This window comes from Microcebus murinus, chromosome 1, assembly GCF_040939455.1.
Source record: "Microcebus murinus isolate Inina chromosome 1, M.murinus_Inina_mat1.0, whole genome shotgun sequence".
NCBI lineage: Eukaryota > Metazoa > Chordata > Mammalia > Primates > Cheirogaleidae > Microcebus > Microcebus murinus.
The window spans coordinates 111,268,698-111,412,876 of NC_134104.1; the positions used below are offsets into that span (position 1 = coordinate 111,268,698).

General features: G+C 36.0%; 2 protein-coding genes, 2 long non-coding RNA genes and 1 pseudogene across 10 annotated transcripts; 3 read left to right on the top strand and 2 right to left on the bottom strand.

Moving 5' to 3' along the window:
- Positions 1–24,331: 24,331 nt before the first annotated feature.
- Positions 24,332–35,646, bottom strand: LOC142871903 (uncharacterized). Its single transcript, XR_012920090.1, has 3 exons — positions 35,558–35,646; positions 32,657–32,809; positions 24,332–25,088 (listed from the first exon to the last, which is right to left on the bottom strand). It is a non-coding gene; the product is annotated as an uncharacterized LOC142871903 (long non-coding RNA).
- PLSCR1 (phospholipid scramblase 1) lies at positions 35,622–66,287 on the top strand. Of its 2 annotated transcripts, XM_012762409.3 has the most exons (9): positions 35,626–35,956; positions 44,740–44,765; positions 47,015–47,098; positions 51,685–51,950; positions 54,285–54,327; positions 56,966–57,186; positions 57,317–57,478; positions 62,900–63,061; positions 65,492–66,287. In XM_012762409.3, the coding sequence occupies exons 2-9, from the start codon at positions 44,753–44,755 to the stop codon at positions 65,549–65,551; spliced, it is 1,011 nt and encodes a 336-aa protein (XP_012617863.1). In that variant the 5' UTR covers positions 35,626–35,956; positions 44,740–44,752; the 3' UTR covers positions 65,552–66,287. The 2 variants fall into 2 exon arrangements, with proteins under 2 accessions (XP_075860884.1, XP_012617863.1); XM_076004769.1 differs by lacking the exon at positions 56,966–57,186 and having other exon boundaries at positions 35,622–35,956; positions 57,351–57,478.
- LOC105870083 (uncharacterized) lies at positions 57,533–93,238 on the bottom strand. Of its 3 annotated transcripts, none has more exons than XR_012920089.1 (3): positions 93,151–93,238; positions 58,368–58,472; positions 57,533–57,899 (listed from the first exon to the last, which is right to left on the bottom strand). It is a non-coding gene; the product is annotated as an uncharacterized LOC105870083 (long non-coding RNA). The 3 variants fall into 3 exon arrangements; XR_001153448.3 differs by lacking the exon at positions 93,151–93,238 and adding an exon at positions 77,796–79,236; XR_012920087.1 differs by lacking the exon at positions 93,151–93,238 and adding an exon at positions 67,718–72,834.
- LOC105870080 (phospholipid scramblase 2-like) lies at positions 79,989–108,189 on the top strand. 4 transcript variants are annotated; one of them, XR_012920083.1, is made up of 10 exons: positions 79,990–80,299; positions 85,358–85,383; positions 89,401–89,636; positions 90,922–90,964; positions 97,771–97,991; positions 99,307–99,468; positions 101,459–101,620; positions 106,360–106,425; positions 106,851–106,990; positions 107,384–108,189. XR_012920083.1 is itself a non-coding variant. In XM_076004795.1 (9 exons), the coding sequence occupies exons 2-8, from the start codon at positions 85,371–85,373 to the stop codon at positions 106,396–106,398; spliced, it is 876 nt and encodes a 291-aa protein (XP_075860910.1). In that variant the 5' UTR covers positions 79,990–80,299; positions 85,358–85,370; the 3' UTR covers positions 106,399–106,425; positions 106,851–107,361. The 4 variants fall into 4 exon arrangements, 3 of the variants coding, with proteins under 3 accessions (XP_075860900.1, XP_075860910.1, XP_075860898.1); XM_076004795.1 differs by lacking the exon at positions 107,384–108,189 and having other exon boundaries at positions 106,851–107,361; XM_076004785.1 differs by lacking the exons at positions 106,360–106,425; positions 106,851–106,990; positions 107,384–108,189 and having other exon boundaries at positions 79,989–80,299; positions 85,344–85,383; positions 101,459–104,387.
- Positions 85,519–87,469, top strand: LOC105870081 (suppressor of cytokine signaling 2-like; annotated as a pseudogene).
- Positions 108,190–144,179: the final 35,990 nt, after the last annotated feature.

Genomic DNA, 144,179 nt, shown 5'->3' on the forward strand with positions numbered 1-144,179 from the left:
TTAAGAAGAGGAAGAAAAACACAGAAAATGATGCTATTGAAATTAAGAAAGGAGAGATTTCTATAAGGTGAGTAGTAATTAATCATACTAAATGCTATGATGAGTTCACAAAAAGTTTTGATTTAATTAATAGTTATTGTTTGGGGAATGTAGGCCTTAGAATATTAATAGGCCTTGGAGAAGGCAGTCTAAATGGATTTTGTTGAGGGTCCTCATTTAATTCACTTGGGAAAAATGAAAGGAAAAAAAGAAGATAAAATGAGTGCAGATTTTATTTATACCTGTTATTATGATAAAAGTAGAGTAGCTCTTCCAGAGTCAAAAGCATAAACATTTGATTAATCCATGAGTTTAAAAGGTGAGTTTCAGACATTATTTTTCTATGGTTATAGAAAAAGACAAAGAAAAATAAAGAATTAGATATTGAATTAGAGATTTGAGCTTTTTATTGAATTCCTCCATACTGATTACATATAAATTCAGATATACTGGTTCCATATTAATTTTCAGTAAATATAATTTATCAATTAAAGTCAATAGATCAAATTTTAATTACTTAAAACCTAATTATAAAATTAGAAAATAATTCAGGAGAGAATGTAGACTAGAGTTTTACATGCTGTATTTAAATTAAAATTATATCTATTTATCATGCTAAGCAAAGAAAATATTTCTTCTTGTTTGCTCACAGCTGCACATATGAACTAATTAGTCAACAAATGTTATAAATTGTTTTTTCTTTTTACATCTTAATTCTCTCTCTTCATCTCCAGTTATACTTTCATTATCTTGTTTCTAAACCTGCATATTCTTCTCCCTGACACTAGCCTCTTCTTCCTACTATCCACTCTGCATATAATCACTAAATCAAAGTTTTTAATGTGTCTGAAAATGTCTTTTCCCATTCAAATAGCACACTGAGAATAAGAACTTGTCTCCACTGTCTTCTAAGTCCCCACAAAAGTATAGCAAATGAAGATGCTTTTGAATAAAATAGAGGCAGCCAAAAGTAGCCCAGTATATAGGTAAATAATCTACAATGGAGACAAACTCTTATTCCATGGAATTACCTGGCTCAGAGACAGCAGTGCTGTGCAAGGTGGGAGTAGGAAGAATGACTAAAATAAGAACTAATTGAAAGTCTGTCTAATGAAATATTATGCTACTCAGGTGACCCACACCCACCTCACTTCTAATCTCTTTTTATCCCAATGAAAACTGAGCATTATAATCCCAGGCATGCAAAAGAAGCACTTACTGTAACTAATTTCATGTGCAAAACTAAGGTTACTGAAGTTGCTGCAACTGCTTCCCATGCCACAGGATAAATCACTCCTCATTTTTTTTAATTTAATTTTTAAAATAATTTCATTATTTTATTTCAAAACATTACAGGGGTACAAATGTTTTTTGTTACATGTATCAATTTTGTTATGCTTGAGTCAAGGTTATATTGTGGCCATCACCTGAATAATGTTCTTTGTACCTGTTAGGTAGTTTTCTGCGCATCCCCTCCTCCCACCTGCACCCTGAATAATTTCCACTGAGTTTTACTTCCCTCTGTGCACACATGTGGTCATCAGTTACTTCCAATTTAATAGCCAGTAGATGTGGTGTTTCCCCCCCCCCCCTTCTTCAGATACTTCACTTAGGAGAATGGTATCCAGATCCATCCAAATTGTTGCAAAAGGTCTTAATTCATCCTTCTTTATTGTGGAGTAGTATTCCATATTATACATATACCACATGTTGTTAATCTACTCATGAATTGATGGGCATTTGTTTGATCCCACATCTTTGCAACTGTAGATTGTGCTACAATAAACATTCAAGTGCAGGTGTATTTTTGATAAAATGACTTATTTTTCTTTGGGTAGATACTCAGTAGTGGAATGGCTGGATCAAATGGTAGGTCTACTTTTATTTCTTTGAGGAATCTCCATACTGTTTTCCATTGAGGTTGTACTCATTTGCAGTCCCACCAACAGTGTATCAGCATATTCCTTTTTCTCCGCATACACGCTAGAATCTATTGTATTTGGACTTTTTAATAAAAGCCATTGTAACTTAGGTAGGGTAAAATCTCATTGTGGTTTTATTTGCATTTCAGTGATAGTTAGTAATGTTGAGCATTTTTTCATATCTTTTTAGCCATTTGTCTATCTTCTTATGAAAAGCTTCTGTTGAAATTTTTACCTACATTTTAATGGGATCGTTCATATTTTTTTCTCATTTGCTTGAGTTCTTTGTAGATTCTGCTTATTAGAATGGATGTATATGAATATTTTCTCCCATTCTGTAGCTCTGTTGATTATTTCCCTAGCTGTGCAGAAGCCTTTAAATTTAATCAAGTCCCATTTATTTATTTTCATTGTTGGTATAATTGCCACTGGGGTCGTCTTCATAGATTATTTCCTAGGCCAATATTTAGAAAAATTTTTCCAACATTTTCTTCTAGAATTCTTATAGTTTCATGCCTTAGGTTTAAGTTTGTTATCCATCATGAGTTGATTTTTGTGAGAGGTGAGGCTCCTGTTTCAGTCTTTGACATGTGGCTATCCAGTTTTCCCTGCACCATTTATTGAATGGGGCCTCTTTTCCCCAGTGTATATTGTTGTCTGCTTTGTCAAAGAACAGCTGGCTGTATGTGGATGGTTTTATATCTGGGTTCTCTGTTCTGTTCCATTGGTCTATGTCTCCATTTTTGTGCCAGTACCATGTTGTTTTGGGTACTATAGCCTTGTACTATAGTTTGAAGTATGGTAATGTAATGCCTCCAGATTTGTTCTTTTTGCTTAAGATTGCTTTGACTATTCAGGCTCCTTTCTAGTTCCAAACAAAATGTAGAATTGTTATTTTTCTAGATCTGTGAAATATGACATTGGTATTTTGATGGGGATTGCATGGAATTTCTAAATCACTTTGAGTAGTATGAACATTATAACAATGTTGATTCTACTGATCCATGAGCATGTTTTTCCATTTGTTTGTGTCATCTGCAAATTTCTTCCTCAGTGATTCATAGTTCTCTTTGTAAAGATCATTCACTGTTTTGGTTAAATATACTCCTAAAGTATTTTGTTTCTTTGTAGCTAGTGTGAATGGTATTGAGTCTTTGATTTGACTCTCAGCTTGACTGTTATTAGTGTATAGGAATACTACTGAATTGTGCACATTGATTTTGTAACCTGAGATTTTGCTGAGTTTATTTATCAATTCAAGCAGTCTCTTGATTTTTCTAGTCTTTGGGGTTTTCTAGATATAAGATCATATTCTCAGCAAAAACCAATAGTTTGACCTCCTCCTCCCTGCTTTGATTACTCTTTACTTCTTTCTCTTACCTGATTGCCTTAGCTACGACTTGTAGCACTATGTTAAGTAGAAGTAATAACCATGAGCACCCTTGTTTTATTCCTATTCTCAATGGGAATGCTTTCAACTTTTCCCCAAGTTTCTCACTTGAAAAACTGATATAATAATTATATATTTCCCATAGGGCTGTTGTGAGGATTAAGTAAGTCACCACCTCTTAAGCCCTTAGACTAGCTCCTAAAACATAGGAAACACTATAAAAATGTTGATACTAGTATTAATATCATTATTATTCCTCCAAAGTGGATAAACAACAATAATAAACAAAGAAAGGTTTTTCTATGTGTAAGAAAGAGCTTCATGGCCAGGTGCAGTGGCTCACGCCTGTAATCCTAGCATTCCAGTAGGCTGAGGCAGGAGGATTGCTTGAGGTCAGGAGCAAGACCCTCATTTCTATTAAAAATAGAAAATTTAGCCAGACATGGTGGCACACACCTGTAATCGCAGCTACTCAGGAGGCTGAGGCAAGAGAATCACTGGAGCCCAGGAGTTTGAAGTTGCAATGAACTAGGCTAATGAAACTTCACTCTAACTGAGTTGACAGGGCAAAACTCCATCTCAAAAAAAAAACAAACAAAAAAAAGCTTCATGATCATTAGAATTTTTTGAACTCTCCAGACAGTTAAATAGTTCAACTTAAACTTAGATGCCTTTCAGGGAAGAAGTTATAGAGAATATTTGAGACTTGAGAAGAAGTTAAACTATGTGACTTTCTAGACTCTAGGTAGAAATAGTGATGTGCTAAACGTGGCTGGAACCACAAATGACAAAGTGACTAGGACAGGCACCAGTGAGCACTCTGGACACATTTGTAGATAGTCAGGAGCATTCCTCATTGTCCTCCCAGAGGCGGGGCTGGAATTACACACACATTCACAGTCAGTAATCTCTTTATGTTGGTGAGGGTGTGCACATGGTGAGATTTATGATCATATGTACAGGACACTAAAATTATGATTCTTTATGAATAAGGAACAATGAAGGCACTGGTCTGGAAAGAGTCCACAGGAAGAAAGGTAGGCACTAAGTTCCATCTTCACGCCTTTGTCTAATATACACCTTATTTTTATGGGTTAAGCAAAGGCAGTGAATAGTTAGAAAATATGATATTGATGTACCTAATCTGTTTGGAGTGTTCTAATTATCCATAGGATAAATCCAGCCAGAGTAATCTAATGATGTTTTATTTCCACCTAGAAATCTTGAAAGGGATGTTGAGGACTGGCTGGCTATGTGCTGTTGTACTTCATTTTATGTGTATGTATATTAATATTTTGCTTAGTAAGAAGAACAATGCAGAAAATATGTTCATTTTCCATATTATAGTACTTACTCTATACTAAAAGCAATGACATGACACACTAGGATTCTACATAGCACTAAGAAAGTGAGCCCAAGCAATTCTTCATAATGGAAATTCTCCATGTCCATAGGCTTAGTAGTTTCACTTTAGTTTTAATTCTACTGAGATTACTCTAAAGTCTACTGTCTCAAATTAATCAGTTATTTGCACATGGAAAGATGTCAAATCAGTGTTTCCTATATTTGGTAAACATCAGAACTTTTTAAAAATTAATCAATTTATTTCAATAAATTAGGGGGTAAAACTCGTTTTTGTTTCATGAATGAATGGTATAAGTGGTAAAATCAGGGCATCACCAGAATTGTGTACATTGCACTAGATAGGTAATTTTTCATCCCCCCTCCTCTTCCCACACTTTCCCTTCTGAATCTCCAATGTTCATTATACCACTCTGTATAACCATGCATACCCATCATTTAACTCCCTAATTTTTTAAACCAAGTGTTAGTTTCTACATTATTATAATACCTGTAAACATTCACTGAATTAAACAATATCTTCTGTATATTAAATTATATAATAGAATTCTTGATTGCAAAAGACAAAATCCACCATGGAGTGTTTAAACATAAAATAAATGTATGAAAGGATATTAGGTAGTTTTCAGGGTTTAGGAAGAAGGCCAGAGGGTGTGGCTGGGGGATCAGGAATTCAGAAACAATGTCCAAACCCTTTGAGGACCTCTCCAGGTGCAGGATATGTGTGGAATGGTGGGATAAGGAGAAAGGTAGGAAGGAAGAAATTAAGAATTTAAAAAATGAATGAGAGGGTGTAGCAGATTTGTTAGAGAGAAAATTAAGGCATCAATGTTGAGAAAAATTCAAGATATTTCAATTTTTTCTCCTTCCATATTTTTCATTTATATACTGGTAGGTTTTATGCTTTGGAGAATAATTAAGTTTAAAGTAAGATATGAACATAAAAGAGTGGAATCAAGATACAACTAAGTTTTACAGAGTCTGAAGACTACAAGTTTCACTTCAATCGAGATATAATTAGAGATGGCTATGAACATGAGGCCCATTTGTTTGGGTTATAAATATGGTTTTTATTGGAGTTAAAATGATCTGTGCTACATAGTTACTGTAGAATTGTTGCTATCAGCAATTGTCAAGAACTGTTGTAACCTAGAGACAACATAAGCTAATGCAAACAAGCACAGGATATGGAGATTGAGGCCTTTAGGAGTAAAAGAGAAGACGCAGACCTATTTTTCATTCCCAAAGACACAGAACACATATCATTATTTCCCACCATTATCAGTTTCCAAATTTACTACAGAAGCTATTTCAAGCAAAACAGGGGGAAGGCAGAAGATGGCGGATGAGAAACACCGACAGAGTGTCTCCGCAGAAAAGACAGATTCTAGCAGAAATTAGAAGAAAGAAGCAAGAAGACGAGCCTACATCGGATGAGGGTCGGAAGGAGGAGTACCTGAGACCACGGGAGACTCCACAGGAGGAGGTCACAGAGGAGAACTGGAAACTGGGACCCCCAGAGCAGCCCGGAGACCAGCGGGAAGTGTAGGTGGATCGGCCGTTTCACCTCCCCTGCACCCTGGACTGCTGGTGGGCTCCCCAGCGAGTGGAGAGACCTGCAGACACCAGCCCAGCCACGGCCGCTGCCAGTGAGTGGTAAGCCAGTAGCGGACGCAGCACCAGGCTCCCAACTCCCTTGGGGCACCTCCATGTGCACAGACCCGAGCCGTGCAGCAGACGCCATATTGCCTCCTCCTCCCCTCCCCCTACCCTACCAGCGGCTTCCCAGAGAGACAGAGAGACAATATAGCCACCAGCCGGAGGCACCTACAGGGAATGGGACCTTCCCTTTTGGGGCCCTACAGCTGACTAAGGGAAACTCAGACTGTGAGCTACCTACCTGCCAATCCTCCCAAGTGCTTCTGGCACAGTGATCCCAGGAGAATGGGGCAGACCCTGGGGTTGAGAGACATAGACCCAGTGTGGGCTCCCTATGGGTGAATTGGGACTGGCACTGCTCTCCCTGGTGGGGATATGTTTGAACTCTGGGACCCAGAGGTCAGACCTGCAGACCACATTCCAGTGCACCGAGGCCTCGCATTGCCTAGGGCACAGAAGGGATATTTATGAATAGCCTACTGAGGTGTGTGCGCCTTCAGGGGCAGATCAGCATCCTAGAGGGCAACCCTCCCCCCAAAGAGAGGCCCTGCACCCAGCCCAGGTGGCATTCCTGTGCAGGGAACCTCCCCGAGGGCAGCACAGCAAGGGGAGGCCTGGTGGTGTGTGGCCTTGCCTCCTGGCAGAGGCCCAGGAGTAGCTGCGGAGTTGGGGACGGTGGAAAGAAGCCAGGCCCACTCCAGACTGCGAGTCTCAGACAGCCCCACCCCCACATGCAGACTTTCTGGCTGAGCAGGGCCATTCCAGCCCTTCCCTGTCAGCTTTGCCTGGAAGCAGAGAACAGAACTTTGACCCCTGCTAACAGCATTGGTGGTGCCTGAGGCAGGCTTACCCAACCCAGCTCTGCTCAGACTCTCTCCTAGACTAGCCCTCACTGAAGGGGAGAAAAGGACACACCTGGAAGTCCCAGGGCCCCACCCACCACCTGAGGCACTAGACTTCTCTCTACAGGAACAAGAGCTGATAACAGGACGTAAAAACAAGAGCATAGCCTGTCCCTCCAAGCAAGTGCCACCTACTGAGAAAGCATCCTGCACACCCTTTTCACCACACCTACTGACTCATTATACAGGGAGTGGTCGAATCTCACCCACAGACACCACTTACCGGCTCAGAAGCTAAACAAGGCATGTGAATACCCAAACGAAAACCTAAAGGAAAGAAACAACAACTTATCAACATGGGAAGAAATCAGTGAAGGAACTCAGGAAATATGAAGAACCAAACATAAAACACACCCCCAAAGAGGAGCCCCAGCCCCCGAGAAATGGACACCAATCCAAATCAGGCAACCAAAATGACAGAAGAGGAATTTCAAATGTGGATAATAAGAACACTCACCGACCTGCAACAACAACTCAATAACCAACACAAAGAAACCACAAAAAGCCTCCAGGACCTAGAACAAAAGTTCAATAAAGAAATAGACACAATGAAGAAAAGTTTAACCGAACTCCTGAAATTAAGAATCAATTTAGGGAACTACAAAATACAGTGGAAAGTCTCAAGAACAGGGTAGATCAAACAGAAGGAAGAATCTCAGAGCTTGAGGATAACACCCTCCTATTAAATAAATCAGTCAAAGAAATAGAGCAGAGAAACAAGAGAAAAGAGCAAAGCCTACAAGAGCTGTGGGATTATGTGAAGAAACCTAATGTGAGGGTCATAGGGTTGCCAGAAGGGGAAGAAGATAACACTCACACGTTGGACAAGCTATTTGAAGATATAATAGAGGAAAATTATCCAGGCCTTGGTCAAAATCTTGATATACAAGTTAAAGAAGCTCAGAGGACCCCTGGGAGATTCAATGCAAACAGGAAGATGTCACGACATGCAGTCATCAGACTGACCAAAGTATCAACTAAAGAGGCCCTTCTAAGAGCTTTAAGATGAAAGGAGCAAGTAACATACAAGGGAAAGCCAATTCAAATAACACCAGACTTCTCTAATGAGACTTTACAAGCAAGGAGAGACTGAGGCCCCATTCTCACTCTTTTGAAGCAAAACAATGCCCAGCCTAGAATCTTATTCCCTGCAAAACTAAGCTTCATATATGAAGGAGAAATAAAGACATTCTCAGACAAGCAAAGTCTCAGAGAATTCACCAAGACAAGACCAGCCCTACAAGAAGTACTAAAAACAGCGCTACACACGGAACATCATAATAATAACCCACGAATATAAAAACAACCAAAACCCAAAGATTAAAGGCCAGATATTACAATGGCTCAAGACAGAAATCATAGCAACAACATCCAACACAACAGAATGAACAGTAATCTACCTTACCTATCAGTTCTCTCAATAAATGTGAATGGCTTAAACTCTCCACTCAAAAGACATAGGCTGGCTGAATGGATAAGAAAATACAGGCCAAGTATATGCTGTCTTCAGGAAACACATCTAACCTGCAAGGATGCATATAGACTAAAAATAAAGGGATGGAGATCAGTATTCCAAACAAATGGAAGCCAAAAGAAGGCTGGCGTGTCAGTTCTAATTTCAGATGATTTAGTTTTTAAAGCAACAAAAGTAGTGAAAGACAAAGAGGGTCATTATATAATGGTGAAGAGCACACTTCAACAAGAAGAGATAACAATTTTAAATATATATGCACCCAATTTAGGTGCACTGAGATTCATAAAGCAAACCTTACTGGAGCTAAGCAAATGGATTAATAGCAACTCCATAATCACTGGAGATTTCAACACCCCACTGACAGCACAAGACAGATCCTCCAAACAGAAAATTAATAAAGAAATAATGGACTTAAACAAAACTCTAGAACAATGGGGTCTGACTGACATTTACAGAACATTCTACCCAAAATCCACTGAATATACGTTCTTCTCATCAGCATACGGGACATTCTATAAGATTGACCACATCCTAGGACACAAAGTAAACCTCAAGAAATTAAAAAAAAATAGAAATCATACCATGTATCTTCTCAGATCACAGTACAATAAAAGTAGAATTCAACCGTATCAGAAACTCACATTTCTACGCAAAAACATGGAAATTAAACAATCACCTACTAAATGATTACTTCATAAATGAAGAAACCAAGATGGAAATAAAAAAATTCTATGAAGAAAATGACAATGGAAAGACAAGTTATCAACTCCTCTGGGACACAGCTAAAGCAGTTCTGAGAGAAAAGTTTATCTCCATAAATGCCTATAACCAAAAGTCAAAAAGATCACAAATAGACAATCTAATGAAACGACTCAAAGAGCTGGAAAAAGAAGAACAGACCAACCCCAAACCCAGCAGAAGAAGTGAAATCAACAAGATCAAATCAGAACTAAACGAAATTGAAAACAGGGAAGGTATTCAGGACATTAACAAAACAAAAAGTTGGTTCTTTGAAAAAATAAACAAAATTGACACACCATTGGCTAAGCTAACAAAAAGCAGAAAAGAGAAATCTCTAATAAGCTCCATCAGGAACAAAAAAGGAGATATCACAACTGATCCCAAAGAGATACAAGATATAATGTATGAGTACTACAAAAATCTTTATTCACAGAAATTGGAAAATGTGGAGGAAATAGACAAATTTCTAGCAACACGCAGCCTCCCTACGATCAATCAGGAAGAAATAGATTCCCTAAACAGACCAATCTCAACAGCTGAAATAGAAACAGCAATTAAAAATCTCCCTAAAAAGAAAAGTTCCAGTCCAGATGGCTTCACACCCGAATTTTACCACACTTACAAAGAAGAACTAGTACCTATCTTGCAGAAACTATTCCACAACATCGAGAAGAACAGAAACCTCCCCGACACCTTTTATGAAGCGAATATTACTCTGATATGATACCAAAACCAGGAAAGGATGCAACAAAAAAAGAAAACTACAGACCAATATCCCTAATGAATATAGATGCAAAAATTTTCAACAAAATCTTAGCTAACCGAATCCAGACGCTTATCAAAAAAATAATCCACCATGACCAAGTGGGCTTCATCCCAGGGATGCAGGGATGGTTCAACATACGTAAGTCTATAAATGCAATTCACCACATAAACAGAAGCAAAAACAAAGACCACATGATTCTTTCAATAGATGCAGAAAAAGCTTTTGACAAAAGTCAACACCCTTTCATGATACGAACACTTAATAAAATAGGCATAGGCCGGGCGCGGTGGCTCACACCTGTAATCCTAGCTCTCTGGGAGGCCGAGGCGGGCGGATTGCTCGAGGTCAGGAGTTCGAAACCAGCCTGAGCAAGAGCGAGACCCCGTCTCTACTATAAAATAGAAAGAAATTAATTGGCCAACTAACATATATACAAAAAATTAGCCAGGCATGGTGGCGAATGCCTGTAGTCCCAGCTACTCGGGAGGCTGAGGCAGGAGGATTGCTTGAGCCAGGAGTTTGAGGTTGCCATGAGCTAGGCTGATGCCATGGCACTCACTCTAGCCTGGGCAACAAAGCGAGACTCTGTCTCAAAAAAAAAAAATCAAAAAAAAAAAAAAGAAAATAGGCATAGAAGGGACATACCTAAAAATGATACAAGCCATTTAAGACAGACCCATAGCCAACATCATACTGAATGGGGAAAAATTGAAATCACTCCTACTTAGAACTGGAACCAGACAAGGCTGCCCACTATCTCCACTTCTGTTCAACATAGTGCTGGAAGTCTTGGCTACAGCAATCAGACAGGAAAATGGAATTAAAGGTATCCAAATAGGGGCAGAAGAGATCAAACTTTCACTGTTTGCTGATGATATGATATTATATTTAGAAAACCCCAAAGATTCAACCAAGAAACTCCTGGAAATGATAAATGAATTTAGTAAAGTCTCAGGATACAAAATCAATACACAGAAATCAGAGGCATTTGTATACGCCAACAACAATCAAATTGAGAACCAAATTAAAGACTCAATACCCTTCACAATAGCAACAAATAAATTAAAGTACCTAGGAGTATACTTAACCAAGGAGGTAAACAACCTCTATAGGGAGAACTATGAAACACTGAGGAAGGAAATAGCAGAGGATGTAAACAGATGGAAATCCATTCCATGCTCATGGATTGGCAGACTCAACATCATCAAAATGTCTATACTACCCAAACTGATGTACAGATTCAATGGAATACCTATTAAAATCCCATCAGCATTCTTCACAGATATAGAAAAAATAATTTTACGCTTCGTATGGAATCAAAGAAGACCCTGAATATCAAGAGCAATTCTAGGTAACAAAAACAAAATGGGAGGTATTAATATGCCAGATATCAAACTATACTACAAAGCTGTAGTAATTAAAATAATCTGGTATTGGCACAAAAATGGGAATATTGACCAGTGGAACAGATCTGAGAATCCTGATATAAAACCATCCTCATTAGCCATCTAATCTTTGACAAAGCAAACAAAAACATTCGCTGGGGAAAAGAATCCCTTTTCAATAAATGGTGTTGGGAAAACTGGATAGCCACTTGTAGAAGGCTAAAGCAGGACCCACACCTTTCACCTCTCACAAAAATCAACTCATGCTGGGTAACAGACTTAAACCTAAGGTATGAAACTATTAGAATTCTAGAGGGAAATGTTAGAAACACTCTCCTAGACATCGGCCTAGGCAAAGATTTTATGAAGAAATCCCCAAAGGCAATCAAAGCAGCAACAAAAGTAAATAAATGGGACATGATGAAACTAAAAAGCTTCTGCACAGCCAAAGAAACAGTCATGAAAGTAAACAGACAGCCTACAGAATGGGAGAAAATTTTTGCATCCTACTTATCCGATAAAGGGCTGATAACTAGAATATACTTAGAACTCACGAAAATCAGCAAGAAAAAAATCAAATAACCCTATTAAATTGGGGGCAAAGGACTGGAACAGAAACTTTTCTAAAGAAGACAGAAGAATGGCCAACAAACATATGAAAAAATGCTCATCATCTCTAATCATCAGGGAAATACAAATCAAAAGTACAATGATATATCACTTAACTCCAGTGAGAATGGCCTTTATCAAAAAGTCTCCAAATAACAAATGCTGGTGTGGATGCAGAAAGAGAGGAACACTCCTACACTGCTGGTGGGACTGCAAAGTAGTTCAACCTCTGTGGAAAGCAATATGGAGATACCTTAAAGTGATACAAGTGAATCTACCATTTGATCCAGCAATCCCATTGCTGGGCATCTACCCAAAAGATCCAGTGACACTCTACAAAAAAGACACCTGCACTCGAATGTTTATAGCAGCACAATTCATAATTGCAAGGCTGTGGAAACAGCCCAAGTGCCCATCAATCCAAGAATGGATTAATAATATGTGGCATATGTATACCATGGAGTACTATTCAGCTCTAAGAAACAATGGTGACATAGCACATCTTATATTTTCTTGGTTAGAGTTGGAACCTATACTACTAAGTGAAGTACCCAAGAATGGAAAAACAAGCACCACATATATTCACCAGCAAATTGGTATTAACTGAGTAGCACCTAAGTGGACACATAGATACTACAGTAATAGGGTATTGGGCAAGAGGGAGGGGGGAGGGGGCGGGTATATACATACATAATGAGTGAGATGTGCACCATCTGGGGGATGGTCATGCTGGAAACTCAGACTTGTGGCGGGGAGGAGGGCATTTATTGAAACCTTAAAATCTGTACCCCCAAATATGCCAAAAGATAATAAATAAATAAAAGAGTAGGTGTAGGAATATGAGTAGTTAGGGGACAGACTATATTCATTTAAATTATAAAGTTATAGTCACTGATGATATTCAAATGTGATAACACAATCTAAATATGAAGCCAGACTGAAACAGCCTATATTAAAATAATGTAGAGCCATAGCGTATAAATAGTAATCAAAGTCTGATTTTTATAAAAGTCCAGATAAAGCCAGAAATTAACCAGCCGTTATTCCCTAACTTCCTTACTGCTGTAACTGCTTACTGCTTAATGGCACTATCCTCCCTGACAGGTGCAAAATTTGTGACTTCCCCAACTGCTTCTTTAGATAACTAAGGCCAGAGACTTGTGCTTATGAGGATAGCATTGCTGTTGTAAAGCCTAAGACTGGTCTTTGAGATGTTTTTCAGACTGCATTTCAGGGAGTCCGCTGACATCCATGACATTAACAGGATCCATGGATAGACATGGGAATTCAACAACCTTGAGACCCCCTACCCAAGAAATCTCCCACTGAGAAGATAATTTTTGCTTCCCAAACCTATGAGTTCATCCACAGCCAATTAGCAGACCCTGTTCCCTAGCACTTTGTTCCCCAACTGCCTTTACAATCTTAGCCCCAAAATTCTTGGGGAGATGAATTTGAGAAATTAGTCCCACCTTCTCACCTGTTGCCTTGAAAAATAAAACTTTTTCTCTGCTTTAACACCTGCTGTCTCAGTATATTGGCCTTCACTGGGTAGTGGACAAGGCACCTGGACTCAGATAAATGAGAGCTCTTACTCAGGTTCAAGCTTTACTAACAATTTCAAAATACAAGTAATCAAGTTTCAACATAGAGGCGACACAGGAAAATGTCCAGAAACATTTGACACAACTCCTCAGATCTTTTCGTGCCACTTTGGGACAAATTCTGGCTTGAACTAAAATCAGAAGTTGCTAAGTAATGCATGTGGCTACATTACTTAACAGGATGGATCTGTTGTGGCCATGAAACATGTCTATTTTATACTCAGGTAGTTGCACAATTTATTTGACATTTTCCAGGGAGCTGTGCTCCATAAATCCACACATTTTAGAGTTATTTACTCTATAAATCCTAGACAAGCCAGTTCCGTCTCCTTTGTAAGCATCCCATAAATAAGGCCTAGCTGGGCATGGTAGCACCACTTATAGTTTTAGATATTTAAGAGGCTGAGCCAGTCTGCTCTCTCTCTCATTGTGTTACCTGATCTCTTTGGTTTGGCGGTATAGCTGAGATTACTTTTTACTGTGGCACCTCACTTTTTACTGTGACACCTCACCATGGCTGGTGAGTCACTGGCAAGAGCTGCAGTTTTGGAGATGGCTGACAGCGGTTGTTCACAGTGAGTGGTTATTATCAATATTACTAACATTTTACTTTGATTCTTTTCCAAAAATGGTTTATAATCAGTTACAGCCCAAACTTTCCTTCTTCTTCAGTGAAATTCACAGAAAGGACACTGGCAACTACTCTTGAATACAGGTTTCTTATAACTTTGGAGATCATACCATTGGACTAGGTAGAAACTTCCAGGGCTCTAATTTAAAAAGTTGACACACTCATGAGGATCGTTAACCCAACATCAAGAGGCACAATAATCAATAATATGGGACTAAACTACTAGAGAACTGAAATGATTTTTTCTGATGTTTTTTGTTCAAAATATTACTGATTCCTTCTATGTTTTGTTTTCCAGAGTGAAAAATTATTATTTTTTCTTTTGCGCTATTTACAGCTTACTACAGTTTGGGTTAGGTATACTTTTGTGAGCAAAAGTAGAAGTGTTTACCTTTCTCTCTATCTGATTCTTCCGGTATTCAGAAAGTATATGTGAGTATTCTTAATTTATGGTGATATAGTTATTTGCATGTATAAATTCAGTGAGAATAGGTTTTCTTTTGTAACAGGACACAATTAGATAGAGTAGTTATTTTACCAAGGCTTTAATGGAATAGCATATTTTCAGATATGACCAAACTACTTTGAGGAATTGAGGTTAACTTTATGGAACCAGTAAATAGTCCCTTGGAAACACTGGCCTGGTACCTTGTCTACATGGTTTGCTTACGAGGTTTCTTTACTTCCAAGGTAAGTAAAGAATGTCACTTTTCTTGTAATCCCAGCACCATAAGAATATTTTGAGACCTCAAGAAGAGAGGAATTTCACCCAGTTCATATAGGTATTACAGGCACGGTTTGATGGCAAATCTTTGGCTGGGCTTCTAAGCCTCAAGGCTTTTAAAAGTCTAACCTGAAATTCCTTATAAAAAAGTTTCAATAAAGCAAACATAAAAGGGCCTATATGGCCATATGCTATTATTGTTGCACTTTATACAAATAATCCAGCCAAGTATAATAGTAAAGCTTATTTTGAAAATAAATTGGTCCTATTAAGAGTTATCTTTCAGGCTGGGCACGGTGGCTCACGCCTGCAATCCTATCACTCTGGGAGGCCAAGGCAGGCGGATTGCTCGAGTTCAGGAGTTAGAAACCAGCCTGAGCAAGAGCAAGACCCCTTCTCTACTATAAATAGAAAGAAATTAATTGGCCAACTAATATATATAGAAAAAATTAGCTGGGCATGGTGGCGCATGCCTGTCCCAGCTACTCGGAAGACTGAGGCAGGAGGATTGCTTGAGCCCAGCAGTTTGAGGTTGCTGTGAGCTAGGCTGACGCCACGGTACTCACTCTAGCCTGGGCAACAAAGCAAGACTCTGTCTCAAATAAAAAAAAAATAAAAATAAGAGTTATCTTTCATAGAAATGGAGAACCAGAGAGAGAAAAATTATGCTTCATGAGAAATCTATAGTGCACATTATTAGATTCTAGCCTTGTTAATTGTTTTTGAATGTGAATTATTTTGCTTCAATTTGGACTAAATCCTGAATTATTTCTTGGTTACAAGTCTCTAAAGAAAGACCAGTTTTAAATTTTTTTCATGATGCTCTTAGTTGACTTCCTAATGGAATACGTTCTTTTTTTCATTCTGGCATAAAAATTTCCTTTCTGATTATACTCATTCTGTAAGTTATATTTCTATCATGTATCTCTCATTTTACTTCTTCTGAGAAAACTAAATTCATGGTAGTCTGAAGACTACAGATGATTTAACAAGCAACAGAAGCTATAGATCAATGACTGACAGAACTATCTGGAAATGAGGTTTTCCAGTGATGAGGGACACCTTGACACTCAGATTTTGACCATCAGTGCTTTCAAAAAGAAAGATTTTTGAACAGATGGAGGAAATGAGAAGAATAAAAGAAATTTTATTTGAGGAATATGGGGTCTTCTAAATTATCAGGCTGGAAGAGACACTGGTACACATAATAAAACTGCTCCACTTTCAGGGTATGATCGGCAATATCTAGTCACACAAAGGTTATATAACTGGTGCTCCTCACCATCAATGCTGAATAGAGAATTAAGACGGACAAACAAGTTTCTGACACATTGTACTGCTGTTATTGACACTAGCTTATATTCCCGAATGATAATCAAAAATATTACTGGTCTGGCATGGAAGACAAGCAATCAGAATAGATGCCGTAGATAGAATTCTAAAGATTTCTCCCTTAGTCTTCCATCTCCTGGTTATTTGATCAAGCTACTACAGATGCAATTACAGTTACTAATCATCTGAAAGTAAGATCAGAATAGCATCCTGGATTATTCAGGTAGGACCAGTGTAATCACATGAGACCTAGAAAACAGACAAGACCATCAGAAAGATGCAGCAGAGACAGAGGTTAGATAGATTCCAAGTATGAGGAGTATTTGGCACACAATTGCTGGCTTTAAGATGCAGGAGCCCATGTGGAATTAAGGGCAGAGCCCAGCTGAAAGCCAGCAAGGAAATCAGGACCTAATTCTTAAAGACTCAAGGAAATGGATTCTGCCAACAACCTGAATGACTTTGGAGGTGGATTCTTTCTAGGGCTCCCCACTAAGAGGCCAATTGGCTAACACCTGATTTCAGCCTCATGCAACCCAAGTCAGAGAACCCACTCAAGCAAACCCAGACTTCTGACCTATAGAATTCTGAGATATCAAATTTATATTGTTTCTTGCTGCCAAATTTGTGGTATTTTTTTTATAGCAGCAATGGTAAACTTATATAAATCACTAACCAATTAGTACGACTTGCATGCAGGCACATAATCGCTAAATATCAGCCTAGGCTATCCCATGAAATGTTTTACCTCAAACTAGCGTCACTGCCAAACTGTCTGGGGAAATATAGGAAACATTTTTTTGCTGCATATTTCCTCATACATTCTATCTAAAATCAAATAATGAATAAGTCTAATGCCAGAATATGCATAGTCCATGCAGACCAGACACAGTTTTTACCAGTATTTGGTGGCAAAAACAAATAGCACTGATTGACCTAATAATTTCATATCTAGGACTCTCACCTGCCCGAGTAGTTCTATTTTCTTTTCTTTCTTTTTTAATTTTTTTTGAGAGAGAGTCTCACTCTGTTGCCCAGGCTGGAGTGCCAGCCATGACGTCAGCCTCGCTCACAGCAAGCTCCAACTCCTGGACTCAAGCTATCCTCCTGCCTCAGCCTCCTGGGTAGCTGGGACTACAGGCATGTGCCACCATGCCCAGCTAATTTTTTCTCTATATATTTTTAGTTGGCTGATTAATTTCTTTCTATTCTTAGTAGACACGGGGTCTTGCTCTTGCTCAGGCTGGTCTTGAACCCCTAACCTTGAGCGATCCGCCCGCCTCGGCCTCCCAGAGTGCTAGGATTATAGGCATGAGCCACCATGCTTGGCCTGCCCAAGTAGTTCTAGAGGCTCACACATTTGACATGTGAAGCTGTTCACCACATTATATATAATAATAATGTTTAAATATATTATGGTACAATTATTAGATGAATAAGCAAACCTGGAAACATATTTTTGAGAAAATAATTGTTACACATTAATGGAAAGCAGGAAAAGAAATTGTATTAACAATTTGAACCTAGTTTTATTAAAAGTACAAATATAAACACTTGTACACAGAGAAGACTAGAAAGAAATACATTATATTAGAGTGGTTATTAATATGTTTTAGGGTAATTAGTAATTTTTGTTATTTATGTATTTTATAAAAATTCTATATATTACTACCTTGCAATTAGACAACAGATAATTTTTTTAGAAAATTGAACTCTAATCTATAGAATTAATTTGCTATTTATACATATGCCACTAACTCTACATATTACCTTGACAAATTAACCATTTTGCACCTTTGAAATAAAATTGACCTAAAAGGCCTAATATATCCTTCAAAACAAACATTCTAGAAATACCCAAATACAGAAGTTTTGAGAAAATCTTAGGTCTATGATATATTGCCCTAGCATCATCACTTGAATTTGGCAGTTCACCATTTCTGTCCTTCACGTCATTATTACTGTGGTCTCTTGTGAGCATTAACATTAGTATTAACATTTAGTCTACTACTGAATCACAGTCAATAAACAATATTTTTATTTTACACCCTAATACTACATGATTTTTGAAGAACAAAACTTTCAAAAGAAGACAGACTAATGGCCAAAAAATATGAAAGAATACTAAACATCTCTAATCATCGGGGGAAATGCAAATCAAAACACAATGAGATATCACTTAACTCCAGTGAGAATGGCTTTCATCAAAAAGTCCTAAAACAACAAATGTTGGTATGAGTGCAGAGAGATAGGAACACTCATACGTTACTGGTGGGACTGCAAACTAGTACAACCTCTGTGGAAAGTAATATGGAGATACTTCAAAGAGCTACAAGTAGAACTATCATTTGATACAGCAATCCCCATTAGTGGGCATCTACCTGAAAGAACAAAAAACATTCTATAAAAAAGACATCTGCACTAGAATGTTCATAGCAGCACAATTCACAATTGCAAAGATGTGGCAACAACTCAAGTGCCCATCAATACATGAGTGGATTAATAAAATGTGGTATATGTATACCACGGAGTTCTACTCAGCCACAAAAAAAAATGATGGTGAACCAACACTTCTTGTATTATCCTGGATGGTACTGGAGCCCATCCTTCTAAGTGAAGTATCACAATAATGGAGAAACAAGCAGCACATGTACTCACCATCAGATAGGTACTAACTGATCAACACTTATGTACACATATGAAAGAAACATTCATGGGGGAATTAGGGGGCAGGTGGGAAGGAGGAAGGGGGAATAGGTAATTCACATGTAATGGGTGCAGTGACCCTTGTCAGATGATGTTAGAACTGAATTGAATTATACAACACTCAGTTGGGGTCCCAATGAAGAATTGCTTGGTGTGTGAGGGAAAACCCACACATATCTTGTGTCAGAAGTGTTGTGAGTTGAGTAATATGTGACAGTAGGAAAAACAGATTGCATTTCCTGATACAGACTGAGAATATTTCCAAAAGAGATAATCACTTGAATCAGTAGACTGAGTAAAGTTCTCTCTCACCAAAGCAGGTGAAATTACCCAATCCATTGAATGACTTAATAGGACAAAATGGCAGAAGAAAGGATGTATTTGTTCTCTTTTCTCGAGCTGGTGCATCCATCTTCCTTTGCTGACAGACATCAGCACTTGTGGCTCTCAGACCTTTAGACTCTAATTGGGACCCACACCATTGGCTTTCCTGAGTCTCAGACCTTGAGGCTTGGATTGGAAGTACACCCCTAGCTTTTTTGTGCCTCTGGCTCACAGACAGCAAATTATGGGCCTTCTCAGACTCCATAATTGCAGGAGCCATATCCTCATAACAAATCCTTTCTATAGATCCATATGTGTCCCCTTGGTCCTGATTATCTGAAGAACCCTGACAAATACACCTTATATTTTAATATCAGGATCTTCAGTTAATAGGGTTTCAAATGGGTCTCAGAACTGTATCAATGTGTTTTTTCTCTTGTTTTTATTTGTGATATCTCCAGGAAAGTTTATGTTTCCAATTAACAAATGTTTAGTACAATGGATTTGTGGGTAGTAAGGTGATCCCCTTTTGGGTATTCATTACATCCTCTTAGTTAGTGATCATGATATTTGCTTATAATTTTTTTTAAAGTAAGCTTGGTTAGCAGTAATTATAATTACCTTTTAAAAAATTCCAAACTCATTATTTATGATTCATATCCTTCCTTTTCATTCTACATAGCACTGAAATATAGTTTCCACTCCATCATTTCAGTGAAATTGACCTTTCTAAAATTGGTAATGGTTTTTTAATTCTTAGAGCCCAGGAAACTGTTACATATTGAACTGAAAGCCAGAAAAATATCTATAAAAAATATGTTTTTGTTTTTAGATGTTCTGGATTTTTTTTTTTTTTTTTTGAGACAGAGTCTCGCTTTGTTGCCCAGGCTAGAGTGAGTGCCATGGCGTCAGCCTAGCTCATAGCAACCTCAAACTCCTGGCTCAAGCAATCCTCCTGCCTCAGCCTCCCGAGTAGCTGGGACTACAGGCATTCGCCACCATGCCCAGCTAATTTTTTGTATATATATTAGTTGGCCAATTAATTTCTTTCTATATTATAGTAGAGACGGGGTCTCGCTCTTGCTCAGGCTGGTTTCGAACTCCTGACCTCGAGCAATCCGCCCGCCTCGGCCTCCCAGAGAGCTAGGATTACAGGCGTGAGCCACCGCGCCCGGCCTGGATTTTTCTTTTAAATTTAGTAATATTTGTCTCTTTAGATGGTCATTTGACAATTGGTTAAATTAGTAGAAAACGTTATTTCTTTTTATTTTTTTATTATCTCAAATTTTGTGGGTGCAAATATTGTTAGGGTTACATATCTTGCCTCTGCCCCCCCCTCCCCACCCCGCTCTGCCAGAGCTTCAAGCGTGTCCGGCCTCTAAGTGGTGCGCACCACACCTACCATGTAAGTGGGTACCCTTCCCCTTCTCCCCCCTTCCACCTGTTCACCTCCCAATAACAGATTTTTTTTTTTTAGACATTTTGGTTACAGTGTGTATCTTTGCCTCTCCCTAAAAAGGTATAGAGGTAATCCTATCCCCCCTACAATGCTCATCACATTCTTAAGATGTGGGTCTCCCCTCCCAAATCCCTGCTGGTGGGACTGCAAATTAGTGCAACCTTTGTGGAAAAGAATTTGTAGATACCTCAAACAACTAGAAATAGAAATATCATTTGATCCAGCAATAGCATTGTTGGGCATCTACCCAAAAGAACATAAGTCACTTTATTATAAAGACATCTGCACCCGAATGTTTATGGTAGCACAAATCACTATTGCACGGTCATGGAAACTACCCAAGTGCCGTCAATTCATGGGTGGATAAGAAAACTTTAAACCTTAAATGTAACCATTTTATTTTGCTTTGTTGGTTTAAGTTTCTTTGGGGAGTGGTTAAATTTTGAATAAGTGATCATTGTTTGCAAAGTAAACAACTGAAATAGCCAAGCTCATCGGGTGCCTGATAAAACCCTAGCTACGACTGGATGGCCTCATAGAAAGATTTAGCCCTGTGCCTCCTCCCAGAGCAGCCTGCCCACTCCCACCCTGCTGTCTGAAAAGAATGCTCTCTCTCTGTCTCCCTCCAGAAATAAAAATGAGAACTAGAACATTAGTGGGACTTGAAACTACACAGTGAGAACCTACTTTCTTTCCACTCTCATAACACCCACCCACTAGGCTTCAGATTGTGGCATGAGATTGTGGCAGATATCTTCTGACTAGTGACTTTCCTTCCTTCTGAAACTGGGGAGGTGGAGGACACAATACATTTGACATTGTATTTGACCAGAAGTTATGTGGCAACACTCTTTCCTTGACACTGAGTGCAAACATAAGGACGTGACACCGTGACCTCAGTAGCAGGACTTGGCCACAACAGCCTCAGCTGTTACTTCCTTGTAATGTGTGACACCGTTGACCACTTCCTCATACATAAGTGTCTCACACTATAATTTCAGAAAAACCACACTTCAGTTTTACACATTCTTCTTTGTCCTCCCTTTCAGTCTACTTTAGGCAAAAGATGAAGAATCTACACTCTTTACACATGGGTGTCCCAAGTTCCCATATTTGAACCTCTCCTCATGCTGTAACATTTCAACAGTGTAGGTCTGTTAACATGGGTTCGAATACTGTGCATATGGCTGTTTCACCTGTAAGAGGTAGACAAGAATATCTTAGCAATCTACCAGTCACTCCCACTTTGATGTCCCACAAGCAACTCAAACTTAATTAATGCAACTGGACTCTACCCCAAATTTCCTTCAGCAATCCCTATTTATGTTAATTGATGTTTGCACTATCAATTGCCAACGTTGTAAACATTCTTAAGATAATTCTCTTCTTCCTCTCTCCCAAATCTATTCAGTCACTAAGCACCACATTTTCTTTCTTTTCTTTTTTAAATCCCTGTAAGACCTCCCTTCTTTCTAATTGTACTAAGTACCATCTCAATATTTTAGTTCAATATTGCATTATTTTGATCTTGAATTGTAGCTAAAACCATCTCCTAACTGCTTGTTTCTTCTATCATACAAATAATTTTTCACAATGTCAATAATTTAGTCTTTCTAAAACTAGAGGCTAATAGTGTCTTTCTCGTACTTAAAATTGTATCATTCTTCAATCTATCCCCTGAAATAACATCCAATATCTTTTCAATAGTATTAATATATGACCTTATATCAATGGCTCCCTCCCAGGCTTTTGGGGTTGATTAGTTTGGATAATGCTAGTTGCTATAACAAATTTTCCAATAGAAGCTTATTTCTCCCTTAAGTGACTATCAAGGTGGGGGTTTCTGGTTTGTGGGCACTTTAGGGTCAGGTGGTAGTTCAGGGTGAAGGGATACTTCTCCCTTTTAGTTCTGCTATTCCTTAAGATCTCATCATCTTCTGCATCACGACAATGGAAGGGAAATAGCATGGCAAAGTCTCATCTACTTCTTAATAACCTTGGCATGGAGGTAACACATTTGCTTCTTCTTACATTCTATTGGCTGGAATTCAGTCACATGGGGAAACCTAGATGCAGGGTAATGTAGTCCTAACCTAGACAGCTACTTCTTAGCTACAATTCTATTCCATGAAAGAGGAAACACAAGTTTTGGTCAACAATTGTTTCACCTTCAAGATCAGGAGTCTCTGTCAATTCCATATTTTGCTACTAAATGCACTGCAGCCATACTTAATACTTGTATTCTCGAAATACACCATGGCCTTCTTTTGTTTATGTTGTTGCCTTTTGCTCATGGCTATCTTCTACTCTTCTTTCAAAACTTAGCTGAGAAATCTTTTCCTGCAGAAAGCCAGCACTGAATTGTTCTTTCTGGATTAATACACAGCCACCTCCAATGTGATCTATGTTTTTCTGTTGTAATAGGTGCTTGTTAAACCTTGCTAGGCTCAGTTCTATGCTATATTACTTAAAGATGTCCAGTTTTCTCTTTCTCAATGGGATCTGAAAAACATGGATATTGAAATTTTGGCTCATTTAAAATGATTTCTATTACAAACTTCTAGAAATATTTTTGTTACAGTAATAAGATTTAAGATTGTGTAAATAGTTGTGATCATTCATCTGGCTACTTATAGTTTGTTAAAGAGGGGCTATTTTGCCGGGCGCGGTGGCTCACGCCTGTAATCCTAGCTCTTGGGAGGCCGAGGCGGGCGGATTGCTCAAGGTCAGGAGTTCAAAACCAGCCTGAGCAAGAGCGAGACCCCGTCTCTACTATAAATAGAAAGAAATTAATTGGCCAACTGATATATATAAAAAAAATTAGCCGGGCATGGTGGCTCATGCCTGTAGTCCCAGCTACTCGGGAGGCTGAGGCAGAAGGATCGCTCGAGCCCAGGAGTTTGAGGTTGCTGTGAGCTAGGCTGACGCCATGGCACTCACTCTAGCCTGGGCAACAAAGTGAGACTCTGTCTCAAAAAAAAAAAAAAAAAAAAAAAAAGAGGGGCTATTTTATATTTGTTTTAATCTTTAGTGAAAATCTCCAGAAGAAATCATGAACACTTTTTGTTTAATTAATAATAAACTTCTTTCTTTTTATTTATCTATTTTTATATACCAGACAGCATTCCCAACCTTCCTTGCAGTTTAGTGTGGCTGTCCAATTGAGTTCAGAACAACAACGTAACCAGAAGTGATATGTGTCAATTTCACGTCTGGCCCATAAAAACCTCCTGTATGCAACCTTTGTCGACGGAAAAAAGCCAAACTCTGTAAAATAATTTTATAAGAGATTTATTCTGAGCCAAATTTGAGGACCATGACCCGGAGCCACTGCCAAGAGGCCTTGGGCAAGTGGACTCACTGTGGCTGGGTTACAGTTTAGTTTTATACATTTCAGAGAGACAGGGGTTACAGGCAAAGTCACAAATCAATACATGAGAGGCATACATTGGTTTGGCCCAAAAAGGTGGGACATCTCGAAGCGGGGGCTTACAGGTTATAGGTGGGTTTAAAGATTCTTTGGCTGGCAATTGGCTGAGAGAGTTAGACTTTATCTAGAAGACCAGAAAGGATATGCTTACTTTAAGATAAGGGTATGAGCACTCTGGGAGGTCCAGACAGGAGGACATTTTAAATTTACAATAGGCGCCTGCTAGGATACTTGAGTTAAGATATTTTAAATTTATGATAGGCATCTGCTAGGATGCTTGAGTTAAGACAGGGGCTTTCTATCTTTTAGGTGATGTTAATGCCATACCAGAATCAGGTTGGGAAGTAAACCACCGCTTTATTTGGTTAACAAAAGCCGCTTAGTAGGAATTTACCATTTGTCAGCCTGACCCAGCTGGCCTCCTTAGGAAAGAGTTTTTAGCAAAAGAAAAAGATCAGAGTTCAGTCCTCAGTTCCCCCTGTTGGCCAAAGATCATTCCATGGAATGCAGGTGTAGGCCAATAACCAGCATGAGGTCCCACGGTGCTAGGAAAGCTCATTCCTAGAGCTGTCTGGTCCCACGGTGCTAGGAAGGCTCATTCCTAGAGTTGTCTAGTTGGTCGCATGGTGCTGTGAAATAGGCTGTGTTATATCTTAGTAGAGGGACATGACTCCACTTGATTTAATAGCCAATTGTTAAAGGGGGCCAGACAGAGTCAGGCCTCGGGCCTACTTTGAAAAAACATCTTGAACCAGATTTGTTTTGCGAACTATCATGATCTGGGCCTTTGATTGATTTTTTCCTTTTCCTGTATCTGGTATAACATTTATAGGAAACATATAATAATAAGAGTCACAGGTAGAAATAAGAGTCATAGGTAGAATTAGAAGGTAGCAAGCAGCCTAACCAGCCAAAAAAATCCTTTGCATGCATCATTATATTTTTTAATCAGACTTACAATATGTTTACCCTCTTTATCAACAGTCAATTGAACTTTATGGTAAATTTTATTTGAGGATTACAAAACTGATACCAATTTAGAATCTAATAAATTTAATTTTTCCTCTGGACAATTAGTCTCCATAGGTATAACATCCTGAGGAGAGCATAAATTAAATTTGAGAAACATTTGATCTTTAATATTTTAAAGGCAAAGATATAAAACTAATTTACCCACAACTTGTAGCAAAATATAAGCATTATTAACATTTAAGCTAAGGAGGAAATTTAGTAATTTATAGTAAGGTGGCTGATAAATTACTCATTATATTTCCTTTTGGATAAATCTATAACTGATAAAAATTATACTTAGTAAGTTCTAAGTCTATAGGAAGCAGAAAAAAAACTTTTATGATTGGGATGGATATCTGCAGCATGTGGCCTGAAAAGATGAAGTATCTTATTTAGTATTCCTTTAGGCTTTTGTGTGTCCCTCCTTCATCTGGAGGGTCTAAACTAATTCCATCCCTCAGAATTGGCCCTTACAATCTGGCATGCCCCCTCTTCCACAATATTCCCTGGGCTTAGAAGGAGGACATTTGAACAGGGCTTTGGCAGATTTCATGGTTTTAAGGTCCCAGAGATCAGGTAAACTTTTTGCTAATTACTTAAAATTTGTCAGGACTCTGGAAAACAAAATAAAAGAATTAGTAATGTTTTAAATCATAAGGTTTGAGTTAGCTATACTCATGGTCATATCAGATTTTTAATTAAAGTCTTGAAACTTCGTTTTGTTTTAGTCCAGTGGTATACATAATCTCCAAAGTTATTAGAAACCAGTATTTAAGTGGCTTTGTCAGTCCTTTCCATGGCCTTTACTTTAAGAAGCCAATTTTAGACTTAGCCAGAAAGAACCACTTTCTGAGATGAATCAAAGTAAAATAATAACTTAAAAGATGATAAAACTTGACCAGCTATGGTTACAGACAGTTGACAAACCAAATTAGTTATTTTGTGACATATAGCAATTTACATAATAACCATAATTATTACTGATACATATACTAAGACATGCCAATATTTTACAAAACTAGTATATTAATAACATATTTATACAAGTACAGCCCAAAGAAAATTAAACACCATTTTATATTTGATAATGTTCTCTGGATGGTTTCGACACATTAAATAAGTCTAATGTCTTTCTTAGACTTTTAGTGATCCTAATGTATAAAAAGCTACTTTAAGGTCAAAAGGCTGGATTTAGAATTTAACTTTTGGAAAGGTCATCAAATATCAAAGGCTTAAAATATTTGTTTATATATAATCACAAACCACTATTAAAATAATTTAACAAAGAGAGAGAGACATTAAATAAATCTAAAGGTGATAAAGTTATATGGATATAAATCTTAACCCTTTTTTTTTAGTTTTTCTAGTTAGTCAGAACCTAATAAAGAGAGCACAGGGATTATCTGACAAAGCATAAAATGTTTTACCAAAGCATAAAATGCCAATTACCAAAATTAAACAAAAACCTTTCGTACTACACTACTTTTTATATTAAAAGGAAAAAAAAACATGTTATAAAATCAAAATGAGTACACATTATGTTATTTTATTAAGAGTAAATTAATATTGACAGAAATCTTTGTTTTAGCCAAAATTCTTTAATAAATTTTCTTTTATAAACTTTATCCTCACCTGTACGTACCATACACCATTTACAAAACATACCTTAAACTTTCGATTTTGTCCTAACATTCCCTTTTTTTAAATAACCATTCATTTTAGGACAAAAATTTTATGTGAGATCTTTTCTTTACATTATTTTTTTTGTTTAACCTTTTTTACCAAAAATATATTTCTATATTTATTGTCCCTTTATATCTTTTTCTTACACAAGTGGAATTTTGTTTTTATTTTTTTCTAAATTTATTTTCATTCAGCCCTTATTAGACAAAGTTATATATTTTAATAAGAACATTCTGTTTTATAATTTTTCTTATTAAAAAATCTTATTCTTTGGTACACCTTATATGTAGAATTACATACTCTGACTAGAATTCTTATTTTTAGTAACTTTAAATTTTAGTGAAAACTTTAAAAAGTAGGAAGTTATGAATTGTTTATCATAAGACACTTGTCATGAAACAAGATTGTAGGTTACTGTAAATATAGCCAAATTAATAATTTAAATATATATATATATTTTTTTAAATGCCAAAATCCTATTTTTTTTTTGAGAAAGGAGACTCAGTGTCTCAAACAAGTATAAGACCTAATAGACAGGCCGGGCGCTGTGGCTCACGCCTGTAATCCTAGCTCTTGAGAGGCCGAGGCGGGCGGATTGCTCGAGGTCAGGAGTTCAAAACCAGCCTGAGCAAGAGCGAGACCCCGTCTCTACTATAAATAGAAAGAAATTAATTGGCCAACTGATATATATATAAAAAATTAGCCGGGCATGGTGGCTCATGCCTGTAGTCCCAGCTACTTGGGAGGCTGAGGCAGAAGGATCACTCGAGCCCAGGAGTTTGAGGTTGCTGTGAGCTAGGCTGACGCCACGGCACTCACTCTAGCCTGGGCAACAAAGTGAGACTCTGTCTCAAAAAAAAAAAAAAAAAAAAAAAAAAAAGACCTAATAGACAGACTGCAGTACAAGTTAATAAGGAAGCTGAATCTGTGTCTTTTGTAGTTTTATGAATAAAAAATCTTTTGTTATTCCTATTAATATCATATGACAATCTAGTTTAAAAGAGAAAACCAAATTTCATTGTATTAGTGTACTAATGATCAAAGTTAATTTTAATAAAATCTTATAAACAAATCCATCTAACTTTCACCAATTTGACTATAAGTTAAGACATTTATAAACCTTTTATAACCTTTAACTTTTATATCTACTTAATTTTTAATGATCATTTACATATTGAATAAGTAGTTTCAAAAAATCAATAAATTAAACAAAATAATGGACTTAAACAGAACTCTAGAACAAATGGGCCTGACTGACATTTATAGGACATTTTACCTCAAAACCACTGAATACACATTCTTCTCATCAGCTCATGGGTCATTCTCTAAGATTGACCATATCCTAGGACACAAAGCATGTCTCAAACAATGTTTTTTTGTTTTTTTTTTGAGACAGAATCTCACTTTGTTGCCCAGACTAGAGTGAGTGCCATGGCGGTCAGCCTAGCTCACAGCAACCTCAAACTCCTGGGCTCAGGCAATCCTCCTGCTTCAGCCTCCCAAGTAGCTGGGACTACAGGCATGTGCCACCATGCCCGGCTAATTTTTTTTCTATATATGTATTAGTTGGCCAATTAATTTCTTTCTATTTATAGTAGAGATGAGGTCTCGCTCTTGCTCAGGCTGGTTTCGAACTCCTGACGTAGAGCAATCCGCCTGCCTCAGCCTCCCAGAGTGCTAGGATTATAGGCGAGAGCCACCGCGCCCGGCCAAACAATTTTATTTTTTTTAAAAATAGAAATTATACCATGTCTCTTTTTAGATCACAATGGAATAATTGTAGAAATCAACCCTAACAGGAACTCTCATTTTTACACAAAATCATGGAAACTAAACAACCTTCTACTAAATGATCACTTCATAAATGAGGAAATCAAGATGGAAATAAAATGATTTTTTTTTTAACTAAATGACAACACAAGTTAATCAAACACAAGTTATCAAAACTTGTGGGAGGAAAGTTTATTTCTATAAATGCCTATAAACAAAATTATCTTTTAACAAAACTAATACTTATGTTGTGTAACATTTTTATTAAAAGAATTTTTGTATAGAGTTGTTTTTCTTTTATTTAGAAGTTTTAATTACATGTGCTAATCATAATGTCAACTCTTAGAAAAATTTAGGAAGTTACAGTAACTTTGAACTGTTAGTCACTAATTTTATTAGTATTCCTAAATATAAAGCTATGAAGGTATAAACTTAAACTTATATTTAAGAACTGATGTTCTAGTATTTTACCTTATAAATGACCCATTTATAAGGGACATATAATGACATTTTAGGATCTTTTTTTTTAACTTAACATAATGACTTTAAGATTTTAAATTACATGAAAACTTTATTTGTATTTATTGCATTTGTATTTACCTAGTTTATCTATATTAGCAGCTTATTTAGATCTTCGCTATTAAAAGTTTAAGTTACTTTTTTTTTATTAACCATTTTTATACCCTGTAAATTAGATATATATAACAGAACATGGATCAAAATACAAACTCAAATCTTATCAAAAACAATAAGCATTTTAATAAGACTTGTTATTTTAAACAAATATAACATCACTTCTAAATTTTGTAAATATAGTAGTCATTTTAGAATATCTTGTTTAAAGGTATTAGCTAATTAGATCCTTCCAAAACATCACATCCCCAAACAAAATCTATTGGCATCATAGGGCTTAAAATGTCTCTGGCACCCAAAGTTTGGGAGCAAAAGCCACTGTTCTCCTAAAGGCTTGAAAATCTACTGATATTAAAATTAATAGGATTAATAAGAGAAAGACTTAAAACTTATACATGGACGCCGTTAGAATGAACACAAAGATGCAGGGGAAATTGTCCATTTTTTTATGCTTAAAGTATGGACAGCTGTATAGAAAGATGATTGGACAAAAAGGATATGAGCTAATTGTAACAGGCTTAGTGGCAGAACTAGCAAGGCATTTTATATTTAGATTTTGCTTGGCCTCTTGAGTGTGCATTTTTCCCTTCTGGGTGTAGGACAAAGCCCTTTCTGGCATGGGGCTTTATAGTAAAATGAAGTAAAAACAAAGTAGGTCAGATAATTGCTTTATGGCCATTTTACATAGAATGATTTTAGGTTTTATGGCTAGCTTCAGGGAAGAATTGGCACAAGAGGCAGGCAAGGTCAGAAAATTTTGCTTTTGAAGCCTTTATTTTAAGCTAGATTTTTTTTAATCCCATCAACATAAGATCTCCTGGCTGTAGACTGAGGAAAAAAACTTTCAGCACCAATTGTTAGCACCTCAAACAATGATACAAAGTGGTAACATGCTTTTTACATGAGGCTCAAGATTAAGCTGTTTAAAAAAAAACTATCTAAATGGTCTCAAAGCAATTTTTAGTGCATAAACTTGAGCACATTTATAGAGTAAGATTACGTTGAGATTCTCATGGATTTTAACCATCATTCACTTTTTATCTTAAAATAAATTGCTATATAAAAATTAATAATTTAGAAATTTTTTTTCTAGGCAAAAACTCTATTACAGTAACACAATGTAATCATAACCAGCTAGATTGTAAAGAGTAGAACAAAAATGGACAAGACCAAGGTAAAACTAAAGCTTTCAATTTAAGTTCTTTACAACTTTCAGGACAACTTTGAATCCCTAACAGTACTGTTAAATGAGTTGAACACACCTTGTGTATCTCTCTACAGGCATTGAATCAGTGGAAGTAAACTATATCTGCAGTAAGGATTAAAAGACCAAAACAAAAATGTTTTTTTTCTTTTACACCTTTGACGATTAAATTTTGGTTTTTTGCTCTACTTGGTGTTTTATTTATTCTAATTTGCTGACACTTAGGCACATTTGCATTTTTACCTTAAAGTTAAACACATAAGTATTTTTGTTGGTAACCCAGATTCAGTTATCATTTGACCAAATATTAAATTTACTTATCAAAAGTTACACATTCTTTGTCTTTGGCTGAATTTACATTTTTATCAAACCTTTACACCTTAAGAACTTAAAAATGTCCAGTAAAACCCAGGCAAAAACAAATGTATGCTGACAATTTGAAAGCATTTTTACTATTACTTTACTAATAACACCTATTTATTTATTTATTTAATAATAACACAGCTTATTTACCAAAGATTACTAAATTCACATGAAGCATTTGGGTTTAATTTATGAGCGCTCCCTTAATTTTTAAACCAGTCTGACACCATATAAGCACAAACACATAATACAGGGACATAAAACATACCCAAACATATACACTCTCTCACACACATACACACAAAGTTCTAATAAATTTTACCCTAGAACTTTAGCCATGACATGGTAACACAAACTCACCAGTCTGTAAAAGAAAGCTGGATCTAAATTTCTGATGAGACTGGAACTTGTTTACACGGCAAACTTTAGTTGACCTGATAGGTAACTTAATTAGGCCTGTGGATCAAAGTTTTGGGTAAAGTACTTTCCATGGCAGTTTGATTTTTTTTTTTTTTTTAGTTAAAAATGGGTTTTCTCTGTTAGCATTTTAGCTAGAACTGGCTGCAGGGTCTCCAGGTAGCCTTTTAATTGTAAATACCACAAACAATGAGTTATCTTAACATCAATAGAAAAAGTTAGCAGGTTTTAGAGTAGCCAGAAAGTAAGAGAGAGATAGCTTGAGACATTTTAATAGTGGGGGGGGGTCGACCATTTCAGCTCTTAATTTTTTTTGATATAATTTTGCCCTTTCTTAAACACTTGTGCATAATAATTAGCTATAACCAGCTGGAGCCCTAGAAAACCTGGCATGCCTTTGAATCTTTTCCTTTACAAAAACACTTGCAAGTAGAGGTACCACAAACCAACTGGGGTGCCCCCAAAGGAGTCATTTTCCTTGCCCTTCCTGGGTTTTTAAAGAGTTTGTTTCTCTCTCTCTCTCTTTTTTTTTTTTTTCAAGGAACCGAACTGTGGTCTAGGGTTTGGTGTCGTGGATCACAGTGTGCTGCTTGTGGGTGGGGCTCCTCAATGTTTCACCATTGAGTCAGTCCCACCCTCTTACTTGTCTCAGTTTCTCTCTTCGGGGGTCTAGTACCTCCGAGAGGGCTCAAAACGCTGAGTGATCAGCTCTTATGTGCGTTTCCTGAACTAGCCTTCTTTTAATTAATTTGTTGGGGGGTTCCCTGTGGGGCTACTCGTGCCTTGGGGAATCACCCCAGGCAACTCCCATTCAGGGCCCTGGTTACCTAGGGCTGCTTTAGGTCTGGGAGGAGTAAGCTGCCCCTTTTCTTCGGAGCTGAGAAACTCAGTCTCTCATCTATCCACAAATAGGACAGTTGGGTTCCTTGCCAAATGCGCAGACAAGCCAATTGAAATTAGTTTTGAGAGGAAAAAAGGCAACAGAGAAAGCTCTTTAGAGTGCACCTCCAAACCTAAATTAGGATCCCAAACAACAATTCCTAGGGAAAGAACCAGCTCAGAATAAACCAAGACCATCAACCAAAAGCGGGAGGTCCGGATCTCAGGAGGACTTACCAGTCCCGCTGAAGGAGAAGCTCGGAGTAGGAGGGCCTAAAAGGGCCATGCTGGTACCTGGCACCGAGTCCGTGCTGCTCCTTACGCGGTCCTGGAGTCTTCTCTGAGATCCTGCTGACTACGCCAAAATTGTCGACGGAAAAAAGCCAAACTCTGTAAAATAATTTTAAAGAGATTTATTCTGAGCCAAATTTGAGGACCATGACCCGGAGCCACTGCCAAGAGGCCTTGGGCAAGTGGACTCACTGTGGCTGGGTTACAGTTTAGTTTTATACATTTTCAGAGAGACAGGGGTTACAGGCAAAGTCACAAATCAATACATGAGAGGCATACATTGGTTTGGCCCAAAAAGGTGGGACATCTCGAAGCGGGGGGCTTACAGGTTATAGGTGGGTTTAAAGATTCTTTGGCTGGCAATTGGCTGAGAGAGTTAGACTTTACCTAGAAGACCAGAAAGGATATGCTTACTTTAAGATAAGGGTATGAGCACTCTGGGAGGTCCAGACAGGAGGACATTTTAAATTTACAATAGGCGCCTGCTAGGATACTTGAGTTAAGATATTTTAAATTTATGATAGGCATCTGCTAGGATGCTTGAGTTAAGACAGGGGCTTTCTATCTTTTAGGTGATGTTAATGCCATACCAGAATCAGGTTGGGAAGTAAACCACCACTTTATTTGGTTAACAAAAGCCGCTTAGTAGGAATTTACCATTTGTCAGCCTGACCCAGCTGGCCTCCTTAGGAAAGAGTTTTTAGCAAAAGAAAAAGATCAGAGTTCAGTCCTCACCCTGTTCTGCCTTACTCTGACTACAGACTCAATGTCAAAGCCCAGAATAACCCAGGAAGCCATATATTAAAGATTCCAGAGCTTCCATTAGTATGAGTTCCTTAATGATGCTGTGAGGCAGAGTCTCCCACCACCAAAGAGGAACACTTCCATTTAGTTGTTTCCATAGTTTAAATTATTTTTCATTTTGTTATGTTATTAAAGTCTTGAGGTTGTTTATGAACTCAGCAAAATAATATGGCCTGAAGTTGAATAATAAAGAATGTGTTAAAATTAAAATTCTTTGCTAAGGCTAGTTTCTCAAAATAGAAAACTTTGCCCTAATTTAGGTGACACTCAGGCACTGGTTGTCAGGACCAGTGATGCACAGTGAAATCATCCTTCTGCTGCTGTTTCCCATGAAGCCTTGTTATACCAACTCCCCATAGGATGTGAGAGTCTTGGAGCTATTGGTTATTGCAGTTAGCCTAAGCAAAACAAACAACAAACAAACAAAAAATGAGAAAAGAACAGTAAAGAGGACTTTAGGAGAAATATTCTTAATATCCTCAGTGGTACAATGCTTTTGATTGCAAATGAGCTTTAATAGCTTAAACAAAAAACCAGAATGACAAAGAACTATAACCATAGTATTAAATTTAAAAGAAATAAATCCTACCATGTAGAAAATGATAAACTTTTTTGCCTTGAGTATGAAATTAGGTGAAGAACAAAGATAAATATCATTAGATTTTACAACCACAAGCCAGCCTTCATGTCTCAAGCTATCTGGAGCTATTAATACAGAAATATAGGATCAATGTAGCAGGTCATCAATGCATCGTATTTTTGGGCTGTTTCCTCATTTCAGTTCCACCATCTTTAATACATATTCTCTCCTGGTCTGAATATGGCTGTTGCAATTCCACATATCACTGCCTCATGAAAGAGAGGAGCCATACCCAAGAAACCTTGAGCAAGTGGACTCGCTGTGGTTGGGTTGCAGTTTGGTTTTATACATTTCAGGGAGGCAGGGATTACAGGGAAAGCCATAAATCAACACATGGGAGGCATACATTGGTTTGGCCCAAAAAGGTGGGCCATCTGGAAGAGGGAGGGCTTATGGGTTATAGGTGGTTTAGGAGGATGGTCATGCTGGAAACTCAGACTTGTGGGGGGAGGGAGGGAAAGGGCATTTATTGAAACCTTAAAATTTGTACCCCCATAATATGCCAAAATTAAAAAAAAAACAGATTCTTTGGCTTGTAATTGGTTAAAGATATGAAGCTTTGTCTAAAGGCTTGGGATGTTTTAACATAGGAGCTCTTTGTCAGAGACAAGCCACCAGACATATATTTGTTGTGTAAATTGAGGACCTGTAGGTTTGTCTTGCACACCCTTATGGCCAGTTAATGGGTTACAAAGGATGTCCCCAAGAAGGGAGGGGGGCATGATAAGGCATGTCTGTCCTCCTTCTTCCTGGCAAGCAATTTAGTTTTGGGGTATTCCTTTGGCCAGAGGGGGTCCATTCAGTCAGCTGGTGGGGGCCAGGGGTGAGCCTTAAAATTTTATTTTAGTTCATAGGATACAAAGTAGCAAATGTGTAGGATGAACAAGTCAAAAGATCTAATTTACAACATAAGGGCTATAGTTAATGATAGTTCAGAATTTTTGTTAAATGAATAGATTATAGCTGGGGGGGGAATGGGCAACCACATGAGATGATGGATATACTAATTTGTTCCACAAGAGTAGCCATTTAACTGCATATGTGTATCTTATAAAATCGTGTGTATACCTTAAGTGTACACAGTAAAATTTATTTTTTAAAAAAGTATCTAGGCACAATATTTATAAAAATGAAGTGAGCTCTTAAAATATTAAGGTAGTGATTAAAATAAATTTAAAAAAAAACAGTAAAACATAAATTCTTTGGAAGGCAAGAATGAGCAAGACAGCAGGACAGGAAAAAAAAAAAAAAAAAGAAAAACAATCTTGACCCCTGCTCATTAGTACTCTAAGCAGCCCTCCTGCCCCCTGCTTTGAAAAGCCCCATGAGTCTGAACGATTCAGGTCAAGGTCAGAGTAATGGAAATTCCCTGGCGGAGGCCACTCCCCAGTTGTTGACTTTACAGTTCCAGCGGATGTAGCCACCTCAATCGTCTCTCTTCAAACACTTTGGGAATCTCTCCAAGGAGCGAGAAGGCCGGCGGTGGGGTGGATGGGGTGGGCAGGAGCAGCACCCATCCCTCCCTTCAGGGTGGCCGCCCTCAGGAGCGACGCAGACCTCCGGGACCAGCGTGGGGACCAGCATAGAGACCAGGGAAGCAAAACTGCGCTACACGTCAGATCCAGGAAACGAAACCCGAGCCGTGTCAGCATCAAGATTACTCCCAGGTTACTCCTTTCCCCCCGCTGACTGCAGAGGAGGTTGTGCGACATCTGTGCCGGGCGGTTAAAGGGCAAAGTGGAAAAAAGAGTCACTTGGACCTTGGCTGTCTCCGGGCTGCGCAGGAACAACTGCAGCCACAGGTAGGGGAGCAACTTTCTCTTTCCTCTCCCCGGGGCGAGGGTGCCTACGCGGAATCTGCGCAAGTCCCAGGGCCAGGCGCAGGTGGTGGGGGAGGTTTATGCGGAAGGAGCCCGCGGCTTTTGTGTTTGCTCTGTGAGAGGAGAATGGGGTGGGGGGAGTGAAAGTTGGGAGCAGGGCTCCCAGAGGCCCCGGAGAGGGACCCTGGAAATGGAGCGGGGAAGTGGAGCTCCAGCTGGCCCAGCGGTACCCGCAGTCTGCCCCAGACCATTCCCAAGACTTGTGCCCCGCCTGAAAACGCCCCGCAGGGCTCTGCTTCCCCTTAGCTGCGTGGCTGCACAGGCAGAGGCAGCCTGAATCAGGGTCAGAAGCTGAGCTCCAGAGTACCTGCCGGCATAGTGGGGGTATTAAAAGGAACGATTAACAGAGCCTGCTGTCATTTAACAATAAGTCTTAACTGGAAGTATGACTGGAGCCCCAAACTATGCTAGACTCTCTACAATAGGCGTCCTCAAACTACCACGGCGGGCCGTGGGTCAGGTGCAGGCTGCCTAGCATATTTATCTGGTCCTCCGGGTGTTTTTGCCACCCATGGATGCCTGTCCTGCTTAGCAGCGGACTGGTCCTGGGCCCACAGTGCACACTCTCCAAGGTCTGAGGGACAGTGAACTGGCCCCCTGTTTAAAAAGTTTGAGGACCCCTGCTCTACAGTATCAAATCAATCTGAAAGGTGGAGGCTAAACAAAGCATAATGGCTGAGACCAGTAGTTCCAAGAGCCAGGCTGCCTGAGTTTGAACCCTGCTTCTACTACATTTCACGTCTGTAGATTCCGAGCCAGTTTCTTCATATATGTTCCTTTCTTTGCCTCATCTCTGAAATTGGGTAACTATTAAGAGAATTACAGGCCGGGCGTGGTGGCTCACGCCTGTAATCCTAGCACTATGGGAGGCCCAGGCGGGCGGATTGCTCAAGGTCAGGAGTTCCAAACCACCCTGAGCAAGAGCGAGACCCGTCTCTACTATAAATAGAAACAAATTAATTGGCCAACTAATATATATAGAAAAAATTAGCCGGGCATGGTGGCGCATGCCTGTAGTCCCAGCTACTCGGGAGGCTGAGGCAGTAGGATTGCTTGAGCCCAGGAGTTTGAGGTTGCTGTGAGCTAGGCTGACGCCATGGCACTCACTCTAGCTGGGGCAACAAAGTGAGACTCTGTCTCAAAAAAAAAAAAAAGAGAATTACAAAAGTTACAGAGTACTACATGCATTGATGTAATGTTACTGGAGCGGTGCCTGGCACTGCAGGAAATACTCTGTGAAAGTTAGCTTTTAATATTTTAAATATTTGACAAAGTCCCTCCTTCTCCAAGCTCATTATCTGCCGCCCATTTGGTTTTATTCATGTATTGTTATTCCTGAAAGTCTTGGCACGGCTCCTTCTCAGTTCCAGCAAGAGGCCGGTCATTGCTTTTTCCGGTTTAGCAAGTTGAGATACATGGATAGCACAAGACACACTTGCTTAATGAAAATTGTCAGGAAGTTTGGGGTTCCTTTTTCTTTCTTAAACTTTCCTACAGTAGACACTTGTCTTAATAGAACAATAGAAGGGCTTTGAACGATGAGCAAATGCAAGGAAATGAAAAATAAAATGTGTGGATTTCTGCAGTTGGATAGAAAAGTGGCATTTAAAATAGCCGGGCTGCTATCCAATTTTCCCAGCACCATTTATTGAATAAGGATTCCTTGGAAACTCACGAGAGCAAACAGACAACCTAGAGAATGGGAGAAAATATTCACATGCTACACATCCTATAAAGGGCTGATAACTAGAATCTATCTATACAGAACTCAGGAGAATCAGCAAGAGAAAAATCAAACAACCCTATCAAAAAGTGGGCAAAGGACATGAACAGAAACTTTTCAAAAGAAGACAAGACTAATAGCTAACAAACATATAAAAAAATGCTCAACATCTCTAATTATTAGGGAAATGCAACTCAAAACAGCAATGACATGTCACTTAACTCCAGTGAGAATGACCTTTATCAAAAAGTACCAATAGACTACATATTGGCATGGATGTGGAGTAATAGGAACACTTACACACTGATGGTGGGACTACAAACTAGTACAACCTCTGTGGAAAGTAATATGGAGATACCTCAAAGAACTACAAGTAGAACTACTATTTGATCCAGCAATCCCGTTACTGGGCATCTACCCAAAGGAAAAAAAAAGACATTCTATGAAAAAGACACCTGCACTATAATGTTTATAGCAGGACAATTCACAATTGCAAAGATATGGCAACAACCCAAGTGCCCATCAATACATGAGTGGATTAATAAAGTGTGGTATATGTATACCATGGATTTCTACTTAGCCATAAAAAAACAATGCTGATCTAGCACCTCTTATATTATCCTAAATAGAGCTGGAGCCCATTCCAATAAGTGAAGTATCAACAAGAATGGATAAACAAGTACCACATGTACTCACCATCAAATTGGTATTAATTGATCAACACCACTTGTGTGCACATAGCAGTAACATTCAGCAGGTGTCAGGCAGATGGGAGGAAGGAGGAAGGGATGGGTATATTCACACCTAATGGGTGCAGTGCACACCGTCTGGGGATGGACACACTTGAAGCTCTGACTTGGGTGAGGCAAAGGCAATATATGTAACCTAAATATTTGTACCCCCATAGTATGCTGAAATAAAACATAAAATAAAATAAAATGGTAATAAAACTGAAAAAAATAAAAAAATAAAATAGCTGGGTTGCAGATCATACAGCATTCTGATCTGTAAAGGAGCTTAGAGTACAGGTAGAGAGAAACTAAATATGCGTGAACTGGCCTCTGAACACCTCTCCATCCTCATCTCTAAGGATCTCTCCCTGTTCTTTTCCGTACCCTCACAGATATCTCATTTCCTTGAATGAGCCAAGTTCCCTCCAGCTTCGGGACTTCTATCTGTGAAGTTCTCTCTGTCTGTTATACCCCACTTCACAGCACCCCCACTTAACCACACCTTCACAGATTAGTGAATTTTGATTTCCTTCACCTCTTAATCTGACTTTCCTGACAGGCCTCTGCCCAACCACCATCTAAGTTAGTGTCCACCCCATAACCCTCTCTTATACCATAATTATTTTTATGCATAGTGCCTAGAGCATTTTCAATAATATATTTAATTGTCTGTCTCCCCTAGCACCTAGGTATAGTGCTGTGGTGCCCGGTATAGAGCCTTGCATGCTCTACGCCTTCAATCAATGTTCCTTGAAAACCACACAAGCTTTAAACTAAATGAGTACTTACATAAGAAGTGTGTTTATATGTATACATATGTATGTGCATATATATATCTGCACACTTATGAGTGTTAAATTTAAAAGCCAAACACTTTACTTAATCAGTGCTAACAGTTGTTTTTCTGTCTCCAAATTTTGTTTTAATAAGTGCTTAGTAAAAACTTACCTGGTATCTTACCCTGTTGCATGCAGCTATAACAGAATACCTTAAAATGGGTAATATATAAGGAAGACATTTATTCCTTATAGTTCTGGAGGCAAGAAGTCCAACATAGTGATGTATCACTTAATGGCAGGGATACATTTCTGAGAAATGCATTATTAGGCAATTTCATCATTGTGTGAGCATCTTACAGTGTACTTACACAAAACTAGATGGTACAGCCTATTGCTCCTGGGCTACAAACCTGTACAACATGTTACTGTACTGAATACTGTAGTCAGTTACAACACAATGGTTAAATATTTGTACATCTAAATATATATAAACATAGAAAGGATACAGTAAAAATATGGTATTATAATCTTTGGGGACCACTGTCATATATGCAATCTTTTTTCCAATGAAACATCATTATGAGATACATGGCTGTCTCAAGGCGCTGGCATCTAGAGAGGACTTCCCTGCTTCCCCATCCATGTCAGAAAGCAGAAGGGCAAGAGAATGATAGGGGATAGAACTTGCTTTCCTCACCAAACCCACTCTGTATTCTGGTGCTAACTTACTTCCAAGATAAAGACATTATACTATTCATGAGGGCAGAGTTCTCATGATCTAATCGTCTCTTATTAGGCTCTGTCTCCCAACACATGAACTTTGGGGAACTCATTCAAACCATAGCACCTGATCTAATAAAAACTAAGGGGCCACAATAGTAAATTAAGATTCAAGACTTTTCTGTCTTACATAAGAAAGATACTTGATAGTCATTTAACAAATATCACTGAAAGTTAGCAGTCTTTATTTTTTTCAGTGAATGAGTGCGAAGAATATGAATCATCAGTTATCTCAGTTCAGCTAGTTAGTAAGCTGTGTGACACTAAATAACATTTTTATGAGTTCAGCTTCATTATATGTAAAGATGAAAAGAAACAACACAAATTTGTGAGGGAGCTCTGTGTTTTCAGGAAAGGATTTTAAGGAGAATAAAGCAATCAAATGAGAATAATAAAACATAAATATTGGTTTTTACTTCCTTTATCTCTTTGGTTTACTTATTAGTCTTATAGAACACTCAACCATTACCACCTCAGTTGGCTCCAGTTGATGTATTATCTGCATTTTTATTCAAGGTTTATTATAAAATACTATTAAATATAAAAGGTTATGCCAAATTGTGTCTTAAATATAAAATACAGAAGTGGACCTTTTTGCTAAAAAGTCCTTTGTATTTACAATCGGCCTCAGTTACCCCTTCCAAACTGTACCATCCTGTATGATGTGCTGGTGTACTCAAATGCTCACCAACTCCTCACTCCACTTATTGTTTAAATGCATCTTCTCTTGCTCTGCTTAACTTTTACCAAAACTGGAGTTCAACTGATGAGTTGTTTTCCTTCTTAGATGTTAACTAAACCTTTTTCAATGCACAAAATTTACTTACAAACATAACCTGAGCAATATGAAAATTATTTGACTTGTGACTTACCTCTGCAATGTTAAGTTCTGCTCCTGGACTACTACTCCCAATGCCTCCTTTCCCCCAAGCCTAGTATCCCATTATCACTTATTGGTAGGAAATTAGGGACCTAGAATTCTTGTGATTGATTTTAAAGAGGTAGAGTTTTGCTAAAATAATTCAGAATATGTATCTCATCTTGGGGCTTAAGAAGAATGTGAACTAGTTTATCATGTGTTTTGGGAGGAGATTTGTTCTTAGGCAATTAATAAGTAAATTCAGATAAATAACCCATATCTAGTTATGTCTAGTTTATAGGCACATTAGCTTCAGGATCTCCTAAAATTGAGGATGTTTCCCTTCGGGTTCCATATTTTGCATTAATGCTGTTTGAAAGCAATACGAGAAATTTCAGGACTCCAAGAGATAAGTCAAAAGGATTTTACCACAACATGAATTGTGAAGCTGTAATTGGAAATCTCCTGTGCTGTTTCTCCCTCTCCCTGTGGTAGAGGTTTACAATTATCAAATAGTTCAGAGCATCAATGGGGACTTATGATTTCTGATCAAATGATTTTAACAGAGATGTACTTATATGTACACAATGTACATATAGGATGCCTCTATTGCTTCTCGGCCTTTTGGCTAAGATCGACTGTAATGTATGATGCCTCAATTTGCTCTAAAGCTCTCCTTTAACAGAGTTAGGAAAAGTATGTAATAATCATATTTTGAAATTCTGTTGTAAGTATGTAGTAATTATATTATATTTTGTAATTATGTTATCTTGGAGTAATTATGATTGCAAGGGTATGATGTATAATATGACATTATTACAGACTTTTTTTTTCTTTTGGGACAGCATAAATATAATTTTCTTTTTCCCTGAAGTATTTGTGAACTTTTTAAAAACTAAGAATGGTAGAAGCCATTATTAAAGAGTTATCATGTTAAATTAATTAACTAATTAATTCAACAAGAACATACTCACTTATTCCCCAAACTGAGTGACGTATGTCTTAGAATATATTCATTAAGTTTGAGAGAACCAAAGGATCATTAGAACAGCAAACACAGTAGGCATCCACATGGTGGATGACTTTATTCATCTGGTAGATAGTGCTTTAATCTACTTGGCACAGGTACAGGTACAAGGATCACTTAACATTTTGCATAGAGCATATGATATATCATTTTCAATGCTTGAGATATTATGTAATTGTTTAAATTCTAAAACCTATAGTAAAGTGAGGACCCAGATTTTATTCTGTAGTAGTTTTGTCATAAGTAATCATACTCACTAACTTATATTTATGACTTAAAATAATATAACTAAGAACAAATATGAACAAGTGAGCACCATTATATAATCTGCTTAGTTCTCCTTACTGGGAATTCTGTGCAAGGAAAGAATGAGCTCTGAGCCCATGAAAAGTAAATACTGTGTGTATTCACAATTAGTACTCATTTGGCAAGGACTTAGAAACTTATGACACTCCATGCTTAAAATCCTCCACCTGTTCTTAAAATTATGCATAGCGTTAGTTTATGAATTCCGTATCTTTCTAGCAAGAAGATTCTTTTATTTCTGGCTTGCACTGGACTTATCAGCCTAAAACAGCTAAATGCTAAGAAGAAATATTTTTAAAATTATAAAAAATTATTGTTCATCTAAAATGTATAGATTTGCTATCTAGAATTTATGAAATTGTTTCCCATTTCAATAGTATGTTTGTAAAAAATAAGAAACAAACATTTGCCTGTATTTCTCCTCTTAGATATATCATTTAGGATGTTTCATTAGATGTTACTTAGTGCCTTTCTAACATTGTAGGCAACGTAAAAATGACTGAAACAATAGTCACTGGAAATTGCCATTAAAATTATTATAGTTAAAGGCCATACAATTTTTTTAAAACTAAGCATGTTAAAGAGTGGTGTCCTGTGGGAAACATGGATTAGATAAAAACTTTAGAGATATATAGACCAGCATGTTAATTAAGGGATACTACCTATTTCTACTCCAGAATTTATAAGTCTTTTTAATATATCTGTTAACGTACTCTTAACATGTTTTAAGAAAATGGCTATTCATTTTAATGTCTATCCTTTGATGATGGAAAGATGAGCTTGACAAAAATAACCAGGCCTTTTGTATGTTTAAATTTGGTCTCCTTTTATAGTTGTTTAGATGATGGAACCTAAAATACAAACTGAAAATTTGAAAACTTTTAGTCTACTTTGGTTATACATGTTTATTAACTTATTATTTACCTTATAGATTAATTGCAGAAAAATATAAGTTTTAATATTTCTGCCCTTCTGACTTGAACACAGCAGTTGATTTCTGACCAGTTTATGCAAACCAGGAATCCCATTGTTCAAAGAATATTCAGGAAGTTAAATCAGTAACACAGGCACATTTTTGGATTTATTCTAGGGTCAAAGAAACCCTTTTGAATTGTTCAACCATTGCTGAACTTCCTGAGTAAATACAATTCAGAGGTGACTATAATTGGAACAGTCTTAAGAGTTTTACCAGATTTTGAAATTTTACACTTCAAGTTGGCAGTGATAAAAAATGATTTTGAAACACAGAGGAAGAAAGTGTTTTCTTCTTGGGAACACTAGATTTTAGTTGAGAGTGTAGAGGGATCAGGTGACTTGGGTAACATTTAGGATTGTTCAGTAGGAGGAATGGGTGCAGCCAACATTGGAGTGTGCTTGGGAAGGGGAAGGGCTAATTTGAGGAAGAGTGTTTTTGCAATTAACAATTGTAATTAATAATATGAAGGGAGTTGGGATCCACAGTTGACAGAGAAGGTAGTGACTGGATAATAGTGGGAACCATTAGAATGGGATCAAAGCACTGGAAGTCAGTGTATTGAGTAGATTGTTTATTGTTATTTATTCTGTAGAAATAACCAAGTACAAAGTTTCACTTGGATTGTCAAGGTGCTACAGTTAGTCCACTCTGGAGAGTGGTAAAAAGTATCTCTTGATGCAAAGAACAGAGTGTCAAGCCTTCTCAAATTTGCTATTTGAGTTGAGCATAACAGGTCCATAGAACTTGGAATTTGCAGAGATAATTGCAATAGTGTGTCCTGAAATTAACCTTTCCTGCTCTCCTGCTGGACCATTCTTGGAGCTTGACTAAGAGGCTGGGCACTGGACTACATGTTTCCTTTAGGTTGTGTAGGTTGTATTTTTTTTTCTTTAGCTTGGTTACCATTTGAGGTTTTTGTTTGTTTGTTTGTTTTTTGAGACAGAGTCTTACTGTGTTGCCTGAGCTAGAATGTGGTACATGAACCTAGCTCACGGCAACCTCAAACTCCTGGGCTCAAGCGATTCCCCTTCCTCAGCCTCCTGAGTAACTGGGACTACAGGCAGGAACCACCATGCCCAGCTAATTTTTTGTATTTTTAGTAGAGATGAGGTCTCACTCTTTCTCCGGATGGTCTTGAACTCCTGACCTAGAGCAATCCTCTCACCTCCACCTCCCAGAGTGCTAAGATTATAGGCATGAGCCACTGCGCCGAGCCCATTTGGGGTCTTAAGTTCACAAGTTTCCTTTCTGGCTTTCTGCTGCATTGAACCTTCTACCCAAAGACTTTTAGAAAGTGTTCACCATCATGGGCTGACCAACATCTTCTAAATTCCTACTCAGAAGCACAGTAAAGGGAATGGGGTAAAGCCCAAAAGGTTTAAATGACTGGATAAGGCTTAACTAGATGAATGAAGAGGAATATCTATGAGTGTGCCTGTGTAGTTTTAGAGTATCCTGTTTCAGCAGTCATATTTGACCTGTAAATTTGTAGACAATATGCTAATGTCAGATCTTCTTTTTCAGAACTATTTAAATCATGGATACAAAAGGTAAATAATCTCCTTTAGTCTACATTTCTGCCTATAATATTACTCTGTTGGTAACTTGTTACTTGTCATAATGTTTTATTCAGTTTATTATAATTTGCTTTGTGTTGTTTATACTCCAGAATCCAATATGTAATTCAGTATCTTGAATATGGAGAGATGTACACATATATCCACTATTAGTAATTTTTTCATAAAATAAGAACAGTTTGGGGAAAACTAAGAAATTTTAGGTGTATTGGGAAATATATTGTATAATGTATGCTATATTCCATCCAGAACAATTTTCTCTTTTTTCTGTGCATTTTATATACATAAAGATTATTCATATCATACTAATTGACAGATAATAAATTTAAGATATCAGTTCATTGTAATAAAATTCTCAGCTACAAACCTGGATGTATATTTCATTACATAGGTTCAAATTAATATCAATCACTATGTTCTGGCTTTTTTTCTTTCAAGAGAATTGTAAATAACATGGGTATTTATCAAGCATGTAATGAAAGAATTTGTCTTAAATTTTAAGGTTTGGAACAGAAAAATACAACATAGCAAAAATGTAACACCAAAATCCTGATTTTCTGAAATGGTTTTTATTCTCCTTATCTTTTTTGACATAGTCAAGAAATATTTACCTTTCACTATAATGTCAGCCACCTAGGCATATTGGATAATCTTTAAAGCTAGACCCCTTAATTTTCCCATGTGAAGTTTTATGATCTTTTTATTTGTAAAACTCAAAGTTTTTGAAATGTAAATTTACATAGAATTAAGCTATTTGCTACAAGCTGTAAGATGCTTCCACTCAATTTAAAAATATTCATTTGGCCATGGTCATAGTTACCTTTTAACTCTTCAGTTTTGTATATATAATTGTATGTGTGTATGTATATACATGCAAAAATAGATAAAATGTGTGTATGTATAAGAATAAATGTGTATATAATGTGTATATATATACACATATAGATGTAAAAATAAAATATCTTTAACACAAAGTGATAGTCCTATGATTTTTATAAGCTATTAAATATTTTAAGTTGCATTCACAAATACAGAAATCAACCTGTAATTCATATACTCTTTGCTCTACTTGAACTCCTGCCCATTCACTTATTTTCTTTGTATGAATTCCTCCTATATACCTAAAACCAGGATATTGCTCTGGTACCAAAAGTGTCTTTCCTGGGAAAAGTCCCTGCAGTGTATGTCCAGGGAAGAGTCTTCATTTGAATAGGATGATCTTCATTGCTTGACTTTACAGTCTCCATGGACTGCATTCTGCTGTTATTACGAAGCCAGTTGAATGGAAGAGAAGCCGGGGTGGGTCACAGTCCAGCCTTCCTGATAAAACCACATGATTAATGAGTTGAGTGTTCTCTGAAAGTTCATAATAGAGACACATTCAGAAAATGTGTCAGATTGAAAGTTTAGCCAGTATATTCTTCTATATTGATGCCATGCCTCCATGGTTCAAAAATAAGAGCTTTTGAATTTACAATTAGTAGTCCATAAGGAAACAGAGGAGGAAGTAAGTATAGTGGCTACTAGACTATCAGTTGTATGCAAAGCCACTCTAGCACCAGAGCTTAACTCAAGGGTGACACAGGAGAGGCTCAGTAAATATTCAGAAACCGACTGGGGTGAATAAAAATGACTAATGAATAAGAAGAACTAGGAGTTTGAATCACTAGCTCAGATATCAAGATTACACAAGCCTTATTAACTAGCAGGTAACAAACTTTAATATGTTAGTTTATTATAATTAAATGTTATGGCTTTTGTAGGTCAAAATCTATCATGTTTTGTAAATTTCATATAGTTAAGCATTAAAAAGATAATTAATGTTTAGAGATAAATTACCCTTAATCCTACCACTACTCAAATCCAACTAGTTTCATTTATCTCTTTCTCCATAGTCTATATGTGATTTTTAAACTACATTTTTTTCTAATACCAACAAAATCAAAACATGGAACTGAATGCTCATCTAGCATATTTGAAAACTGTGAATTCAGCTCCAGTAACTCAGCTATCTAATTTTATCTAAAAGAGAATTTATTTGAAACAGGATTCCACTGCAAATGAGCTCTAATGACAGGCACAGCTTATGTTAAGTGAAGAATTTATCTATTTCAGTACAGCATAAGACCACACAAGTGAAAATTATCTAAAGACATTGCATTTTTCTTTCTAATGTATATTTTACTTAAGCAGACATATATTTACCTCTCCTTGAATTGCAGACATGCAAATGAATGCTCCTCATCCAGAAACAGATGTGCTGCCACCTGGGTATCCTCCTCAGTATCCACCAGCAGCATTCCAAGGTAAAATATTTGATTAAAGAAGGAAAAAATAAAATTAATCAATTGATATTTCCCAGGGGGGATGTGTGTGTGTTTTCTATTTAATAGTTTTTTTTCTTAAAATCACATTAATGAAATTTTGGCAGCCTAGCTGTTCTTGATTGTTTTTTATTTGACTACATGTTTTCCATAGAAATAATTTTTATTTATAGAGGATAGTAAAGGTATAAAGGAAAGCTAATAAAAACAGTAGTGAGATTATATTTAGTAAAAGCTGCATATAAACCTGAAACTACTGATATAAGTAAAATATTTTATTGATCCTCTATCTGCTCTGAAAATTGTGATCATTTAATCACTCTTAGGAAATTTATCCCTGGGTGTTTTTAAGTAATACAGGAGCTGGTATTGTGTTCAGTGAGAGTCACAGAAAAAATGATAAGACTGCTTAAAACTGAAAACAATAAACATGTAGTTACCTGAGGATAATTCTCATTTTAATTTTGTAACATATATGAAAGTTTCTTTTTAATATGTTGACTAATGCTTTGCGTGTACAAGGAAAGTAATTGAGTCATATCACTACATACTAGGGAGTACATTTTTTCTTTTGAACCAATGCATAAAAAAATTCAGAGATTTTCAGTTAGACAAATGCAAAAATTACTAGAATGTTACAAATGGCAAAGTCCGTGCTGTGTCCAGATTTGCTTTGCAAGTAGGCAAGCTATCTACATCTTCTGAAAGAGCATCTTGGGGATTTAGATTCCAAGGGAATGGGGTTTGGACAAAAGGATATATATATATATATATATATATATATATATATATATAATTTTTTTTTTTTTGGAACAAACCAGTCTGCTGGGAGCTGAGTGTTCTGTTTAATTGTCAGGCCAGAAACCTCCCTCTGGGTCCTGGATCTTATTCACATGTCTGCAATTAAAAGAAGATGAGCCAGCAAATTGGTATTAACGGATCAACACCTAAGTGGACATATAGGAGTAACATTTATCGGGTGTCAGGAGGGTGGGAGGGGTGAGGAGGAGATGGGTACATACAACCACAACGAGTAAGATGTGCAACATTTGGGGGATGGACACGCTTGAAGCTCTTACTCGAGGGGCGAGGGGGACATGGGCAATATATGTAACCTTAACACTTGTACCCCCATAATACGCTAAAATAAAAAAAAATAAAATTATTGAATGGCCTTTCAAAAAAAAAAGAAGAATATGAGCTAAATAAGCCCCAAGACTCTAAGGTGGTAGTTCTCAACTGTGACTGCACTTACCCATCAGCCAGAAGCACTTAAAATTACCAGGGTGCCATCCCAGAAAAACAAAATTCCAGAAAAACAAAAGCACTTAAAATTGCCAGGGTGCCATCCCAGAAAAACAAAATCTGAACTTCTGGTGGTGAGATTCAGAGATTGGTAATTTTTATATACTCCTGGTGATTCTAATGTGAAGTTAGGGTTGAGCATCCCTGCTCTAAATTCTTATAGGGTTAGTGTTTGGAGAACTATTAGCAAGTCTATAAAGTTTACCCAAGACACTTAGAGAATGACTTAACCCACTCCATAACTAATTAAAAGTAGATATATATACACATAATTAAATTTAGATATCGTCAGACTTAAAATAGCTTGATTTTATTTCTCAAGTCCAAGGCCACCTATCTCAAAGGTCTTGAGATGACAATGATATGAACAGTAATGATAACTTAAAATTAAGAGTTTGCTGTGCTTTTTAGGCATTGTTCTAAATATAGAGTTAATGTCAATTAACTTATTTAATTCTCAGAACACTCTTATGAGGTCAACAATATTAATTATCCTCATTACATTTGTGGGAAAAGGGAGGCATAGAAAGTTTGGATCAGGATTCAAGTTCTGCCTTCTGTACTTAATAGTTGTGTAGTTGTCTTAAACAAGTCTCAGTACCTTGAAGCCTTAGTTTTCTTATCTGTAATTGTGGATAATATTTTCTAATTTAGATTGCTTTGTAAATTAAATGAGATTATATGTAAAACACTGAGTACAATGCTTGCAAATAATAAGTGACAAGTAGTTGCTAACTAACATATTAATAGTAATAATATGTTAAATCAATTGAACTTTATATAAATGAAACTATTGTCTAAACTTCAGGTAATTCTATATGCTTAATCCATTGATTTGAGGAATAATCAACCATATTCTCACTGTCAGAGAATCTTGAGAGGATTATGATGATGTTAAGGATATAACTAATTAACTCACATCTCCACAACTCCACTGGCTTGCCTGTGGTCTGGTCTCTGCACTGAAGCCAATGATCCTTAAAAATGTCAATCTTTTCATATTGCAAATGGTGTTCAGCTCCTACTTGATAAGCTCCCATTACTTTTAGGATAAAGGCCAAAACCAGACCCTGGATGACGTTTTTCCTGCTGTCTCTAACTGTCTCTTAAGTCTAGCTCACTACTTACTATCCAGCTAAACTGGCTATTTTTCAGACCTTTAAAGGCCTGTGTTTGTTGTCATCACAGGACTTCTGTGAGAAATGTTTTTCTATGCCCCTGGCATGCTCAACTCCTATGCATCCTCCAGGTCTCAGTGGAAAGGCAAGATCCCTCAGGAATCTGACCCTACTGCTTCCCTTCCCCTCTCCCAATATCTTTCCATTAGCATATGTAGTCAAAAAACACCAGTCCCTTACTTCAAAGCACTGTCTTCAATTCTAATTAATCAATTAATCACACCGATGTTGTAGCTCCCTAGAATAAGGGGGAGTATAAAATCGTCTCTCTTATTAGGTAATTATGGCAGAGATTGCATCTGTCTCCTTTTGTAAATCCCAGTGCTCTGCCCTCCTGAAAATATTTTTAGGTATAAATGAGATCATGGAACTCACCCTTTTGCTTAAAATCTCCCAATGCTTGTCGATCACACTGGGAACAAATCCAACTAATTAGTAAGGGCCTACCTAAATGAACTGCTTCCTATTGCTTTAGTGGCAGCCATTCATAGACTTTCTGTCTCTTGTGAAATTCCTCTGTCTTTCACAAACATGCCAAATTCATTCCAAAATCAGGGTTTTTATATATTAATTTTCTTCCTCCTGGACCATCTCTCACCAGATCTTCACATAAAGCTTTTGCCTTCTCACCTTTTAAATCCCAATGAAAATTAGGTCTATCTAAAGTGACTGCTGTCTCGTACTCATCCCTCTCCCCCATGTATTGTCTCCATCACAACAATATGAAACCTTTTTGTTTTATGTTTATTTTTTGTCTCCAAGAAGTTGACTGTGCTCTGAGAGGAGGTTGCCTCCTTAAGAGCTGCTGTATCCTGATTCTGCAACAAGGCCAGTTACATTATAGATCATCTGTACATATTCATTCATTGTAGAAGGAATAGGTTCTAAAAGCTATATTTAAAAAATATTATTATGAGGTTTAATCTGTTTTTACAAGCCTTATTTATTAATGGTATATGAATTTTGTTCTAAATGCTCCATTTAAAAATATTTATAAATTGCCTAAGTATAAAATTTTACATGGCCTTTAATGTTAAAATATTGAGGAGCACAGTCCTTTGAAATTATATTTGATTTCTGTGGAATTGCTACTCTGTGGACTATACAAATAAGCTTATGAAGCTTCATTGTAATTACATATTCACAGAGATTATAAAGCATATACTTATTAAATATTTGCCTCTACTCTGCCTCTTATAACTTTTGCCTTTCTTGCTTCTCAAATTATATTTGAGAATAAAGGGTGCTATATTGAGAAATTTGAATTTCTAACCTAAAATCATAATGAAATTTTTTTAATAGAGAGTGACTTAGGAAAGGAATGCACCATGGATTAAAACTCCAGGCCAACTATTAACTCAAACAAATATCTAAAACATACTAGAAGAAATGACATGCTTTTCCCTCCATATCAGGGTTTCTCCTCATAATAATATTTTGATCTGAACAATTCCTTGTTTTCAGGAGGATGTTTTGGACATTTTAGGATGTTAGGCAGCATCCCTGACTTCTATCTAACAGATGCCAGTGTCATCTTCCCCTCCAGTTGTGACACATTAAAACATCTCCAGACCTTATCCAGTATCCCTTGGGGAGGGAAGGGGCAAAACTTTACTTCTCTATATAGGAGGCACCATTTATTAGAATTCCAGAATTATCACTTTTCCCAAGTGTCTTGGCCCTAAAAATGCTGACTCAAAGCCTTTATTTTGGGCCTTCTACCTCATGCCATCTCTCTTTTCTATGAAGGCATGCCAGAATCTTTATGTAGGTAACTCTAGATCATGGTTAGTTTACTATCATTTTCCCAGGTATTAAAGCATATTTTCCAGCAAAGTTTTGAATGGTGAGGTTTAAGGCTGTGGGCCAACTCTATTCACAGCCCACTACCCTCAAAAATGGAAGTAGATAGGAAACTACAGATATTTCATTGAAAAATCTCTGAAGATAAAAGCACACATTAAGCTTCACAGATACAGGATTTCTGACGTGAGAAGTCAGCTTGTGAATAGCTGGGGTAATCCTAAAAGGGTTGATGATTTTTTTCTGTGCACTCACAAATTATTTTACCTGTTGCTATTTCAGGACCCCCAGGACATACTGGATACCATGGACCCCAGGCTGCCTACCCAGTCCCACCAGCTGGCTACCCAGGCCCACCAGCTGGCTACCCAGGCCCACCAGCTGGCTACCCAGTGCCACCAGCTGGCTATTCACATGCTGGCCCAGTTGGTTTCCCTGTTCAGAATCAGCCTGTATATAATCCGCCAGGTGGACCTGCAGGGGTACCATGGATGCCAGCACCACCACCTCCATTAAACTGTCCACCTGGATTGGAATATTTAAGTCAGGTAATTTCAAGTACTCAAATTCTCCTACAAAACAAAACTGTGCTTTCAATTTACTTAACCAAATTAACAAATGAATAATTCAACAAAGCTGAAATGGTAAGGCCAAATTTCCTGCTAACTGGATTACTCTGATTCTTCTATGTCAGGTTCTTTTTTAATGCAAAATACAAATGTCTTAGGAAATTGTGTTTTCTGTGATCTTGATCTCTGATAATAGCCAATAGCAAATATTTAGTAAGCACTATTCTCCAGTATTTGTCCTAAGCATAATACATATATTAACTCATGTAATCCCTATAGAAAATGTATGATGTATAGGTGCTATAATTATCTCCATTTTCCAAAGGAGGAAACTGAGGTTCAGAGAAGTTATATAACTTGTTTAGAGTCAAAAACCTAAGGAAGTACGGCTGGCTTGGCTGGCTTTTAATTCTGGAACTTCGGTTCTGAACCTCATGCTCTGTAATCTCAACACTGCAAAATTACCCTGCAATTTGAAAGAAACTTTAAATAAAGTTTATTGTTGAGTTGCAATAAGTGACATCAAACAAGGAGTTAGTATTTTGTGTGTGCTATGACTCACTTTTTGATTGTAACTAATACAACTACATTTTTATTATTCTTCGGAAGACCCAATTTTATGAATATCATTGATAGGGGAATAAAAATTCCAGATTTTGCTGTACTACATAATAGTTAATCTCAGCAATATGAGGATTAACATTTATTTGGTGTTAGAAATCAGGTAGGTAAAATAGAAATATGAATCTCTGTGCATCCTATAAATATATAAACAAAGATTCTTGTGATATCCAACCAGTTTACAGTCAATCCATTCTCTCCTTTGCACTGTCTATAATAACTTAATTTCCCATAATACACTCAAGAAATCACATATTACAGGAACTTTTGGTCACTATTATATTCTCCAAGAAACACATACAAATAGATATTTTAAAAATCAGCATTTCACCAAATACATAAGGGAAGTTATCACCTATTACAAATGATGATAACAAATATACTTAAAAAATTTGAAACTTGTTAAAAAAACTCTTTAAATGAATAAAAGATTATGATACTTCTTAAGCCTCTTTCTAGAAGGAACATTGTTTTCTAATTTCTTTATTATTGTTTTTGATATATATTAATTGTATGTACTTATGGTGTGCAATGTGATATTTTAGTACATATAGCTATGTGTAATGGCCAAATCAGGATAATTAACATATCTACCACCTCAAACATTTATCATTTCTTAGTATTGGAAACATTCATAATTCTGTCTTTTTGTGTTTTGAGAATATGCAACAAATTCTTGTCAACTACAGTCACCCTACAGTGCTATAGAACACTAAAATTTATTTTTTATATCTAGCTGTAATTTTGTTTCCTATCGCTATCTCCCCCCATCCATACTCTTGCCAGTCTCTAGTAACCACTGTTGTAATCTCTATTTCAATGGGATGACCTTTTTTAACTTCCACATATGAGTGAGAACATGCAATATTTTTTCTTTCTGTGCCTGACTAATTTCACTTAACATAATGTCCTTCAGGCTTATTCATGTTGCTGCCAATGGCAAGATTTCATTCCATTTTATGGCTCAATAATATTCCATTGTGTGTATAGAGTGAATTTTTTAAGCATTTTTCTGTTGATGAACATTTAGGTTGATTCTATATCGTGGCTATTGTGAATACTGCTATAATAAACATGAGAGTGCAGTTATGTCTTCGTCGTCACTGATTTCTTTTCCTTTGGATATATATCCAGTAGTGGGATTGCTGGATCATATGGTAGTTCTACTTTTAGTTTTGTGAGGAACCTCTGTACTGTCCTCCATAATTGCTGTATTAATTTACATTCCCACCAACAGTGTGTAAGAGTTCCCCTTTCTTCACATCTTCACCATGGCTCTTATTTTCTGTCTTTTTGCTAACAGCCATTCTAACTGGGGTGAGATGGTACCTCATTGTGGTTTTGATTTGCATTTGCTTGATGATTAGGGAAATCATCAGGGATGTTGAGCATTTTTTTCATGTATTTGTTGCCCATGTGTGTCAGTTTTCTAATTTTTATAGGTGTTTCAGTGTAAGCCAATTTTATTTGACCTAAACTTTCACACATTAATAGTGAACACTTTCAATAAATGTTTTTATCAATTAAAAACATTAACTTTAGGCTTACACTAAAATGTAATATAAACTATTAAATATTGATAATTGATTACTTGTACTTTTTAAAATATAAATACATGCATATTAATTTGGTTGGCTTTAAAACCTTCATTTAACATATATTTACTACTTAATTTTCTTTTTTCTGTAATAGATAAACCAGGTACTGGTTCATCAGCAAATTGAACTTTTGGAAGGTATGTATTCATTGTATTCATTATACTTCTAGAAAGAGAAGAGGTTTATGAAGAGAAAAGCACATCAACCTCCACAAATACAACACTAAATCATGTGGGACAGTTAAACCTATTAAACCTGTTAAACCTGGTTATTTACAAGCATCTCTCTTCACAGAAATGAAATTATGAACATTGCCAGCAATCCACTTCTAAACATTAGTAGTCAAATGCCAAAATACTATTATGCTGGGCATCTGTCCTCATGATACAGACACTACCTTAGAAGGAAAACATAACTTACTTTTGCTCCTCTCTTTATACATCACTTTAAGTGATTCTATCATTTGACCTAACTTTAACCATTTCAGCTGTTTTCTCCCCAATTGCAGTTACCTTGATAATAGCCCAAAGCCACATTCCAAAGGAAATGATCTTTTTGAATTTGGATGGGGATGTTTGGGATAATTATTTCTCATGCCTGCAGTTTCTCTTGGGAGTTTAGATGAACTCTATAAAATCTTTGTTCCATGGGCTGTAGATTGATTACCAGCCAGCATGCAGGGGCACTGCAGTATTGGAGGATGCTGACCAGCAGGCCTGCAGGCTTGGCCTCCTAGGAAAGCACTGCTGCTCCTGCTGAATGAGCCTGACATTTCCCTGGGCCCAGTGCTCCTGGGTGCAAGAGTAAACTTAGGAAGCCACTAGATGTTTTAGGACAACTGCCAGGGGAATGAGACACTGGGTGGATTTATGAACTTTAGTGTCTTTCTTCTGGATATAAAGGATTTAATGAAAACTCTATTTATTGATTTTTAGAATCTGTCTATTAAATCCATCTTCATCTATCTCCAAAGTTTCTTTCCACTGGGAGAAATTAGAATATGAATTGTACAAGCAGAGTAACAGATTTGGCTAAAATATATAATTGTCACCTCATTCATTTAAATTACTTATAACGTACATTATTCGATATTTGTAGTGTTGTTGATTTTGCTTAGTTTTTTTAAACAAAGTTATCTCTGGAAGAGAGCTCTTTGTTGTTTGATAATTTGTATTCTGGAATTTTTTAATATTTATTTTATGGTGTATACTATTAAAGTTATGAAATTTAAACAGCAGGTTCCATACATTACACAGTTCACCATTTAACCTTTTTTTTTAGATTTATAAGCTATAGAAATATTTGTAAAATACATGTCTTAATCATAAAATATAAAGTAAGTTCCCAATTTACTAGTCTTTAATTCTGCAGTTTTTTAAAAAGTATGTCTCTAGTTTTCTTGATTTCTTTTTCTCCCAAATTGAAAGTCTATATTATTTTCTTATGTTACAAGTAATATAAAGAAGATGAAGAGTATTCAGGTTTTTAGCATCTGAGCATATAACAGGCATTTATATTTTCCCTCAATTCAAAACATAATAGACAATAAAGACATAAACAGAAGTCTATGTGTTTTCATTTTTAAGTAACTAGAAGGAAACGGAAGGATTATGTAAACCCATGTTGGTTTACAAATAAACAAACTGGACATTTTTCAGATTAAGTTTCTCAAAATGAAACAACTAGTTAGATAATATATGTTCTTTCAAAACCAGTTTACTTTTTTTCTCACCAAACATTTCTTATAAATGCAGAGTCCATCGCCTTCTAAGTCCCACCAAAGACCTTAAGGTAGGTCATGGTGATAGTCTTCTGAAGGACATCTTTATCTGCCTAAAATTCCTCCCATGCAGACATTTTAGAGGGATTTCGCCTCCATATATTTATTTCTTTCAATCACTCATTATTTGGTCAGGCTTCTGACATCTATGACCCAAGTTACTGGGGGCTATGGACAAGTGGGACCATTCATTTCTCCCTTCTGGCTCTAAACAGGCAGAGGTTTCCAATATGTGGCTCCACATGGGAAGCCCTCAGTAAGATATCATATGATTGTCAGCACTTCTCATCCCTCTATTCCTTCCATGAAGAGATTAGCCTATCTAAGGTGCAAAGTTCACTTAGGCTGCCCAGAGTCTAGTTATTTTATGAGTTAAAGCCCTGGTTGCCAAGCACTTTCTCTCTCTAATACCCATCTACTACTTTTTAAAAACTACTGCTAAATTAAACAAGGGTGCCCTGGGTCCAAGGCAACATACACCTTCCAGTTTCATTCACTCCCTTTTTATATTTGTGCACTGAGAGTAAGCCTTCTCATTGCCTTCCTTCAAATGTGGTGCAAAAATCAAAACATAACTGTGGCTTATGAAATAAAATCTCAAACCACTTGATTTAATATATTTCATTAAGCATAAACATCAATCATCATATATTTCCCTCAATGATACATGAGAACTATACTGGGTAAGTAGACATTTTGTCCACACAACTAGCACAAATGTGTCCAGCAGCAATGTCTCCATTTGACAGGAGATTATGAAAGTAGGAAGGTAGGACTTGTTTTCTTTTCCTCGTCTCTTGTAAGCCCTCTTTATTTCTCCATATATTAACAGCCTCTTCTCCTTTTCCTTTGCCTTTTTTTCTCTGCTTCGATCATCTCTAAACACCTTTTCTTGAAATATCATCTAAGACTTGTGTATCTAGATATTATATCTTAGGATACATTCAATGTTTTTAACATAAAGGTGATTATGATTTTCTCTTTTATATTTTTAGTCTTAACAGGTTTTGAAACTAATAACAAATATGAGATTAAGAACAGCCTTGGGCAGAGGGTTTACTTTGCAGTGGAAGATAATGATTTCTGTACCCGAAATTGCTGCGGGCCAAGTAGACCATTTACATTGAGGATTATTGATAATATGGGTAAAGAAGTTATAACTCTGGAGAGACCACTAAAATGTTCCAGCTGTTGTTTCCCCTGCTGCCTTCAAGAGGTCTGTGAGCAACTACCAGGGCAGTTTGTAAAGTAGTTCAGCAAGAATTTTCACCCTTTCATTGAACTTTTTATTCAACCTAGATATCACAATGATTATCACATTTACATATATTCTTCTGTCTTTATAGTTAGAAATCCAAGCCCCTCCTGGTGTACCAATAGGTTATGTTATTCAGGACTGGCACCCATGTCTTCCAAAGTTTACAATTCAAAATGAGAAAAGAGAGGATGTACTAAAAATCATTGGTCCATGTGTTGTGTGCAGCTGTTGTGCAGATATTGATTTTGAGGTAAGAGACGTCACAATGTTTATATGATTTGCTTTCCTAATAAGAAGAATGTAATTTTTGCAGGATGTTACAAATACATTAACTAATATTGTGTACTAATTTCTCAATAGAGAGATAATGTTATCATGTATTTAACTTTGGTTCAGAGTGGTGGTTAATACTCTTGATTAAAGGTCAGTGTTAATTATAACAAATGGAAAAAAAAAGAGAAGTAGAGCTCTGCAGTCAAATAAAATAAGCAGAATATCTAACATTTACACATGGTTGTTTCTATATGACACTGTACATTATCCATTTTAAATAGATCATTAACTTTGTTATCTAAGTTTAATTGCCAAAACATATGGATCCTTCCTTTAATCTGAAATATAGGCTGCCATTGCTTGAGACCATGTTCAGAAAGTCTGACATCATTGAGTTCCTGCAAAAAAGATCAATCATGCAAAGACAGTTTTAAGAAAGTTAGTACAATATGTACTACCCCATTATGCTTATCTGTAGCCTCTTCTTTATCCCTGTATTAAATTAGGTCATTGGAAACCACAATATATCCGTATATTTACTACATAGTAGAATTTCATTACTGCCATTCTCCAACAAATGACCTAGCCTTACAACCTGAGTTTTTTGCTTGCAAATGCTTAACAACTGGGAGATTTTATGAATTAATCTTGATTTCTTGTTTTTCTTGGGAAATCAGAAAATCAAGTAAACTACCTTTCCATAGAGGGGGCAGAAATCTGCTAAAGTTGATTAGGGCTGCCCCTTTACAATAATGACGAGTGAACTCTACCACTATCTCCACTAATTCCTTAGGTTTTCTACTATACAGTGTCATTCACTTATATTATCTGATTATATGATATCAGATAATATAAAGAAAACCTACCTTCTTTAATCATACGGCTTTCAAATCTTCTGTTGTACTCTGGCTATGCAAAGATGAATCCTTCCTCTTGTTAACTTCACAGTCTAGTGACAAAGATAGGCAATTCTAAAAAAAACACACGATGCAGAAACTTTTAAAAAGCTCTTGTAAAGGTATTTGTGTAGTGTATATGTGTGTAATATGCATGTATACAGATTTTATATAGGGGTATGAATAATAATAGTTCTCCACATAGTGGATGGCATAGCTGTTGTAGATCCAGAGGAGTGAAAAGGTAATTGCTCCTTCAAGGAACAATATTAACAGAAATTTAGCTGGCATATATCTTATTTTTAGGAAATACATATGTGAAAACACTGGAGAAGCATTGTGGAATTCTTACATTGGATGCTAAGAAATTAAATTTCATCCAACAACCTTTCTTGATGGATGTCTTAAAGCATCCATTACATGTAATGCATTAACTTTTCTTCTGTTCATCTAGAATGATCATATCTAGATACTGTCTTGGAGAGAATTGATAAACAGTCACTTGAATCATTTCCTTTAGGGTTAACAATGGAAAGTTTGACAACTTAAAACAGAATTATCCATATGAGGGACGAATGAGGAACATGGACTTCATCAGGGTGTCACTGAGCATGGGAACTTGAAGTTAAAATGAGATAAAAACCTGATCCACAGCAGGGGTAGAAGTCATTCTAAAGAAAGCAATAATTCAAGAGACATCCATAGGTGTATTGTGGGGGACTGATTCATGGATTTGATGTCAATTGAGGATGAAAGTAAACCTGGAGATGATTCTGATGTCTTATTATTCTGCTGTCAGATGTTCAAGCAGGTTAATGAATAACGATACCATTGGCCAAGTTAGGAATCTTAGTGGGGAAACACTTTATTTTTGGGAAGCTCATGATATGTACTTGGGTCATGGTGGATTTTAGTTATGTAGGGGAAAAAGTTTAGAGTTTTCAGCATATAGATAGTAGTTAAAGTTGTAAGAATATTATCACAGCAGTGAATAGGAGAGAACCATGTAGATCTTCTATCCAATGTTGATGCTGAGGGAGTCTGTCTCCTTCCAGGACTCTTGATAGGGGAAAAAATATGGCCACATGAAACTGATATCCCAAGTCAGCCCTGTCTATAACTTTTAAGTCTGAATTCATGCCACTATTGTGGTTAAGGAATCTTAAAACATAGAAATGGATTGAGTGGTGATATAGATATAGATATAGATATAGATATAGATATAGATATAGATGATATAGAGTGGCAGAATAAATGCAAAAGCATACTATAAAGAGATTGCTCACCAAGGCTCCTCTCTCTTTCTACCCCAAAATCCTATCTTCACATGAGAGGACTGAAAAATTACATATAGTTTGAATATCCTTTTTCCAGAAATGCTTGAGGCCATAAGTGCTTTCAAATTCAGATTTTTTTTCAGATTTTAGAATATTTGCATCATGCTTATTGGTTGAGCATACCTAATCCGAAAATTCAAAGTCCGAAATGTTCAAATGAACATTTTCTTTGTTTATCAGGTTGGTGGTCAAAAAGTTTGGATTATGGAGCATTTAAGATTTCAGATTTTCAGATTAAGGTTGCTCAACCTGTTACAATTTAGGAACTAATCCATCAAGAATAAAAGTCAACAGTCAAAACAAACTGCATGTAATAGAATAATCTTCAACTAATCATAAAAGATATACCTACATAAATATTAAACATACAAAAGAAGAACAAAGCAGGCCATAAGAAAAAATAGACTATCAATAAAGGACAGGAAGACTTGGAAACAAGCCAAATTGCATCTCTGAAAATGAGAGGTGGTCATTGATATAACCTTGTTGGAAAGGTTGAACTGCAAATTAGACACAAGTGGAGGGACAATTAGTAAACTGGATGATTTATATGAGGAAACTATAGATGAGGAAACTATAGATAAGGAAAAATAAATATAAATTTGAAGGATCAAATAAAATCAAAAGGCCATGGAAGCTAGAATAAACTACTCTTGCATATGTCAAAGGGAATTATATATATATAAAAAGAAGACACAATGTGTTGATATAATATTCAAAGAGAGAAATGGCTAAAAATTTGCAAATTTGATGTCATAGATACTCAGATTAAGAAAGTGCAGATAGTTCTGGATTTAAAAAAAAAAAAGCAATGACACCCAGGTACAAATTAGGTTCACTGTGAACTTCAAACTATTAAAGAAAATTTAAAAGCAACAGAGGAGAGAGGAGGTTATTTTTACTTTAATATGTAATTTCCTAACTCTTAGGGAGTTAGAACATTTTGCTCTAAGTTTACTGGTATTTGCTCTTTTCCTGCATTCTATTGCCTTTTTACTTGTAGTTTACTTTTTTCTTGTCAATTTATTAAATAATTTGTGTATTGGAGATATTGACTTTGTATCTATCCTCTGATATGCAAATATTTCCTCAAATCTACCTTTTATTTTTAGACTTTATTTTACACACACACACACACACACACACACGCTAAATATTTATTTTTTATGTAGTTAACTATAGCCCACTGATTATTTTTTGCTAACCCCTGACCTAGATTTTTATTAGTATTTGACATATGACTTTCTAAAAAGCAGAATATCATAATGATCAAGAGTACAGAAACTGGAACCAAAATGCCTGAGTTTGAAACCTATCCCTACAATATCTTAGCTGTGTAACCTTGGAAAATTTAATTTCTCTTTGCTTTAGTTTTTTCTCATGAAAATTAGGTATAATAATAGTACATATCTTGTAAGTTTGTTATGAAGATTAAATTACTTAATAATTATAAAGTCTTTGTCTTGCATTTACTAAATGTTATATAAATGCATCATTAGTAAATAAATAAAATATCTTATCAGCAACTGTTAATACAATCAAATATTACACTTTATTATGCTATATTCCTTTAATATATACCTAGGTTCTATGTGTATTGTTATATATAATTTTTTTGCATTTATATTTACATTGTGAGATGAGTCTATGGTTTTTTTTAAGAATACCTTTGCCAATTATTGATATTAAATTTATGGATTTAAAAGCTTAACATTTATATAATATTGATTTATTATATCCAAAGATTGAAATTTTATTGTAGGGATTTCCTGTTTTTAAAATGTTATCTAGAATTTGCTAAAAATCATCTAGTCCTAATGACTAGATAGTTGTTTGTAAATCATTATTTACACTTCTGATCCTTGCCATAAAAAACCTATATTTTCTATTTCTTGCATAAATTTTGGTGAATTTTTAAATTTATTGCTGTAGTCATCAAAAAGGGAAAATGGAAATATCTTTATCAGTGTAGAGTTGGGTTTATGGTGGCTGGTAAGTTGTCAGCTGCATTTTTCATTTTTAAAAATATTTCACAACTAAAAAATAAAATGTAAGGTTTTCATCACTAGATTCAAGTACTTAGATGACAGCTATAAGCAGATAAAGTACTAATATAGACGAGAGAGGATTTATATTAATTTGTTTTGCCACAATAATGTTGTGTAACATATAACCCTTGAAACTGAATGACTTAAACCAAGCATTTATGTTCATGCTTAAGGCATCTGCAGGTCAGCTGTGTTTCAATGGATATGCTTAGCTTCTGACCTAGGCTGCAGGTTGGCCTCAGGTCTGCTCCAGATTTATTTGTTCGAGGGGTGTAGCAGCAGCAGCTACCTGGATTATGCCTTTATGGTGAATTATTATCACTGGAGAGCAAGAGGCAGGCCAAAGCACTTAGCCATGTTTAAGAACACTACTCATATCACATGTGCTGACACCCATCAGTCAAACAAGTTACATGACCAAGGCTAATTATCAATGAGCAGAAAGTATACTACAATATATGTGCCTACAGCTGGGAGAGGGAATGAAATGAATATTTGATAGACAGTAATCCATGCTATCAGTTTCATATTAGACATTTATTTCAGGTTTTTTAAGAACACATCCATCTTCACCCAAATAAAATAAGTCAACTGTTTTTAGTCTCCCCACATTTATTTAGCTGGTATGAACCTAAGGCAAGTGCTTCAAAGGGTGTTGCTAGCACATGTGGTGCCTTGCATACATTTGAAAAGAACACTCCTCCTCCTTGGTTATCACAACCCTATCTGTGTACATAGCTTAAGGAATGCTGCCTATGCTTAGCTCCCACATGCCCAGTTAAGGATTTGGTTTAGTCTGAGCACAATCTGTTCAACTCCATATTATGGCCTTGGACTTTCCTCAGGTGGATTTGTGAAATTAGAAAATATTTACTTTGAAGCTCTTTTTTAATGCACTCTTCTTTCATTGTTCACACCTCAAGGTGTGAACAAGGGTTTATTTATTGTATCTAAATAGCTACAGGAGCTTATTTGTATCTAATGAGGATTATATGTTCACAGTTAACGTAGGGTGTATAATTTTAATACAACATTTATTTCATTTTACTCCAAAATTGAAAGTACTTTTGCTATATGTTTTCTAGAAATATTTGACCTTTTTTTTTTTTTAATTTAGATTAAATCTCTTGATGAACAAATTGTGGTTGGCAAGATTTCCAAGCAGTGGTCTGGGTTTGTGAGAGAGGCATTTACAGATGCTGATAACTTTGGGATCCAGTTCCCTTTAGACCTTGATGTTAAAATGAAAGCTGTGATGGTTGGTGCCTGTTTCCTAATTGTAAGTCTGTTTTTATATAAAAATCTTGATTATAGATGGTTTTTCTACTATCATTCTGAAATGATTCAGTATACTGTATATTTCAAAATGACCTTCTTAAATATATAGATTTTAAACAAGCGTTCCCATTTAGATCTAGCTCTTAAATTTCATTTCATCTTAACATTCCCAGACTCACAGGTGACTAGTTTTTGTCTAGAGTCATTTTCACATGGCAAGAGAAAGACTGTATGTACTAAGGAGGGGTCCTAGTCTTTGGGGTTTTTATTTAAAACAAAACAAAACAAAACAAAATTTGTGCTTTGGGGAAGAAGTTCAATCTGGGCTTATGTGGGAAAAAAAACTTAATGAAACAGGGAAACTTTGTCCTGGCTCATTATTAAATGAATTTATCTAATATAGGAGTATAAACTCTAATAAGAATATGCCATCAATTAAGCCTTGAGCTCTACCAATTTACAGGAAATACATGGGATAAAGCAATGATTCTGAACTTGTCTTCACATTAGTATCACCCAGGGAGTTATAAAAAACCCTAAGCACCAAGCCATACCTGAGTTCAACCAAATCAGAAGCTCAGAATCAGAAGTTTGTATAGTGTCCCAGGTGGTTCCAAACTGCACCAAAGTTGAGGATCATGGGGACAGAGCAATGGTCTTCAACCTTAGCTGTGCAGTAAAAACACCCGGGTAACTTGCAAACTCTCTATGAATAGATTGTATCTAAATATATTAAATCCCAAATCTCTGAAGCTGGGACCAAGCCTTCAGTCTGTTTAGAGCTCCCAGGTGATTCCAATGTGCAACCAAGGTTTGAAACACTCGACAAATATCTTAAACATGATTTGAGAATGTAATCAGAAAAAACTTAACAGATAAGAGAATATACAGCAAAAAAGGACCCAGTTTCTTCAACAAGTAAGTGGCAAGGAAAATAAAAAGACAAAGATAAAAAGAAAGAGAGAGAATTAAGAGATATCAACTTAATACATTTTGTTGATTATGTTTGGATAGCAATTCAAACGAACCAATATTAGAAGACATTTATGTGGCATTCAGGGAAATTTAAACATTGACTGGCTATTTGATGATATGAAAGGATTTTAAAGTTGTTTTAGATGTGATGATAACAGTGTTATTATATCAAAACAAAACAGTCCATATTTTTAGAGGCATATTCTAAAATATTTCAGTATAAAATGGTATGAAATCAGGGATTTATTTTTAAATAATGGCAGTGAGAGCAGAGGGACCTAGAGGATGGAGTAATAGATGAACTAAGACTGGCCATATTAATAATTTTTGAAGCTGGGTAGGTGGTTGCTGGGATTATTTTATGTTGTTATATCTAATTTTGGATATGCTTAATATTTTCTTAAACTAAAGTTTAAATGTAATCAGAGTTGTATGTAAAAATTGTGTTTTCAATGTCTTCATTTCACATAAAAAGCAAATGTTAACCTTAACATTGAGGGAACTGTTTAACCAAAAGCAGAGTATGTGAAAAGTATGGTGTATTTTGGAGAAAGAGAACAATCTAAAGAGTGTTTGGAATGATGGATAATGGGGCTGCAAATTGTGGAAGGATTATTAGGAAATGACTATGGACTTCTAAAGAAGCTTTAAAAATTAGGCAGCTTTTTGTAGACATTGGTTAAGTCATTGGAAATTGTTTAGTTAATTGGTTGGTTTTAAACTAGGTATTATAAAATAATTATAAATCCAAATTTTAGAAAGATAAATCCTAGTGACTATGTGGGCAATGGGTGGAAGAGAGGTAAAATTGCAATAGTGCAATGCAAACAATTGGTAACAAGGGTTAAATTATTTCCCTTGAAGGGGTAAGGGAAAATAATGGCAGTATGAGGAATAAATTTCATAGGATTTGACTGAAGTCATAGAGGAAAGGGTCTAGTTAGACACTGATAGAGTGAAACAAGCTGAGGAACTTAGCAGACAAGTTTGGAAGAGAAATGATGAACCTAGCCAACAATTTCTAAGTCTAATGCTTTCTACTCTTAAGATGACTGTCATTCTCCTGAAAAAATTTAACATTGTATGCGGAACTCTTAGTCACTAAAAAAGTTATATTATTAGAGAAGGACCACAAAAAGTTGAGGAAGAAAGCCTGAAATAGAAAGATTACAAGAGGGATGAGAAAAAGTGACATTTAGAGAAATTCAGAGGATTAATTAAACTCATACAGGTATCAATAAATGAATAGAATTATAGAATTTAATTACTGTTCAAATAGAAAGCTGAAGAGAGATTTATGTAACTGTAGGCTTTTCCCATATCTACTTATTACAATTAACTTTCTTAGTTAACAGATATATTACTGTTTCGTTAGATCCCTTAGCAGTTCTGCAACTGTGAATTGATCTATATTTTGTTGCTGAAAACTCATTTCTGTATTTTTGTTTTTATCTAGGACTTCATGTTTTTTGAAAATACTGGAAACCGGGAACAAAGAACAGGAGTGTGGCAGTAGATTGGTGAAAGTGTCCTCAGACATTTATAGTCTGTATATTGGTTGGGACTATCTTTTTTTTTTTTTTTTTAATTACTGACATCTGTCTGAATTAAGCTGCGATTCCTTTACCTCCAGTTGTATGATTTTTCTTTTACAATTGCAGAGGTTATTTTCTGTATCACTGATTTATAAATGTTTTTATATGTTTTTGAATATTCATTGAGAATTTGGGAGAAAGGACATAGGAGTTTTTACATTTATAAATGAAACTTTGCATAGAAAATTGCTTTGAATTATAAGCTCTGATTTATTTTCCATTTTCATAGCAAAATTAAAGCCTTATTAAAATAATCTTAATAAAAATTATATTTTACTCTGTTAAATCTAGTTATACTTTATTTCAGACATACCAACTAGTGTTATTTTGCAAATGTTATATATTCCAAAAGTTAAAAAATAAGTTTTATATCATTATGTTCAGATAATACTCAATATACACCTTATCCAGGATAATTAAAATGTTCATTTTTTTGATCTTCAGGAAATCACTATGTTTAACTTCTCCTATAAGCTAATCTATTACTATCATTATTTTCATATTCACAGGACAGTAAATTACTCATTTTGAAATGGTTTTCAGTAAAGAAAAAAAGACATGATTTTCTGCCAAAGAAAGATATATTTTAAAGATTCACTGGCTCTCAAACTTTGGTATTTTTATGAATTTTGATGTTATTATTTATACATGGAATGTTTAACTCCTATATTCTATCATTCCTAAAACAATGTAATTGAGATTACTCAGATATTAATTAAATAGAACATACATATTTCTTCATAGGAAAAATTTAAATAATAGTCTATTAGATTATTTATACCAATAAAAAATATTTTTTAAAAAATCTTGTTGATATATTTTTTGCATATGCGATTTTTGTTTTTAAACAAAATGTACTTAATCAGTTCAGGTGATATTCTAAACAGTCATTCAGTTAAATAAGAGCACATTTAATTGCCCTTTCTATTCAAATCTCCTTTAAAAAGAGCAAAAGCATATGATATCTTTAGTAAAACCTGTAGCAAGATTGGAAACTAGGATTTCTACTTGTCAGAAACTTAAAGGAATTTTGTGATCTGTTTTGTAAGGAAGATTAAATTGAGAGAGGAGATGATCAAACATAATTTGCCTCATACAAAGGAATGAGGCATCAGGTGCCAAAACCAACCCTAAATGAGGCTTAAAGGTACTGACATTATCTCTGTGGCAGCTACATCTTACTTTCATTTCAGGCAGTTAAGTTGTCAGAAAATCTCTATCTGGGCTCCTGGATAGTTAGTTACCTATTCTCTGTAGGTTAAGTGTTAAAGTTTTAACTGAGTTTGGGCTCAAAAATTAACTACTTGTGGTGCTCTGAAGAGCCAGAAGAGTGCACAGAGGGTCCCTACACATCCTGCTTCACTCATGTCCCAGTTCCTGCCCACCATGTACTAGCTGCTGACTTTCCTGCACCTGACCCTGTTCCTGCACCTGACCCTGCCTCTTTCAAGCTCTGTGTTCCTCCCTGTGCCTAAGTTTCTCTCAATTGTCAATAGTATAGTATCTACCTCATAAGGTCAGTGTGAAGATTCAGTGATCTATCTGCTAAGTGAAGTATCCCAAGAATGGAAAAACAAGCATCACATGTACTCATCAGCAAATTGGTTTCACTGATCAACACCTAAGTGGACATATAGGAATAACATTTATCGGATGTCGGGCAAATGAGAGGGGGGAGGAGGGGATGGGTATATACATACATAATGAGTGCTATGCGCATTGTCTGGGGGCTGGTCATGCTTGAAGCTCTGACTCAAGGGGGGAGATGGGGACAAAGGCAATATACATAACCTTAAGATTTGTACCCCCATAATATGCTGAAATTAAAAAAAAAAGGGAAAAAAAAGAAAGAAAAAAAAACTCCTGTTCAGCACTGGAGGAGAGTGTAATCAGTACAATAATATTAAACAAAATAAAAGGTATAAAGAGTGGAAAAAAAAACAGATTCAGTGTATCCAAAAGGCAGCTTATAAATTTACCCAAGTGAACACCGTTTAATGTACTTTTAACGTTTATATGGTAGGAAATGTCCTGTTTGTACCAATGATAGCTTATAAATTTATGCAAGATTTGGGAAATATGCTTACCTGGTAAAGGCAATTTGTTTCTGCCTGTGTGTTCTAGTTTTCCATCATTAACATATTTTGAGGTTATTCTGTCTGGCAGTGTTAGGGAACAAATATTGGCCTAGTCCTTCTTGCAATAGAAGTTTCTTCTGCGAATCAGTTGCTGGGTAACATTTCAACTGTAATCAAGCATTGCCAATAGACTACAGCCATCTAGAAATAGGTCAGAGAAAGTCCCTGTCAAATGAACTTTTCAGAGTAAATTAGATCTTGGTCTACTATGTAGCTACTCTCTCAGTCCATTTGTGCTGCTATAACAAAATATCTTACACAGGGTAATTTATAAAAAGCATAAATTTATTTTTTTTACAGTTCAATAGGCTGAGAAGTCCAAGATAAAGGTGCCAGTAGATTCAGTGTAGGGTGAAGTGTATGCTGTCTGCTTCCCAGATGGAAGGTTGTTGCTGCATCCTTACATAGTTAGGCAGAAAAGGGACAAATCTTGTGCCCTCACATGGTAGAAGGTAAGAAAGATCAAAAGGTGCCTAACTAGTTTCTTTGAGCCCTTGTTTAAGGTTATTAATCCCATTCATGATGATGGTGCCCTCATGACTCAATCACTTTCCAAATGCCCCACATCTTAACACACATTGAGTCTTAGTTTCTAGCATATGAATTGGGGGGACACATAAAGCATAGCACCTACTCAGTGTATTTCTGTTAAATCTGACTGCCAGAACTCTCTCCCCAGTGTTGCTATTCACAAAAAGAAGAGGATTTACTTGCAAAAATAATTTTTTTCAATCTATTTTTTTTCTGAAATAGACTTGAATAATCCACATGAATGTATTTATAGCTTTTATTGTATTATAATTGAATACAAATATAAAATTGATTGATTTAGAGGTTAAAACTTGTCATCAGTTATTTAATAAATGCATACAAAACTGCTACACTGGGCCAGTGGCTACGCTAGGTTCATTGGTTGATATAAACAACAAAGATTATTTTCTACAAGGTGCTTCAAGACACATGTGGAAAGTTTTATGATCAGGTACAAGGTACAACGCACTATGAAAAGTAACCAGTAGGGACACTTAACTCAGTTCTAAGGGTCAGAAAATTAGGGGAGTGACGTTTAAACTAAAACAAGAAGTTTGCTGGGCAAAAAAAGTGAAGAGTGTTCAGGCGGAGGAAAGAGCATAGGTAAAAGTCACATCAGGAGTCTCTAAGGTGGCTGGAACACTGCTGTTGTGTTCACGTGTGTCTTGTGAGTGAAGAACAGGGAATGGGTGGGACAAGTGAAGGCGGACTAAGTCATGCAGTACCTTGTTAGCCACATTAAACTTTCAGGTTGTATCCTGAGAACAACAGTGGAGGGTTTTAAGAAGGGGAATGGAATACTACCTGCTGGAATGGCCAAATGTCTCCCACATCCAGATGGAAGATGTAATATTTACAATAGGGATTTTTATATTCTTTGAGGATAAGGGAGTTTACACTATGACTTTTATTAAGACTCTTAAAAAGAACTCCTTCTTAAGGACTGTGAAGAACTTCCCTTATCATAGCTCCATATGCCTTACCTAAATTTCAGTGCCCACCAGAATCTGTTCCTATAATTATTCACTTAGTTTTATTTCCCATTTGCTGCCCATATGATAATTTAGTGAGAAATTCAGCTTTATCCCATTTCTCTACTTGAGCATTCTTGATTCCCTTTCTTATAAATGCACCATGATCATTGTTACCCCTGGCTTATCCATGCTGTTCCTCTTGACTGGATTGTCTTTCTTAGAGCTTCCAACTATTCATGATACACCAGATCAATGTCCCCTCCTCCAGTGACACTCACTCTCTCAGTCTTCAGGAAAACTTGATGATAGACTTCTCTGAAACTGTACTTCTTGATTTTTTTCAGCACCACGGCTTGACTAATTGTTTTCTAGGAATTAGACCAATCTCTTCAGCTAGAGATTTGTGTACATAAAAAGTTTCCCATAGTGATTTGATATTTCCTTCATCACCAAAAACTGGATACATGATAGAAGGCCTAAAATTGTCAAATTACCTATCTTTCAAATTTTCAGGGTTAATTGATTCATGCCACATTCATGCCGAAAGCTCTCCAAATAACCAAAGCCCATTTATCTGAGGACATTGGGATTAACAATTGGTTATTTAAGTAAAAATATCAATAAAAGGTGAAGAATCATTTTTTAAAATGCATACATTCTTTAAAATAAATTAAGGATAAATTTTATTATCATTATTATTATTATATCATTAATTCATACCAATCTTTTGGTGTAGGGCCAAAGGCCAAGTATGGGCCTGCTATCCTGCCTTGTCTTTGTTGTATAAAGACAGTTTATTTTTGTTTAAATGGAGCCAGAATTCAAAGATACTTGAAAAGGTATCTTAGCACAGAATACCAGAATTTACTATTCTTTTCTAGTCTTTCATATTTGTCTCACCCTTGACTAATTCATTAGCATTCAACTTTACCGACTAGATTTGATAAGCATTTTCTTTTTCCTTGAGACACAGCCTTGCTTTGTCACCCTGGCTAGAGTGCAGTGGCATCATCATAGTTCACTGCAACCCAAAACTCCTGGGCTCCAGCAATCCTACTGCCTCAGCTTCCCAAGTAACTGGGACTACAGGCACTTACCACCAAGCCCTGCTAACTTCACTAATTTTTGTAGAGACAGGGTCTGGCTTTTGCTCTGGCTGGTCTCAAGTCCTTACCTCAAGCGATCCTCCCACCTCAACCTCCCAGAGGTTTGGGTCACCCTGCCAGGGAAAGAACCACAGCTAGGTGAGGTGCTCCATTGAAGGCAAAGGGGATATGCAATGGATAGTGAGAGAAAGTAGTTATAAATTCCAGTTATGTCCAAGTGACCAATTACAAAAATGAGAACTGCAATTGTTATAAATATTTCTTCCTCATTTTGTTATAAATATGTTTGTCTCTCTACGTGTATCCCAAATATCTTTGGTTTCTTCTCTCTCCTATCCCTTATCATGCAACAAAGATATATTGATTTTATATCATAGTATTTAAACATTATTCTCTTTACATAATAGTATTTAAGTTATGGCATATCAAGGAGTAGAGTAAATATCCCTCAAAGACTTTGTTCTGTCTTTTGGCAAGTCCAAAATCTATGAGGTAGTCTGGTAGGCTGGAGACCCAGGGAAAAGTTGATGCTGTAGTTTGAGTATGAAGGTAGCCTTCTGGGAAAATTCCTCTTTTTGTGAGGAAAGTTAGCCTTTTTATATTGAGGGTAGTGTATTTTTGTTTGTACACCAGATTGTTGTATGTTAGTGAGAAGTATGACCTTTTTACTGTCTTCATTTGGAAAGTAAATATGCTTTAAGGAAATGTGTATGGGTGTTAAGTTGACAAGGGGATAGACTTGTAATGGTTAATTTTCTGTGTCAACTTGGCTAGATCACAGTACACAGATCTTTGTTCAAACATTATTTTATACATTTCTGTGAAGATTTTTTTTGGATGAGACTAACATTTAAATCAGTATACTTTGCATAAAGCAGATTATCTTACATAATATGTTTGGACTTCATCAAATCAACTGAAAACTTTTTAATATAAAAAGCCTAACTTCCCTCAAAAAAAGAGGAATTCTACCAACAGACTGTCTTCAGACTCAAACTATCATATCAATCTTCCTTTGGTCTCTAGCCTACCAGACTACCTCACAGATTTTGGACTTGCCAACCTCAACAATCATATCAGCCAATTCCTTAAACTCTAGATAGATAGATAGATAGATAGATAGATAGATAGATAGATAGATAGATAGATAGATAGATAGATAGTCAAAAGAAAAATCAACCAACAACAAAAATAAACAAATTTTGGACCTGATCAAATTAAAAAAGCTTCTGCACAGCCAAGGAAACTATCATTAGAGTGAATAGACAACCTACAGAATGGGAGAAAATATTTGCTTTCTACACATCCAATAAAGGCTGATAACAAGAATCTATATAGAACTTAAGAAAATTAACAAGAAAAAATCAAACAACCCCATTAAAAAGTGGACAAAGGACATGAACAGAAATTTTTCGAAAGAAGACAGACGAATGGCCAACAAACATATGAAAAAATGTTCATCATCTCTAATCATTAGGGAAATGCAAATCAAAACCACAATGAGATATCACTTAACTCCAGTGAGAATGGCTTTTATCAAAAAATCCCAAAACAACAAATGTTGGCATGGATGCAGAGGGATAGGAATACTCATACACTGCTGGTGGGACTGAAAACTAGTAAAACCTCTATGGACAGTAACATGGAGATACCTCAAAGAATAGTACAACTACTATTTGATATAGCAATCCCACTACTGAGCCTCTATGCAAAGGAAAAGAAAGACATTCTATAATAAAGACACCTGCACTGGAATGTTTATAGGAGCACAATTCATAATTTCAAAGATGTGGAAACAACCCAAGTGCCCATCAATACATGAGTGGATTAATAAAATGGAAAATTAATTAATAAAAGTGGAAAATAAAATTAATAAAATGTATATCAAGGCGTACTGCTCAGACACAAAAAATAATGATGAACTCACACCTCTTATATCATCCTGGATGGAGTTGGAGCCTATTCTACTAAGTGAAGTATCACAAGAATGGATAAACAAGCACCACATGTACTCACCATCAAATTGATATTAAATGATTAACGCTAGGTGCACCTATGGTAGTAACATTCATCAGTGTCAGGCAGGTAGGAGTGGGGAGGAGGGGATGGGTATATTCACACCTAATGGGTGTGGCATGCATGCTTGTAGCTCTGACTCAGGTGGGGCAAAGGCAATATATGTAACCTAAACTTTTGTACACCCATAGTATTCTGAAATAAAACAAATAAAAAATAAATGAAATAATATTTACCACAAATATTGTAAAACACCCAAGAATAAATACCTAAATAAATTTTCAATAACTAATATTAAAATAAAATGATAATGTTTTTCTGAGGGCCATTAAAGAAGATGTAGAAAAATGGTGAGATGTTTTAGTGTGTTATGAACTTGATACATTGATTTTAAAGAGTATGTGGAGGAATATATATGAAAAAATATACATATACAACATTAACATTAAATAAAAACAATGAAGATATCCAAACATACTTTATAACATTTCACTATACATATTGAAAACACAGTAATGTTGTAGATAGTGCTTTAGAAAAAAGGTTAAAAAATGGTGCAAGCTAGAGATTTTATATATGTATGGTGATTATAAAGATGGTAAAATTGGCATCAGAAAGGAGTGCAGAATAGTTAATCATCTTAAAGTTTTAAATAAAAATTATGAGCGGCCATCCTTTCAGACTGTGTTTCTGCAGAAGGTCACAAAAGACCAAACAAAAATGAAATCACTCATGCTAAAATGCCACACAATCAAACTAAACTTTAAGAAAGCAGATACATCCCAAAACAGCCGGTTTTTCTTGAAAACAGGAGATTCTAGTCTATCTGAGTCAGTATTAATAAGAAAGTCCTCCCTTCTTTAGCCCTTGTGAAAAGGAAACCTGAAGTATTCTAATGTTAACCAGTCAGTTATTTTTCTATTGTTCAGTTTCCTTGTTCCTACCTTACAAAACACTGTCCTGGTATTGCCTGTTCAGGAGCTTTCATATAATTTTGTAGAACGGAGACTTCCCTAATTTATAAATTTTGAGTAAAAACCAATTATATTCATAACTAAATTTTTTATGATTTTGTCTTTTGACAGTTCTCGTAACCATGAAGCTACCTGAGGAAGCAGCCCTGAGACCCCTTGATCACAGGAAAGGTGTCAGTTGACCTCCTTTTTGAGATCCTCTGTCTTCCTCATGGAGCTCTGAGAGTTGTAAGTTCCTTTCAGGTCCAAAGCTCTGCTCTTTTTTGCATTGAGTTTCCTGATCCCTTATGGCTTTTCTGGGTATCACGGGTTAGTTTGTGCAGTGAGAGGGCACTTGACCAGCTGACAAGTCACTGGCAAGAGCTATAGTTTTAAAGGTAACTGATAGCAGTTGCAATAAATGGTTATTATTACAGGAGACATGAACTCCACCTTTCAGAAACTGCAGGTATTTGTAGTCTATCTTCTTCATTTGTTTTTCTTGCACACTTAAGCAGGAGAGGTGTCTGACTGGGTCAAACAGAAACTGGAAAAATTACTGGCTAAGTTTGTCAAAGGGATCTCATAGCCAAAGCCACAACTTGACTTGTGGGCATGGGTTGGCACTTAATAGCCGAGTGCTTGCCATCACAAAAATGAGACTCTTGTGAAAGGGTAAGCTGGTCATAGAATGGGCCAGTTTGACATTAGATGCCTACCAGCTATAAGAAATGTCTGGGAGATGAGGTACATTAAAAAAGCATCACACGATCCAATGCCATAGCATTTCCTTTTTAGGCTTTTATCTCAGCTCTTAGAAACTCAAGACCCAACATGAAAATGGGTTCCTTAATTTCTAAAGATCTGAGAGTCCACTTTTTGGTATACCTGCCTTTTTCACGTATATGAATTATGGCTCCAGAAGCTGCAAATATTTACAAAAGTGGCAAAATCTTACTGCAAGGGTGTGGAACTCACTAGGTGCTCATAGCACAGGTAGATTAAGATTTCTCACACAAAGATTAGGATATAAAGATGGAAAAATTTTATTTTGCTTTCTTAGCAAGAGAGAGAGAAAGAGAGAAAGAAAAAGAGAAAGAGAAAAAGATGGAAAGAGAGAGAGAGAAAAGGGAAGGGAAATAGAAATAAAGAGAGAGAGAGAGAGAAAGAGAGAGGAGGAGGAAGAGGCAAGAGGCTGGGCACAGGGAGGAAGAAAGTAAGTGCAGGGCCTGAGCAGAAGGTGAGTGTGGTTTTTATGGAGACAAAGAGAAGGGGGAAAAATGGTGATTGCTGTCAGTTGATAACAAAAGTGGTGGGCTACTGTGTCTGGATTTTCTCTTCTTTTTTCTTCCCATGGAGACATTCACATCTGTATTCTGGCCTAACCAGTCTGACGAGGAGGATTTACAATTCTTTTCTGTTTGCTCAGGTCTTTTCAGATGCTAAAAAAATATTCTCAGTAGGCGATTAGTTAATCCTAAAACAGGCAATCAATCTCAAGAATAGGAGTTGGGTTTAAGGTTAAGGTCCCTGCTATCAATTTTGGAGACAGAGAGTTAGAGACAGCAAGTTAGATGATTTATATTTTTCTGTGAGATAGTTCATTGGCAAAGTCATCCTTTCACTTCCTGAAGATAATTTAGAATTATAATAGCCATTTGTGAAATGTTCCAGTTGAACAAGATTGTCCATCTAAGAAGTGAACTTGATTCCCAAAGCCTCCTGAATTAGGAAGAGAGAATGGGATTCCTATATTTTTTTTAATTGGCATTCAGAAGCCTCAAAGAGACAAAAAGGATTATAAATAAGCTTTTTTTTTTTTAAAGAAGATTCATTTTAAAAAGCAAATAAAAGCTAAAAATGCAAGATATCTCTCATACAAAGGATGGTAAAACTGCTATGACTCCTACTGCTCTGCTCCATCCTACTTTGCTTGAAGGCTCAGTTTATCAACTCCATCTGAATTGCCTTTCTTCTCTGACAAAAAAGAAAAAAACAAAACATTTACACAGTTCCCTTAAGAGATAAAACCACCTGAAAATTCAGTACATAATCCTTGAATTACTGACATTCCCTGGACAAAAATAAGGCTTAGGGCTAAAGTTAAAGAATTTCCTAAACCTAGTGTTGACCTAAAGAAAGAAACTGAAACAAAATTAATATAGAGAGTTTATTTGGACCAAGGTTGAAGACTGCAGCTCAGGAAACCCAGGGAAGTGCTCCAGAGAACAAAGGAGGGGCTCAAGTTTTTAAAGAAAAAAGGACAAATCAGGATAGGAGGCGATTATAAAAGTTGTTTGTCAAGAATTCTCATTGTTTTATAGAAGTAACATTGATTAGTCATTGGCTATACACTGGTAAATTACAGGATATGAGTTATGGTGCCCAGCATACAGCGTTGTCAGATTAATTTATGGCTACTTTGTGGCACACTCGGTCCAGAGTCCATACAACAGGTGTCTATGAGATAGTTACTATACTTAGCTCAAGGCAGAAGTGAGATATGACAGTTATAATATCACATTTTAATGTCTCTCTCTGTGCCTTGTAATTTAAAGGGGAATTACATTTCTCAGATAAAAAAATTCTTTTCCTTCTTAGTAGGAAAGACCCTCAAAGTTTTCTGAAAAATTCAAGATCTTAATTAGAACCTATAACTCTGAGATATCTAATATCTACCAGTACACATGTCAGTGGGACCTGGGGAAGCCTAAAAATGGATAAAAGAGGCAGAATGGTATTCTCCTGAGAATGATATCAATGACCCAATAAGTCCCACCTGATCTACTTTGGGCCACCCAAATCCCCAAAATTTGCAAATGACTTTTTGAAAGTCATTTATGAAATATTTTCCACCAACACTGACTGGTCTATCATCCAGACCTGCAGGCAAAAAAAAAAAAAAAAGATAAGCCTGCTACTGATTTTAAAATTTTCTTAGAAGCCCCTTTCCTGAGGCATTCTGGCTTTCACCAAATTGAGGTACAACCCAGCCAGACCTATGGTAATTTCTTTTAGCTGCCCTAATGGACTAAGGCAGATGTTAAGATAAAAAATACGTTTTTCAGGGCCCATCATAAACGAGAAGTTAATAGAAGACCCTGGCTAAAATCTGAGATCATAAAAAGTCTCTACACTGTCAAATGAAAGTAAACCCCACCACATGGAAGGGGAGAGCACAGAGAAAACTTTCCTCTTTGACCTTGATGCTAGATAAGGGGAAAAATGATACATATTCTTTTAAAATTCTTAACTTATAAGAACAACTTTAATTTTACATAAAACAGAATTTAAAGGAAAACCATTACTAGAACTTAAGAGGGACATTTCATAATCATAAAGGTTCAATTCATCAGGAAGAAACAACTGGCAGCTTTTGCCTGAAGACATAACTTCAGAATACATGAAAAGAAATCAAAACAGAAATAATAAGCCCATAACTGTAATAGAAATTTCAAGATCCCTCTGAATAATTGATAGCTCAAGCAGACAAAATATCAGATAAAGTAGCAGCACAGTTAAAAAACTAACCCAATAGAAAAAAATAGATCACTGTCCCCCAAACTGCGGAATACACCTAATTTTCATGTAATTATAACATATTTACAAAAATTAGCTGTGTACCAAAGGGCCACAATGCAAGCCCCAAAAGATTTCAAATGACTGAAACTATATACAACATATGCTTGGACCACAATACAATAACAGATATTTAAAAATTACTACAAAATCCCAAGTGCTTGGCAATAAAGAAATGAACAGGTATCAAAGAAATCATGATGGATATCCTGAGGTACAACAGGCATTTTATAATAAGATGCAGAGCCCAAAACTCAAAATTTTTAAAAAAGGAAGGATAATTAATAATGAAAATTTCTGTATAGTGAGAGCAACTTTAAATAAGTTTAAAGCCCACTAGGCAAGAGAACTGTACCTTATTTAACAGATCCACAATATATACAATATATAAAGAGGACTAAAAAATCACCAAAAGGAAAAAAAATCCCAATCCAACAAAAAATAGACAGTATATTAATACATCAAATCACAGAATAAAATTGTAAAACAATTAATCATATGAAAAAATGCTCAATCTCATTAACAATCAGAAGTAACAAAAAATACCTGCCATTCACAGTAGGAAACATTTAGAATGATATTCTAGAATTAAAGAGGTGTGGGAAAACAAACATTCCCACGACAGAAGACTAGAATGACATGATTTTTTGTATTATGTACAAAAAGATATGTGCCAAGACTACAGCATAATTTATAATTGCAAAAAAACTTGGAAACAAACTACACCTATATTATTAATGATACAGTTCTGTATTAGAGGTATAGAGATTCCCAAGATGAATTGTTATGTGAAGAACACATCAGAGAACAGTTTGTGTAAAATAATCCTATTTATGAAAAAGAAAATACTAAGTGGATGTGTATATACCTGAGAGGTCTTCAAAAATGTTCATGGAAAATGTGCAATCCAAGCATTGGCAACCAAGAAGTGAAAGGGATCCGATCAGAGCAAAAGCAGAAGGAAAGGCCATGGCAACAGAGTTTGGAGTCACTTAAGGCATTTTGCTTGTTGACTTTCTGGAGGGCCAAAGAAAGATAACATTTGCTTAGTATGAGAGTATCTTGAAAAAGCTAGCCAAAGCTTTAGTGGAAAAATAGCTGGGAAAGCTTCACCAGAGTCCTTCTCCACCACAATGCTGCTGCTCATTCCTTTCATCAAACACAGGCAATTTTTTTTTGAGAGTTTCACTTGGAAAACCATCAGGCAACCACTTTACAGTCCTGATTTGGCTTCTTCTGATTTTTGTTTCCTAATCTTAGAAAATCTTTAAAGGGCACCCATTTTTCTTCAGTTGATAATGTAAAACAGACTGCCTTGACATGATTAAATTCCCAGGACCCAGTTCTTCAAGAATAGACTAAATGGCTGGTATCATCACTTACAAAAGTGTCTTGAACTTGATGGAACTCAAGCTGAGAAATAAAGTTTGTATTTCTAATTTTTATCTTTTAGTCTATTTTTTCCATGAACTTTTCGAAGTCCCCTCCTATGTATGTATAACATTTACTGAATGTTTACTCTACGGAAGACATCATTCTAAACACTTTATATGTTTTAACTTCCTCAATCATCATAAAAATCCTGAGGTTGATACCATCACTACCCTCATTTAACAGATTACAAAACAGGTGTGGAGGTTGTCAGGTAACTTTCACAAGGTCACTGAGAAATAATTAAAACTCTTAAAAGAAAAACCTTAAACAAATTAAATTTAACAGAGTTTAATTGAGCAAGAAAATGATTCTCAAATCAGGCAGCCCCTGAACCAGCACAAGTTCAGGCAAACTCCAGCCCTGTCACGTGGTTGAAGAAGCTTTATGGACAGAAAAAGTAAAATGATGCACAGAAAATGGAAGTGAGGTACAGAAACAGTTGAATTGGTTCCAGCTCAGCCTTTGCCTTATTCAAACAGAATTTGGACAGTTGACTGCCTTTTACCAAAACCGCATGATTGGCATAATAGTAGATTTCAGCCTGTTTACACATCTGGTTAGGTTACAATTCACTATGTACAGAGAACCTTTAAGCCAAACTTAAAATATGTAAGGAAGCAGCTTTAGGCTAAACTTAACAAAACACCCAGGTGGCTTTATCCATCATCCCTCCTTTTCCCATCTTTCTCAATTTCTTTCTCCACCTTCCTCCCTTCTACTTTTTTTTTTTTTCTTCTCCCCTCACCTCTCTTAGTAAATCTTTAAGTGTCCGTTACCCTTGGCTAGCAGGGTAGTGGGGATAAAAGTGGGAGAGAGAGTAAAGTTTCACTTCTTTTCATGGTTTTACAGTTCAGAAAATCATGTGTTACTTTTTTAATAAAATTCTTACAGAAAAAAATATCAATGACAACTTCAGTTCAACGAGTGTTTACTGTATGTTGGTGTGCCAGTCGCAGGGCCAGGAAGTTAAAGATTCCACATATCTGGTTACTTTCACCCTTAAAAAAAGTTAAAAAACAGCTTTTGGTGGAAAGAAAAAGGAAGAGGACAAGGGCTGGGAAAAAAGGAGGCCGTATAGAAAAACAATCCTGACTACCCGCGCTCGTTTGTACTCTAACAGCCGCTCCGCCCACTCTGGACTCCAAGGCGTGGAGGTCCAAGTCGGAGAGACTGCGCAAGTGCAAGCAAGTTCCCTGCAGCACCTCCCCGACGGCCGCACCCCGGAGGGCGCCACTCTCCAGCTGCTGTGCACTTCCTCGTTCACCTCTGACCGTAACCGTAGAGTGTTTCCGAGCCTCTCCAAGGAGCCAGAAAGGGGGCGTGGAGTGGGGAGGGCGACTCGGCCTCGCTCTCGGCGGGGGTGCAGCCTCCAGCCCGGCTGCCCTCCGGCGGCGACGCGGGATCCCCAGCTCCAGCGCGGGGACTGGGAGGGTGCAGGAAACGAACCCTGAGCCGCGGTTATTCCGAGGCCCCTTTCCCGCTGACTTCAGCGGAGGTTGCGCAACAGCTGTGCCTGGCAGCCCCTGGGTCGAGGGGAGGGGCGACACCCTCCGGGCGGCGTAGGCGGTTTTCTCTGCACACTCGGGCTCGGGGAGGGCGCGGCTGTGGGGGAGGGGCTGGGGCCTGGTCACCGTGTTTTCGTTAGAGGGTGGGGGGCAAAGGTCCCAGGGGACTCCGGAAGGGGCGCTGGAAGTGGAGCGGGAACGCAGCCAGGGGCCCCAGCTGGCCCGGCGGTACCCCTTATCTGCCCCAGAATTATTTTGATGAAGTGTGTCCTGCCTGAAAACACCCCGCAGGGCTCTGATTCCCCTTAGCTGGGCCGCTTTAGAGCAGAGGGCAGCCTGAATCATGGCCAGAAGCTGAGCTCAAGGGTATCTGCCAGCATAGGGGGAGTATTAAAGGGGAGGATTAATAGCGCCTACTGGCTGTCTTTTAACAGTAAGTATTAATTTTAAGAATGGAACCCGAAACTATGCTAGGCACTCTACCATAACTGAGCAGTATGAAAGGTAGAGGCTGTACTTAGCATAGTGGCTGAGACCATTAGCTCCAAAGTCAGGTTGACTGAGTTTGAATCCTCCCTGTACTGCTTCCTATCTGTGGATTCTGAGCCGGTTTCTTCGTGTACGTTCCTTCCTTTACCTCATCTCTGAAGTTGTGTACCTATTAAAAGAGTTACAGAATATCGCATGTATTTATGTAAAGTTGTTAGAGCAGTGCCCAGCACTACAGAAAGTACTCAGTGAAAGTTAGCTTTTATTACTTTAAGTATTTGACAAGTCCCTACTTCTCCAAGATCACTACCTATGTGGTTTTATTTCTGTTATTCCTGAAAGTTTTGGCATGGCCACTTTCCAGTTCCAAGAACCTGTAGTCATTGCTTCTTCTGGTTTAGCAGTTTGAGATACATGGTTAGTACAAGTGACTTTTGCTTAGTGAGAAATGTGAGAGGGGTTGGAGGCTCCTTTTTCTTGAACTTTCCTAATGGCATAACTTTCTCTTAATGCCACCTTGGTGTTTACAAAAATTGGAGAGCTTTGAACAATAAACAAGTACAAGGAAATGAAAAATACATGAAAAGGGAAATGAGTGGATTTATGCAATTGGATAGAAAAGTGACGTAAAACAGCTGGGTCTCATCATAGAATAAGCAGATTGTAATTTGAAGTTCTGTGTTTGTCCTGGAGTAATTATAATTCCAATGGTACAATATATGACTTCATTACAGACTTTTTTTTGGTGCAGCATAGATATGATTTTCTCTTTCCCTGATGTAGTTACAAAATTTCTTTTTCAGTAATGATGGAAGCAATTATTTAAAGTTATAATCTTAAATTAATTAACTAATTCAAGCAGGGCATAGCCCAATCATTTCCTAAACTTAATAATGTTATGTCTTAGAATAGACCCATCATATTAGTTAGAGTTTTCTAGAGAAATAGAACAAAAGAGATTATTATAAGGCATTGGCTCATGCAATTTGTATGCTAAAACGTCTCACAATCAGCAGTCTGTAATCCAGAGACCCAGGAAAGCCAGAGGTATAATTCAATCTGAGCCCAAAGGCTAGGGGAACCAGTGATATAGATTCCAGTCTGGGTTGAAAAGCGTGAGAACTAGGAACCCTGAGAGCAAAAGAAGATCAATGTTCTAGCCCAACCAATATGACAAGAAGAGGTGAATTTCTCTTCCCCTTTTCGTTCTATTTAAACCTTCAAAGGAGTAGATGTAGCCCACCCACATCTACACGGAATAGGGCAAACTCTTTACTCCTTCCATGGATTCAAATGCTAAGATCATCCAGAAACACCCTCTAGACATGTCAACATATAAAATTTAATCTGAGTATCCAGTGGCCAGTGAAATTGACATATGAAATCCACCATTCTAGGTCTACCCCTTATCAATTTGGCACCTATATGCATGTTCTTAAAATATACTTAGTCTTACAATAAAGACAAAACAAAGTTATAATTTCACGTAACATAATACGATTATCCTGAGCACAACTGAAAATTAATCCCTTCCCCAGAAAAGGAGGTAAAGTCTTTGAGTGATTTTTTATTCTTCTCCTTGCTATCCCGTAACTATGATGTAAATTTTAAAATATTTAAACGCTATGATATAAAATCAATAATATCTTATGTTACATGATAAGAAATTAAGAAAATAAAACAAATGTACACATTATTCACAAGAAAATGATTATGTCAATTATAGTCCTTATTTCTGTAACTGGTCATGTGTCTATACTGGTATTTGTAACTATCCTTTTTTTTTTTATTGAGACAGACTCTCACTCTTGTTACCCAAGCTAGAGTGCCATGGCATCAGCCTAGCTCACAGCAACCTCAAACTCCTGGGTTCAAGCGAGCCTCTTGCCTCAGCCTCCTGAGTAGCTGGGACTATAGGCATGCACCACCATACCCGGCTAATTTTTTTTACAATTTTTGGTAGAGATGGGGTTCTCACTCTTGCTCAGGCTGGTCTCTGAGCTCAAGCGATTCTCCTGCCTCAGCCTCTCAAAGTGCTAGGATAACAGGTGTGAGCTCCCACGCCGGGCCTGTCACAACCTTCATCTACTACCCTTTCTGTATTCCCTATGATGCCTTCAACAAGCTCCTCAGGTGGTGCTGGTTCTTTGCCTGGTGGAGTCACCCAATCATTCATTCCTTAAGGGGCTGGACCATTGTTAGTCCTCCCTGGATTGGATTGTAGTTTTCTGTTCTCTCTAATCACAAAACATGGTAATACTGAGAGATGCCTTATGAGTTTTCCTGTATTCCAGCATATTCTTCCTTACCTTCATTGTGGAGTACTAGTCCAATTTCATCTTAGTTGTGAGAATCAGTCACCCCAGCCAGCACAGTAAATGGGTTCTTTTCTTGCTGATTTCAAGGCATAGTGAGTCTAAAATGGCTCGAGAAGTCTTAACTTCCAGTTCAGTAAAATTATTATTATTACTATTGCTGTTTCTAGTTGGAAGTTGTGCTTCTTTTGGTGTGAGATTGACAAAAATAATCATGATCTTTTATATGTATAAATTTAGTCTTCTTTATATAATTCTTCACCTGATAAAACCTAAAACACTAATGTAGCTTTTAGTGAAAACTTTTAGTTGACTTTGGTTACATGGTTTTTTTTTTTTTTTTTTTTTTTTTTAGACAGAGTCTCGCTTTGTTGCCCAGGCTAGAGTGAGTGCCATGGCGTCAGCCTAGCTCACAGCAACCTCAAACTCCTGGGCTCAAGCAATCCTCCTGCCTCAGCCTCCCAAGTAGCTGGGACTACAGGCATGCGCCACCATGCCCGGCTAATTTTTTGTATATATATTAGTTGGCCAATTAATTTCTTTCTATTTATAGTAGAGACGGGGTCTCGCTCTTGCTCAGGCTGGTTTCGAACTCCTGACCTCGAGCAATCCGCCCGCCTCAGCCTCCCAGAGAGCTAGGATTACAGGCGTGAGCCACCGCGCCCGGCTTTGGTTACATGTTTATTAGCATATTGTTCACCTTATAGATTACTTCAAGAGACATATAAATTTTACTGTTTCTGCCCTTCTGGTCTGATGAAGTCCACAGCAGTTGATTTCTGACCAGTTAATGCAAACTGGGGTTACTTTTGTTCTAAGAAAATCTAGTAAGTTAAATCAGTAACACAAGCACGTTTTTGGATTTATCCCAGGGTCAAGCAAACCCTTGCTGAATTATTCAACCATTGCTAAACTGGTTAAATATATTGTCAATGAAAAACAACCCAAAGTCTGTGAAATAATTTAAAGTTTTTTTTGAGACAAATATGTTTGAACATGGCACAGAGAGCCATGCCCAACAAGACTTGAGCAAATGCTTTCACCAGGGTTGGATTATAGTTTTGTTTTATACATTTAAGGGAGACAGGAACTATATGTAAAGTCATAAATCAATACATGGAAGGTATACAGTGGTTTGGCCCAAAAAGGCAGGACATCTTGAAGTGGGAAATTACAAGGTTATGAGTGGGTCATTACAGGATATAAGTGGGTTTAAAGATTCTTTTATTTGTAATTTATTAAAGAATTGAAGTTTTGCCTAAAAGCTTGGAATGTTTTAAGATAAGGAAATCTGTTAACCAGAGACAAGCCACTGGACATATACAGAGACTCAAATGATCTGTTACGTAAATTGATGACCTGCAGGTATGATTTAAGTTTTATCTTGTATAGCCTTAGCCTGTTAATGAGTTACAAAGGATATCTTCAAGAAGGGAGAGGGGCATTCATGAGGCATGTATAACCACCCTTCTCATGGCTAGGCTAGCAACTCAGCTTTAGGGTATTTCTGGGGTCCTCTGGCCAAGAAGGGGGCCATTGAATCAGCTGGAGGCTTAAGATTTTATTTTAGGTCACAATTTAAAATTGTAAGGTGAATATTGCAATGTTCTTAAGAGTTTTACTAATTATGAAATTTTCTGCTTGAAGTCAGCAGTGATAAAAAATAATGTTGAAACAAAGAATAAGGAGGTAGTTTCTTCCTGGGAATACTAGATTTTAGCTGAGGGTGTAGAGAGATCAGGTAACTTATATAACATTTAGGATTGCTCAGTGGGAGTTTATAAAAGGACAGCCAACAATGGAGTGCACCTGGAAGGGAAAGGCTAATTTGGATTAGTGTGTGGGTCCAAGGTAAAAGAGTTGGGTAACAGAGTTTTTGCCTGATGTGCTAATTGCAATTAATAGGCTTGAAGAGGGTTGGGATCTACAATAGACAGAAAGAGTAGTGGCTGAACAATATAGGAAAGACTAGAATGGGATCAAGGCGCTGGAAGGCAGAAATATTGAATAGAATATTATTGTTATTTATGTTTCTGTGGAAACAACCAAGTACAAAGTTTCACTTGGATTGTCAAGGTGCTACAGTTATACAAACTCTGGAGAGTAGGTTCTGTGGTAAAAAACAAAAAACAAAAAAAACGTGTCTTGATGCAAAGAACAGAGTGTCAAGCCCTCTCAAATTTGCTATTCAAGTTGGGCAAAACAGGTCCACAGGACCTGAAATTTGCAGAGATAATTGCAATAGTGTGCCCTGAAATTAACCTTTCCTGCTCATCTGTTGGACCATCCCTAGAGCCTGGCTGAGAGGCCGGGCACTGAACTACATGCTAACTTTAGGCTGCATAGGTTGTGAAGACTGTTTTTAGCTTGGTTAACTTCTGGGGTCTGTAGGCTCACATTTTACTTCTTGGCTTTCTGCCTCATTGGACCCTCTCCCCAAAGGCTTTTAGAAAGTTTTAACCATCATGGGCTGACCAACAATGTCTAAATTCCTATTCAGAAAGAAACATAGTAAGAGAAAAGGGGTAGATCCCAAAGGGCTTAAATGACTGGATAAGTCAGGACTAGATGTATAAAAATGAATATCTGTGAATGGGAATGTGTGGTTATAGAATATCCTGTTTCAACAGTTGTATTGGACCTATAAATGTATAGACAACCTATTAATATCAGGTCTTCTTTTTCAGAACTATTTAAATCATGAACCAAAAAAGTAAGTAATTTGCTTTGTGTTTAATTTCCTCCCTGTAATATTAAATCTTTTATTAACTTGTCCTTTGTTATTTTTTTTAGTTAATGAAAGAATATTATTTGTATCTGTGTTTCCCTATTGTAAGTCCCAATGTTTAGCACTTCTGAAAACTCTGTAAGATATAAATGAGACCATGGAACTCACTCTTCTGCTTAAAATCTACCAGTGCTTGCCAGTCACACTTGGAACAAAATACAAACTCCTTACTAAGGGCCTCCCTAGATGAACTGCTTCCTGTTGCTTTACTGACAGTCATTCCTAGTCTTTTTCTGTCTCTTATGATATTCTTCTTTCACAAACATGCCAAATTCATTCCAAAATCAGGGTTCTTACATTTGCTTTTCCTTCCTCATGGAGCATCTCTCAACAGATCTTCACATAAAGCTTTCCTCTTCTCATCTTTTAGATTTCAACATAAATTATATCAGACTAAAGTAACTGCCTTGTACTCTGTCCTCTCTCCCATGTATTTTCTCCATTACAACAATATGAAATCTTTTTTTAAAATTTATTTTCTGTCTCTCAAAAGTTGACTGTAAATTCTCTGAGAGCAGATTGCCTTTTGGATAGCTGTATCCTCTGAGTCTACAATGGAGTCAGTCACATTGTAGATGATCTGTATATATTCACTCATTGTCGAAGGAATAAATGATAAAAACTGTATTTAAATGCATTTGCATGTGATTTAATCTGTTTGCCAAGTCCTAGTTTTTAATGGTGTATGAGCCTGCTATCAATGTTCCAATTAAAGGTAATGCCTATTATAAGTATTAAATTTTGCATGGTTGGGGGGAGGGGGGAAAGGGGCATTTATTGAAACCTTAAAATCTGTACCCCCATAATATGCCAAAATAAAAAAAAAGAAAAGAAAATTTGCATGGCTTTTAGTTTAAAGTATTGTGGAACACAGTCTCTTGAAATCATATTTCATTTCTATGGAACCACTAGTCTGAACTACACAAATAAGTTTACAAAGTTTAACTGTAATGCACATTTGCAAGGAACATAAAAATTACATTTATTGGCACACACTGCTCCGGGGACAGACGTTTAACTCTTGCCAGGTCTCGCCGCCGCCGCGGCTCGCGGGCCTTGGGCTTCCCCGGAAGCATGAGCCCTCTCCCCGTAGCCGCCGGCGCTGCGTGGGCCGCGGGCCGTGCGCGCCGGGGCCCCGGGCGCGCAGCCTCAGGATCCCCAGCGCCCGCAGCTCGGGCGCCCGCGGCAGGCGATCTCTGGGTGACCACGTCTGCGGGGGACTTTGCTATCCGTCTGCCAGGACCTGGGGAGAAAGAACCGGCAGCTCCCTATCCCTTCCCCCTCTGCCAGCATTTCGGGCACCCCGCAGGGACTCATTTTGGGGTTCCCACTGACTTCCAGGAAGGACGGGAGTCCTTCTGTGACCCCAGCTCGGGCCGCCACCTGTCTTTGCCGCAGTGACCCTTCTCCCATGACCCTGCGGTGCCTTGAGTCCTCCGGAATGGCGCGGAAGGCACGCGGAGCCAGTGGGGGACCGCGGGGTCAGCAGAGGAGCCCTCCCCGGAGGCGGCGCGTCTGGCGAAGGCCCTGCGGGAGCTCGGGCAAACAGGATGGTACTGGGGAAGTATGACTGTTAATGAAGCCAAAGAGAAATTAAAAGAGGCACCAGAAGGAACTTTCTTGATTAGAGATAGCTCGCACTCAGACTACCTACTAACAATATCTGTTAAAACATCAGCCGGACCAACTAATCTGCGGATTGAATATCAAGATGGGAAATTCAGATTGGACTCTATCATATGTGTCAAGTCCAAGCTTAAACAATTTGACAGTGTGGTTCATCTGATCGACTACTATGTTCAGATGTGCAAGGATAAGCGGACGGGCCCAGAAGCCCTCCGGAATGGCACTGTTCACCTTTACCTGACCAAACCGCTCTGCACGTCAGCGCCACCTCTGCAGCATCTCTGTAGACTCACCATTAACAAATGCACCGGCACCATCTGGGGATTGCCTTTACCAACAAGACTAAATAAAAGATTACTTGGAAGAATATAAATTCCAGGTATAAGCGTTTTTTTTCTAAACATGCCTCACGTAGAGTATCTCCGAATGCAGCTATATGTAAAAGAGAACCAAAACTTGAGTGGACTGCTCTGGATGACTACACGGAATCCTTTCTAAGAACAGCTGAAGTCAATTTAATTTAAATGTGTGCCAAGGTAGCTAGGTATTTAAAGCCCCCCCTCCCCCTCCCCAGATATTTTCACCAGAGGGATGTTTCCCTTCTTACGGCTGACTGAGACCAGTTGTTGTTTTAAATGAAAAATAAAATGTCCCAAGTCAAGGCTGAAGGAGCATTTATCAGAATGCCTTGCCTTCCTGAGGTTCCTTTCCATTAGGTCAAAAGTCCAAGCTCTAGTAGTAAAGAGCTGCAGCTAGCAGTACTGAAGAAGTGGAAGGAACTAAGCTGACACAGGCGTAACTTCAATTTTATGTGCTTGGTGATCAGAATCTACTTTAGGACATTTTATATTTTGCATTCTGATGTACCTAGGAGTTTTGTTAAACAGATCATGTGTGTGAGTATTTATCCTTTATTTTATGCAATTAACCAAATCAACCAAAAAAGTGACCACGAAATCCTGTATTTGTCTTACTACATGTATGAACTCTCTCATGTGAATGAGTACTGTAGTAATCCATTTTAAGGGAGCCTTACTTCAGAAATATTTCAAACTGGTGCAAATAGAAAAGACTTTTTTCTTTTCCTTTAAGGCTAAAGACAAGAATGTCATGCTATACAGGTGCAACTCAATCTCTGTTAATAAAAACCAGTGTAGATATAGACATTTTACCATTTAAAGTAGCTGTGTCCCAACCTGTAGCCATTGGTTTTTTGGAAATGGCTTTTGAAATTTCCAGGTTGCCCTTGAATTGTCTAACCATGGACATTAGCAGATGTCTCCCTTCTACCATGTAGAATACTTTGGCTTAATTTTCTTCCAGATATAGGGGGATACCTGCCTGTTTTTCTAAGTGTTTATTTACTGCTGTTATTATTTGATTAGAATGTATTAAATAAAAAAAACTTGACTTTAAAAAAAATTACATTTATTAAATCTCTTCCTCTATTCTGCTTAATAATTTTTACTGTTATAACTTTTGCCTTCCTTTGTTCCAGAGAACTGAGAATGCTAAAATTATAAAATTAAATTTTATAACCCAAATATCATAATCAGTGTTTTAAGAAAAATATTGAGAGGAAGTTAGGATACAGTGGATTAAAACCCCAGGCAAACTGTTAACCCAGACAAATATCTGGAACCTATAAGAAGAAATGACATGTTTTTACCACTATACAAGGGTTACTTAACTGTGGCACTGTAATATTTTGGGCTGGATAATTCCTTGTTTTCAGGGGGATGTTCTGGGCATTTTAAGATGTTAGGCAGCATCCTCCCCTCCAGCTGTGACCAAGGAATGCATCCCTAGACCCTGTTGATCAGTGCTTTGGGATGGGTAACAGCAAAACCTCTCCTACTTCTGTACATATAGGAGGTGCCATTTATTAAAATTCCAGAATTATCACTTTTACCATGTGCTTTGGTCCTAAAAATGCTGGCTCAAAGCCTTTATTTTAGGCCTATCTCTCTTTCCCATGAAGGCATGCCAGAATCTTTACGTAGGTGACTCTAGATCATGGTTGGTTTACTATCATTTTCTCAGGTATTAAAGCATATTTTCCAGCACAGTTTTGAATGGTGAGGTTTAAGGCTGTGGACCAACTCTATTTACAGCCCACTACCCTCAAAATGGAAGTAGATAGGAAACCATGGATATTTCATTGAAAAATCTCTAAAGATAAAAGCACACATTAACCTTCACAGATACAGGATTTCTGACATGAGAAGTCAGTTTGTAGATAGCTGGGGTAATCCTAAAAGGGTTGATGATTTTTTTCTGTGCACTCACAAATTATTTTACCTGTTGCTATTTCAGGACCCCCAGGACATACTGGATGCCATGGGCCCCAGGCTGGCTACCCAGTCCCATCAACTAGCTACACGATCCTACCAGCTGTCTATCCAGCGCCACCAGCTGACTATTTACATGCTGGCCCAGCTGTTCAGAACCAGCCAACATATACTCAGCCAGGTAGACCTGCAGTGGTACCGTGGGTGCCAGCACCACTACTTCCATCAAACTGTCCACCTGGATTGGAATATTTAAATCCGGTAATTTTAAATACATAAAATATTCATGAAAAACAAAACTGTGCTTCCAGTTTACTTACCAGATTAATTATGGTTAAATAATTACTTATTTACTTACTATTATTAAGTAAAGTCAGAAATGGTAAACAACATGTTCTGTTTACAGATCACTAATTCTTCTAGGTTAAGTTCATTTTTAAGCAAAATATGAATGTCATAGGTAATTGTTTTCTATGATCTTGAATATAATGTGTTAATAGTCAAAAGCAAATGTCTATTAAGCACTGTATTCTAGACTTTGTTCTAGTATATCTTGCTCAATGATAAAAACCTAAGGAAGTAGGGCTAGCATTATAATCCTTGTACCTTTATTCTGGATCTTGTGCTTTTAAATTTTAATACTGAATAATTTCCTTGACATGTGATGGAAACTTTTAGGAAAGCATAGAGTTCAGCTTTAGTACGTGGTACCCCCCAAAAAGTTAATATTTTGTGTGTCATGTGACTTATCTTTTTTTATAATTACTAAAATCACATTTTTACGATATTACTTCTGTTCTTTGGAAGATTCAGTTTTACAAATGCCACCAATAAGGGGAAAAGAAGTCCTGGATTTTGCTATACAACATGATAGACTTCCTCAGCAATGTGAGATTTAATATTTGGTTTGTGTTAGAGATCAGGTGGGTAAAATAGGAATATAAAGTTTTTGTAGGTCCAATCTATCAACAAATATTTCTATGATGTTCAGTTAGTCAATGAATTCTCTCTCCTACACGCTCTCTAATTTCCCATAATGCACCTGGGCAGTGTACATTATAAAAATATTTAGTAATCCATATTTTTCTAAGAAATGCCCTAAATAGGTTTTTAAAAAAATCAGGGTCTCAAAAAATATGTCAACGATATTATCACTTACCACACAAATGATGATATTAAGTACACTTGAAAAGAATAATTTTCAGACTTGCAGAAGTGATAAAATGGAGTAAAAAAATATTTATACTTCATAAGCCTCATTTAGAAGGAACATTATTTTCTAATTTTTAAAGGGACTCAAGTATAAGTGGATTGAAATAAATTTTCCCACTTTAATAGTGAATGCTTTCAATAGACATGCAGTATTTTTAATGAAAAATGTGCTAACTAGTTTTTACACTAACAATTAATATAAAATATTATTAAAATTTGATAATTATAATTGTTGATAATTGAATATATGCATTGTTAAACAAAAACATGAATATTAATTTGGTTGGCTAAAAAACATTTAACAAACAATTTAATTTTCTTTTTACTATGATAGTTAGATCTGTTACTGATTCATCAGAAAATGGAACTTACAGAAGGTATGTGTTCATTGTATTGATCTTATTTCTATAAAGAAAAGAGATTTAAGCAGATAAAGACACATCAAATACCACAAATATAACATACTGGATAATGTGCTATGGTAAACCTGATTGCTTACAAATGTCTTTCTTCATAATAATGAAATCGGCAGTTCATTTCTGAAAATTCGTAATCAAATGGTAAAATACAGTTGGCCCTCCTTCTCCTTGTGTTCTATAGGCATATAGAGTCAATCAGCCATGGATAACCTATATTAAAACAAAATTGCATCTCTACGGAATATGTGCAGACTTTTTTTCTTGTCTTTATTTCCCCAAATAATCCAAATATAACAACTATTTACATTGTATTTGGCATTATTACTATAAGTTCAGTACTTCTTCCTGTGGCCGAATGAAGAATGAGGACAAGCGGTTTGAGGAAAGGGAAAGAAATTTTATTACCTTGCTGGCAAGGTAATTTTATTACCTTGCTGGCAAGTGAGGAGAGTGGCAGGTTCTCATCTTAAAGAACCAAAAGACATTCTATAAAAAAGACATCTACACTAGAATGTTCATAGCAGCATAATTCACAATTGCAAAGATGTGGAAACAACCCAAGTTCCCATCAATACATGAGTGGATTAATAAAATGTGGTATATGTATATCATGGAGTTCTATTCAACCACAAAAAATAAAGGTGATATAGCACCTCTTGCATTATCCTGGATAGAGCTAGAACCCATTCTACTAAGTGAAATATCCCAAAAATGGAAAAACAAGCACCACTGGTACTCACCATCAAATTGGTTTTAACCAATCAACACGTAAGTGCACATATAACATTCATCAGGTGTCAGGCAAATGGGAGAGGGGAGGAGGAGATGGGTATATACACACCTAATGGGTGTGGTGTACACCATCTTGGGGATGGACACACTTGAAGCTCTGACTCGGCTGGGGCAAGGGCAATATATGCAACCTAAACATTTGCACCCCTATAATATGCTGAAATAAAACATAATAATAAAAAAATCACCCCCTCTTTAAGCAGAAATACAGAGCTTTGAAAGTGTCTTTTAGCTTTGAGCTATTGCTGTTTAACTATAGCATCTCCTGTGTAGATGATCTCGTGACCTCCGGCAACTCTGTTGAACCACCTGCTGTAGTTTAACCACTTCCGTATGGCTCTCACTGGCTGCGAAACCTTGCCCACAGCCGGCACTCATAGTCCACATGATAGTTTGTGCTGTGCATTGACAAGGAATCCGTTTTGCTCTTGTGTGATGAGGAAAGCTTTAAAGCACTGAAAGCTTGTTTTACTTTACAGCAGCTTTACTTGTAATGTAAATCAGAATAGGTAACATATACATATATGTTTTCATTTTGTTATTTTTAAATGTTCACAATTTTATTTTGATAAATGAAAAATTAGAAAAGTCATATCATGCCTGTCAGCTAAAGTCGATGCTAGGCTGTGCGCCTTCATATTACAGCTGTTAGCTAAAGTCGACACTACGCTGTGCATGTTCATTTGTGGCTTTCGACTATAGTCGACGCTCGTACTGAAGTGGTTAAGGTACTAGAAAACAAAGAACATTCATTTGCTTCTCTTATTACTGGCCTCAGACAGAATTCAGGTTTTAATTCCCAAAGAGAGTGAAGGGTTTTAAAGAAACAACTCGTAAAATATTTTGCCCTTTTCCAGACCCTTCTGTTACAGTAGTATAAGTAATCTATAGATTATTTAAAGTGTACAGGAGGATGTGCACAAGTTATATGCAAATACTATGCCATTCTATATCAGTTACTTGACCGTCCTGGGATTTTGGTATCTACAGGAGGTTCTGTAACCAATTCCCCCACCCCACCCCCCGACATTCAGTAATGGCTGTATCATTATGATGGGCATCTTTCCTTATGTTATGACTCTAACTTAGAAGGAATACAAGCAAGATTTCTTACTTTTGCTCCTGTCTCTATAAATCACTTTAATGATTCAATCGCTCTGCCTGACTTCTACCACTGCAGTTCTCTTCTCTCCAATTTGTGATCACATTGAAAATGGCACAGAATCACATATAACAGTTTAGTTATCTTAGTACATTTCCATAGCAAGTGGAAATGAATGGGAATGAATTTGGATGGGAATGTTTTGGAAAACTATTTGGATGGGAATGTTTTGGAAAACTATTGTTCATACCTACAGTTTCTTTTGGAAGTCCAGATGAACCATATAAAACCTTTCTTCCATGGGCTGTAGATTCCCAGTTTGGATGCAGGGGTACTGGAGTGTTGAAGGATGCAGGCTTGGCTTCATAGAAGAGCACTGCTACTCCTGCTGGATCCAGTGTTCCCTAGGTACAAAAATAAACTTAGGAAGCCACTAAATGATTCAGAATAGCTGCCAGGGGAATGAAATTCTGGGTAGATTTGTGAACCATTGTCTCTTCTTTCTAGATATAATGAAAATTCCAGCTAGGTTTAATGAAAACTGCTGATTTTTAGAATATATCTGTTAAATCTATTTTCTAAAAATAGATTTAACAGATATATTCTAAAAACCTTCATTTCTTTAGCCAATTACAAAGCAAAGAGTCTTTAAACCCACCTATAATCTGTAAGACCCAATTTGAGAAGTCCCCCTTTTCAGGCCAAACCAATGTATTCCTTCCATGTATGGATTGATGACTTTACATGTAATTCCTGTCTCCCTGAAACATATAAAACCAAACTGTAACCCAACAACAGCAAGTCCACTTGCTCAAAGCTTCTTGAGCATGCCTCCATGCCATGGTCCTCAAATTTGTCTCATAATAAACCTTTTTAAATTATTTAAAGAGTTTGGCTTCTTATCCACTGACAATATATTTTAACATAATCTATTTCTCTGCTTGTACAATTCATGTTACAGTTTCTACCAGTGAAAGAAACTACAGACCAGACACTATATTATATAGCACTGTATTTATATTTTTTAGACTTATAAGTTTGAGGCATATTTGTGCAATATATGTTTCATTGTGAAATTAAATTTTCATGGTTAGCACTTAATTCTTGAGTTAAGTGGTCTTTAATTGTTTTCTTTTTTCTCAAATTGAAACTTTATATTATTTTTTAACATTATAAGTAATATGAAAAGATAAAGATTATTTGGTTTATTTTTAGCATGTGGGACCAGGACAAGCACTTACACCTCCCTCCAGTTGAAAAATTAATAGATGCTGAAGATATAACTGTAGAATTCTTTTGTTTGTTTTCATTTTTCAAGTAATGGTAAAGAGACTTTGAAATTATATAAGCCCATTGATCTCATTTTACAGATAAATAAGTTTAAGATTTTCAAGATTAAGCTACATAATTAAACAATTAGATGGATAATAGATGCCCTCTCAGGAATCAATCTCGTTTTTTAAATTAGTTTTAAAATATTTTCACAAACATTTGACTGTGGTAGATATTGAAGCCAAGTATAGTTTCTATTAAAGCAGAGTCCAGGGCCTGTTTGAGTCCAACTACAGACACTTAAGAGAGTTCGTGGTGATATAACTTGTTGTTAACTTAAGTAGTAAGCAACAACATGTAACACAGAGAATTGCCTGAAAAAAAATGCAAAGCTGTTTTCTGTCTCTTTGAAGCTTCCCCCACTCGCTTTGGGAACTGGAGCCTGCATCCTCAGGCCAGTGGTCAGATGAGGCAAGGGAATGTCTTTTGTTTTTTGCACTGCAGGGGATGGCCCAGCAGCAGAGCCATCCTGGCAGAGGTCCAGGTGGTAGAGTTCCCAGCAGATTCTGGAGATAGGATTAGGGCCATCAACTATAGTTGAACAGCAGTTGCCTGAAGCTGAATGGCTTCCCTTTAAAAGCTCTGTGTTTCTGCTTATTTTTAGGATGATGGCATCATAGACAGTAGTCTCCATCCTCCTCATTTGCCAGCAAATTAATAAACTTTTCTTTCCTTCTCCTTAAACCACTTGTTCTTGTTCTTCTGATGCAGCTTTGAGGACAGGTGCTGAGCTTTCAGTAACAAGAAACAAGAGTCACACTCAATTGAGGTTTATTAAGCTAAGATTTTTAAGGAGGCACCTGGGAAAAGCACAGTCTACAAAGTCTGTTGGGAACTAGGCTCTCCTCAGAAGGTTTTGAGAGTTTTGCATTTAAAGGAAAAAGGGTACACAGAAAAAAGGAGAGGAGTGAAGGAGGTGAACAGTGAGGCAATTGATGGTAATGTCATGAAGTTCTAGTTGGTACTCAGAAAATATACATAAGATAAGATGAACATTCAAAAAAGGGGGTGGAGGAAAGAGTCAATGCTGTGATCTTCTCAGTGTGGGTAGAAGAGTAATCATATCTCTTCCTTGGTTTGCATCTGTGGAGATACACTTGTAATCTGGCTATAGTCCTAAGGTTATAATCCTCATGCACTCATTTTATAGGGGCTATCTATCTTGAAGGGTATTTTAGAGCTAAAGGAAATAAGAAATATTTTAGCCCAAAATACATTTCTTTGAGATATTTTGAGATGGCTGTGGGCAAACAGGAATAATACTATACGGCTGTCTAAGTGAGGAGCTGCGGGAGAAATTTGCTTCAGTAGAGAATCTCTGTTAAATGTAGCCAGGACCTGACTATTTGATCTGGAACAGGTTTGTTGAGAGTCCAACACCCTAAAAGGTCCGAACAAAAACATTTTCCTGAGAGCTGTTATCATGACGTTTATCTGCAAAATAAGACCACCTTGCCAGCCAGGGATTCTTTCTCCCTTCCATACCTTGTCCACCAAAATGAAACCCTGTTTATTCATTTTCTAAGCCCTTTTGTCAGGTTTTAGTTTGAAATGTCAGTTCTTAGTGCACTCATGGCTGAAGAATGACCAGACACACACCAAAGTAAGACAAACATGAAAATGAGGTTTATTGAGGAAAGAAAGATAGGATTATAGGGCAAAATCAAGATATAGGTTTACAGAGCATGATACAGACACACATACGACCAGACCCGTTGTCACAGCAAAGTGAGAGCAAAATGAAGGGTACAAAAAAAGGGGTTTGGTTATGGTCTGTATCTTGCTTTATAATGACTGTATTGGGACCTCCCTAGTGGCTCAGATGTCACCATAGAGCCACTTTGACTGGATACTTGGGAGTTGCATTACTATGCATGCAGTTTGTTCTAGGTCAATTTCTGGACTCTATGATACCTATGCTGCTTGGCCTATGGGCTAGAGAGTCCTCTGCATTCTTTTGCAGCTGATGCACTACGTTCTGATTGGCAAATTCAAAGGATATTCCCTCCTCCCTGAGGTATGGTGGTAGTTCAGTGGAGTATTAGGATGGAGCAGGACCAGAATGCGGGCAACAGCACCTAGTTTTGTCCCTAGGAGACCTGGAATCTATCTACCTCTAAAACTTTCATTTCTTAAAAGAAAACTCCTATACCTCACTGAGGAGAGGATGGCAGTGCTTGTGCAACTCAGTTCTTAGGCTCAGTTCTCTCTTTTGCCATAATGAATTTTGGGGCATCCTGAGAGTTTTATTTTTCCTTACATTGTGAAGGACATATCTGTATCATGCCCTCTGTAAACAAATTTGTCCATTCATTGTTCATTCCTGGCTCTAAACAAGGAAAGGTTTCCAATGTTTGGAATAATATGCCAAGCCCTTTGGTAAAATACCATGTGGGTGTCAACATTAAGCATCATTCTGTTTCCCTCATGAAGAGATTAACCCATCTAAGGTGCAGAGTTCACTTAAGATGTCTGTGGTCTAGATATTCTATGAATTGAAGGTCTGGTTACCAAACACCCCCTGTCCTTGTCTGATACCCATTTCCCACTTGTGAGTTAAGCAAGGGTGCCCTGAGCCCAATGTGATATTCTAATTCACCTTCCATTTTCACTTTTTCCCTTAAGATACCACATTCAGAGTAAGCCCTCTTATTGCCTTCATTAAAACACATTATAAAAAATAAGACAAGTATGACTTATGAAACAAAATCTCAAACCACTTTATTTAATATATTTCATAGATCATAAACATAGCAATCTTCTTATATTCCCCTCCATAATGCATGAAAATTTTATCAAAACTGCAAGGAGGTTTTGTCCTAGGTCCAGTTACTCATTGCCCAAAAAGATCCAATTATTGAGACAAGGGCATTTTTAATGTGAAAGATGTCTTGATGGGAGAACATAGAAGCTACTTCAAATACATTTCCTCTGCTAACAGAGATCATGGGCTTTTTAAGGAGAGGCCACATGCCTTGGGGTAGATCCAGGGCGATGATGAATCTTGGTGTCAAAAAGTCTGCCCTGGGCCTTCAGAATCTCAATTCCTTTGTCTTGCAGAATATTCACTATTTCTGGGAAACAACTCAAAAGGTCAAGTAGTTAGTTGAGAGAGAGGATTATAAAAAAACATATGGGGTCATTGAAATATGTCCATTGGAGCCAGTTATAAAAATTCTACCAGATAAGTGGACGTTTTGTCCATACACCTAGCACCAGTGTTTCAACCTGTAGCATCTCCCTCACGTTAGCAGCAATGTCTGCCTTTCTGACAGAAGTCTATGGAATTAGGAAGATATGACTTGTTTTCTTTTCCATGTCTCAAGTAAGAACTCCTAATTTGTTGATGCCTTCATAGACTCTCCTTTGCTTTTGCCTTTTTTTCTGGTCTGGATCATCTCTAAACACCTTTCTTTTTTCTTCTTCCTATGCTTTTTAAAATATCATCTAAATCTGATATAGCTAGATACTATAATATCTTAAATAGAATTAATGTTTTTTAGCATAAAGGTGACTGATTTCCTCTTTTTGTTTTTAGTCATATTCGGTTTTGAAAGCAATAATGTGTATGAAATCAAGGACAGGTTTGGACAGAGGATTTACATTGCAGCAGAAAATACTAATTTTTGTAACCGAAGTTGCTGTGGGCCATCTAGATCTTTTACTTTGCACGTTCTTGATAATATGAGTCGAGAAGTCATAACTCTGAAGAGACCACTAAGATGTTCCAGCTGTTGTTGTCCCTGCTGCCTTCAGGAGGTCTGTGAGCAACTACCAGGGCAGTATGTAAAGTAGTTCTGCAAGAATTTTCACCCTTTCATTGAATCTATATAATCAAATGAGATTTAAAGAAAAATGAATCAACAAGCTATACATTTATTTTTCTGAGTAAATTGTATAGGAAGAAAGGCGAGTGGACAATAGCAAAGGGATAGCCCCAAGTCTGTGAGTAGTCTTCCTTCTGGGGCTGATCAACAGGTCTGAGAGTTGTTGACATTCAAGAAAAGGTCAGATAGAGAATGCCTGTCAGATCACTCACTGCAAATGACTATGAGAGATATGGCCAAAGCCAACAGAGTTACACCATTGAGAATATCCTAAAATACTCTTCTAGGAGCACATGGATAGAAGAATGAGGGGAAGAACAGATGTGTTCACCTCACAATTTTGGCCTACCTACTAAGGGATAAACCAAGGAAAATCCCTCTCCAAAACATTGTATCTCCTGTGTTTTTCGTTTCTCATTTTTCAAATAAAAACTTACATTACCTGTGTCATCTGTAATAGGGACACTTGAGGTGAGAGTATCTTCACCTCTGTAAAGACCAGCTGTCTCTGTTTCATATTATTTGGCAGCCTAGAGAATATGGATTTCAGGGGAGACACCAAAGCACAGAGAATTTATAGTGAAGTTGGCTTTGCCTAGATCCCATTGGCTGGAGTCTAGCTGTGCCTGGATAACTCAGTCATCCCATGCAGGTTCCTGTGAGAGCATGACACAGATAAAGATACAGTCACATAGTTATTTATAATCTAATACTGTACTTATTTTGAGAGGATAACTGAAGTTATTTATAATGAAATACTGTGTTTTCCTTTTAGGTTTTTTTATGTAGTCATAAAAATACTGGAAGAAAAACTGAGTGTTTGACGGGAAATTCCCTGCAACTTGAATGCCACATTAACATACATTACACTATTTAGTCTTTAATAAAGGTCCTAGGAAGTCCACATTTACAGATGAGCATACCTTGACACTCTCAAGGTTTCACAGCTAATAAATAGCAGAGCCCAGATTTCAGTACCATATTCTTTTTATTATAGCACCATTGGTACTCGTATGTAAGAACTGTACCAGTGGTCAGTGTTCTCTTCATATATATAAACCACTGTTTTTAAAGGAGTTTAAGAAAACAGTTTCTTAATAATTTAGATGTGTAAGGATGTGTCATGAATTAAGTGGCATTTTAGAACACTGTCTGGCATTTAGAAGGTGCTCAGTAAATGAGAGCTATTATTGGATATTTTTATTATGATGATTATTCTATTTACATATATTCTTTTGTTTTTGTAGATAGAAATTCAAGCTCCTCCTGGTGTACCAGTAGGTTATGTTACTCAGATCTGGCACCCATATCTTCCACAGTTTACAATTCAAAATGAGGAAAGAGTGGATGTACTAAAAATTACTGGTCCGTGTTTTATGTTCAGCTGTACTGCAAATATTGATTTTCAGGTAAAAAAAGTCATAATTATTTATAGTATTTGCTTTCCTAATTTTAGTAGAATATAATTCTGCAAGATGTTACAGATGCATTAAATAAGTATTTGTGTACTCATAGCTCAAGAGGGAGACAATATATTCATATATTTGGTCAGAGAGGTAGTAATTACACTGATTAAATGTCAGTTTTGATTATGGTAAATGAGAAAAAGAGAAGCAGAGTTATGTCAAACAAAAATAAGTAAAATATCTAACACTTAAACATGGTGGTTTCTCTATGGTGACACTGTATATTATCCATTTTAAATTGACCATTAAACTTGTTATCTAATTGCCAAAGCTTGGATCCTTTCTTAATATGAAATACAGGCTGCCAGTGTTGTAGGCCACATTCAGAAGGTCTGACATCTTTGATTTCCTACAAAAAGCCCAATTATGCAAAGATAGTTTTAAGAAAGTTTGTTTAATTTGTATACTCAATTATGCTGCTCTGTGTTCTCTCCTTTGTCCCTCTATTAAATTAAGTCATTGGAAACCATAATATGTCTATATATTTAATTCATGGAGTAATTTCATTATAGCAATTCTCCAACAGATGGCCTGGCCTTATAATCCAAATTATTTAGTTGCAAATGTTTAAAACTCTGGAGATTTTATATTTAATCTTGATTTTTTGATTCTCTTGGAAATCTAGTAAATCTGGCAAACTGGGCCCACGAATTCACAGAATGGTGAAAATATTATCCTAAAGCTGAGCAGAGCTCAGTCTGCAAGTCAACTCTGTTTCGGTGGATATACCTAGACTCATTTAGAGGGCTTTGATTTAGGCTACAGCTGGCTTCAGGTCTGATCTAGGTATGTTTACCTCAAATTTGTAACACCAGCAGCTACCTAAGCCTGTTTACCTGAGACCAAGAGCCAGACCCAACTATTTAGCCATGTTTAAGGTCACATCTACTAATATTCCATTGATCAAACAAGCCACAAGCAAAGCTGAATTATGAAGGAACAAGGAAATATTTCAGATTACAATGGAAGGGAGAATGAAATGAATATTTAATGAACACTAATCCATGCTATCACAGTTTCATTTTTGACATTTAATTCAGGTTTTTAAAGAAGCCATCCACCAACACTCAAAGAAAATGAATCATTGTTTTTAGTTTCCCCACATTCATTTCGTTGGTGCCAACCTGAGGTAAGGGCTTCAAAGGGTATTGCTAGTAAAAGTGGTACCTTGTTTAAATTTGACAAAAATCTCGGGCACTGGGTTGACGTAACCCTTACATGTACATAGGATGGTGAATGTTGACTATGTTGGGCCCCTACCTGCCCAATTGGCTAGATGTTTTTGTCAGAGCACACTCTTTTCAATTCTGTATGATGACCCTCAGCTTTACTCGGGCAGAATATTTACAATTTTTTTTCTTTTTTTTTACAAAAAGAGAAATTTTTTACATTGGAGTTTTTTTTTTTTTCACACATCTTTTCTTTTATTATGTTGTTATTCACACTCCAATAGTTATCCAGTCTTACCCCAACACTTGACCTGGGGCATTCCATCAATTTGCTTATTGGTTATTTTCCTTCACTCATAACTACCAATCTTTTATCTCTAGGCTCTTAGCATTTTATGCTTTCCAAATGACAGTAGGTGGTAATAAGCCTTCCCATCATATTTAAACTTTAAGCCTATGTAAACTATCTGTGCTGCTCTTAAAGGACATCTAATAGGAGTTGTGTTTATTACCATCCTGATGGCTTCCAGGAATTTTATCAAGGAAACATTTCAGATTTGTAACCTTTTCTACTTAAATTTTTTGGTTCAATTAAAATAATTTATTACTGTATTAATATAAAATAAAAATATGAAATAAATGTATAGTTAAATTTGGTACATAATTTTAATACAATATTTGTTTCATTTTACTCCAACTTTGTAAGTGCTTTTGTTATAGGTTTTCCAGAAATCTTTAAGACTTTTTTTTTTTTTGCACTTTAGATTAAATCTCTGGATAAACAAACTGTGGTTGGCGGAATTTCCAAGAACTGGACTGGGATTTTTAGAGAGGCATTTACAGATACTGACAACTTTACAATACAGTTTCCTAGAGACCTTGATGTTAGGATGAAAGCAGTGATGCTTGGTGCTTGTTTTCTTGTTGTAAGTCTATTCTTGCTAACCTTGGTTATAGATGGTTTCTCTAATATCATTCTGAAATATCAGTAAATTGTACATGTTAAGATTACTTTCTATAGTTTACAGATTTTATACAAGGATCCCATTTAATCCTAGTTCTGAAATTCTATTTGATCCTGACACTCTGGATTCACAGGTAACTAGTTCCTGTCTGAAGAGTCTGTGCATTTTCAAATGTCAAGAGAAAGACTTCATATGTTAAGGAGAGGCCCTGGTTTGGAGCATGTTTATTCAAATCTATCAAAGATCATGCTTAAGAGAAGAATTTGAATCTAGGCTTACATGGAATAAAACTCCATGAAATACAAAGATTTCATCCTGACTCATTACTAATTTAAGTTTCTGAATATAGAAATATTCTGAAATAAATGTATACATCCAATCAAGCCTTTAGCTCTAACTACCAATTTATAGGAAATACATGGGATAAAGCTGTGATTCTGAACTTGACTTCCCATTAGAATCACCTAGGGAGCTTTTGTTAATAAAATCCTCAAATACCAGGGCATACCCCAGTTCAAAGAAGTTCAGATCAGAAGTTTGCATAGTGTCCCAGGTGATTCCAAAGTACAGCCAAAGTTGAGGATCATGAAGACAGAGCAATGGTTTTCAACCTTAGCTGCACAACAGAAACACCTGAGTAATTTTTCAAACTCCCCATGTCCAGATTCCACCCAAATCTATTAAATCAAAATCTCTGGAGGTGAGAACAAGCTTTTTAGCTGTTTAGAGCTCCTAGATGATTCCAGTGTGACACCCAACAAACCAATATCAAGGAAAATAAAAAGAAAGAGATAAAAACGAGAGAGAGAGTGAGAGACTTGAGAGTTTTCCATCTAATACAGTTAGTTCATTGACCATGTTTGGAAATTGATTTGAGCAAACCAATATAAAAAGACATTTACAAAACATTCAGGGAAATTTGAACATTGACTGGCTATTTGATGATTTTAAGGACTTATTAATACTTTCAGATGTGATAATGACATTGTGGTTATGTAAAAGCAAAACAGTATCCACATCTTTTAGAAGTACAGACTGAGGTATTTCAGGCGATTTATTTTTAAATAATGTGGGTAAGAACAGGGAGGATCTAGGGCATGGTGTAACAGATTAAACAAAAGTCAAGCATCCCAAATCCAAAAATCTGAAATGTTCTAAATCCCAAACTTTTTGAGCACTGATATGACATTCAAAGGAAATGCTTACTGTACTATTTGGGGTTTCGGATTTGGAATGCTCATCCGGTAAGTATAAATACACATATTCCAAAATCTGAAAAAATCCAAAATGTGGGGCACTTCCAGTCCCAAGCATTTCACATAAGAGATTACTTAACCTGGATGGTCATGCCAATAATTATTGAAGTAAGTGAAAGGTCACTGGGACTTTATTATGCTATTTTATCTAATTTGGAATAGGTGTAATATTTTCTGTAGTAAAATGTTAAATATAACCACAGTTCTTATTTTAGTTTTCATTGACAAATAATATTATACAAATATTTATGGGGTACAGTGTGATGTTTTGACATATGTATACATTGTGGGATGATTCAATCAAACTAATTAATATTCTCATCATTTTACCTACTTATTTTCTCATGATAAAAACATTTAAAATATATTCTTTTAGCACTTTTGAAGTATACATTATTATTAACTATAGTCACCGTACTGTGTTGGGAAATAGACTAAGAGATGTGAGAATTTTCAGGGGTTTTGCAGGTCTTTGCCTTGAAGAAATCTGTGGACATGTTAGTTCACAAAAGAGAAGCTGTTTCCAACAAGTGGGGCCATCGTGGGAAGATGTTTGCAAAGCAGCATTTCTTCTCTTGCTGCAGGTCATTCATTGCCTTGAGCTTTTTTGCAAAGCAGAAGCTCAGTTTGGTCCCTTGGCGGAGAAGGTGATTAAAATGCCTGCCCAGCAGATAACGTGCAGCTGGAGCTATCCTAGACTTCAAGGCTATTCCTGCTTCACTCGGAACTACATGTCTCTGTGTTTGGAAGAAGTAGATTAGAGTAGAACACAGACTTAGTGTTCTCATTTTATACATTATATGCTCAGCTAGGTCTGTTTCTAACTTAGAGCTTAACATGCTTATCTTTGAAAAATTGTATAACTATCTATTCTTGAAGACAGAATTAGGTAAGGTTCCCTTGGAAACCTCAAAAAATGAACTGTATATGCAATTCTCTAACAAAAGACAACTATTTGCTGTACCAATAAATACTGATGTGAGACTTCATTCCATACCAATGTGTGGACTTCAGTCTCAGTCTGCAGGAAGCTGAGAACCCTCGACTCCCTCATCTTTTAAACTGCTGTTCATCTCCATCTCAATCATTTATTTGTCTATAATATGTCATTTCTTTATTTCTTATTTCCACATCCCTTGCGACGATCCTGCTTTGGGACCTGTTTGCGCTGGGAGGGTGGCCAACCCCTGGCATGCAATAGACCATTAAAGCTCAGCCCGGCTAGAGTGAGTGCCGTGGCCTCAGCCTAGCTCACAGCAACCTCAAACTCCTGGAGTCAAGCAATCCTTCTGCCTCAGCCTCTTGAGTAGCTGGGACTATAGGCATGTACCACCATGCCTGGTTAATTTTTTCTATTTATATTTTTAGTTGTCCAGATAATTTCTTTCTATTTTTAGTAGAGACAGGGTCTCGCTCTTTCTCAAGCTGGTCTCAAACTCTTGACCTTGAGCCATCCTCCCACCTCGGCCTCCCAGAGTGGTAGGATTACAGGCATGAGCCACTGCACCCAGCCTATGAATGTGACTGTTTTTAGATTCCACATATAAGTGAAATTGTGCAGTCTTTTTTCTGCTCCACTTATTTCATTTAGCTTAATGTCTCCGAGATTTATCCCTATTGTTACAAATAACACAATTTTTTAGGGCTATATAGTATTCTTTTGTGTAACAATGTGTAAATATACCATGTTTTCTTTATTTTCATTGATTGATGGACACTTGAGGTTGTTTCCTTATTATGGCTACTATGAATAATGCTGCAGCAAATATGGGAGTGCAGATATCTCTTTGATATGCTGATTTAAATTTCTGTGGATATATACCCTGAAATAGGATTGCTACATCATATATTCTTTTTTCAGTTTTGAGGAACCTCCATACTATTTTCCATAATGACTGTATTGATGTGTATTTCCACCAACAATGTACTAGGGTTCCCTTTTCTCCACATTCTTGCCAACATGTATCTTTCATCTTTTTGATAACGGCCACTATAACAAGTGTGAGGTGATAGCTCATTGTGGTTTTAATTTGCATTTCCCTAATGAATAATGATTTTAAGCATTTTTTTCACATATGTGTTGGCCATTCCTATGTCTTTTTTTTGAGAAATGTCTGGTTATGTCCTTTGTCCATTTTTAAATTTGGTTATTTGTTTTCTTGCTATTGAGGTAAGTTTGAGTTCCTTATATATTTTGGATTTTAGCCCCTATCGGAAGTATGGTTTGCAAGTATTTTCTCCTGATGAACAGGCTATCTCTTCACTCTGATAATTATTTCGTTTGCTGTGCAGAAACTTGTTAGTTTGATGCAATTCCCTTTGTCTCTTTTTGTTTTTGTTGCATGTGCTTTTGGGGTTATATCCAAGAAATCATTTTCTAGACCAAGGTCCTGGAGACTTTCCCCTATATTTGCTTTTAGTAGTTTTATAGTTTCAGGTCTTACATTTAAGTCTTTAATCCATTTTTGTTGATTTTTGTGTGTGATATGAGATAAGGATTTACATTCCCTCTTCTAAATGTGAATGTCTAGTTTTCACAGCACCATTCATTGAAGAGACTATACTTTCCCCATTGTGTGACATTAGTACCTTTGTCAAAAATCAATTGTCTGTAAATGTGTGGGTTTATTTCTAGGATTTCTACCCTATTCCATTGGTCAGTATGTCTGTATTTATGATAATGCCAAGCTGTTTTAGTATCTTTGTAATGTATTTTGAAATCAAGTCATGTGTGATGCCTCCCTCTTTGTGCTTCTCACTCAGGATTGCTTTGCCTATTCCAGGTCTTTTGTGATTCCTCACAAATTTTAGGATGTTTTTTCTATTTCTGTGAAAAATGTTGGCAGAATTTTGATAGAGATTTCATTGAATCTTTGCACCACTTTAGGTAGTTTAGACATTTTAGCAATATTAATTATTCTAATCCATGAACACAGGATATCTTTCCATTTATTTGTGTCTTCAATTTCTTTCATCAATGTCTTACAGTTCCAGTGTGCAAATGTTTCACCTTCTTGGCTAAATTTATTCATAAGTATTTTGTTCTTTTTGATGCTATTATACATAGGATGGTTTTCATAATCTGTTCTAATGGAATTCCAGCAATAAGAAAAGTTATTTACTGAAGAAGAACTATAAAATGTTAAGGAAGAAAGATTAAAAGAGAAAAAGTGACATTTAGAGAAATTACCAGAGGATTAATTAAATTCATGCAGGTGTCAATAAATGAATATAATTATAGGATTTAATTGCCATTAAAATAGAAAGCTGAAGATAGAGCTTATATAGGTGTGGACTTTTCTCACCTTTACTTATTATAGTTAATTTTTCTTATTTAAAAATATATAACTGTGTTTCATCAAATCTCCTAGCATTCCTACATCTGAAAATTAATTGCTGTTTTGTTGCTGAAAACTCATTTCTGCATTTTTGGTTTTTTTCCAGGACTATATGTTTTTTGAAAGCACCATAGGCAAAGGCTAGAATATAGGAATCTGTGGTTGAACTAATGTAAGTCTCCTCAGAAAATTTTAAATCTGTTTATTGATTGGGATTATCTAAAAGGAAAACTCCGTGTTTTTTTACTACTATTCCCAGACTGTGTTAGATACAAGATTATTCAGGTGTTAAATAAACCATATGTATACCTTCACAGAGTATACTTCATTAATGGTCTTAGGTTGTTTATGCCAGTAATCAAACACCTAAAATAAAAATTTATTGATATGTATATTTGATTTTTGTAGTTGAACAAAATGTAGATAATCAATTCAGGTGGTATTTTAGACTCTTCACATTTACCTCCTCCTCCCTTTAAGATCTACTTTAAAAAGAGCAAAGGCATAGGATACCTTATAGTAAAATCTGCACTGGTATTAGAAACTAGGATTTCCACTTATCATTAACTTAAAGGAATTTTGTAAATTGTTTTATAGGGAAGATTGACTTGAAAGAGGAGATGAACAACCCATAATTTGCCTCATGCAAAGGAAAAGTGTGCTTGGGAAATGAGGGAATGGAAAAGGGACACCCTCTCATCTTCAGCAAAATGCCTCCAACAGCCACTCTCCTCATGGTGGGTGTTAATGCTAATACAACTTCAACACCAGTAGCTTCAGATGGCAAATGAGGAGAACATTGATATGGCAGGTCAGCTATAGGAAAAGCTAAGTCTATAAACTTCCCAAAAGTCGAAATCTTATAATACACCAGATGCCAGATTCCACTGGTGAGGTGTAGCCATGGTGTAAGCATAGCCCTCTAGCATATGCTTAGTACAGACAGCATACCAAGTAAAGTGGGAGTACTTAAATAGCTGCACCCAGTGGCATTAGTTGTGCCAGGAAGAGAAGGGGAAGGGCTTTCCAAGCTGGCCATCAGGTGGAAATGAAATTTAGAGGTACTGACATTTTCTCTGTGACAGGTACATCTTACTTTCATATCTTCTCTCTCTCTCTGTTCTACCTAGGATTCTGGATCTCTGGTTAAGCAAAGTAAAACTACAACTGATCTAAACAGTTCCTTCCTTCTTCAGCTGTCCAAGGAAGATTTGAGCAGAAACCCATATACTCTCTTCAGAGACCATTTAAGTTCAAATACTAGACAAATGTCCTTTCATTAAATCTTTTTTAATACTTATGACTTTGACTCAATCATTAAATCTTTGAGAAAAATCATCAAACATTAAAAATTAGCAATTTTAATCTTAAAAATACCAGGAATTACACAAAAAAATCTTAATTTGTTATCTCAATGAGATTTTAGGGAATGGTTCATATTTGTTTCTGGAATAGGCATAGAGAAAAAGGAACACTCTGATGCCAGATTTTAATAATGTTGAAAAATATAATGACCACATTTTCAAGTATCACGAGACACCAGAACAACAGTTTGCATAAAGTAGAAAGCAAACACAATAAAATTAAGAATAGGCTTGGGAAATTCTTCCAAAAATCACATAAACACTAAGTATAGAGAGAAAAATTAAGACCTAAGGAACAGATACATCAATTTCAATTTATACATAATAAGAATTCTAGAAGCAGAAATCAAATAGAGCCAAGAAAACAATAAAAAAGGTAAAAATAATATTTGTGATCAATTTACATTGTAGTCTTTGGGTGAATGGCTTTACCATAAACCAGACAAATGTATGAAAATGATCTACTTATGATTATTTCCAAAGCAATTATTGGATGCCTACAATATGGTAGAAATTGTTAGAATAGTTTCTATGGCCTGGCTTTCATGAAATACCCCCAATGTAGTTCTTTTTTTTTTTTTTTACCATACCAAGAGAGTTGAATAAAATTTAACAGTAAATAGTACACTAATGTAAATAGTACATTTAATAGCAGTCATTTAAAAGAACCACAGGATGTGGAACAAAAGGTAAATCCTATAAAGGTACTTACTTTCTTCCATTTTGTAACAAAGATTTCCTTTGCTCTAGTTTCCAATAAGATGTTCTTAATATTCATCTGAGCCCTCACCTTCAGTTCCTTTAACTTCATATTTCTACCATCAGCCTATTCAGGATGATATAGATATTCTCTGAGATAGTACTTATTTTCTGTCTATGATCTTCACTTCTGAGTATTGACCAATAGAGTCATTAACATCCATATGTCCATGAACAATCTTTTTCTATCACATTTTTCTTTTTAAGGCAATCTTTTTCTACTACACTTCTCAAAATTCTTTCAGCCTTGGCTATTGCCAAATTCCAAACCTACTGCACATTTTTAGGTATTTGCTAACTCTAGCACCCTATTTCCGATTTAGTTGCCCCTCCTTATCTACAGGGGACTTATTCAAGATGCTCAGGGATGCCTGAAATAGCAGCTCTTACCAAATTCTATATATGCCTTGCCACATAGTATGAGAGTTAATCTGTGCTTCCATTCTTTATGCCCTGATGCCTTTTTTTGCACTATTATGAATGTAGGTTCAATTGGACATCATCTTCCAGAAGACCTTGGTTCCATTACAATTGAAGATGTGCTTTGGATAGCATTTTTTCTCCTCTTAATCCAACTTCAACTCTGTTGGATATGTGGCAGTAGCTTCTTTATCAGCAGGCATAGCCTCTCCAGCAATTTTTATCTTTTTCAGTCCACTCCTATTCCTGATTCTATGTAACCATCCATTACTTGTATTAAATGGCTTCAAATCACTCATGTCAAGGGATCCCTTGCTGAAATCTTTATATAGGCCCAATGATTCCTGGCACAATGTGTTGCCATCAATTGGAACATGTTTCTGATTCATGTCTTCCACTAACAAATTTAATGCCTTTGTCATCTTAACTAAGCAATTATCATGCACTGTAGGCATGATTTTTGTAGTTTGAGGTGTGACAGCAAAACCAGTGTGGATTTTTTTTTTTCCTTCTTCACAACTTCATGGATAGAAAATTCATTCTTACTATAGATTGCAACCTCAGAATACAATTTTTTTCTTTCCTTATTTAGTCAAGAACATTCACCCCTTGTACAAAAAGATGATTCACATATCATATGGGATTTCATCATGCTTCTCAGAACAGCATGCAATTTAAAACTTATGAATTGTTCATTTCTGGAATTTTGCACTTAATATTTTCAGAACTTGGTTGACCATGTGGGTACTGAAACCGTGGAAAGCAAAACTACAGATAAGTCAGGGCTATTGTATTAAAGTCAGTATTAGTTTTATTATATAGGTCATGAACCTGTTATGATGCCAGACTTCCCTCTTTGTTTCTAGATTTTAAGTGAGTTGATATTCAGAGAATTACTAATCAAACCACTCTTCTAATAGAGTCTCTTAAAAAACTGATTTCATCTGTCCTTAGTGAATTAAGAGTAAGTTGACAGATAATTATATTCTATCATATTATCACATGTAAGAAATAGGTAAAAGTATATGTTTACTCTGAAATTCAAATATGGACAGAATTTATGGTTACATGAATTTGGACAGCAGCCTTGAGAAAGCCTCTTTAAGTTTGGTTTTCTCATCTCTAAAATTAGGGTAATAATTTCCTCTTTTTAGGGTTTTTGTGAGAATGAAATAAACATGTTTTACCATTATTATTGTTATTTTTATGGCTAATGCACTGCTTATTCTCAACCCTACTTAGATAAATGACATTACACCATAAACATGTTTTATGAATTTAAAGTGATTCAGGTGGTGTTCTAACTGGGAGATTATTAATAATCTTTTAGAAGAATAATGGTTTATTCATTCTCAATATTGAATATTCTAAACTAGCATATTTCACACTGAGGAAATACTTGCTTTCTTATATTATCTATATATTTGTGACTTGATTTCAGATTTTGATAATTGATTAAAAAATAATTATATATTTATCTGTCTATTTAACAACTCACATATTCTCTATTTTTGTTTCTAATTTTACTTATTTACAGTTTAGTTTTCTTGAAATTGTGTCCTAAATTGTAAATTCCTAATTTTAATTCAGCTTAACATTTATGTAATGAAACTTGAACACTTGAACTTCCTTCAAAGTTTAAAAAAGAGTATTTGAAAATATGTACACAATTACAGAATTTTATAACTAAGGGAAACCTTAAAGTACAAATTATAGATAAGAAAACTAAAGCTTTAATATTACTAAGTTAGTTAATGATAAAGCTCATGGTGTGAATGTTAACCTTTAACAATTCTACTTTTTGAAATTTCTATATTAGAACCTCACAATTCTGTTAAAAGTAGGAAACAGCATATTCTTTTCAGTGACTGAAAGTAAAGGAAATTAAGATGCATTATTGGGTGAGGAGACTTTTGAGACAATATATCTCTTTTTCAAAAATTGGATACAAGAGATGTTGGAATGAGACAGTGACTCCATATTTCTTTTAATCACTCTTATGTTGGTGTTCTGCACCTACAATCCAGATGGGCGGGACAAAGAGGGCATAGTTCTAGAATGCTCATTTGCTCCTTTCTGGCTCAGATAAAGGGGAGGTTTTCAACATGCTCATCTGGCTGAGGGGTTTATGAGATTGCTGTTTGACTGTGACCTATTTAGTGTCTCTTGTCTTCTCCAGGAAGAATTTAGCTACTTGAGGGGCACAGTTCCTTTTGCACTAGTTGAGCTTCATCTTTCACTAAGTGGCAGCGTTTACCCTCCAGTGAATACCAATGGGCTTTTGTCTCCCTTGAACAGCTGATGCTATGAGGTAAAAAACCTCTGCCCCTCTTCACAGGAAATGCCCCCACCAGTGCTTCATTGACATCATGGGATGGAGAAGGAGACATAAGCTGTCATGCCCATGTTCCTTCACAGGAGTCCAAATCCCTTCCCTTTGTTCAGTGGGGGTTACAAATGTCTAAGACTCTTGTGTTGTTCATAGGTGAAGCTGGGAAAAGGCTCATGCAAAAGTGAAGCTCACTGCAGCATCCCTACCACTCTGCTTCTGAGTCCTCACCTATTAAAGTTACTTCCATTTTAAATATTTTTTGCTCTCATTTTTAGATACCAAAGTCTGCACCATTTTTCCTTGCCCAAAACCTGTTATGAAATATGTTGTTCTAATCCACATTTCACTTAGTTTTCCTTTCATATATATCTGAAAGTAAGACTACTCAATAACAGCCTCATACAATGTGCAGAAAAAGGAAACCTGTACAATACAGAACAATACACATTGCTCTTAAACCATTTTATGGATGATAATGTCATTTTTTTATTGTTTCTTTATTCACTGTTCAACAAAGGTACAGCCTTAGTACCATGTTTCCCCGAAAATAAGACCTACCCATAAAATAAGCCCTAGCAGGATCTCTAAGCATTTGTGCAATATAAGTCCTACCCCCAAAATAAGACCTAGTGATGGGCGTGGCTACGCAGCGTATCTGCACAACCCATGCATTTTTTTATTGAGCGGTAAAGAAGACGAGTAGCCCTTCTCATCTGCCCCATCATTACAGCTACCATCCCAGAGGTGACTGGAAAGGTGCGGGCAGCCCCACCAATAAAGTTGGCTTCCCCTGTCAGGTCCTAGCCAATGGTTCTAAAGGAAATACAGTTGTAAGAAATTCAGGATTGAATTCAGGGTTTGGAGAGTTATGATGATGTTCCAGAAGAAGACGACTTAACTATATTTGAATAAATATAGATTGTTGTACTGTACTTAAAAAAAAATAACACACTCCCTGAAAATAAGCCCTAGGGTGTCTTCTTGAGGAAAAATAAATATAAGACCCTAACTTATTTTCAGGGAAACATGGTATGTCCATGAGAAAGTGGCCTCTACTTGGTCAGGTACTCAAATTTCAAGTAGGTAGTGCTCAACACTCCTCTTTGTACCTCTGCTGCCATTCTAGGACAGTAGAATGATTGTCATCTTTATATACTAGTACACATGTAAATATTCATAGAACGTATTACCTAGAAAGTTCTGAGTGGAATGTTTATTGTTGTGGCTGCTTGGATCCGCCCATCTTAAACTCTTCCTCACAGCAACTTTGAAAGATTGTGGATTTTAGGCCAGAACAGGACCAAGCCTTTTCAAACTGAGCTCTCAGGTAGCCATTTGACATGTTGTTTCCAGAGACTATTGTGTTCTAAATGTTGGTATCCATAGACCACTCTCCTTTCTTTATGCCTGTGGTCCCTTTCATGGCCTATCTGATTCAGATTTTATGACTTATACTAGCAAACTGGTTGTCATTAAGCAAAAGGATCCAAACTTTACTAATGCTTTGTTGCTGCCAGACTGATACAAGAGATAATCTTGCTGTCTTTTTGTAGAGGACACCTACATTTCTGGGTTTAGTACAAATATCTGAGTGACCCACATAGACATTTTAAATCTAAAGTAGGAAGCATATATTTATGTTTCAGTCTAGGGAACATAGAAACAACACCAGAGTAGCAAAGTAACAAAGCATCTAACCTCTTTCTTCTGGCTTAAAATTAACTACTTATATAAAATATATCAGAGTATGCATGGGCCTCTTCCTGCCCTGAGAACATTTTCTCTACCTATATTCTCCACTCCCATTCCATGACCCATCTCAGCTGCTCCTGCTTTTCTTCTCTGGGATATCTGACCTCTCTTTCTAGCGTTTCCCTTAATAAATCTAAGTGACAAAACATCTCTGAGGCTTGTATTTTTTATCTTATAAAACTGAGATAAAAGTTAAACTAGGAATGATCTGTAAGTTCCCATACTGAACCAACTATGAACCTTTTCTAGAGATAAGATATTTTTTAATGTATAAGATCTCATGAAGATAGAATTTTTTCGAGAATTAATAAATTAATAAACCAATATATTTGTCTGAAACATAATACAAGATACATATTCTTGTTTTTTTTTTTTTTTTTTTTTTTGAGATAGAGTCTCGCTCAGTGGCCCAGGCAGAGTGCAATAGCATCATCATAGCTCACTGCTACCTCAAACTCCTGGGCTTTAGAGATCCTCCTGCCTCAGCCTCCTGAGTAGCTGGGACTACAGGTGTGTGCCACGTGACCTGGCTAATTATTCTATTTTTGGTGAGATGGGATCTTGCTCTTGCTCAGGCTGGTCTCAAACTACTGAGCTCAAGCAATCCTGCTGCCTTAGCCTCCCAGAGCGCTAGGCATATAGGCATGAGCCACTGCACCGGCCAAGATATATATTCTAAGTATTCAGGTAAATTATCTATATTATATAAATGTGTGGTTATCAATGGCTTTGAAGGTCATGATGACGAAAGCATTTAAATTGTGAAAGTGTTTAAAAGCAATATTTGTATTTTAGTTCCACTAGAAGCAATATATTACTTTATCAAACTAGAGACAGTCATGAATAGGGCAACAATTTAAAGGTGAGATTCTTTTAGAAAACAATTGAAATAACATCAATTTATTCAACATGATTCCTTTATATTTTTCTGTTTGGTGATGTGTGTTTAAAAAAATCAACATAGCCAAATTGATTAACAGCCATTAACAACATATTTAAATATATGAAAGGTATTTATATATACATTAATATATAATATACTATATAAAACCAATATACTTATTAAAATATAAAAATTAATAGTTAACTGAAATTTAAAAGTATATTTGGCATTTATATGTAAAACATATTTGTGTACTTATCAATGCACAGAGATGGCATATTTTGATTTTTTGAAATAGTGATTATTTCACACACACACAAATTTAGAGTAAGAATGTCTGAAAATCTGCTCCTCAATAAAAGCAATCAGAAGAGTGGAAAAATTCTGTCAAAATCAGTTTTCAGAATTATGAATATTAACCAAAGATTTATAACATTCTGAAGAGCATTTATTTCAAAAAAATGGGAAAAATCTCAGCAAAAAGAGTGAGCTTTGTGGCATATGAATTTACCTTACTGCCATCCCCCTCTCCATAGCTCCACAGAAGCCTAGAAAATGAACAGTACTGTAGTCACAGTATCCATAATGTGATTAACAGAATATTAGCACCCAAGGATGTGCTTATCATAATCCCTAAAAGCTGTGATTATGTTCTCTTAAATGGCAAAGGAACTTTGCAGGTACGATTAAGGATCTTGAGATGGGGAGATTATCTTGTATTATCTGTGTAGGCTTGATATCATCACAAGAGTCCTTAAGGAGGGAGGCAAAAAGTAAAAGAGGAAAGGGGATGCTATGTTGCTGACTTTGAAGATGAAGGAAGGGGGCCACAAACAAAGGAATGCAGGCAGCCTCTGGAAGCTGGATAAAGGAAAGAAACATATTTTTCCCTAGGGCTCCCAGAAAGAACAGGGTCCTGCTGATTCAATTTAGACTTCTGAACTTCATAACTAAAATATGATAAATATGTGTTTTTCTAAGCAATTAAGTGTATAGTGATTTATTATAGCAGTAATAGGAAATGCATATGGATTTTGGCACCTAAAAATGGGACGCAGCTGCATTATCTACCTAAAAATATGTAAGTGGCTTTGGAATGGTGTAATGATTTGAGGATGGAAGAATTTTGAGGAGCATACTAGAAAATGCCTAGATCACTTTAACAGATTGTTAGCAGAAATAAAGTTATTAGCAGTGCTGTTTGTGAGGTCTCAGAAGGAAATTAGGAGGAAGTTATAAGAAACACGAGGAAAGGAGATTCTTGTTATATAATGACAAGATGCTTAGCAGAATCGTGTATCAAAGTTATTTGAAAAAAGAAATTTCTAAGCAATGAACTTGGATTTTGAGTTAGTACTTTCAAGCAGTGTTGAAATTGTGCCCTGGTTTTTTTCTTGTTGCTTATTATAGTACAATGTGAACAACAACAACAACAAAAAAAAAAAAAAAAAAAAGAAAGAAAGAAAGAAAAAGAAGAAACTTTGAGAGAAGTTTTAAGCAAAAGGATCAGGAATTGGTGATTTAGAAAACTCTCAGACTATCTAAAGTACACAAGACACTAAAATTGGGATATTTAGTGTCAGGAAAGTGTGCTCTTGAGAGAAAGCCAAGGGAATGCCTGGGCAACTTTTTGTTAGTGTTTCTGAAGTATTAAAATTTTAGAGTATTCAATCACAAAGTGGGCTCTTTGAAGAGATTAGGTGTGTGACTTATGGATCTAAGCAGAAGTTAGGAATGGAGTTGAAATTATCAAAGACACATCAGTGGAGAAACATCTTTTCTAATAGAGTAAATCTATTAATAGCAACACATATAAGAGAATCATGAGGTTCTTGGCAGAAACAGTGCCAGCTTGGACTACAAAGGACAGAGAATGAAACCAATTTGCTGGAATTACAAATAAAAACTGCCTAATAAAATTACTCACCTGAAAACACATGCTTCGGTTTAAGGAAAGTGAAGCATGATTTTGAGGGCAGAGCTGCAGGACAAGAGGGCAGAGTCCTGAAGCCAGATGGTAAAACAGGACCACAGAGGATTATTGCACAGCCTTGAGACCTAGTGGAGTTTGATGTGATGGATTTCAAAATTACTTTTGTAATTTTATGACTTTTTTTTCTTTCTGTTTTCTCCCTTTTTGAACAGAAATGCCTCTAACAGGTATTCTATGCCTGCCCTACTGCTGTTATGGGAAGAGTAGCATGTTTTCTTGTTTCATAAGTCAAAGTTGGAGAGAAACTTTGATTCATAATCGATCATACCAAGAGTCACAAGCAATACATGGTTTATGTTGATGAGATTTTAGACTTTTGAGCTGAGGAGATTTATATGAGATTTTGCACTTGAGTAGATACTGTAATGTGGTGTTGTTTGTGGAGACTTAAGTAAATATTCTTTGCATTTGGGATAGATACGAATCTTAGAATATCAGAGGGAGGAATATTGTAGATAGAAAAATTGTTCAACATATTCAACATATTCATATCTTAATCCCTGGAACCAGTTGACATATATTACCTACATGAAAAAAGTATTTTTCAAATATAATTACAAATATAATTAATTTCAAATATAATTAAAATCTTGAGATTAGGAAATTATTCTGTATTATCTGGGTGGATGCAGTGTAATCATAGGTTCCTTATGAGAGCTCACAAGGAGGTCAGAAGGTTGGAAACTTGAAAAGGCAAGTAAAAAGAATCTTCCTCCAGCCTCCGGAGGAAAGATAAACCTGACGACCCATTTCAGATGTCTGACATCCAGAATTGTAAGACAATACATTTGTGCTGTGTTTTAAGCCATTGTTTGTAGTAATTTGTGACAACAGCAATAGGAAATTAGTAAACCTGAAAACTGGCAGCTTTGCAATCATTCCCTGGAAGAAAGAGAAAGTGTTTGGACCTCCCCAAACATCTCACCCTCAAGGAACTATCATTAATTGACTGATTGAAAATTCTTTTTAAACCTACTTGAGGAGGGTGTTTTGTTTGTTTGTTTGTTTGTTTGTTTTATCTCTTGGCTCAATTAGTGACAAGGGACAGTGTTTCCCCACAGGGCATATTATGAGAACAATCAGTGACAATTATTTAAATGGCAGTTGAGTGGGACAGTGAAAACAGTTGGGGCATACAAGAGCTGACTGAAAACTCTTAAAAGGAAAATCTGGGGAATGAGATATCCATAGAAAACTTAAAAGTTCTGACATGTTCTTAGAAATCTAGAAGGCAAAGTACATGTGCAGAACTGTACAAACACTAAGAAAAGACCTGACAAAACCATATTTCTTACCTCTGGCTGACCCTAAGGTTCTGTGCAAGCAAGGAGGGAAACCTGTGCCAGTGTTGTAAACTGCCTGCTGGATCATTAAAAGCATACCCCCAAACACACACAGAACGCCTTGGCAAAGGCTGGAAGATACATTTGTGCAGAGTATTTAAGGAAAATGCTAACCATTCATTAGATAAGCAGTAAGCTGAGCCGTCATCAGTGGTCACACATATCAAAGAATATGAACTCAATATAATTACTTGAGGAAAGGCACTAAACCAAAAACAAGAAATAAACAAACACTACTCACAATAAACCCTGGCAGGGGGAAAATACAACTTCCAGAATTGTCACATTATGTTATTAAAAATACCTGTCTTGTACCTGTCATAAGGGTACATTTCTATGTCATACTAGAATTAAGTTAACATAAATTTAAAGTATATTCTAATAAATTAAGATATATCTGGTAAGCCTTAGAATACATGTATATGTGAAAAAATAATTAAAAGGAATAAATGTCACACTAGAAAACATTCACTTTATGCAGCATAGAGCAATAAAGGAGGGAATGAAAAACAAAAAAAACACATAAGACCTATATAAAACAAAATACAAAATGGCAAATGTAAGTCAAATTATATCAATAACAGTATTAAATAAGAAAGGATTAAATAATCCAATCAAAAGGCAGCAATGAGCTGAATGGATAAAGTAACATCATCCGAGTCTGTGTTGTCTACAAGATGAACACTGTAGATTCAAAGGCACAAATAAGTTGGAAGCCTAAGAATGGGAAAAGATATATGGTGAAAATAGTAACAAAAAATAGTTTGTGTTGGTATTCTACTATTAGGATAAATAAGGTTTAAGACCAAAACAATTATGTTTCTAGAGACATTAAAATTTTTTATAGTAATAAAGATATTAATCCATCATTTGATATAACAATAAAGACAAATATATACTTAACAATAGAATGCCAAAATTCATAAAGAAAACATTGACAAAAATGAAGGAGGATATATACTATTCCACAATAAGAGTTAGAAACTTCAATATTCAGTTTTCAGTAAGAAACAGAACTAGACAGGAGATCAGTATGGAATTAGAAGGCTTACACAATAGTATAAACCAACTAGATTTAGCACACACCCAAAGAACACTCATCAAACAACAGTAGAAGATGCACTCTTCTCAAATGAACATGGAACATTGTCCAGAATAGACCACATGTTAGGACATAAAAAAATTCACTCTAAATTTTAAAAAGTTAAAATCATAGACAATGTGTTTTCTGACTACAATGTAATGAAATTAGAAATTAATAAAAGAGATTAGAGAAATTCACAAATAACCAATGAATCAAACAAATAATCATAACAAAATTAGAAAACACTGGAGATGAATTAAAATGAACAAATAACATACCAAGTGTAAAAGATAAAGCTAAAGTAGTGTTTAGATGGAAAGGTATAATTTTAAGTGCCGGTACTTTAAAAACTAAAAGATCTTAAATCTATAAGCTAACCTTCTCTCTTAAGACATTGGAAAAAAGGAAGACTAAATGTTAAGTGAACAGATGAAGGGAACAATAAGTGTTCATAGGAAATTAATGAAATAGTGAATGGCAAAACAAGAGAGAAAATCAATGAAACCAAAAGTTGGTTCTTTGAAAAGTTTAACGAAGTTGATAAACCTCTAGTTAGACTGACCAGGAAAAAAAAGAGATGACTCAAATTACTAAAACTATGAATGGAAAAGGGATATTACTATCAACCTTACAGAAATAAAAATGATTTTAAAGGATACTATGAAGAAATACATGTCGATAATTTGGATAATGGAAATGAAATGCATAGATTCATAGAAAGATAACAAACTACCAGAAGTGATGCAAGAGAAAATACAAAATCTTAACAGAACTGTAAGAAGATGTTGAATCAATCAATTACCCACAAAGGAAGTTCAGGACCACATGGCTTAATTGGTGAATTCTACCAAGCACTTAAAGAAGAATTAATACCAATTCTTCACAAACTCTTACAAAAATAGAAGAGGAGAAACAACTTTCAAGTCATTGAGGCCAGTTTTACACTGATAATAAAACCAGATAAAGACACAGCAAGGAAAGGTGCATATCTTATCTCTTACAAATATAGACACAAAAATACTCAACAAAATAGTAGCTAATCAAATCAGGCAAGATATAAAAGAATTATACACCAAGACTAAGTAAGAGTTATCCTAGGATTGCAAGGCTCATCTACAATCTGAAAATCACTTAACATGGTATATATATATTATCTAAATTAAATAAAATACGGAAGGTGTGTGATCATCTCAATGATCACAGAAAAAGCACTTGAGAAAAAAAAATCACTCTTTTGTGATTAAAGTGAAAATTAAACAAACTTGAAATAGAAACTTCTTCAACCTGATAAATGGCATATATAAAAAATAATAACTAACATACTTATGGTGAAAGATTGAATACTTTTTTCCTAAAATCACAAACAAGGTGAGGATATTTCTGCAAGCGTCAAAGATCCAAATGTAAGATCTAGGTGCATGGATGGTTCAGTGGCAGAATTCTTACCTGCCAAATGGAGGAGCTAAATCTTTAACACTCTGAGGGAAAACATAGGAGGAAGTCATTGTGGCCTTGGATAAGGGAATGGTTTCTTATACATGACAACTAAATTGCAAGCAACAATGACAACAACAAAAAACCAATCAACTGGACTACATCAAAATTGAAAGCTTTACCTCTTTAATTCAAATCATGAAGAAAGTGAAAAGACAACTTGCACAATGGGAGAAAATATTTGCAAACCTTATATATCGAGGGAATTATATCAAGAATATATAAAAACTCTCACAATTCCACAATAAAAATATAAGTAAAATCATGGACTGATAATTAGAAAAGACAATTCTCCAAAGAAGATATAAAATGGCTAACACATGGAAAGATACTCAACATTAGTCATCAGGGTAAGTAAATCAAAACCACAGTGAGATATGACTTTACCCACTGGAATGGCTGTAATTAAAAAGACAAATAATAATAATTGGTGAGAATGTGAAGAAATTGGAATCTTTGCACATTACTCATGGGAATGGAAAATGGAAAACATTTTTCAGTTCCTCAAAAATTTAAACATAAGAGTTAGTTACCACCTGAGCCATCTAAACTAAATTTATTATAATAATAACTAAAGTTGGGATGGTCTTCTTTTTTACTAGAATACTTTCTTTAATTTTTCTTCTTGTATTTGTATAAAAGCAGATCTTGCAATATTTGCCCCCAAAATAATGTGAGTAAATTCTGTGATACCTTCAATGTATTCATAAGCACAGTTAGAATTGTCCTTTTAAACTTGGAGCTGTAAGCAGGGTTTGTAGATTTATTTTTTAAGTTTAATTGTGAGCAACCTGTGGAAAATACAATGATAAATGAGACCTTAATTAGAGGCAATAACATTTTGGCTCTGTAGAGATTTGTTTCTAAATTTGTTAGAATCATGGCACTGGAAACATAATAGGTATCTCCCCAAACCTAATTTTTAAAAGTTTTATATGGTGTTTACCCAGGACAAAATATTGCTATCTCCACCATTGTATATCCTTCAAGACTGGTGGTGGAGAGAGGGAGTTCAAATATTTTTAAATGATTCAGAAACATAAATGTTTAATTCTATTTAAATGGATTGAAGTCACTTGGCTTGGAAATGTGTATAACAATTACATTCACCTTATCATGATTGTATTAACTGGGACATTTCTGAGATTTCTTTTTGGTTTTAGTTGAGAGATAGAGTTCATATATAAAACCACAAATATTAAAAATAATTTTAAAAATAAAGTAAGAATGCTGTTTATACCATTAAACATAGAAAAAGTGAATCTGAAGTTGAAATTGATTCCTGTCTTTAACCAGGTTATTTTGTTTTAGTAATGTTAGGTTTTAAAGATAAAAGGCTAACTCTGTCCAATCTGTCACATTGTAGAGCACTTATATATCCAGATTATGACTTTTTATGATCTACAACCCTCAATACAATGGATGCCTACACCAGGGATAATGACCAACTGTCCACCTGGATTAGAATATTTGGATCAGGTGTGGTAATGTTTCCTAAGTTATTTGATCCATAATAATATGAATTTAGATAGTTGCAAAATATAACTTGTTATAAAAAATTTTTACTATAGATTAAAATAAGATTTTTACATTTTATCTACATATAAATTTTTATTTCTGATTGAAGTCATAAACCTACATTTTAAATATTATATTATTATTTATAAATTTATTTCCTAGGAAGCCCATTTAAAAATAAATGCTTATTTTTAAAAGCAAAAATTAGATTTTGAGAATGTAACTTAAAATAAACTTCAGGAATCCTTATTTCATCTAGTGCTTGGACATTAGAAACCTGGTATGAAATATGAATATTAATATTTGGAAAATGTCTCTTGTTCTGTACCAGATTTTATGAGATTGAATAACAATTTGTTTATGCCATCAATTTTGATTTATTTTTCTGTGATACTGTCTCTGAATAATTAATTTTGATAATTCATATATCTGTAATCATTGATCACATCTTATTTTTTAATACTTTAAAAATGAAATTGTCTGTACCTTCTTGAAAAGGTTGTTCACATTTTCAATGCTTAATTACCAACATCACAAATGATGATATAAATCTAACAAAATCTTTTAGGATTTAGGTAAAAATTATATTAAAATTCTTACTTCAAATTACCCTATATATATTTCTCTCTGAATTTCAAAAATATTTCTTACAAAAGTCTTTTAAGTTTTTGTTAATCAAAATATTGTATACATGCACAATAGAAAAAATATAAAACACTTTATATACTATAATTATAATTTTTCATTTACCTGTTTCTATGGTGAAACAAAAATTAAAATTTAATTTTAGACTACTACAATATTTACAAGTCACAGAAAAAATTAGAGATGATAAATCAATTACTTTAAATATCTTTAATGTAAATATTAATTTATGTATGGTATGTGTTACAAATTTAATTTGAGTAATTCATACCATCTGTCTTTATTTTCTACTCTAATAGATAAATCAGTTAATAGTGTGTCAACGTTTTGATCTTCTGGAAGGTATGTACCAAACACACTGATATACTCAATTTTCAAGATATTACTTGTTTTACTGTGGTTATATCAACTCTAATAAATTAAAGTGCTCCTTATGTCTGAGGAAAAGTAAACTTTGGAAACATGAAGAGAATATATAAAAGGTCCTTAGATAATGAGAAAGTGAATGCAGTAGTAGTCTTCTCACAAGAAAGGAAAAATATATTGGCTCCAGAATCATTCCTGAAAATTCTAGTCTGCATTTTTACTCTTGATAAACATAGGTCTAACTCCTAAAATGTTTTCCTACCCTAAATTCCTCAAATACAGGTATCAGAGGAGCAATGATTCCAGATTCTTTGAGAATTCTGCTAATAGAAGCAGAATACAGGTAAGTTTTTGGGTAGTTCAATTCTGCTCCCACAGCTAAGAAATTAAACTATCCTTTAGAATGCAAGTATTCACGTATATCTCAACTTAGTACAAGTGTTTCTTTCATGCAGTTGAGACTGAAATGCTTGTAAATAAAACAGGGTTAGTTTAAAAAATAGTATTGTCACCACTGATCATCTTTCTTATACATTAGAGATTTTAAGAGTAAAATGGACAATTTATGGTTTTACTTATAAAAGCTTTTCAATTTAGGTATATTATAAAAGAATTTTTTCTTTAAATTTTTCTTGCTGCATTACACTAAAATGCCTTATTTTTATGAAAGATTATTCCAGAAACCACATTGTGTACCTACAATGAACAAGGAATATGCTAGCCAAAGAGTCAGATTCGGGTTTGCTCCAGAGGGCTTGCTTGGAAATGGGAAGGATGATGATATTTGCTGTGGTTTGAATGGGTCCCCTAAAGTTCTTCTACTAGGAACTGAATTACCAATGTAACAATGATGAGTGGTGGGGCCTTTAAGGAGGTGATTAGGTCTTGAGGGTTCTGCCCTCATGAATGAATTAATGCCATAATCTCAGGAGTGGGAATGGGTTCTTGATAAGAGAATGAGTTTGTCCCCCTTCTTTCCCTTCTCTCATGAGTATTCTCGCCATGTCATACCTTCAAGCATATCATGGCTCAGCAAGAAGGCCCTCACCAGATGCCAGCCCTTGGATCTTAGACTTTCTGGCCTTTAGAATTTTGAGAAATAAATCTCTGTTCTTTATAATTTACCTAGTCTATGGTATTCTGCTATAGCAACACAAAACAGACTAACACAGAAAATTGGTACTGAGAAGTGAGATTGTTTCTATAGCAAATACCTGAAAATGTGGACGCAGCTTTGGAACTGGGAAATGGGTAGAGGCTGGAAGAGTTTGGAGGAGCAAGCTCGAAAAAGTCAAGATTGCCCTGAAGTAAGCATTAAGGGCACAGAAGAGAATATGAGTAGGGAAAATCTCATACTTCTCAAAGTATTAATAAAGGGACTGTGTGCAGAATGTTGTAGAAATATACATGGTAAAGGAAATTCTAATGGGGTCTCAGGTGTAAATGAGGAACAAGGTATTGGAAACTGAAATAAAGGCCAACCTTGTTATAAAGTTGCAAAAAACTTGATACAACTATGTTCAGCAGACCCTAGGGCTTTATGGAAGGTATAATTTAATAGCAATGAACAAGGGTATCTGGCAGAAGAAATTTCTAAGCAAAATATTGAAGGAACTGCATGGCTCCTTTAACCACATATAAAAAGATGTGAAAGGAAAGAAATGATTTAAAGATAAAATCTATAATTCAAACAGAAGCAGAATGGAAAGATTTAGAAAATTTGCAGCCTGGACATGCAAAGAATGAAAAATACGTGTTGAGGAGAACAAACCAAGGGTGTGGCCAAACAATGGTTTGCTAAGGAGATTGGCACAATAGAAGGTAGCTAAGTACTGTTCATCAAGATGATTGGAGAATGACCTCCAAGGCATTCAGAGCTCTCCAGGCTGCCTCTCCCATCACAGGCTCAGAGCTTTAAAAAGGTGGAATGGTTTGGGGAGATGGGTGCAAGGTACCATAAACAAGTTCATTGCACAGGGCCAATTTGGGTCTCTGCTCCTCCCATTCCAGTGCAGCCCCCCACAGCCATCTCAGGCATGGCTAAATTGGGCCCAAGTGTAACTCCAGAGGGCACAAATGGTAAGCTTTGGTGACAACCACATGGTGCAGAATCTGCAGATGTGCAGAGTACATGAGCTGTGGGGCCATGGCAGCCTCCATCTAGATTTCAAAGAATGTCACAGACAGCTTGGAGGCCCAGACAGATACTTTTCACAGGGACAGAGCCGCCACAGAAAAACCCACAAGGGCAATGCCCAGTGGAGTTGTGAGAGTAGGGCAGTTCTCGAGACCATAGAACTGTAGGGCCACCATCACACAACTCCAGGCTGGGAAAGCTACAGGCATGAGACTCCAACTCATAAGAGTTGTTGGGTGGACTGTGTCCAGCAAAGCCACAGAGGCAAGGCTGCCTGAGGCTTTGGGGGCCCAACTCCCCCTCCAGTGTGTCTAGGATGCAGAACATGGATGGAATCAAAGGAGATTATTCTCCAGATTTAAGACCTAAGATTGTTTTACCTGTTGGATTTTGGACTTAATTGGGACCAGTTACTCCTTTTTACTTGCCTATTTCCCCCTTTTGGAATGGGAATGTCTATTCTATGCTTGTCCCAACATTGTATTTTAGAAGTAGATAACTTCTTAAGTTCAGAGGCTCACAGTGGGAGACCTATTGTGCCTTGAGTTTCACCCATATATGATTCAGTTTAGACTCTGAACTTTGAACTTGTGAATTGAATCTGTGCTGAGTTAAGATTTGGGGACTATTAGGATAGCATGAATATTTTGCATGTGAGAAGGACATGAATTTTGGGGCCAGGGGTGGAATGTGGTTTGAATGTGTCCTCCAAACTTCATGTGTTGGAAACTTAATTCCCAATGCAACAGTGTTGGGAAGTGGGAAACTTGAAGAGGTAGTTAACTCATGAGGGCTCTACCCACATTCATGAATTAATGTCATTATTGCAGGAGTGGATTCATTTTCAAAGGAATGGATTCCTGATAAAGAATAAGTTTAGTCTCCTTCCTCTCCTCTCACATGCTCTCTCACCATGCAGCAAGAAGGCACTTTCCAGAGATGTCAGATCCTCAACCTTAGATTTTCCCAGCCTCCAAACTGTGTGAAATAAGAGAATATAGAATTTATGCAAATAGTTTTGAAAAACTCAGTGAAAATGGTCAAATTCCTAGAAAAAGGAATATAATAATAAAAACTGACTCAATTAGAAACTGAAAATCAGAATATGTATATATTTTATATATATGCTACAATATTAAACTATAAGCATTGTCAAAATGGTGTAAGACGATAAGAGATTCTTAAACTTTAAAAAAAGATAATTTTATAGAAATTACCCAGAGTGTGGTATTCTGTTATAGCAATACAAAATGGACTTAGACAAACTTAAATAAAATATATAGTATGGAGTCATAAAAGTTATGAGAGAGGTAAAATCTAGCTGTGGGAATTCAAAGGAGGGAAACTGCCATAGTTACTCATAATTTAAGAAGTCACAAAAATAGAAAAAATATTGGGAAACATCTAAACATCCATGTATAGGGAACTAATTCTCCAAACTAGTGATTCTCAAAGTATCATTCCTGGAACAGCAGCATCAACATCGTCTGGGAACATGTTAGAAGTGCAAATTCCCAGCCTCCATAATAGACCCATTGAAATCAGAAAATCCACGGGTGAAGTTCAATAATTTGTGCTGTAAAGAACCTTTCAGGTGAATTTGATGCAGGCTAAAATTTGGGAACTACTGCTCTAAATGAGGATACTTTCATATAATTTAACACTGAAATTATTTAAAAGAATGAGACAGCTGTACAGAATTTCCAGGAATATCTTCAGAGTGTATTGCTAAGAATAAAAAACAATTACCAGAGTATGTAGTAGTTTGTGTGTGTGCGCATGTGTGTGTTTAAAATATAGAGAGATTGTGCATATGCTTGGTATATCTCTGAAAGGATACGTATGAAATTGGGAAAGGAAGGAAATAGAATAGGACTAGAGGAAAAATTATTTTCAATTGGGTACCCTCTTTTGCATTTTTAAAATTTATGCCATGTTTATAGAATTCCTACTCATAAAAAATCAATTTTATTTTATTTTATTTTTAATTTTTTTTTTTTTTTTGAGACAGAGTCTCGCTTTCTTGCCCAGGCTAGAGTGAGTGCCGTGGCGTCATCCTAGCTCACAGCAACCTCAAACTCCTGGGCTCAAGCGATCCTCCTGCCTCAGCCTCCCGAGTAGCTGGGACTACAGGCACGAGCCATCATGCCCGGCTGAAAAAATCAATTTTAAAAGACAGTCAGAAAACATTATTTTCTTAAGTTTTTTTTTTTTTTTTTTTTGAGACAGAGTCTCGCTTTGTTGCCCAGGCTAGAGTGAGTGCCGTGGCGTCAGCCTAGCTCACAGCAACCTCAAACTCCTGGGCTCAGGCAATCCTCCTGCCTCAGCCTCCCAAGTAGCTGGGACTACAGGCATTCGCCACCATGCCCAGCTAATTTTTTGTATATATATTAGTTGGCCAATTAATTTGTTTCTATTTATAGTAGAGACAGGGTCTCGCTCTTGCTCAGGCTGGTTTCGAACTCCTGACCTCGAGCAATCCGCCCGCCTCGGCCTCCCAGAGAGCTAGGATTACAGGCGTGAGTGCCCAGCCTTTTCTTAAGTTTTTTTTTTTTTTTTTTTTTTTTTTTTTTTTTTTGAGACAGACTCTCACTTTTGTTGCCCTGGCTAGAGTGAGTGCCGTGGCGTCAGCCTAGCTCACAGCAACCTCAAACTCCTGGGCTCAAGTGATCCTCCTGCCTCAGCCTCCCAAGTAGCTGGGACTACAGGCATGCGCCACCATGCCCGGCTAATTTTTGTATATATATATTTTTTAGTTGGTCAATTAATTTCTTTCTATTTTTAGTAGAGACGGGGTCTCGCTCAGGATGGTTTCGAACTCCCAACCTCGAGCAATCCGCCCGCCTCGGCCTCCCAGAGTGCTAGGATTACAGGCGTGAGCCACCGCGCCCGGCCTTTTCTTAAGTTTTGAACCATGCTTTAGCTTTCGACATCATATTAAAATGCGTACCTTTTAAATATGTTGATACAATATAAAAACAGAATTGTGTACATATGCCCACTAAGTAATTAAACATGAGGAAATTCTGTACTTACCTGTTTCAAAGTTTAGCATTAAAACAGAATGTTAGATGTATATTAGAGTAATATAATATATACTCACTAAAAACATACTCATTTGAAAAAATTAAAAAGTGGGAGCAAACAATCATTCACACACAACTACTGATTCATTTTCTCTGAAGACTTCTTTGTTATTTGTTAGGATTTTTAAAAAATCACTTTTAATCATTGTCCATGCCACATTTATATTTATGCACCTAATTTTTTAAATCATAAAACCCCAGCATTTTAATAATCCTCATGTGGGATACTACATATTGCCTCTTGTTGTTGGATACTTTATTTCTACCTTTTTTATTGCTCTAAATTGTATGGTAATGAACATTTGGTGCCTAAAACTTTCTTTTTTTTAATTTTGGGATTATTTTGTTTGTATAATCACAGAAGTGAATTATCAGAACAAAAATAATAATATCCCCATTTGCTTGCAAAAGAGGTGAATTTGATATCATTTCATGTTCATCCAAGTTCCCTCAATTTAGCATAATTAAAATATTCTTCTTGGTTTCCAATATCCAGATTGGAGTTCCAATAAAATATTTTTCAAATCCAGGAAGAAAAAGATGAAGAGGGGTAAAATTTAGCATAACTTAAAACATAATAGTAATGGGTTAACATCTCTGAAATTAAAAAATGATACAAAAAATCTATACATAGAATTTTAGCAGTAAAGGGAACCAGAGAGTTGCTAGCCTGTCTCTTTAATTTTTCTAGAAACAAAGATACCAATGAAGATAAGTTACCTAAAGCCAACCTGTTTATTACCCAAGATAATTTCCGTATTTGAAAGTTATCTGATATGCAGTTTATGCAAGTCATTCATTAACATTACTAATAAACCATCATGTTGTTTTATTCTTTAGTTCTCAGTAATTTGGAAACTAGTAAAACATATGAAATCATGAACAATCAAGGACAGAGAATTTATTTTGCAGAAGAGAGATATAACTGGTTTCTTCAATGCCTTTGTGGTTCTTCAAGGCCTTTTACTATGACAATTTATGATAATGTAGGTCGGGATGTAATTGCTCTTCATAAAGCTCTAAGATGTAGCTGTTGCTGGAGTAGCTGCTACCCACAAAAGGTAAATCTATTCCATGTGATTTAGAATGTATTTGCATTGCTTCAGTAATCCTCAACACTGGACACTATGATAAAATTTAAGCATTGGGTTTGGTTACAAAGGATTGTCTGGAATGAAAAATGTCAGAGTGAGGACTGAATTTTTATACTGTATACCTGCAGGGTGAGAATCGTGCACAACTCTGTAATTTTTTTGGGGGGGGGCAATGAAAGTCACAAGATCTTTAGATGTTTTCTATTCTAAAATATTGAAACATCTATCCAAGGCTTCATCTCTGACCTGTGGTCATTTGTGATGTAGATAATTGACAGTTTTGAGATTATCAGTTTTATAGTTCTTGGAATGTCTCTATACTATTGTTTTGTATTATTTCATGAGATGGTCAGCTAGGTGCAGTCACAAGGGAGAACGCAGGGGACATGCAAGAGGGTCCTAGAGATACAGAGGCACTGGAAACCACGAGGGTGCCACATGGGGGAACCAAGCAGGTGGGGAGCAGAGAAAGAGAACTAAGACCTTTGAGGAAGTGCCTTTAATGGGGGTCAGAATGAAATAAACAAGCTGAAGTCTTGATGGGATTTCACTGGTTCATTTGAATGTCACTAGGTCACAGTCAGGTGTAGGCAAGAAGGGGAATGTGTAGCAGTGGCCAGCCTTATCACACTGGAGCATCTGGTCACCTGGGCGGGATGCTCACAGCCTGTTGTGGGGATGTTGAGGAAGCAAGAAAATATTAAATTGTAAAATTTGCAATACTACTACTACAGGTCACAATCAGCATCTTATCAGAGGCAAGTTTTTATTCTTTAGAATAAGATATGAGCTATACATTTGTTTATAGGGTTTTTTTCCAAGTTTTTGCTATTATGAACAAAGCTACTCTAAAAGTTCATATATAGGTCTCTGTGTAAACATATCTTGTCTAGTAAGTCCATTTGGTCTAAAATCCAATTTTTATCCAATGTTTCTTTGTTGATTTTCTGTGTTGATCTGTCTACTGCTGTGAGTGGAATTTTAAAGTTACCCACTATTATTGTGTTGCTGTCTATCTCTTTCTTTAGGTCTAGTCATATTTGTTTTGCGAATTTGGGTTCTCTGATACTGGATGAGTATATATTTAGGATCATTCTATCCTCTTGCTAGGTTGATACCTTTTTGGTTATATAATGACTTTTCTTTTTCTTTTACTCTTTTGATTTAAGTTTTTTACCTGATATAAGTATAGCTACTGCTCTCTTTTGGTTTGTGTTTGTGTGGAATATCTTTTTCCATCTCTTTACTTTCAGTGTCTTTATGGCTGAGTTTCTTATAAGCAACATATTGTTGGATAATTTTTTTTTGAGACAGAGTCTCACTTTGTTGCCCAGGCTAGAGTGAGTGCCATGGCGTCAGCCTGGCTCACAGCAACCTCAATCTCCGGGGCTCAGCGATCCTACTGCCTCAGCCTCCCAAGTAGCTGGAACTACAGGCATGCGCCACCATGCCCGGCTAATTTTTTGTATATATATTTTTAGTTGGTCAATTAATTTATTTCTATTTTTGGTAGAGACAGGGTCTCGCTCAGGCTGGTTTCGAACTCCTGACCTTGAGCAATCCGCCCGCCTCAGCCTCCCAAAGTGCTAGGATTACAGGCGTGAGCCACCACGCCTGGCGATAATTTTTTTTAATTGATCCTGACAATCTATATTTTTTTACATTTTACATTTTTACATTTTACATCTTTTACATTTAGATTCAAGGTTAAAATTGATATGTGAGGCTTTTTTCTTGTTATATTGTTAATTGATTTCTAGTTGCATTATAATTTATTTGTTTCTCTTTTTTCCTTGCCTTTTTATCTTTGTTGTGTTCTGAACTTCTGTGATGTTGCCATTTAATTCCTTTGTGTGACTGTGTAAGACTTGTGAGTTTTATGTTGCATATCTTCATGATGGTGAATACTGTCGTATCATTTCCATGTTTAAGTTTCCTTTAAGTATTTAGGCCAACCTAATGGTGATCAATTATCTTGCTTGTCTGGGAAAGACTATTTTTCTTTCATTTATGAAGCTAATTCTGGCAGGATATAAAATTCTTGGTTGGCACTTTTTTCTTTCAACACTATGAATATGCCTTCCCATTCTATTTGTGGCCTGTAAGGTTTCTGCTGAGAGGTTGGCTGTTAGTTCAATGGGATTTCCTTCATAGATAGGATGGGATTTAATGGGATTTCCTTCATAACTAAATGCTTTTCTCTTGCTAACTTTAAAATTCTCTTTTTGACTTCAACTTGAGTCATTCTGATTATAATATGCCATGGTAAAGACCTTTTTGCAACATATTTGCCTGGGCTTCATTGGGCCTCTTATATCTGATTGTCTAACTCTGTTGGTAGTCCTGAGAAGTTTTCTTTAATTATTTTCTTAAATAGTTTTTCTAAACTTGTTTTTAATCTCTCTTCCCCCTAGGGAATACTGATAATTCATATGTTTGGTCACTTTATATAGTCCCAGACATCTTGAAGATTTGGCTCATTCTTTTTTCCTTATTTTTTGTCTGACTGCATTATTTCCAAAGACCTGTCTTTAAGTACTGAGATTCTTCTGTTTGGTCTAATCTAGTCTTGAAGTTTTCAAATGTGTTTTGTATTTCCTTCAATGAATTTTTCAGCTCCAAAATTTCTGTTTGTTTGTTTTATGACATCTATCTTCTTAAAACATTTGTCATTCATATCCTGAATTGATATTCCCATTTCTTTGTATTGGTTTTCAGATTTCTCTTCCATCTCATTGAGCTTCTTTAGAATCAATGTTTGGGATTCTCTATTTGGCTTCACAAGGAATTCATTTTTATTGGGATCTGTTGCTGGACAATTGTTTTGATCCTTTGGTGGTATCATATTTCCTTGCTTTATCATGTATCTTTCCATTGATATTTTCCCTTCTGATGTAGCAGTTGCTTGCTATGATTTTTTTCCTGAAGATGTGAATATACTAATGGTTGAGTTGGACATTTCAGCTTTAATTTGGGGTGTCTGCAGTAATGTGATCTTTGTATGATTTCTTGGGGAATACACAGTGTTAATGGCAGCTGTAATTTCCTTGGTGGTTTAGGGAACAAATATTGGTTGAGTCTGTGGTGAAGTTTTGCCAGAGACTTGAATGGCAGCTGAGCCAATCTTTGGTCCCTAATGGTAGAAGCAGTAGGTTGCCCAATTTTAGACCCCGGAGGAGCTTACATTGCCAGTGGTGTTAGTGTGTCCTAGGGGGCAATTCTTGGGTCTTCAGATGGCTTTCTCAGAAACTAGTAGTTGAAGCAGAGGGCTGCATGTGTAGGATGGGTTCTTATGTCCTTCATCAACTAGTGTGATGTGGGAGGTGGAAATAGCAGTGGAGGGAACCTAGTGGTTTGTGTTGGTGTTGCTGGTAACTGTTGTGGGATGAGCAAGTTAGTCCCTAGTCCCATAGCTGCCTGTAATGGGGCAGTGGGATTTGTCCTATGTGTGCTTAGGAAAGCTTGGTCTCCCCTGTCCCTTTCCAGTAGGTGGCAGCTTCAGTTGTGGTACCTTGAACTCAGCCCAAGGACTGGGATACATTCTACCTGAACATGTTATTTTTATATATTGCTGGATTCAGTTTGATAATATTTTAGGTTTATGTTTATAATATTTAAGTCTATAGTTTTCTTTTAATTCTTTGTATGGATTTGATATTAGGATGATGTTGGTCTCATAAGAAGAGTTTGCAATTTTTTCTTCTTTCTTTCCTGAATCAGTTTGTGTAGGATTGGTATTATATCTTTCTTAAATATTGGATTGTATTCAGCAGTTAAGCCATTTTATACTGGAGTTGTGTACATGTGAAGGATTTTAGTTTTAAATTCAAAGCTTCTTTAAGAGATATAGAGATTTTCAGGTCTTCTATTTCTTAAGTCTATTTTTATAATTTGTGATTTTGAAATAATTTGTCCATCTAAGTTGTTAAATTTATTGGCATAAAGTTGTTACATATTTCCTTACTATCCTTTTAAGTTTGAAGATTATATAGTAATGCCCCCTTTTTTTATTTCTGACATTAGTAATTTCTGTTTTCCTTTTTTTTCATGTTTAGTTTAATAAATTGTATTGATCTTTTTTTAAAAAATCAGCTTTAAGTTTCACTTATTTTCTCTATTTTTGTCCATTACCTACCTCGTTGATTTATTTCCTCTACTATTTATTATTTCCTTTCTTCTACAACATTTTTAGCTTCTTAAAAATGGAAACTTTTGTCATGGGCTTTCAATCTTTCTTTAATTCCTATATAAACATTTGAAGCTAAATATATATTTTTATCAGCATTACTTTGGCTATAAATTTGATAATTTCTGTTTTAATTTTTATTCAGCTCAAATATTTTCTAATTTTTCTTTAGATGTTTTACTTCATCTATGGGTTATTCTATCAGTCTATATCTAGTGTGTCTATAGGAACAATTATGCACACATAATGGGGCTGCCTCTCTTTGTCTCTATCCTTTCTTTCATCTCTGTTCTATGATTTTTCAACCAGTTAGACTGCAGATTTGTATTCAAATTTTCACCAGCACTAACTGGGACCAACCCTCAAATAAGCTGCCATAAAAAATAGGGAACACAACTAGTGATATTCCATTTTTCTAAATATAGACTCACAATATTTCTATTCTCCCAGTTTCCATTCTCAGAATTATTTCTGAAAATGGAACTTCCCCAACCCATTATTTTGAGAGTTGCATTTTAGATACATTGCTAATAACATATATAATCACTCTAAACTATTCTGTCACAATTTTCCCCATCATTTAGACCACACATTTTGGATACCTATACTATTGTACAATGTTGGTGTATATATAGTCATTATGTAACATTCTGTCCATCTTATTTTTATCATTTAGTGCCAAAGACTGCCAATTCATTTTAGTTTTTTATACATCATTCCAGCAAAGTTTCTCAGGAAGGGCTCAAAGTAATAATATTCCTTGAGCTCTTTCAGGGTCATAACAGTTTGTTCATTAACTATGTATGTCAAAAGGAAGTTCCTTGGATCACATTGTCTTTTCCTGAATATTTAACATATTAACCCACTATCTTCTGGCATGCAGTATAAATTACTATCCAAAGCTTTGTTGCCAATCTGATTTTGTTATTCCTATAAGTAATATGACTGTATGTATCAAGTTACCTGGGATAATCCTAGTTTAATGCTATTGTCAATATATCCTAATAGTGCTCTCTTTTTCTTTCTAAAGTTATCCATATATAAAATAAAGTACACATTAGCCTTCTTATAAGTAACTTGATGGTTTTGACTAAATTTCTCCAAATTTTTTTTTTTTAATTTTCATATTCTGTAGAACTTATCTCAGTGTTGAGCATTTTAGGTTGCTTATTCTTTAGGCATATGCCCATTAAGTTGATAGAATCACTTTTTTCTTTTATTTAAAAAAATCATATTGAATTATAGCTTTTAGTATTTATTCTGTTTCATTACTTTTTTCTTTTGGGAGGACTCTTAGACATATGTTGGACCTTCTTACACTATCTTCTACATTTGTATGATAATTTCTGTGTAATCCTTTGTACTTGTGTTCCTTCTAGATAAATTCTTATTTCTGAAATAATTTTTCCTTTTTCTGTTTTTTAGCTTTGCCCAATCTCTTTTATGTTCTCTTCATTTTCTCTCTTCATCTTTACCTTATTTCTGAGCTTTTCTAATTCTGATGTATACTGCTTATTTATATCTTCTATCCCTTTTAAAAATGTATTTCAAAATAAATATCAGGTAGAATTTCTATTTTTGAGGGCAGGTTCCAGTGTAACTTTACTCTGTTGAAAGAGACACACACAGAGAGAGAAACAAAGAAGAAAGTAAGAAAAGAAAGAAACAAAGAAAAGAAAGAAAGCTAACAGAATTATATTCAGGAAAAATAATGTCTCTCATAAATAATGCATGTTTTCTAGGCCTCTTATATCCCTCCTCAGATACAACTACTATTATGAGTTTCTTATGTATTCTTCCATAGTTATTCTATAAGAATTTGTATATTACATTAGCATAGCATATTTATGCTATCTGTGTGCATTTCATACAATTGGTAGCATTTTCCCACAATTCCTTTTAACACATTACACCATAACTTGAAGATTTTATCAGAATGTATAGACCTCCTATGTTCCTTTAAATGGCTGCATAATAATACATTATATGTATAATCATAATGTATTCAACCAGTTTCTATGGAGTCTTATAAACTTGGCTTTAAATAACAATGGGGATAAAGAATTCCAATGAATTCATATTTGCATTGTCAAAGATGTATGGAAGTGTTTGTTAATAAACTGTTTTTGGTGTGATTGGAATTTAAGTAACATCTCATGGAGATGGCAATTTATAAGTAATCCGTACAAGTACCTAAAGAAGGATACTATTATCCCTCTTTTGCAAATGGTAAGTGAATTTTAGAAACATTAATGACTTGTCCACATTTCAAGCAGTTAGTAAGCAGCAGAGTCAGATCTTAAAGATCTTAACATCTAAAACCTGGATCATATGCCTTCCATGTTTATTCTCAAATATAAAGCATGCTTTAAACACAATAAGTTCTGTTAAAATATACAAAATGCTGAGTTAAAAGGTATTAATAGCACATAACTAAATACAGTGTTACTTACAAATATATCTCATTGGATCAATATTATATTTTTTAATCTTTTATAGCTAAAAGTTGAGTCTCCACCTGGTGAAACAATTGGATATGTTTACCAATACTTTCACCCATTTTTTCCAAAGTTTAAAATAAAAAATGAGAATAAGGAAGATATAATGAAAATAAGAGGGCCATGTGTGCTTTTCTGCTGTCTCACCAATCTAAATTTTAATGTGAGTAATTCATGTTTTAATATTATCATGTTCAAATTAGTTATTTGATTGTTTTCTAATACATACAATCAAAAATATGATTGAAGAAAACTAAAAATGTATTATTATGGTGTTACTATAACTATTTGACTTTAAAAAAAATTACTAATTAACAGTGTTCTTGCCCAATTAAGTTCTATAAGTTTATGTAGCTTATAAGGGATCTTTTAAAGCTATCTTTTTAGTATATAGTTATCAAACAACAAGTGTGGCATTTAAGATTTCAAGAAATATTGAAAGAGAAAATTAAACTTTATTGCAATGTACAATGACATAATCTGGTGTTAATGATATATAATATATATTAATGGTTATTAATACAGTTTTCATTTTTATAAAATTCTGAAATTTGTATAATATAATTTTTTAAAATTTTATATGTGTAGTAATTTATTTCTCAGATTATGGCCAGCATCTAGATAATAATTTGGGAAGTTAACTATTAAATATACTAACTACATTTGATAATATTAAATAACTCACTACATTTATTGAAATCTAAAGATTCCTAAGCAACAAAGAATATTGTGATGGTTCAATAACATATTATGTCTGCAAAAAGCCATGCTTCCTAAACTTTCATCAAGACATGTTTGTTTGTTTGCTTGTTTGTTTGTTTATTGAAGACAGAGTCTGTCTCTATTTGTCACCCGGCTAGAGTGCAATGGCGTCATCATAGCTCACTGCAACCTCAAACTCCTGGGCTCAAGTGATCCTCCTGCTTCAGCCTCCCAAGTAACTGGGACTATAGGCATCTTCCACCATGCCTGGCTAATTTTCCTATTTTTTGGTAAAGATGGGGGTCTTCCTCTGGCTCAGGCTGGTCTTGAACTGATCTCAAGTGATCTTCTCACCTTGGCCTCCCAGAGTTCTAGGATTATAGGTGTGAGCCACTGTACTCGGCTTGTTTATTTTTTTAATACCTGAAATGTCTAGTCAGAAATCTGGACACAGCCTAACTAAAATACTACCTGATTTCTTTCCTTCTCTAGAATTATGTCAATTCAGTTTAGTGATATGGATTCTGATTGGCATCTGCCTATACTGATTAAGTAAAACATACTTAAGCAAATTAATTGTAACAATATGGTTAGTTTGGAAAATAATAAAAGCACACAAGACTAATATATTTCAAATTGGAAACCAAAGCAACAGAGTGGTCAATGCATAAAACTCTGGAAGCCAAAGCCACCTTGGCTCATTTTTTACTGACATCAAATAATAAAATGCTTTTTGTACATGGTTTTATATTTCAAAGTATAATACAACAAATCCTACTTCATTCTAACATCTTCAAAACTTTTTCTAAGGTGAATAACACACTTCCTACTTTTAAGTTTGAAGCAAAACAATATTAAATCTGACACTCTTGGGTAAGCTACAAGAATGAGGAAAAAGAAAGGGAGATCTTCATTCTGTAAGAAAGTCCTCTTGTGTGTGAATGTGGACAATTATTTTAATATTTTTGCCTATGAAGAACAGGAGAGAGGTAAAGTAGTAGCTAGTTACAGGGTCAGAACTAGAGTGAGGCTTTATCTCAGGTATAAAATTTAAGGGAACACCAAAAATCATCAGTATTTAAGGTAAGTGACAGCTGAATACATTTTTTAAATCAAAATTAATGTAAAAATTTTATTATAAACAAATAAAACAATTAAATGAAGACAATAACTGACCATGCACTTGCATGATTTGTCTCACTGCCTTACCCTAATCCTATTTCTGACTGGATGAGGGCACAGGGTGGAAGAGGAGATATCAGAAAAGTATGTCCTTAGCAGGTTTTGATCTTAAAGGAAAGGAGTCAATGGGAGAGAATGTATGAAGATACAGGAAAGGATGAATACTTGAGGAACCCAGTTTCTTACTTGGTATGGGACCTATGACACATAGAAAATTAATCTCAAATAGGCTTAGAGATAGCACATTTATCAGAACAGAAAAGAAGTAAGAAGTACTGGTATGAATACAATCAGTTTGTAGGGCTGGTGTCTGGTTAGTAAGTTCCTGTCTCGTAGCTCCTATTTTCTCTGTAATGTATGCGATAAGATGTTTTGCTGAGGATGAGGTAGAATGGTGGGTTCAGAGTTGTGAAAAGAGTAACAAAGTTTGGACATAATTATTTAAAACTCTTCCATATTTCTCTTTTCCCAAATACCTTAACACTACTAACAAGGATGTGTATGACCCACCCAGCCCAGCATACCTCTCTGTCTCACTCATTTTCTACATGAGCTCCCTCACTCACTCTGATCCAGCTATAGTCCCTCCTAACTCAGGGCCTTTTCTCATGTTGTGAACTCCCTCTGGAATGCTCTCTGTCTTCCTATTCCTCCTTTCACTAATTCTTTATGATCTTCCAAGTCTCAACTTAAATAATGCTGCTCCCAAGCAGCTTTCTTAAAACCATCCCCCCCGCTTTGTTTAGTCTGCTTATTACCTCCCTATTATACCTCATCATATCACTCTACCTTTTCCTTATGGCACTCGTTACAAGGCAAGTAGTGGAATTTATCCCAGGTTTGTTGTTTAGTATTTACATGAGCATCTATTACTCTGAAGGAATGAATATTACCTGGTATGAGAAGTAATGCTCTAGGGAGTCTAGATGGGTAAGAGAGAAAAGGGAATGAGGAAAAGATAAAGGGATCCAGAATATTAAAATCACTTACCATAGCTTAGTTAACTGGGTAAAAGAGCTGAAAAGCTGTGGTTTTCATATTGTAATTAAATTGATTCTCCTATTAAATTTAAAAAATTATACAAATTAAGTGTGTGTGCATACAGATTAGATACAGTCAGTTGTACACTATTTGAAAATCTACTTTTAATAGGTAGAAACTTTCTATAGATGTTTTTCCAGGCTATTATATGTCCATTTTGCATATTCTTTTAATTTTAGGGTATAATCAGTATGACTATAACTCATCCAGGTCATATTATTTAATAAATTTGGTGTAGAAATTCTTTTTTATTTCAGAAATTTTTTCCTAAGATTATATATATATATATATTTTTTTTTCTTTTTCTCTTAGTTGTTGCCTATGGATGAACAAATGGTTATTGGAAAGATTTCAAAGCCCTACCCTGGATTTGTGAGAAGACTATTAAGGAATGGTAATACGTTTGGGATCCAGTTTCCATTTGATCTTGATGTTAAAATGAAAGCGTTGATACTTGGAGCAAGTTTTCTTATTGTGAGTCCATTTTTATTCTATTTAACTGAAAATTACATTTCCCGAGATTACCATTACACCTTTGCTAATATTTCTCTTTAAATCATTTGGGTCAAATTGCAAATTTTGCCTTTTAGCCTAGTCCTCGGTCTCTAAATTACATCATGGATTCAGTATGCACATTTTTTTTTTTTTTTTTTTTTTTTTTTTTGAGACAGAGTCTCACTTTGTTGTCCAGGCTAGAGTGAGTGCCGTGGCATCAGCCTAGCTCACAGCAACCTCAAACTCCTGGGCTCGAGTGATCCTTCTGCCTCAGCCTCCCGAGTAGCTGGGACTACAGGCATGTGCCACCATGCCCGGCTAATTTTTTATATATATATCAGTTGGCCAATTGATTTCTTTCTATTTATAGTAGAGACAGGGTCTCGCTCTTGCTCAGGCTGGTTTTGAACTCCTGACCTTGAGCAATCCGCCCGCCTCGGCCTCCCAAGAGCTAGGATTACAGGCGTGAGCCACAGCGCCCGGCCAGTATGCACATTTTAAAGGAAGCAAAAACTACAGTGTCCTAGAAACATGATCATTGAAATTTAAATCCTTTACCTTCAGGAAAAATCAGACTAAGTCACTGAAAATAGAAACAAAATGGCTCAATAAATGTATCTTATAGTTATTTCCCACAATTTAAAATTTTATTAATACACTTCATTTACATTTTATTTAAAAAGTAACATTTTGTTAATTTGGAAACTGTAGATATTGTCATAGTTCATCCATGCTCCTATAACAAAACACCTGAGACTGAATAATTTATATACAACATAAATTTATCTCTCACAGTCTGGAGGCTGGGAAGTCCAAGATCAAGGCACCAAGTAAGTACAATGTCTGGTAAGGACATAGTCCCTGCTTCTACAATGGTGCCTTGAACACTGCATCCTCCAGAGAGGAGAACACTGTCCTCACACAGCAGAAAAGACAGAAAGGCAAAAGGATTAGCTAGTTCTCTTGAGCCCTTTCATAAGGACTCTAATCCATTCATGGGGGTGGGTCTCATAACCAAGCCACCTCCAAAAGGCCCCACCTCTTAATACTAATGCATTGAGATTGAGTTGCAATATGAATTTTGGAAGGACACAAATGTTCAGGCCATAGCAGATATGTAGAAAATTTTAAAAGAAAAATGTCATTCTTGATTATAACTGAATCCTAGGGGCAAAATGATCATAAGTAACTACCTTCCTACCTCAAATATTATGAAATGACAGTAAATGTCAGGAGAGGTATACAGGGCTAGGTCTACATGGCCTTGTCAGTAGTATCAAGGAATTTAAGAAAGCAGAAAATAAGCAGCTTAAAAGAGCAGATAAAGAACAGATGTAGATGAGGAAAAATTAGTGAATTGAGAGAGATAGTGGAGGAAATTATTCATAAACACAGTATAGATAGACAAGAAAATATGAAAGTCAAGTGTTTTAAATGAAGAAAATTGACATAATAGAGAATAAATAACTGCTAAGAAATTTCCAGAAGTGAGAAACATGAATTCACTTATCCAAAGAGGACAATATATTCCAAATAGTATAATTAAAAATTAATATCTATATAAATCAGAATGAAGCAGGAGAAGAGCAAAGAAAAATAAGCAACCAAAAATTTAAGACAGATAATCTGCAAGTAATTAGACTTACAACTAATTACCTGACAGAAATACTAGAAGCCAGAAGAGAGTAAAATAATATCTTCAAAATACTAATTAAAAACGCTTAGCTCTAAAATTCTATTTTCTTTAAGACTATCTCTCAAGAATGAGTGTGAAATAAAGACATTTCTAATTTTAAAAGAGTTCTACAACACATAGATCTCATTTTTTAAGGAGATATAGTAAGTCCTCTCTTAATGTTGTTAGTGGGTTCTTGGAAACTATGATTTTAAGTGAAATGGCATACTTCAGGTCCTCAAATAATCTCATTTTGTTCAATGTTTTGTTATAACGTTGATGAGAAAAAAATAGATTTTTTTATATCGTTTTGCTTAAAGTTGCCATTTTCAAGAGCCTGTTGAAGACATGACATTAACTGAGGACTTACTATACTTCAGGAAGAAGGAACATAATCTCAGATGAATCATCTGAAATGCAATAAAATTTAAGAGCAAATAAAATGTTAAACATATTTGTGATTTTATTTTACAAATAAAATAATAGCAAATGTCTAATTTTTGAAGTCAAAATGAAGTACACCTAAAATATCAGCTAACAAAAGTATGTAAGCTGTAAGAGAGAGGTTAGAATTAAAATGCTTTAAGGTCTTTGTATTGCTCAGGAAGTAGAACTAAATTAAATATGTATTTTAAAATTTCATGGGTAGCCACTGAAACAACAAAAAGGACTGTATAAATTTTAAACTAGTAGAGAGAAAAAAATGAGAACATAATACAAGCAAGCAAACAAACAACCAAAAATCCATTGGGGAAAGGAACAAGAAATAAGAAAAAGCATAGGAAAAAAAAAAAGAAAGAAAAGAAAAAGCATAGAGTAAATACGGCTAACAGAAATTTAAATATCAACCTATCCAGCTGTATCAAATGTCAAATAAATTCCATGCAAACTTTTAAAATAAGTACAATAAATGTAAATGGAAAAAACCTCACCAGTTAAAAGACAGAAACCATCATAATTGATTTTTAAAGTATCTGTAGTTTCCTTATAAAAGACAAACCTATAATAATGACCAAAAAATTGAAAGAAAGACAATATGGATAAAAGGTTGCAGGTAAATGTTAATCACAAGAAAGCTAAGGAAGCTAAGTTAATACTAGGGGAAAAAAATAGACTTTAAGACAAAATACATTAGAGACAAAGACAAAGTGGGTAACTACATGATGATAAAGGTTTGGTTCAAATAAGATAATAACTCTAGATATGTATGCACCTAATATTTACCTAAAAATATAGAGAAAAATTTTTAAAAATTAGAAAGTTACAAACCCATCATCATAATGGGGAATTTACTCACACATCTCAATTTTAACTAGATATGAGGGACAGAATATGAGTAAAGTTATATAAAATTTGGGCAAAAGAAATAAATACAAGAAAATATTGTTTAAAATGCACAAAGAGAAGCAAAAGAGAAAAAATTATAAACTACCTCTTTTTATTTAGCTTATAATAAAGTTTCTGTTTCGGCCTCACTGCTGATGAAGGTTTAGAGAATCAGGTGCTTATGAGCTACAGGTATAAATTTTGGGGAATAAATTCAAGCTATCTACCCAAAAATTTAATGCTTATATTCTTTCAGATGTAAACAAATAATTATGCATAATCTTTATAGCAGCTAGAAATATAAACTCTCTGTAGCAAACTTTCTTCAAATAAAGAGCAAAAATTAATATAAAATTTAAAAGTATGACCATTATTAAGCAAATTATAAGACATCTCTAAAATAGAATATTAAATAGATATTAAAACAAACTAAAAACTCAAATTGTTTTCCAAGAACTTTAATGATATAAATACACAGGAGATTTTATGTGGTTAAAAAGCACATTATGACATCAATTATGTATGTCTGGAAGAAATTTGAACCAAAATATTAATGGTAGATTGGAGGAATTGAAAATAAAACTCTTTCCCTTTTCTTTTTCTCCAATTTTCTACAGTGAGTAAATATGGATGAAAAAAATGCAAATAAAATGATGCAGAATTAGTTGTTCCTCTCCAATGACCTGTATATTCGAATTTATTATTTTGATGTACTTAAGAACAATCAATCACTCTTATGCCCTTAAAAATTGGTTCCACATAGTTTTGATCCTCAGAATTCTGTTTTTAAATATATTTTAAAATCACGTTATTATAACATAGGGATCAAGAAACCATTCTCATGTCTAAAGCCTGTAGCTGTTTCTGCTATTAAATCAACCTAATTGTATTTATTTTTCATTTTCATTCTAGGACTATATGTATTTTGAATTCTGGTCATAAGAATTAGTCTGAGAGACTATGCCAGAGACTACTAGCATTAAGTTTTGCCAACCCTCAGCAAAATTAAACAATTCTTACTGAAAATATCTAAATAAAGTTTTGCTTCCTTAAAATTATTTGTATGAATTTTTTCTACATAAGCCACACCAAAATTTAATAACTTGAGATAATAATTGTATTTAGCTCAGGATTTTGCTGTATAGTTCTCCTGTTCAGAACCTGGCTCACCCATGCATGTGCAGTCAATTATCAGATTGGCTGGGGACTGTCTCATCCCAGATGGCTTCATTCACATGTCTGGCTGTTGGCCAGGGCCACGGGACCAGCAAGCCACATATCTTCCATCATGTAGGAGGCTAGCCAAAGCTTTTACATATGACTATGCGACAAAAGCAGCAAGAAAACAAGTTCAAATGTTCAAGCTCATTTCAAGCTTCTGCTTCTTTATAACTAACTAATGTCCCATTGACCAAAGCAAGTCACATAACCAAGACACGGATTCAAGGTGTGGAAAAATAGACTCCATTTTTTTAATGAGAATTGCTGCAAAATAATGTGGATTGCCATCCTCCCTCCCTACTCTATCACCATCCACTCTCTGGTCACAATTATTTACTCCCACAAGTCTCTTTCATTAATATTATAATTATAACATCAGGTTCAAATTCAGTATCATGTAATCTGTATCCTTTTTTTCTTTTCTTTTTTTTTGAGTCAGAATCTCACTTTGTTGCCCAGGCTAGAGTGAGTGCTGTGGCGTCAGCCTAGCTCACAGCAACCTCAAACTCCAGGGCTCAAGCGATCCTACTGCCTCAGCCTCCCAAGTAGCTGGGACTACAGGCATGCGCCACCATGCCTGGCTAATTTTTTCTATATATATTAGTTGGCCAATTAATTTCTTTCTATTTATAGTAGAGACGGTTCTCGCTCTTGCTCAGCCTATTTTCGAACTCCTGACCTCTAGCAATCCCCGCCTCGGCCTCCCAGAGTGTTAGGATTTACAGGCGTGAGCCACCGCGCCCGGCCAAATCTGTATCCTTTGTGAATGCAAGTGAGGATACTTGCATATAGGTCATCTTGATTCAAAGACTTGAAAACTAAAAAGATTCACGTAACATTCGATATTGAGCCAAGGTAAAATAACCACAGGAAACAAATGAATTCCAGGTGGCAGTAGCAATCACTGGTCAATAGAAATTCTGGAATTGAGATGGGCTTATGTTTCCAGTTCCCCTTACTTTGGGGACAGAAAATATTCTGCTCCCTCAAAGTGACTCTCAGTCTAGTCCATTGTTCTACTCAGCCCTCTGGGATTTAGGCTCTGCCTTCTGAGACACTTTCCTTTTCTAGAGGAAATGGCCATGTTTTTAGCTTAGTAGCTTTTGCAGGGTTCTTCTTAGCTATAAAAAATTAGAAATAGAAGTTACTTTTTATTTTAAATTGTCTCAGTTTCTTTCAGTCTATGCTCATACAACTCCCTTTAAAATGACAAGGATTTTTATGTGTCACATTTAGTCTACTTCATTGGAAAAAGTCCGCATTCACTATTCTTTTCAAGACATGCTTCTTTTTCTGGATTTACTCATAGCCAGCCTAGCTTCTTGATCTG

Excerpts from the sequence above, each read along its gene's own strand:
- PLSCR1 (XM_012762409.3), top strand. Across the intron at positions 54,328-56,965 it reads GCAAATTGAACTTTTGGAAG|TCTTAACAGGTTTTGAAACT; the intron begins GTATGTATTCAT and ends TTATATTTTTAG. Across the intron at positions 57,479-62,899 it reads GTGCAGATATTGATTTTGAG|ATTAAATCTCTTGATGAACA; the intron begins GTAAGAGACGTC and ends TTTTTAATTTAG.
- LOC105870080 (XM_076004785.1), top strand. Across the intron at positions 89,637-90,921 it reads GATTGGAATATTTAAATCCG|TTAGATCTGTTACTGATTCA; the intron begins GTAATTTTAAAT and ends TTACTATGATAG. Across the intron at positions 97,992-99,306 it reads GTCCCTGCTGCCTTCAGGAG|ATAGAAATTCAAGCTCCTCC; the intron begins GTCTGTGAGCAA and ends TTGTTTTTGTAG.